The sequence below is a fragment of the Centroberyx affinis genome, unplaced genomic scaffold (assembly GCF_046629955.1).
Source record: "Centroberyx affinis isolate AG114_WGS23_722 - 3 ecotype Tasmania unplaced genomic scaffold, CSIRO-AGI_Caff_v1 ptg005428l_1, whole genome shotgun sequence".
Lineage (NCBI taxonomy): Eukaryota > Metazoa > Chordata > Actinopteri > Beryciformes > Berycidae > Centroberyx > Centroberyx affinis.
The window spans coordinates 1-126,723 of NW_027282716.1; the positions used below are offsets into that span (position 1 = coordinate 1).

A 126,723-nucleotide genomic window follows, 5' to 3' on the forward strand; every position below is an offset into this window, starting at 1 on the left:
TTCACCTGTTGAGGTGCGTTCAGGAGCGCCACAGCAGCCGCACAAAAACAAAGACAGGGAAAAAAAAACGTAGCCTGCGACTGCCCAGTGTGTTACGATGTAAACAAAGAGATATGGAGAAACACAATGCGGGCCTGCCACTTCCCTGCCTTCATTTTAATTCATTCTAAACCCTTGCTGCTGTATAAGTGAATTAGTCTGCTGGTTTTGCTGCTGTGTCAGCATGACCGCTATGATCTCAACTCCTTATCTTACACAAACACACACACACAAACACACATGCATACACTCAATCAGGCCCTAAACATATGGTAGGCATCACCACTATAGTTAAAGCATAATGTGTGACACACAATATGGGCTTGATCAGTCATATATGCTGAAGTGCCGTAATAACAATGTCCACACTTGCCCTTACATCATCCCATGACCTACAGTGAGCAGCGTTTTTAGCTGCGGTTGCAATAGGACTACGGACTGTGGAGAACAAATGGGCTTGTTGTAACACTGTGGACCACATAAGAGCAATTAAACAGTACATTAAAATCCCCTCTTTATGATCATATCACACTTGTCACTGATCCATTAGTAGCTATATCTGCCAAGCAATGAGAATCTTAATTGCACAATTAATTCCGGCCTCTGATTGATGTGACAGCCGAATTTATGGTTCATGCGAATGCTGGGGAGGCGGTAGACAAATGTGTGACAGTATTGCTGACAATTATAGCAGACTAATGGCCCGTTTCATAAGTGCCAGCCCCAGTGGCCTGGTTTAAAATCCTCCCCGCCATGTTTTTCAGCCAGCCAACCAGCACTGCAGCCTCCCATTGAACTGTAATTGAAGCAATCAGAATCGCTCCATTTGAAGATTGTTGCAGCCGAAATGATGCTATTTATATAAGTCCCTGTGAGTGGATATATAGAAATAAAAGCTTTGGGTTCCCTGAAATGGATCGGGCATCCAAACAAGCGCACCATTGTTTTCCTTTCCCCAGCTTTGGCAATAGACCTCAGCGTTGCGTTGCTCCGAACTCTCGCAATCATTCACCGCAGATGATATCTCTTGTTTTTCTCAGTCACTCCCCACAGCAGTATCACAAAGCCGGCTTTTGTTGTGGCTGAGGTTGCCGTTCGTGACTCGCGCCGTGTTAAAGTTGGAAGACAAGAACAGACTTATGAAGCTGTATTGATTTCCCCGCTGCCGAGATCCATTTACCGAGTCGGTAGAGGGAGAAATGAATTGATACAAGGCAAACAGCGCAGGAAACGAAACGCGCTCCCCCCCCCCCCCCCCCCTCTCGCTCGGAGGCAGCTGATGCTCTAAGTGTTACACGATATTTGGATCTGTTGAGCGAGAGCCCTGTTCCCCCCCCCCCCTCCTCGTCCCTTCATTCACTCACCTCCAGCAAAACTCAACCCCAGCACAGAATCCACATGCTATTTCTATGATCTTTGGTTCAGTTCAATACTTATGGATATGAAAAGCTAGAACCCAAAAGGCTGTAATCTGTGATATTATCAGGAGACAGACCTTGGAGCTTGTCTTCTGACAATGACATAATGAATGCATACATACAGTATATAACCATTAAAATCAATATTTCTCTAAAATCATCCTCTCCACAGCCACTTTCCCATTTACTTTCACCTTAACTGCCTTGATTTTGCTTTGATTTTTGTCTGCAAAAACAAAGACTGATCCATCCAAAATCATAAAAATAACATGTTCAAGAGATTCCATTTTTTTTGGGTGGATTGTCCCTTTAACTTTCAGCAATCTCTTGGGCCTACACATCTCTGACTCTTTCCACTTCTACACAAAAAGCGAGATCGTTAGCCTGAACGGTTTAATAGCAGCAGACTTTAGATGATGATATCAACACTTTCCGGGCGTTTCGTTGAGGTGGTGATAAACAGCGCTATCTCCGAGCCGTGTAATATCTACAGCCGTGCCAAAAAGCGACATCTTTGGTGTTAATATAATTAGATGTCTCTTAGAGTAATGCTTTTTCCCCTCACTATGAGGGTGATGTAATGTGTTGCAAGTTTTCTGCTAACAAAGTGGCAAAGACAGAATTCTTTCTTGTCCGTCTTTAAACGGTTTATTTATATGATGCCCGGTTACTGAGCCAGACGTTTTACTTTAGTAAAACTTGGCAAACAACTCCAAGAGATGAGTCATTTGTCTCTGCTGGAGCTGATAATTTAAGGTGCTAACCTTTTTTCCAGTATTCGCACTTCTAAAACAATGAATCCCCGGACTCTGTGATATAACTTAAAAAGAGACCAGCTGTTAGATTATAATTAGGTGTGATAGGGCAATTGTTCTAGTATTCCAAACGTCTAGAAATAGCTGCCCCCTCGTCTGGAAACCTGTTCTGAAAATACAGTTTGAGTTCAGGTGAAAGTCGAAATTACAGGAATTGCGTGAAAGGCCTTTAGAGGAAGCGGTGTAGAACTGTGGTTTGGCAACCTGCAATCAGAGAGTGCATCTATGACTTTACAGTGCCCTTCAGAACAGTTTTAGTCTGAAGTACTTTCTGAAAAGGCACAGCGGCGGTGGATGCATCTTAGAGGTCACTTTCTCACCCACTTCACACCTAAAAATGGCTGAAATAACAGGGCATGGTGATCTGGTAGGGTGGGGGCTCCAGTGTGTTACCATGGCACCAAACATCTCCATCCAAGCTTTCTCTTTACTGGGACACTTCAACCAAGTTGTCTCCCCAAAGCTGCACAAAATTCACACACTCCCTCTCCCTGAAGTTTAGCACACACTTTTCACCTCGCTCTCGTTTCTCATTGACACTTTCTATTTCAAGAGTGCTGATGAGTTCCTCCCGCATTGTTAATTTGGCTCCTATAGTAAGGCTTTTGCGATCAGGGTGCAGAGTTCAGAAACATGCTCTATCGTAATTAAAGCTAATGCTGCCAAGCGTGGTTGAAGACAATGCCAGCCCCGCTAACGATTTCCGAGCATGTCTCGCCGACGCCACCTGTTTTCGTTTAGCACTTTTCAGCAGCTGTTCCCATAATTATGCTTGCTGTCAGTGCAGAGAACGGGAGGGTGCACCGCAGCATTGTGCTATGCTGATAAACAAGGTAGTTAAAGGCCACTTATGGCGACACAGTTACTCTCCCGAAGGGGATTCGGCGTCTGTCTCCAAAACACATAATGGGTTGAAGTGTGTGTGTGCAGTTGGACATAGCGAAGCGCTTTTTATCCACCATTAGCTTGAAACGAGAGGCATCTGCTTCATGATGTGCGTCTATACATAGGTTCCACCGTGACGCCTTTGTGCACATCCCCAGCTGCCAGATACACCTAAAAATTTGCCTTTCTTTTATTTTATATGGTCCGGAGTAGACACAGTCGCTTATTAAATACAGAAACATTTAGTTGCAAGTCAACCCCACATGCCTGTTGTTGGTGGCTTATAGTTAGATCCAGTCAGTGCCTTCATTCATAGCCAGTAGCTGCAAAGCATTTGTTATGACGTAGATAGATCTGCCCTCAGATGCCCCCATAGAAACACACTTTGTTCTGCTAATGAGCCAAACGAGCACTCTCATTACATAATCCCCAAAGGGTATCAGTCTCAGTTTGTCAACACAGAGTCAAAATCTGGTGGCTTGCTCACTGAAGTCCACATAATGTCAGTTCACTAACACTGAAAAAAACTGTACCCTTCAAGCAGCGGTGTGTAGACAGTATACCGGCCCTCACTGCGCATCTCAGCTCCCCATTGTACCTGAAAAAGGCCAGATTTGTTTTTAGGCTTAGAGGTATTTAATATTCGCCCCCTTTGTCAGAAATCGTCGCGAGGAGAAACGCCGCCAAAAGAAATTTGTGTTACAATACTTATCATGCGTGCGCCGCTTTTGCAATTACACCCATGGCTGATTTCTTTTAGCCCTTTTAAATTCATTTCCAATGACCTTTATGTCGCCAAATTGGGGTGAGTGTGGAAAGAAGTTTCCAGCGGTGTTAATTGTTTTAGGCGGTGATGTGCGGAGAACTCAGAGGTATGTGTGAATAGAAGTAATTGTGATTCATTTGCTTTCTCTCTCTCTCTCTCTCTTTTGCTCTATTTCTCTCTCTTGCCTCTCAGTCTTTTTCTCTCGCTCTGTTTCTCTTTTTTTTCTAATACAACACACACACACACACACATCCAGAGCGCCTTCCTCGTTAGCAGGTGACGAGTTAAGCGAGGTAGAAACAAAACAAAAAGGCCCATTTAGCAGGCGGGGCTCTTTTGCTAGAGTGATGAGCAATGCTCTCCACTCTGTGCCCTCCTCCGTTCACCTGCTTGTGTCTCGCACGGCGCCATCCATCCTCCCCCCACCAGGACAATAGAGCGTAATGAATGGGCGCTACACCATCACAATGTTAATTAATAAAGGACTTGAGCGTATAATGGACTGTGACTGCATGGGTGAATCAGAGAGACAGAGAGAGGACAGTGTGATGAGGTGGTCGAGTGGCTAGTCACCCAAGCCACTGGGAGAGCTGCTGAGCTTAGGTGCCACTTCTAGCAGTAGGTGATAATAATTAGAAAAAAATATTACAGCTTAAAGTGCCCATGAAATGAACTCCCATTACTTTTACTTCCTAGAAAACAGACTATCCCTCATGCTGCACTAGTAGGTGTAAATATAAATTTCTAACCAATAAAACCATCAGAGTTTTGAACGATCCTGCCCCTCTGCACCCCTCCCATCAAATAAAATTGCCTTTCTCTCCCTGACTCCCCGCCAGTGACCATACCTGACTCCAGATTTTTAGGCAAACAGATTGAATGCAGTGTTTCAGTAGGGGGGGACGGGACGCTCTTCCCTGCTGGAGCCCCATTTCAGGATTTCAGCTGATAAGACGGGTGCATTTTTACATAGAAATCTTGCCTAGTGCTGCTTTAAGTTCATTCCAGCCTGCAACCTTACCAGCGGTCTTACATCAGTTCGCCTATTCATAGTAGCTTTGTGCTCTCTGGCCCAGGTGCACTCAGCCTGGCACAATGAACCGACTTTCTTTTCCTGCCGTTCAGAGGTAGTTGAATCCGGCGCTGCCTGAGCTGAATCGGTGCAACGAGGCCTGTCAAGCAGCCTGACAAACTCATTCTTGGCTAGCGGCGCTTGTTCCTGTCTGATGAAAATGTTACACTGCTCTCTCATTCTCCGCCTCAGCCTGCTATTCCCGGAACAGAGCTCTGAGTGGGTGGTTATTCTGTCATCATTTTGGACGAGCACACACTCACACGCGCGCGCACACACACACACGCACGTACTCAAACAGGGTCCATCCAATGTAATTTTTTCATCCAGCGTATTATTGTCTTAAACTGCTGGGCTAAAAGCTTCTCCAGGGACATAACCCATAGCCACCATTTATTTATTTCATTTTTTGATAAAAAGTCTTCATTAGAGATAAAGACTGACCCCTGCCAGTGACGCACAAGGCCATTCATCTAAAAGAGTTCTCTTCCGAGTGCTTTTGGAAATGGTGTGTTTGTGCTCCGTTGCCATGGGCCTGCGCTGGCAATAGTAGGCCAATTGATTACAACCCACTGAGTTAAGATTACTCCAACACAACCGCTGTCATCGCCTATACAAATCCTCCCATGATGTCTTTACAAGCTCCAGATGAGAACGGCGAGTTAAGCATTGCCGTTGCATTATATTTACACCTGGAGTGGATACCGAATTATTTTCCAATAGTCCCCTATCTGCTCCCTTCACCTGTCTGACGGAAAGCGAAGGGTCATTTCCCGACAAGAGCCTATGATTTCTGTAATCGAAGCCGGAGTGTTGAAAGCGCAGCGCCATTAAATGGATTCCAGCGGTCTGAATTTACTGAGGGTCCCAGTCACGGACAAAGCCCGGCTGGCCGATCGCACGGACAGGTGTACTTCCATTTTGAAAGCGAGGGATGGAATGGAGAGAGAGAAAAGGGGGCAGAGGAGAGGGCTGTCTGGGGAATAGGGGCTCAGTCAGAGGGTGTTGAAAAGAGCCTCCACCTGAACGCACCGCTGCATCCTAATAACTCCTCAGCCTCTGAAAAAAAAAAAAAAAACCCACCTTATGCTCTATCTTTCCCCTCTTTCCTCTGTCTCGCTCTTCCTTTATCCGAGCAGCTGTGAAGGGCACACACCTGGCCGCCATCCATCTGGGTGTGTGTGTGTGTGTGTGTGCATGGTGATGCGAGTCTATTTAAAAAGGTCTTGCAGTGGGTTTTCTGGGGTTGATTGCTCCCGCCGCCAGTATTGTTCATGTGGATTCGGCTGCCATGGCAATAACTACGCACAGCTTTGGCGCACGCAGGCCGGCCAATCACAGCATTACCGCAATGCTCTCAATCTTCCTGAAGAGCGGGCTTGTGACCGGGAGGTCGCCGGCCTGAATCTCCGGACTAAAAAAAAGACGTGGGTGGGGGAAGCGAATGGGAATGAGATACCCCTCCTTCATCGATGGCTGTGCCCTTGAGCAAGGCACCTAACCCCCAAACACGCCGGTGGAGCAGCTCAGTGGCCCATAGCAGAAGAAGAAGGTGTGAAACCGTACGAATGTGAAGCAGGGCATTGCTCGAAAAGAGCATGCATGCCCAGTCAAGTTTCCCTGGATAAACAAAGGTTAAAAAAATCTCCAATTCCGTCATTGTATAGAAGCCTTTAGAGTCAGCCGCTCTTTGAAATGTACAGAGAGAGTAGCAATGTATCATTTCATTGCCGCCTTATTGTCTTGCTTAGGAAATTGTTAGGAAAGAACAACAGTGGACAGTGATCAAAGCTTTTTTTTTTGTTTGGGCGTATTTACTCAGCTCGACTTGGCCGCGGCTCAAAAGGTTCTGGTAGGCGCTGAAACCGCTGAACGGAAATCATTTAAAAATGTTTTCAAATCTTTACCAGGTTTTCCCATTTATCACAGCGCACCAATAGCCAGCATAAAAAAAAAAGAACACAACACAAACGCCAGCTCTTTGATGCCTCTGGTGTTTTCTCCACACCATTAGCTTCTCCTCACACCTCTTTTCCCCCCTCTGTATGCTTGAAAGCAAGAAGTATAGCGCACAAATGGTGTTCCTTTGGTTATTTTTACAGATGCTCTTTGTCGGACACCAGTGGAAATTGTTAGAAAGGAGATTGGAGTGGTTGTTTGATGGACTATTTTCCAGCTGAATTGATCGCGCCGGGTGTTAGACACTAAACAGTCTCTCACACCTCTCCGGCAGCTGAGATGTACCATTTCTGCATGAGGATCTGCAGTACGACTCCCGCAACAAAACAGGTCTTCTGTAATTTCCAACACAGGGCCCATGCGTCGCGCGGGGAAAGGAGGGAAGGGTTCTTAACATGTGTCACAAATTATCCTTCAAAGGGGGTGTTGTTCAAAGGAAGGCGCTGTTGTTTGAGCATCAAATTGCTACCTGGCGTTTTCAAAGTTCTCCGCCGCTCGCGCACCGAGCTCACGGCGGCGGAAACGAATTAGCGGCGCTCAGGTAGACAGTATGGCCAATTGACAGTGACAGCGCCGAGATATGTGACACGCTCGACACCCGTTCCCTTTCTTCTCCTTCTCCCCTCATCCCACCCCTTTATGTCTGCTCTCCTGCCTGCGTTCCATTTTCTTGTCATTCACCGTCCTTGTTCTTCTTTCAATTTTTCTCCCCCCCCCCCCCCCCCCCCATTCTCTGTTGGCTCTTTTTTTGTTTTTTCCTGGAAGAAAGTTAAAGTCAAAGTTAGAGGCTGCACGCAGTCATGCTTAAATTACAGTGAATGTATTTCTGCAACAAAAGACATTGTAATGGGGCTCGCGCACAGTTTGCAAACTAAATTTTGTTCAGGTTCATTGACACACCAACAGTGAAAGACCAGTAAATGATTTGAACAATGACGGAATTACTCTTGAGGGCTAACTGATACACACAATAATAAATCTCAATGAGGCATCTCTCTCTCTCTCTCTCTCTCTCTCTCACTTCAATTGCTCCAGCAGCCAGACGAAGACGACTTGGTGCTAACCCCCGACGGCACGCGAGAGTTCATGACCTTTGAGATCCCCCTTAACGACTCGGGCTCTGCAGGCCTGGGGGTCAGCGTCAAAGGCAACCGGTCCAAGGAGAACCACGCCGACCTGGGCATCTTTGTCAAGTCCATCATGAACGGAGGGGCAGCATGCAAGGCAAGGAACTACGTCCACCTCAGCCTCTGACCTTTACCTTGATCGGTTTCGTTAGAGGTCCGGTTGTTACTTGAGGACCTAACGAATTCAATCAGGAATGCTGTTAATGCTGTTGTCGAGGTGTGACTACCCACATTATTGAAACTTTTCCTAGGGGAAACAATATTCTGTAATATATCTCTATCCCATTTAAGAGGTATACCACTATGGACAGTTCAATATCTCGAAACAACATGAACAACTTTCCTCCAAAGCCAGAAACCAGAGAACTACAACGTCACTAACATATCAACTCTGGAGCCGTTCCATAGAGAATGAATAGAGAAAATATGAACTATTTTTTGGGAATAAGGGATTTTCTAATTAAATCACTACAGAATGAATCTCATATATATATACAAATTCAAACATCCTGTGATCCCTGACTCTTGTCTGTAGAGCAGCTCCAGAGGTCGCATTGTTGTTGTTTATGTTCACAAATATCGATTGGGATATTCCGTATTCAGTATTGCCGTATTCATATAGGTGATTGTTACATACATGTCTTTTATAGGTCAACTCCAACTTTCCCCTAACTGACGGTGTTTGTCCACAGGACGGGCGTCTGCGGGTCAACGACCAGCTCATCGCGGTCAACGGGGAGTCGTTGCTAGGGAAGACCAACCAGGAAGCCATGGAAACGCTACGCACATCCATGTCGGTGGAGGGCAACAAGCGGGGGATGATCCAGCTCATCGTGGCCCGGCGGGTGAGCAAGAACAATGAGGTAGGTACCAGTCGGGGAGGAACCACGCTGACGTGCCAGAAATAAATTGGCATCTCAACCAGGAGTCAGTTTTAATTGGTCGCCCTTCGTTTCTTTTTATTACTAGATATTATTATTATTATTCTAATCATGTAGAGCTAGCATGCCTCTGAGGTGGACTGTGGATTGCACTACCCCCCCGCCATGTGCGCACGATTACACACACATACTGTACACACACACACACACTCAACAATCATGCATGTACACACTCAAATTCAAAGCCTTGTCTGTGAACAAGTGGGGGATGGACGGAGAGGTAAAAAGACAGGGATAGGTACCTTTTTACTGCTTTGAATGATAAACGAGCGTTGCTTTCCTTTACCTTGCCACCGGCCCTAATCTGTCCTCCATAGGTTTGGGGAGCTTTGAGATAGCTAGAGGGAGACCTTTATGAAGTAGACCACCACCATGCAAATCTTCAAACAGTCCCATTTCCCGCGCGAGATGGGTGATACCGCCTCACATTTCCCCCATTCTGCGTGTGATTTTCCTCGCGCGCGGCGGGCCTTGATATGATATCTAAGAGGCACTTCACTGAGTTGTGATTGACAGGCCCACGAAATAACACCGAGATAGGCAGATAAAGGAGGATACGTGCATCTAGGTGGGTATTTGTCATCAGGCAGTAGTCAGGAATATTGAAAGCAATGCAGCCGCCTGGACTGCTAGATGCGGGGGGAACTCAACTTTATGAAACGTCCGTTCTGATGCTGACCTCATCCAAGGCACGTATTTTTTTCACACTCTCCTGCAATAAAAAACTAAACAAAAACAAACAATCCAAAAAAAAAAAAATAAATAAAAAACTATCTATATACAATATTTCCATATTCTTAAAAACGAATGCAAACATGAATCAGCTGAATGTGAATGTTAAGCTCAGCGTGACACACTTTCTGTATTTCAGTATTGTGGATTCATGTGGGAATACTCTGGCACACACACACACACACACACACACACACACACAGACACAGACACTCACACAGACACACACACAGACACACACACACACACACCCTGCAGCCAGAGGTTGTAGATCAGGTTTGATTAGTGTTGCTGTGACTCTAATTGGAGCCCATGTCCTGTGGCTGTGTGTCAGTTTGGAGGAGCATGCTGAGCCCCTGTCCCCCCCCTCTCTGCCCTTCACCCCTCCTGCTCGCCCTTATCCTCCATCAGCTCCCCCTCTTCTCACCACTCATCGTCCTCCCCCTGCCCTCTGCTCTCGTTTTAACACTCTTTTTCACCTCCTTCCCGCACCCCCCAACTTGTGGTCCTCCGCAGCTTAACAGGTAGAGCGTGGCACAAACACAGCCGGGGGGTTAGGGGTTGAATTCCCACTGGGACCACATGTAATTGATGGAGCTTTTACATCAATAAATCATTACCACATTAATTTTGAGACATTAGTGTAATTATCGTAAACAAATGAGACCATCGGCAAGAAGACTGTAAGCCTCTAGCGGTCTCCATACTGCATTTTACATTGGTTGCCACTGAGTCAGATTTGGTAGGAAATTTGTTGGATTGCTTTATGGCACAAAGGAAGATTGCTTTACGGCACACAATAGGAACAATTTTTACTTTGCAAGTAGTACACAATGTTATTCCAATTCCAATTCTATTCCAACTGCATACTTTAAACTTCATGTTATGTTATCTTTGTCTGAATGCATATTGGCTTGTTATCAAGTTATTGGCTCTTCTTCTTGCTCGTCAATACAACTGCAAGTAGGGGGACAAGTAGAAACAGCCTCTCTACAACAGGATGCAGTGAGGTTTATGGGAAATGTGGTCATAATTTTGAGAAAAGTGCTACACATAGACCTTTAAAATGCCTAGGTTTTGAAAGCTACTTTAGATAAAAGCGTCTCCTTGTTTTTGCTCTCCGACCATGAACTCCCTCATCCCCAATTCTCCCGTCTTACTCCCTCCTTTCCTTCTGCCTTTATCCCTCCAAATTCACACACTGTCCCCCCTCCTCCTCCTCCCCCCTCTTTCCCCCCTCTCAGACTTGGGGAGAGGACACATGTCCCTCCTGGGAGAGCTCAGCCCCAAGGTCAGTCAGTGCTATCAGTTCGGTCCAGTCCCTCTCCTCTCCTCTTTAATCCCTAACCGGCAGGCATGCAGGTAGACAGACAGAGACTAGCTACAGACAGACAGCTAGGGTTATAGACAGACAGGCCTTCAGAAACACTCACAGTAAAAGGCAGGACAAGCGGTTAGAGGTTACACACATGTATCAACTAATAATGTAATGTAACTGCTGGATAATTTGTAAATGTAAGTTTAATGTAAATGTCAAAATCTAATAATATATATATATATTTCCCTGTAAATGAGTCAAAAATGTACATTTGTAAATCTTAACAAGCCATTTGGTCTCATATTAATCATATATTTTTTTTTTTAAACAGATGAAAAATTCAGTCAACGGGGTGAGATAATTCTACTTTCCAATAGTTTCACTTTTTTTTAGCAATTACAGATATTTTTTTTAAACAAATGTTAATGTTAATATCGTCACACCAGGCAGATTACTCCATTGCATTGCATTGGAAATAAGTGAAATCACCCTTTTGGCAGATTTTCTGAAAATGATAGAAGACTTCATATAAGACTCAATGTAATATATGATCATGCTCAGTACTGAAAATACACTGCAAAATGGAGAATTAAAAGCAAACCTCGAACAAGACAAGCAGAAGTTAAATGCCAGCTTAGCCTCCCGGCAGCTGACCCCCCTCCCCCCTCCCCACACCCCAACCCCCAACTCAACCCCCCCATCTCCACCCTGTCGGCCGGGCAGATATGTCAGCAGCCGGCGCCAGTTTGCCACTGTCACCCAGCCGAATGGGAGTGAGCACTGGAGGCCACCATTGAAATGAATCAGATCCATCACTGTCTGGAGGGGAGAGGAGCCCGGCAGCGTAGCCTAATGCTGTCTGAGAGGGGGGACTTGTATCCAGGCCGCCCCACTCCATGGAAATTGCGTTGGTTTCATCATCGCTCGGTGCTACGGGCTAGAGTGCAACCACCTTTGTTAGAATAGGGCAGCACTGTGTTTCTCGGTTGTTTGGTTATTTGAAAACCGGTGAAGATATACCAGTCATATCTTTTCTCTGAACTGGCATGTATTTCATGTTTGTGAACATGCACATGCATTGCCCACACACACACACACACACACACACACACACATACATTGCCCGCAGTCTGCCAGAAGCCCCACTTCTTTCAGCAGGACTTGAGGACAGTACCGTGCAGACAGACACTCTCAGTGTGAAAGACAAGTGTTTCAATAAGCTGGTTGTTTTGTCCATATCCCCGATTACCCAATCATTAAACCTGCGTCTGAGCTGGAGTGCTTGGCCTGTTTCCACTGCCATTAAGCAGCGGCAATGAGTGGCCTTGGCCTTGGGCTAAAATGAGAATGTTTGTTAAAGGTATGCCGGCCTTGGAATACCAAAACAACACTTGAGCATGATTAAGGATGTGCTCGAGTCTTAGAAAGCAGTGCGGCCCAATGTATGGAGGCTATTTGTAATGCAGCACAAACCAGGCTGGTCTACTTGAGCCTGCATTCAAATTCTGGCTAGTGTGGACTCTCTTGCCCTTGTCGAGGCTGAAAAACCGGGACCAGTACTTTGCAATGCATTTGATATGTGATCACAGTCTGTTCCTAGTGTATGCAGATGGGCAGAAGAACACTGATTTACTACTGAGCAGGTTTATTTCACGATATTCTCACATTTTAAATATGCAGTTTCAGTGAAAAACACCTAAAATTCATCATCACACTGTAAAAAAAAATGTCAGGAGAATAGGAACGCACATACACACACACACACACACACACACATACACATGCAAATGTATATACTGACATACACTTTGCCAGAACAATTAATTTTTCCTCTGTTCTGTTTCCACTGATAGCCCCCGTTTGAAAAAGCATCATTCTGACCCAGATAGTCAAGCGATATGATTGGTCACTGGCAATTTGTTTGAAGCATTATAATTTCATCACTGCTTCAGAGACTTTGTAATTTCTCCAGCTATATCTGAGTTCTATTAATGTATCGTCACATGTGTTCAAGCAATTAAATTTCTGAAAAGTCATTTCAATTCCATTAATTTTTTTTTTTTTTTCGCCACTCTTCCTGAATGTTCTTGTTCCTCCACATTTTACTTCAGAGCGTGATCCTCCAGCCTGTGTGACAAAGCCGGGGTGCCACATCTGAATCACATGCAGATCTGTTAAAGTGATGCGTTCAAAGTCGCCGTTTTATCCGTTTTCCACTTTGTGCTTCCGTTTTAGTCCTTTTTGATAATTTACACGTCAGTTCAGTAATCAGAACAGTGCAATGTGTCTTTGTGAAAATTAGAGGCATAGAGACAGAGCTGACAGAAGTGCATGTGAAGTAGGGGTGAACTTTGAAGTGTATATACATTATATTGCATATGATGGAGGAACCTGTAAGAGTAATTTTCCACTAGCTTGAGAGTAATTTGGTGTGAAATGGCAGTGTTGAGTAAAGTGTTGTTCAATAGTAACAATATGTGGTAGAGTTGTGCTGGATAGACTAGAGAAGAAATAAGATTGTGTACAGTCCTATGGTGATGACATATAGACCTAATTAATTATCAGTTTTATTTGAATGTGATTTCATCAACTGCCTTAATCTCTTCTATGGAGAATACAGTTATGTTAGGCTACCTGGCTTGCAAGCTAACGTTAGCAACTGAACCATTAGCAAAGATAGCTCATAGCATCTTGAAAAACTATGAAATAACACAAATGGAATTATACAGCGACCAAAAAAGTTATTTTAGATTCTTTAAGCTAGCCGCCCTTCGCCTTGATGGAAAGGCAAAGGCTTTGGAAAGAAATTCATACATAGGCATCAAGTTCACTATTTATGTTTGGCTAAGAAACTCATTTCAAGAATTTAAGCATAAGCATTTAGATCAAAATGACTTCAAGATAATGAAAAACAGATTCAATCAGGTGTGTCCAAACATTTGACTGGTAGTGTATATTTATCGTTATATATACATCACTGTATCACGAGTCCATACAGTGTAAGTTCTCCCACCGTGTGAAATCATCAAAATTAATTTGAATATGAAGGAGGATATGGGTTGAATATGTATATGTATGTATATAATATGTATATAGTATGTAATATATATGGGATTAAAACAGCAGCAAAGATGTGGAGATTTATGATGACATTTTCACAATAATACATCTTAGAGTTAGGAGTTCATATCTGACCGCTATTGCAGATGGTTGGCGTGTGTGTTGTGTATGTGTGCATTGCCTGCAAAAAGCTGATCTTTCTCCCGTTCTCTTCCTCTCCCGCTCTCTCTCTCTTACCCTGTTTATGAACTTTCACTCACCGGGGATGTTTGTTTCTGTCTGTTGCAACAGCCGCTTGGTAGTTCATGACATTACCAAGATATTTATCACACCCGCATCTAAAAGCAGACAGACTCGCGATAAAAATCCCGGTGCCCGGGTTTCATTTCTCCGATTTGAAATTCATCACACAATGTAGGCCTACACACACGCGTGGCTGTGCATTGTGATATTATTTATGCCGGAGACAACTATTTTTGGACAGACAGGCTGTCTTTTGTTTTTTGTTTTTGTCCTCATTGACAATGCCACCGCATTCTGCCAGTGAAGCACCGCATTGATCAGAGCAGCGAAAACCTCCTTCCACCAGGAACGCTTTACCACACAAAACTTTTTCACATCTTCCCCTCCTGTGTTTGCCAGCGAAGATACTCTTCTCTTTTTTTCCACACATCTACAGATAGAGTTGAATTTCACAGTGTACTATTTTTACATTGCGGTGCTCCGCTATAGAGTCCTCATGATAATTCATGAGACGGAGCTTCTGCCTAAGGACGGCAGCGCTATCACTTCAGTCCTCCGCTTCACCAGCTATCCCCTCCCCAATTGTTTGATTCCATTTATCGAAATAAAGATATTTCTAACTTTCACTTTCTTTTTTCCGCTTGTCTCAGCAGAGCTCTGTCAGGACCGCCTCGGGACATAATGTAAAACTTTTATGTAAAGCGTTTCCCCTCTCTTGACCACTTGAAAGACTTTCCAGTCCACCAACCCCAATTATGTAAATACCATGTGGGACGAGAAGCCGCCGCAATGAGGCCCCGTTGCTTTCAGTCACCTGAGAAAAGTGTTTTTGGTTCCCTGTTTTCTCATTTTCTGAAGCCAGTGACACAGCGGTACATTTAAAGACGTCAGCAGACAAATGAGCCATTAGTGATACATGCATCCACTTCTTTTGCCGCACTGCTGAGGTTTTTATATACAAGAGGCCTAATGAACTTTGAAGGAGGCTGACTGACAGATTCAGAACAACACGGTCCATAGGGAAGACAGGCGTTATGGGGTATGCAGTGAAGGATAAACCCATATAGACTCAGTTAACCCAGCTTTTTAGGCTGACATCACACAATATATATCACATGAGTTCATAGTATACATTATAAGCAGCAAGGTGGTGCAAGTTATATGAGGATAGGGTTTTTTAATGGAAAAATAACTTTACCCACCTTTCATATTTTACCACTACATCACTGGGAGTCATGGTCAGGTAACGGCCCAGCAGAAATACCATTGTATTATTGATGAGGAGCAGCAGGGGGGTGCAGGAGAAAGATCAAAGCGGCGGAGGCTGTCTTTCCGTGCCAACACTTTAGCATCGTTGCATCATAGGAGACTGCGTACATGGCAGCTAAGTTAACTCGGCAACGGAGAGGAGTTCTAACGGCTTGCATAAGAGGACCGGACGCGTCTCCTCGGCATGCCAATGGCCCTGTTGTAATTCATGCCAATAGCGCTGCTGTAATTCGGTGAGGGAACGTTTATGCAAAGAGACAAGGGGGAAGGAAGTGGCTGGCCCCGAACAAAAGACGCTCCCTCGGATGAGAGGAGGGCTGATCGATAGGGCCTTGAGAGAGCTATCAATCAGAGCCCCGGCCTAGTAAATTATGGTTTTATTAGTATTGAGCTGACCACTGCTGGGAGAGAGACGGCGAGACCTTAAAGCATTTAGACGCTGCCCCATAACAGAGGCAAGAGAGAGGGGAGGGGAGGGAGATTTGTGTCGACCCTCCCCGCCGCACGCCTTAATGGGGAGTGATTGAAGTCCCGTTAGATCGCGACACAAAGGGACCGCAGCTCCCCTGATGTCATGGAGTGTCCAAGAGTGCTTCACGGAACGGGGGACGGAGCGGTGCACTCTGGGAAACGCAGTCCGTAATGAACCGGCGACTAAATCGAGGAAAGCGGATCGCGGAGCTGCAGAAATGCAATTCCAGCGCTGGCGGGCCCTCATTCCCAGCCGGCTCTCTGAGGACTAACTCATTTAGGAGCGGCAGGGGAAACTCAATAGGACCAATTGAGAGAATAATATATTGAATCTGGTGGTTGAGTGGGCTGCTCGGGCGCAGTGGAGGACTGCTGAGGTGGAGTGCGCGCTGTAGTGTCGGAAAACCCAAGTGCTGTTAAGCAACTCGCACACGTTTGCACGCATACATACATACACACATACACACATACACACGCATGCATTTTCTTCACTTCACAACATGGTGCAGTGTGGTGATCAGTTGTGCAATACTAACTTACTGACCTTGAACTTGGCTTATATCAGCAGTAGACGATTTTCTGCTCTGTACAGAGGAGAAAGTACTCAAGTAGAAGTGCTGTTACTTTGCTGAATTTTTACTTGAGTAGAAGTATAATTGCGTGTGTAAAAATCTACTTAGGTAAAATTAAATATTAGCTCATTTAAATCTGAGTAAAAGTGATTTTTAAACAAGATTCTGAAATCCATGTCATTACTTTGATTTGTGATGAAAAAAAAAAAACGGACACATGCCACTCATGCACATCGCCATTTTTCAAAAGTGTTCCGATCCACTATCCATAGCAAGTCAGTTAGTCATACAGACCGCCACTTGATAAAGATTTTGTCCCATGTTTTCCCAGTCTGAGAGAATTGTTATTGTCCTTCCATACTGCAGATGGAGAGACAACAATAGTGCGAGTGAAACCTGAGCAGATGAGTCATTCTTACACATTCTACTAGCTATGAAATGTAACTATTCCTCATTTTTGCTTGGGACCCCCCTGTAACCTCCTCAAGGACCCCTCGAGGTACCCCGGACCCCACTTTGGGAACCCGCTGGCGTAAGATGAGACTCTAGGTGGATGTGAGAAGTTGATGAAACCGGGGGAAAGGAGAGGTGGGTTGTGCCCGGGGCAGGATGCAGCAGCTTAAGGAGTGTAATTACAGCGTTATGGTGGAGGTTGACTGGATTAGGGCCGCGGCAACAGGCTGAGTCCGGGATAGAAGGCCAGGAAATGGCCATGGACTAGACATTATTAGCCTTGGCTGACAGCTTAAGACCAGCCCTGTCAACACGGCGCTGCTTCTCCCTCACTGAGCGCTCAAGGTCAGGGAGACGCTGATGGACAGGCAGAAAACGCATTTGTGCATGAGCGCACACACACACACACACACACACGCACGCAAATACATTTATGCACACAGACACTACCGCACTACATTTCCACAAACATGTAGACAAATAAAGCATACACACACACACACTTAGTGAGTCTGATGGGAGCGGAGCAGCAGCAGCGGATCTCGACTGGGCTCGGTGTGAATCACATCCCCTCTCCCTCAGTCAACAGGATAATCCACTGTGAAAATGACTAGATTAAGACAGATTAAACAGATGATGAGGCGATGAGAACCGGCGGTAAGAGAGGACTAAAGGAATCACACCGCAGACACTGAAAGACTTAAAAGAACACGCCCGCTCTCGGACAAATAAGCTCTTCGATCACCTTTCCATCGTGCGAGTAGAAAATTGGCGGTCTGTTGATGAAGTTTGAGTTTCTGTAGGTGGAGTATCTGCCATAAAGGCCAGTGTATACCTTCAAAATATGTCTCGGTGTTATTGAGAGATAGATGGAGACAGAGATAGAGATGTCTTATTGAGATCCACTCCTCATGACACATTCTATAGTCTTTTATATCAGTCGGTTCTCGGCTTCTCTCGCTCCGCTCCACTCTGTCCACACGTTTTCTTACATCTCACCCCGAAACCTTCCATCTTTTTTTTTTTTCTTTTCAGCAGGTCTCCACCCGATTAGAGAGAGAGAGCGAGAGAGAGAAGCCAGTAAAATAAATCTTAAATCTTCATTTTTTATTTATTTTTTTTTTTTTTACAATTGAAGCCTTATTGAGTCCAACTCACCCAGGGACGTGGTTTTTATTATAAGGCTGGCATTGGCCGTGGCTCTGATTGTAATTGCGTTGACCCCTCCCCCGTTAAACACACACACGTACACACACACACACACACACACACACACACACACACACACACACACACTGCTGCCTCTCTCCCTGCTCTCCCCTTGCTCTTATCGAAGCACTGTCCCGATAAAGTCCTCCGCTCCCTACTTCATTAAACCTCTCATTTATATTAAACAGCCGATAAGTCCCTCTACCCCGGCGTGTCTATCCCAGGGCACGCTACTCCCACAGGGGGGGGGTGACGGGGTGGGGGGGTGCAACTTGGTAGCACCCACAATGCACTGGGGCCTTGGATAGAGGATCACCCCCCCCACCCCCCTCCCCCCCAAGTCCTCCTCTCTCCTGTTATTCCCTCTCCTCTCCCCTTCCTCTCCTCTCCTCTCCTCCTCCTTCCTGCTGGTGTTGTTTTCTGATCTGTTCCTCCCCTCTCATCTTGGCCGGGAGCCAGGAAGGTGTTGTGAGACATCAATATTAGCCGGGGCCCTCTGGTTTAAAGCACGCTTGAGGTACAGAGCTGAACTGCACAGGCCTGTCTAGCTGTGAGGGAGCTATCTGTAATAGGTCCTACACGGGGAGTTCTTCTCCGATGCATTCCCCCGGCTGCCCACGGGCTGCAATGAAGCATTGTGGGAAATAAGGTCACGGCCCAAACTTTTTTTCTCTCTAATTCTTTGCACGTGGCTCCGTCGCGGCTTGCTGCCAAACCGTGTTTTGTTTCGTTTTTTTCTTGCGATAGGCGGTTGCATTGTCTCCATCCCTCACGTTCTTTCCCAGACAGCATTCTTACTGCAAATACCACATTTGACGGACCGCTGGCCGCCGAAGACCGGACAAAGTAGCCGGGCCCATTAGTCCCGAGTCCAAAGACCGCTAACCGTGTCCCCCTGTCAAGACTGACACATGCATTGAGTGGACGGTCGGTTCAATAGCCAGCGGTGCGGCACATCGACCGTGCGGCAAATGTCACTGGTCCATTTACTGGGGCTCATTGTCAGAGACAGCTGTCTATCGGCCTATGGGAAATCCATGGAGCTTTATCCGGCTCGGGCCACTGTTGGAGCCGTTTCACACTGCTGAGCCAGAAAATACCGACATAAGCCAAGATGTACGGTGAAGCCCCGGTTCCATGTTTCTGGAGTATTGATGGCATCACATTAAGAGCAATGCTAAGACCCCTTTTCTTCTTCTGTTGTATGTTTGTGTTTGTGTGTGTGTCTTTCTATACCTTCCTGTTTGTATGTCTACACTGCCAAAAATACGCCAGCATAACAAGTTACTTTGTCTAGTGTGCATCCTTAAAATGTTATTTTTCTTAAAATAAATGAAAAAATCAGCCAGTGGGGTGAGATGACTTTATTTGTGTCCAATGCAAATCAACTTATTTTCAGAATTTCTTTCAATCATAACTAATTTTCTTGATATTACTAGAGCGTTGTCCCTTATTCTGCCTTGTTTCTAAGAAAATCCTGAAACAAGTGAAACTTTGGCAGAATTTGTGAACATCTCGGCTAACCTCCTCTCTCCCGGTCTCTCCAGGAGGCCCCTGGCAGCCCTCCGGTGCTGGAGCACCCCGTGGCCTCTCCGCTGGACGACCGTGAGCGGCGGATCTCCCACTCCCTGTACGGAGCCATCGAGGGCCTGGACGACTTCCCCACGCCGCGGGCCAACATGATCGGACGCATAGGTGAGTTAAGTCTGCCCGGTTCTCTCTTTCAGCACCTTGCTGTTTCTTTCAACCTCAATCTGAATCACACACTGCAAAACATGTCCATCTTAACAACTCATTTAGTGTAGTATTGCGTCTTAAAATTATGTTTTCATTAAAAAAGTGAAAAAAATCTACCAGTGGGGTGAGATAACTTTTTTCCAATGTAATTTCATCTGTTATAAGAATTTGAGAACAAATATCTTGAAATACAGTAATAGCATCAAGATATTATTAATTGAATTGAACAAGATTCTTGAAAGAAGCTGCTTTGCATTGGAAACAAGTGGAAAAAAACAAGGTTGTAGGACAAAATGACTTGTTAAAATGGATATTTTTTTGCAGTGCAGCCCCCCCCATTCACCTTGATGGGAAATGTGGTTGACCTGCTAACCTCACGGTCTTATTTTTCCCCCATCAACTGCTGTCTTCCCTAACCCGACTTGCCCTAAACAGCTTTGACACCCACACCCGCCCCTCCCTCTAACTCTGGCAATGGGATGCACGGGTGACTTGATCAGTTGACCCAAGGCCCACACCCCCACCCCCGAACCCCAGACCCCAGCCCCGATCCCCTTCTTCTTCTATCGCCTTAGCTTAACCCCCTCCTCCAACCAAAACCGCATCCCAAAGGTACTCCGCCTTTCACTATCAACTGCCTGGGGTATGGGATTGGGGGTGGGGGGGCTGGGGGGGGGGTAATGTCATTCCCAATCCTCCCAGCCTTCACTCTGCTCCCGAACGTCTCCACCCGGGTCAATTCCCATTCCACCCAGTCGACACCAGCAGGCTCAGATCTCGGCTCTGCAGGTGTATTGGAATCGGAAATTCAATCCTCGACCGGTCGCTGCTGTCATCTCAACATCGACCGGTCATGCATGCATACACACACACACACACACACACACACACACACACACACACACACACACACAAGCTGAGGGTGACTGTCAGTGTAGGGCAGTGTCGGGGAGGATGATGCAACATAGGAACTTCTACATTCACACCCTCTTTTCTAACACACTTTCAGCCTTTTGATTCAGTCATTTTATCCTCTTATGTTCCCATCCCATGTATTGGACCTCTCCCCCTTCAATGCCCTTTCCTCTCCTTCCTCCCTCCTCCGCCTCTTCTTCGCACGCCTCCCCTCTCTGTCATTTTCCTTTCGCTTTGCTTTACTGTTCCACCACTCTTGTTTCATCATCCCCACTCCTCCCTTCTTTCCCCGACTCTCTTTTTCATTCCTTTCCTGCCTCTCTTTACTCTCTCCCTTTCGCTGTTTTTCTCCATTCTGATGGAGTGTCACACCAGCCATCTCCTCCTCTCTCCTGTTCTCCGACTCTTTCTCCTCTTTCACCTCCCGCCCCCCTCGCCCTTCCGCCCTCCATCCGCTCTGGTGGAGTGAATTTGCAATCCGTCGATGATCTGCGCTTTCTCCCTCTCTCTTCTTCTTCTACCCGTTCTCCCATTTCTCCCTCGCCCATCTCCCCCCCCGGAGCGGTGCCACTCTGCCACTGATCATACAAGATCAGAGGCTGTGTCAGAGGCAGCTGATGGTTAATTAAGCCTCCAGATCAATAGGGCTTGCCCCTCACTCACTCTCTCTCTCTCTCTCTCTCTCTCTCTTCCTGTGTCATCCCTCCTTCTCTCCCATCCCTCCCCAACCTAAACACGCTCCAGAGTCGGGCCGGGGTTGTCTCTCGGTCTGCCTTATTTATTCCATAGGCTTCTCCGACGTAGACTTTTGAGATCACAAACTGCAACTGCGGGGGCACTGACGGGAAAAAAGTTTCTAGCCGACGAAAAACTTCAAGGGCACCGGCGCCCGTCTCTTCCCGCGGAGTGGGAGTCAAATGAGCAAAGTGGAAAAGTTAGGGTAAAGGAGGGGCGGGGGGCTCGGTAAAGCAGCGAGTTATCACAGCCGGAGCTCGGCAGCGTCTTAGATGTTTGACTCGGCTCGTCTCGCAGGAAGAGAGTGTCAGTTACTTTTCTTTTCTGTCTTCGGGCTGACTCTCGTTAGCTGTGCCCTCATTAACCCGTGCCTGTCACCGACACCGCATTATGTTCTTAAATATTCTGTGACAGGTCTTCATTTTTTTTTATAAACTGCCAGAACTCTGATGTTATTTAAATACCGGATACAGTCAGACTATTTTGGTCCGTATTCAGTGGAGCAGCAACACAATACTGCCTCACTGAGGCAAAATGCAGCACCTGAGAAGTGAAAAAGAGAAAATACCACTTACAAAGCTTGGTGAGCCTTCTCTTTTTGCACATACTGCTGTTCTGAACCTCCGTTTTGGGTGTAAATGACTGGAGTCTAGAGAGTCCAGTGGTGGATGCACAAGATACGCTTTGCTGTGCATCCCTAAGGTGCGAACTTAAAGCCATGGTAGCTAAGTTTGAAGGAAAACATGAAGACAAATGCGCTTAGCCCCCCTCTCCCCTCCCTCCACTGCTCACCCAGCCAGTGGCAATGAGCCTGCAGGTGATTGACACGGCAGAACGAAGCCCTCCTGCTCCACAGTTTACCTCAATTTGTCAGATAACCACAAAATTTACTTTGAAAGCAAATAGCAGAGCGACGGTGCTATCAGTATTGCAGACATTCTGACATATTATCTTACTCATGCGTGTTTACCCAACATGAGGATTACCTGTGCTGAATTCAAATGTCAACATATAAAACCTACCTACTTAATTAGGCAAAAGTGCTTGCTTGAAAAAAGACTCAGTAAAACGATTTATGGAATGGAAATGGAAATGGAAAGATCAGGTGTCTCCTGGAAGTTGAAAATGATCATGAAGGATCTTGTGGTAGGTTCAATAGTGAGGTGTCTATACTTTGTGTAGCCAAGGGCAATTTAGGCTTGACACCTGAGCCTGTTGGTCTGCTATTGGATTACTGCCTTATGCCTCATGTAGTACTTTCTGACTCTGTGCCTACCTCCTATGTGATTTTCATTGTATTTGAGCTTTTGGACATTTTCATGTTGTTCATCTGCAATGTTTATATTAGTCCCGATGCAATTTAGTTGACCAGGTCTGTCTTGAAAAAGCGTTTTTTTTTTTTTTTTAACCCTAAAGGGACGAAAATACAACAATTTCAATAAGGTGTCATAGAGACGATATCAAATAATAACACCTTTGAGCAAATTGTCTCGTACTCTACCTTCCCTCGGCAGTGCGGCATGGAATATCGTATTTTTGACAGCGCGGACAGCAAATTTCTTCAGGCTACAGACAGACAGCGGGTGTTTCCACCGTCTATCTTCTTCTATATGTTATTTTAGACCGGGCTCAGACGTATTGCCCGGCCGGTGAGATGTGACAGTCGTGGTTAGAGGACAGATGCTGTGATGGGCCCGGCAAGGTCAGGAAACACACAGCCGCCGGGGCCTGACTGACAGCTAGATGTGGAGTGTATCTACACCTGGTAAATTACTGAATCATGAAGGCCAGACATATGGAGTTGAGGATATGCCGGGGCGCACATACAGCACAGACACATACACACACCCACAGGCACACTCACGCACACACTCTACATCGAGTTGTACGCAATTCCCACTGATGTAAACCATACATTCTTCCTCGGAGCAAATAGAGCGATTACCGACAAAGCTCTGAGGCATTTTACCTCTTAAAAGACAACAGAGGAACTCCCTAACCAAATCAGGCCTTCTCCTCTGCTTGCCGTGTATCCATTATACAGCCCGTGCTGCTATAAATGGGCCTAGACACAGAGGTAAATGGAACAGAATGGTTTTGCTGCTGGAGAATTAAGAGCCGACTTTGATTATGAGTTATTGCAGATGGCAGCAAGTCAATAGAGTGAAATCGTAAAGTCCACATTTCTGCAAACCTGTGATTGTTATTGCCATGTTTTCCTCTATTTTCTGATAAAAATAGCAAATGGATATCTGTAGCTGCAGATGCCTTATCTCACTGAACCCAGGTATTGATCAGAAATCAGACCCTCCCATCCACTCCCAGCAGTCAAAGCACCCAGGTACCGGGCTTCCTCTTCCTTCTGAAACAATAGGAACGGGCATCGGTTCCCGGGTGGGGGGGGGGGGATGGCTGCAGTTGTTTAAATCGTAGGAATTAATCACCATGGCAACGGCAAGGCGAAGCGCAAAACGACACTGGAGACGGCTGCTATTAACCTGGAGGTATAGTGCCATCACATTGATTGTCAGGCCCCTATGCATTGATCTTCCCTGTAGCGTTGGGAGGCTGTCATTCAGAACCAGCCGTGTGTGTGTGTGTGTGTGTGTGTGTGCGCACTCTCGTTCAGCCCATCAATAGTCAGAGGTAATTCCATCCCCTGTCTGCTTCAGTAAAGCGTGCGATACTGTGACAGTGTCAGCTTTACCTCCACACATCCCCTCACCGTCCTACTTAGAGCGGCATGGCCGACGGCTGAATCGGCTGCTAGCAGGTGGCAGAGATACAGAGCTCCCTGCCTGCCTACCAGCTCAAAATGAAATGAGTTCCTGACGTTTTTTTGTTTTTTTTCTCTTTTTCTTTTCTTTCTCTGCTTCCCTTCCCTCCCTCATCCCCATCCTACCTTTTGCCCTTGAGGGTGAGAGGGGTGGCGAATTGGCAGAGCTGCTGTCTCGCTGAGAGAGAGAGAGAAAAAAAAAAAAAAAGCGGAGAGAGGAAGAAAAAGGTGAGGCGAGGGGGAAGGAAAGATGGAAGCGAGCGAACTTGGTGGCGGCCCGGGTTTTTTTTTTTTTTTTTTTTTTTTTTTTTTTTTTTTTTTTGACGCGAAGGTCATTAGCGCGGCAGCCCAGAGTCCGGCTTCCGCTCCGTCTAATTGAAAAGTGCCGGTGGGCGCGGGGTCGTCACGCTGGGGGCGAAAATTAAGGCCCGCGGACCGGCGCTGTCTGCGCGCGCGGCTGTTTGGCCGGGTGCCTGAGTCAAACTTTTTACCCAAGACCGGGGAAGAGGTGTGGGAGGAGTGGGAGGGGAGGCCGGAGGTGAGAGGCAGCAAGGCAGCAAGGCAGGAAGGCAGGAAGGCAGGAAGGCAGAGTCATAGTGGGCCAGCGCTAAGGAAAGCTGGAGTTCACAGGATATGATTTGTGCAGTGCAGGTGACAGTGAAAATAGCTGCAGACACACACACACACAAACATAGACACACACACGCATATAAACAAGCACACAGGCCTACAGACATACATGTGCATTACTAGTGAGGACATTCATTCCCTAAGCCCTAACCTCAACCTGAAACCTGGATTGGATTCCCGAATGTGCACATTAATATTAATATATAAAGGTAAGGTAACATGGATTACCTTTACTGACCAAATTAGAAGCTGTTTTCTATGCTGTTTGGAATTGAATGGGAGTGAATGAATCCGAGAGGTATGGCAAAAATTATTTAAAATATCTTTAATTGTGGCACACACATGTAAATACTGCCACAATTAACATTAAAGACATGGAAAATGTAAAAAATCAGCAAAAACATACTGGAATTGTGCTTTAACCCTACAACCAAATCCTAACCCTAAACTAACCGGAACATTAACCCTAACCTAAACTTAATCCTAATTCTGACCTTAACCCAAACCAAATCCTAGTCCTAACCTAGCCACTTAGAAGAAGAGAGGAATGACAATGAATGAATGTCCTCACTTTGGAGGATTTTCCTCATCTCTCTATCCTTGTGAGGACATTTGATCGTTGTGAGGACTGAAGTAGAAGAACGCACACACACACACACACACACACAAGACCACACCAACCTCTGTGTGTCCCCAGACACCGTAGTCTCGCCTAATGGTCTCTAAGAGGGGCCATCTTCCTAGGACTTGACCCCGTTTTCCCCTCACCTATTACTGTAGTTTCGCAGCCTGCAGACTCATCCTCTCTTTATGCCCAGTCATCAGGACAGGAAATGAGGCAGAGTGACCTTCCTTAACACGGTGTCCAGACTTCCACAGAGTGCTATTAACATGCCTCAGTGAGAAAATGACAGGGAGGCAAATGGGATTGCACTGTTGCCATGGAACTTTTCCCGTGCCATATTGTACTTATTCATTATGATTGACAGAGAGAAGTGTAGTTGCAAAAGTTTAAAGCTTTTTCTTTCATGATGACAAGGACATTTTGTTCTGATATTAAATGTTTTATTGTAATCTGAAGCACTATAAAACCTTTTCTTTATCGTGCATATTCACTTATAGACATATAGCTGCAGAAATGGCAGTTGTTGCAGTGTGTTGTTGCAGCAGAATAAAAAAGGAGCTATGATGCAGGTAGAGCTAATCCAGAGCTGACTGTCAGAATTTGTCTTTTATTACGACATAGTTACACCATCTGTACGAGTTTATGCCCATGGATGTAATGGAGGGGAAACCCACATAAACTCAGTGTACATACCTTTTTTATTTATCCATCTTTTTAGGCCGACATGAATCTTTATGATCTAAATTCACAGTATACATCAGTAGCATCAAACTGCTATAAGTTATATGAGGATGATGTCTTTTATGGAAAAGAAAGCATATTTAAAGGCAAAGGCAAAATGTAGTTATATAACATGTTTCATACACAAGGCAAATTGTCCTCCACTTACAGCACAAAAAACACATAATTGGTCTAGTAAAATGGGAAAGAAAGAAAGATGAAAATAGGTAAGAATGATGAAAAAAAGAAGTTTTATCGTACTCCAGTATAGAAACAAACCTCTATATGTATGATTTACTGCATTTCAACATAGGAATTATCCTCTATGCCTATACAACTTATCAATCAATTAAGGCTTATATGGAAATAATATAGATTTTTAGTGTCTATTTGCCTTATGATGAACAGTGACTGGAGGTCATAGTTCACCACTACATCACTCCTTGTACCCATGTATAGTATAGCACATGCATGTATATCCACACAGCAGTTTGACACACACTATCTCCTTCATGCTTTGTCTCAGCAAACTGGCTCATGTCGTCTCTTGGAATATAGCTGTCATTTGAAAGCGCATATGCCAAAGTGTATGTAAACTTTACAACAAGTTGATAATAAGTTCATTTTCCAACTTTGCTTGTTTGAACTTCTCTTCCCTGCTCGGGTAGTTGCACAAGTCGATGACTTCTTTGATAGCTGCTTCTTGCCTCGAGTTGCGCCCGAATCAAACAAGCAATGCGGTGTGTATCTGTGTCTTTGGTGTGGGTGTACGGCGCGCACCTTGTTAGCGCTCCTCCTGGGTGTTAGCTAACTGTTAGCTGGTGTCTGCGTGAAAAGGTTGAGGTGTTTTGAAATGACACTCCCCGAGAATGGCATTTAAAGGCTAAATAACAGGCTTGGACGGGGAGGGAGGCGCCTCCTCGCAGCGCTGTTAATGGGCTGACCTCTCGGATATGAAAACCTTTTAGCCGCATCATGGTAATGTATGCCAGAGGGATGGTCAGTGCGGTTTGAAGACGTGCATGAGATCTGTAGAACATCAACTTCGCTAGCTTTGATGCCATCTCGGCTGGATTAATCGCTTCCATGCACCGTATGTTATTACTACCCAAATGTCAAGATATTTTTGCATACACGTGTTTCATTTAAGCTGTCATCGAATACGTTTTCCAAGCAATACAATGGTCACAGTTCAACTGCCTTGCATTTTTGTCACTATGTGGCAATAGGGACCTTCGTGACAACACTCCCCGGCCCAGGACCCAGACTAAAAACAGTTATGACTGGCTGCTGAATGCTCGGTTCCTGGGTCCATGGGAACCGGTGATTAACGCCACATGTCTGCGTAGGTCTCAGCGTTCCGTGTCCCCACTTACATCCTAGACATCCGAGCCTGGCCCAGACATATTCCGTTTCTGCGCGGAAATGAGATGCTGTCGTCGAGCCAATCAGCTAAATGTTCCGATCAATGCCATTGACGAGGGGAATCCCGTGCGGAACGTGGCGGACCGCTGTTAGAAAATGGCACTAGTGTCCCCTGGTGAGCATAAGGCTTTGGTTTCCGCTAGTGTGTACTTAAGGTGATTACCTGCTGCAATCCATGTATGGCTCCGATAGCCATAGCAGCATGGATCAACTAATGATCCCTCCTCCAGTCGGATCAATAGGCCAAAGTGTCAGAGAGGGAGGGAGGGAGGAGAAGGCAACGACAGAAGCAGAGGAGAGAGAGGGGAAAGAAAGCGAGCGGGAGCGCGTGACGGACAGAGATGGAGGAAAGAATGTACGAGAGAGAAGATGGAGTGGGGCTATTAGCGTGACCTCTCACCCCTCGGCTCAATGTTTCAATGCTCGACGCCGGGCGAGAGGACGGAGGGAGGAAGAGAGCCAGGAGAGTGGAGCTGGGCTCCGCGCGGACGGATGCGGCCAGGTGGCCTCTCCAGCCAGAGAGCTCATCTGTCTCTGTCTTCCCCCTCTGCCAGAGGGAGGGAGGAACATCTCTGCTCTAATATCGCGGAATGGCTTCCACACAGTGAGTGCGGCCGGCCAGAGGGGCGTGTGCGGCTCTGCAGCAAACCTCAACTGTGTAGACGGATAGATTGTTGCTCTCAGTGGGAAGTTCATTCCTTTCAAATGAGAGAATCTGTTACAGATGGCTGTTGCGTTGCGTTGTGGTGCCGCATGCGTTGGATTTATTCTACTTATGTGTTGATAATGCGTGTATAAACTAAAACAAATGTTGTTTTTGCCTCATTTCTTGCAGGCTCTCCATGCTTTTTTCATCATGAAAACAGAGTCAGGAGTTGCCACGAGAGTTTCTTTTGTAACATTACAATTGATGACCACGATAATCAGTTTCATCTTAATACGTTTCAGCTGTGAGATTCTTGCACAGAAGTATGCACACGGTTGTTAGGGTGGACAGATGTTTAGCCTTGACAACACACATCGCCAACCCCACCCAACAACCTGTATTTGTTGTTACTGGGGTGGACTGTAACGGCGGTAGCTGAGGTGGGGGATAGTGTGTGTCTGGTTCTGTGTGTGTGTGTGTGTGTGTGGGCGGGTGTGTCAGCATGACTCATGGGTATCAGTGACAGGGCATCTCTAATTACAATATGACAAAGGCCACAGTGGCACAGTTATGTTGCCAGAACGTTCTTTGGAGAATTGCTTAGCCCATGGATCATAAGCGTAAATCAGAAGCTATCTAACAGTTGGCATAACAAACACCCCCTTTGTGTAAGACCCGGCGTCTGTGAGCCATTAATCATAACGGGAGGGATATTTACTCCCATGTGACCGCGTGTACATGTCCCCAAGATATGTGTGTGACTGCTGATTCATTTGTGACAGCATCGTGACATTATTGATGCTTTGTTTCCCGGGCCGGGGCGAATGAAAAGGCTCCAGTGTGTTTTGGACGGCGGAGGTCACAGGCTGAGTTACAGCGTTTTGATTTTGGCCAAGATAGCGGTTCTGGGGTTTGGTCAAAACAATAATTGCATTCACAGTATTCAGGTTTGGATGCTTGTAGCTATATTTTCAGCTAATTTGCAGTTCACTTAGGTTATTGCATTGCATGTCATTTCAGCCGTACAGATCTGTAGTGTCGATTTTCAGTACAGTATCTATATATTGTATAGTATCATAACAGGTTAAGACTAAGGTTAGAGAAGTGGGTTTGGGACTGGATTATCATCGGTGTGAATCCTTTGATTGGATACTATATACTATACTGGGCAGATGTCAATAAAAAAACATTTGCAGCAGAATAATTGTGAAGTAGGATGGTGCCTCACACTGAAATGCAGGCAGCCAATAATCTCAGATGACCTTCCCTGAGTAAAATTCACATGTAAACAAAAGGGGACACAACTCACGCACATGAAAGCAGAACGCTAACAAGCCGGTGAGAAGATATTCCCTCATTATTTCATCAGCACTTGTTAGAGTCGAGTATCGTCACTCCATAATGAACAGCCGTGACTTTCAACTGCCTGCGCCCTTGAGCTTTGACACCAGCTAATGGTTCTAGCTCACATACGTGCACACCTACTACACACACACGCACACACGCACACACTGGGTGATTTGCAGCACCTAGAACCACGGCGGCAGATCTCGACACAGGAAGGGAGGCGTCACTTCCACTAGTGTCACGTGCGGCTCCTTTCCCGCCCCGGCGGCTCCGACCGTGCGAGGAGCTGGTAAAAGACGATGGTGGCAAATGAGCGTGTGAGCAGCCTCATCTACACCTCATTATACTGAGGCAAAAACACCACTCGCGGTGCTGAAACGTCTCCCCTCTCTCCTACTTGGTGCCGTTTCTTCTTCCGCCCATATCCCTCTGTTTGAGTCTGAATCACCCCTGCCCTTTGCCATTTGTCTTTCTCAGCCTAATTTAGTAAATCAAAGGACAATTTAACACGCGAACATTACCGTTCTAACTAGCCGTTTCCTTCTAGTCTGCTCTCGTCGGCCTCGGTCTTGCTCCGTTTATTGTCTCCATTGTCGTCACCGCGGAGCTGTAATTATCGGAGTGGGCTTGCCGTATGCTGCAACAGGTACTGGGGAGGGGTGCGGGGGAAGAGGGGGGTCGGGCTGCGATTTCCCTATCATGCTAATTATGCCGGCGGCTACAGAAAAGCCTGCGCTGCAGTTTCTCTAATTATTTTCACCTTTCAAAGCGTCCGCGTGGCCCCGACTATACCTGTCCACTGGCCATTTATCGCTCTGTGTGTGTGTGTGTGTCCTTTGGCCACTTAGCAGAGGGAAGCAGAATGTCGTTAACAACTCTTCATCTGGAGTGCCGGCCACTTGTGTCAAGAGGTCCTGAGTGGAAATGTTTCATAAAGCTTGGCGAAGGGAAGCTTGGCGTGTTTCTAATTAAAACTGTGTTCCCTGCATGGAAAAGCGCGCCGCAGAGATGAGGGAGTGTACACAAGGTGATTATAGGTTACATGTTGTCTTTAAGTGCGCATATATTACATGTTTGTGTATGCAAATAAAAGTTCATCCGCGCGTGTGTTTGCCACACACACTAACCCTCTTCCAGAGGTATTTTGAAGGACACAGCACTTCCCGCTCTATTAGCATGTCTGTTCCAGCTACTGTAGTGAAATCCTCAATGCCGGTGATGCAACCCAGAGGTAACTCCACCTAACAACTGAGGGGAAGCGAGGGGTGGTGTGAGGACGAGCCCCTGTGGACACACATCCACGAGCAACTTGTTATTGACACTGCAGCACTTTGCAAAACCGACGGCGGGCCAGGCACCGAAGACAGACGAGGGAAGTGTCGACTTTGGGAAGGAGAACTGTTTCACTGAGTTGCAGAACCGACTCTATAGGGGGAGTGCAGGGACTCCGAGGACAGATCTGAACTTGGGTACGCAACACACAGTACAGTGCATACTGTAGAGGAAAAGGAAAGTGCTATTTTGGATTAATAATGGATTATTTTATCCACATCTTGGAAAATCATCAGTGTATTCGAAGATTGTAATGAACGATTATTTTTGAGGATTCTGTAGATCCTGGTCTCCACGTACACAATATCGATACCTATACAAACCTATACAAATATTGACTATACAAACAAGATCAAACCATCTCAGTATACTGCCTAGGCATCAGTGCCTGGTCCGATTGCGATTGCGCTTCTCAGACCTCACCATCATTACTCCACCCCTGCTGATGTACAGTACAGGGGAGATTCAATTACCTGTGGTTCTCCGTCCAGCTGCCCGAGTGAGGAATGGCCTTCATTTCACCTGTATAGAGTTGGCAGCCGTCTTAACTACTGTAGATGAGGAGGTTATAGACAAAGGGATGAGCTTACCAAAATGATCAATGAACAGATACCTAAGTACTTCGTTTAAAGGCAGGCTTTTGGGAAAGTTAGCCAAACACGGGGCAGCATAGGAAAAATGGAGAGGGGTTCAGGTAGTAAGTATCATCCCAAATTAACATTTTACTTCATTAAGATGCATCTTTTAAAAAGTTGGCATAGCTGAAACATATTATTGGCTGGTTGCATAGTAAACTAAATTCCTGGAGATATTTTCTTAATAATGAAGGGACCAATAACATTGTATGTACATGTATGTGGGTTATTCTCTAAGGATACACTATGGTATATTTGGGTTAGTGAGCTTGAAATTGGGTAAAAGAGCAAGCATGCTCAGTCAACTTTCCCTGGATAAATAAATGAAAAAATGTCTATGTATTATGAAGCAGCCTTACTTTTGACTGTAAAGATGTTGTACTCAGACTTGGCTTAGTGGACTTATGGTTCATAATCTTTGGATATGTGGGACATTGCACGCTCCTGGTGTCCAGATGGATACTATGAACAGCTTCCTCGCTCTTATAGAGAGAAATTATTTCCATTAGACAGGTGCCATGCCTTTCAATTCAAAGTATCCTCCGTTTTCCAGTCTATGTAACACACTTGTCATCTAAAGGCTTAAATCACATCTCAAGCCTTCTATTTCGACATGTATCCACACGAGGTAAAATAAATCACTCTTTTGTCACATGCCACTGATACGACTCCGCCGCCTATATGACAAATAACCCAGAAAATGCGCCTCATCACTGCACTGATTGGTGCTCCGATTCTCTCCCGTAATATGCATTTATCATTCGTCGGGCCCCGGCGAAATGAAATGCCTCTCAGATTCAAGTTGGGAGCCTGCCAGGGTAAATATTGTTGTCGGCTGCTAGTGATTACACACAATTGTTCCTAAGCTGCTAAATTTGCAAAATGGTTCTGAGAAAAGCGCCCTCGCTAAAGCACATAGGAAGTCGAGGATTTCTGAAATCCTTCGCCTAATGGTAAGCATGTGTGTAGGTTGGACTCAGCTGACTTTTCGAGCACACCTAGGGATTGTCAGTCTTGACTTTGATTCACGTTCTCTGCCTGCGTATATCCGCACTTTAAATCATGCATTTGCCCATTTGCGAACGCGCACACGACTCTGTCTCAACTTCTGTATTATAATGCCACTTCCCATGCCGTCGGACAACCTCTCTGCCGTCCTTGGCGCTGAGTGCCAGCCGCGGCGGCAGATTCCCCCATTGACTTTGACTCCCGAGGAGGAGCAAAGGAGCGTTTCAAAAGGAGTCCTCAGCGGGGAGGGTCAGCCGGGACGGAATACAGATCAGGGGAGAGCTCTCCCTTCGCTCGGCTCTCTCTTTCCCTCACATCCCCGCTTTGTCCTTGGCGGAGAGCGAAGGAGAATGGATAAAACGACTCTGGTCTAGAACTTTGGCTGCGTTAAAGCGGAGCTGAGAGACCGAAGTCTGGGTAGTGGATGTTGGCTCATTTTGTGTCTCGCCCTGCATAATTTAATGTCTTGTCCTGTCCGTTTCTTTGTCTTGTCCTGTATAATGTGTCCTATACCATTAGGTGGTATCATTATTTATATGATTTCAAAAAAAGAAAAAAAAAATGCCTCCTCCTTGGTGTTTTGAGACACACCAGTGTAGAGTTCATGTAATAGTGTGGTGGGAAACAGTGGTTGATGTTAGCTATATTATTGATTAATTTGATCTGCCTCTCCCTGACCTTCCTAACCCTGTGGTTATGAGTGTGTCTGTGTAGGTGTGTGTGTGTGTGTGTGTGTGTGTGTGATCAGACAGTGTTGATTGGATTTCACCGAAACCTGGGGGAATGATGCATTTCACCATTGTATTTTGGCATTTTCAAAACAACACTACATTGTTCATTTGTGTGTTCATCCATGTGTTACACACACATCTCAGACATCACTGATCAAATTTTGACAACATGATGTATCTTACCACTGCGCTCTAGTATTTTCAAAATTACACTAATTGGCCCAAGGGCTACAATTACAGGTCAAAACACAGTGACCAATTTGTTACTGATTTGCTTACTGATTGGAAAATGACGTAGGAGCACTACTTGTGTATGAAATGTGCTATACAAATGAAGTTTGACTTAACTCATCTCCTTCCCCTCGCTCCCTCCCTCCCCCTCCCCCCCCCACAGGTAACTACCAGCTCTCTCCAACTGTGAACATGCCCCAGGACGACATCGTGATGATCGAAGACGATAGGCCGCCCCTACTTCCCGCCCACCTCTCCGACCAATCGTCCTCCAGTTCCCACGACGACATGGGCTTTGTGGGGGAGAACCCGGTGCAGTGGGTCCACGAGCTTCCCGGTCAGAACGAATGGTGAGCAACGGCGAGTTTGTTGAAATATTGATAACTTGATGGACTTCAGACAGGTCCTCTGTAGAAAAAACAGGGTGGCTTGTGTATTGTTGGTCGAATGTGCATGATGCTTAAATTGGATAGTGTGTGTGTGTGGTTGGGTGTGTGTGTTTGTATGTGAGGGTTCCCACCGGTCATGGAATTCCTGGAATATCATGGAATTTTGAGAGGTATTTCCCAGACAGTGAAAGTCAGGGAATTTGATAAATCCCCCGAGAAAGTCACACATTTCCAACTTGTTTCACACATTTATTGCATCATGTGATGGTTTTCAGCCCAACTGTAGTGGAAACCAGACTGTCCTCTTTAGAAAAACAACATTAACAAACCAGGAAGGATTGACATTTTTTAGGTCATGGACGTTCTCTGACTTAGTCATGGAAAGTCATGGAAAAATCATGGAATTTTACACCAGGGCCACAATGGTAACCCTGGTATGTGCGTACATGCATGTGTTTGTGTAACACCATGTGGTTGTGTATGTGTTAGTGTGTGTGTGTATGTGTGCACATGGCAAGACACCATGTTGTTCTGTGTGCACACGTGCGGGGGGTGTGTATGTGTGTGTGTGTGTGCATGTTTGTGTGTGACACTGTGTGCATGTGTATGTGTTATATCATGCAGTTATGTGTGCGCCTCTCTGAGTGTGTGTGTATGCGTGCCTCTGTGAGAGTGTGTGTGTGTGTGTGTGTGTGTTTAATAATGGATGATCCAGCAGCAGTATGTCAGACTGTGAGTAAAAAGCTCTCTGGGGCTCAGGCCCTCCACTCTACCGCCACCCCTCCAACCCCACCCACCCATGGGATTTCAACGCCCCACTCAGTCCAGGCTGCAGCGGCCTCATAATAAAACATGAAGCCGGGGCTCATCATCCTTGTCAGAGGGCTGAGTCTCTTTAGGGAGCCGACCGGTTAAGCAGAAGAACCCCAAAAGACCACGGGGGGAAAAAAAGAAGAGAGATTTCAGCACTGCAGCAAAGCTCTTTCATTTCAAGAAATTTATTTATTTCCTTGTTGTTTCAAAAGCTTCTTTTTCTAGACGGAAGTTATACATCAAGCCTTTAAGTGGTTTGCACTTTACTTCTAAAGAGTTAGTTATGGTTCTTCCTGCATGATTACAGTGTTCAGGTACAGGAAGTACATCGACAAACCGTCCAATCACGTCCTCATTCTTGTCTGAATGACAAAGTCAATGATGGTAGTTTTGTTCGGCTAAAAGCAGGTTGTCTCCAACACTCACATTGATTTTCTATTTATAACCTCAGAGTTTTTTTTTTTTATATATATATAAAGATTTTTGTTCTCTCTCTCTTACAATTGGCTGGTTGAGGTCACATGGAACATGACATGCTATTGGACAGAAATGCAACATAATAACAGACTTGAAGGTTGACTGCCATGAATGGAGATGCCTGGTTGATTTATTTCTTTTTTTAGTCCTTCTCTTTCTTTCTCCCTGGAGACTCTCTCTCTCTCTCCCTCTCTCTCGCTCTCTCTCTCTCTCTCTCGTTTATTATGAATGAGTAGATTTGCTCGGCATGCCTGTTGTTCATGTGATGTCAGAGGTTTGTCATAGTGGATTAGGTCCACAGCATATGCTGTTGCAGCACTCAAACCCCCTCAAATGCTCCCCATACATACATACACACACACACACACACACACACACATACACACACACACACACGCACGTGCATGAGGCGTGCGCACGGAGCAGAAGTACGCTCTATACCACTGCCTAGGGTTATTGTGAATTATTCATGTCTCAGAAGTCCTACACTTACATTTACACACACACACACACGCACACACACACACACACACACACACACACACACATCAGGCACACATTCTCTCTCACCCAAATGCTCACAGCTGCTCAAATGCGCCAAGTGTGTATCCTCATTTTGACTTATACTGTTTCTCAATTTCCTTTTCAAGTACCACCACCGCCCCACTACACACACACACACACACACACACACAGAGCGTTAACAGGCATGCTGAGACAGTAGGGGATGTGGGTCAGCCGGGCTCCAGTGTATTGGAACTGTTACTTTTTAATTAAGCTCTTGCAGCAGTGCAGCCGGGGCCCTGTACTTATTGAATATGTATCGCGCGGAGCTGTGGAAGTCTCACCTCTGGCCCGCAGTATTATGCATGCCTCCCTCCTCGCGGGAGGCGGCGGGCCGAGGCGGCGGGCCGAGGCGGCGGCCGCACACCTACAGCGCACAAGGCAAGGCCGGCCGGCTCGTGAAGTCATTGTGATTCAGCTTCTCCTCTCTCTCTCTCTCTCTCCCTCCTTTCTCTTTCTCGTGTCCTCTGTTTACCCCGTGGAATTTTACAGACTTGAATTTTCTCCTCTCCTCCTATATTCCCTTTGTTCATTTCGTTCATTTCTTTGATTCTAGTGTGTTGCTTTATGCACGCATGTGGAATGGCGAGGCCGATTTTCTTGTAAAATTACTGTAATCCACGTTCACTTGTCTCCGGTGATGAAGTCTGGTCAGGCAAACAACCGCCATGTAAACAAAAATCAATTATATTTTGAGAAAAGCATTTTTTTTCTCTCAAAAGACCCTATCTTCATATAACTTACATCAGTGTGATAATATGTACTATGATGTATACTGTGACTTTGCATCAGAAAGATTTATCGGCCTAAAATAGTGGTAAACTCTATATATTATGCAATTGAAAATATGTGTAAACTGAGTTAAATTCAAATTTTCTCCTTTCTTCCTATCATATTTCCCCTCTGTTTACTTCTTTCCTTTCTTTGGTTCCAATACATTGCTGGTGAAGGGTGTTGGGACACGAATGGATTTTATTTTTTACAAGCCGGTTTGCGTGTAAAATCATCATAATCCACATTCACCCCCTCCTCCTCCTCCTCTTCCCTTTCTCTTCTCCGTTCTCGTCCTCTTTTTACCTTCACAAACGCCCCTCTTTCTTATCCTATCGTATTCCCCCTCCTGCTCCTTTCTTCTCTTCCTCCCGAGTCCCAGTGCGTTTCCTCTCCCGTGAAGGATGCGGCCCACACGTTAGCGTGTTAACGTGTCGGCCCACAAGATAAATGGTTGCTTTGGAGGCAGAAATCCCATCTCACACAAGACACATTAATAAAACGACCTACTTTTTTTTTCCACGGCATCCCTAGCCGGTATCTAATATGTGTGTGTGTGCGTGTATGTGTTCTGTGTGTGTGTGTGCATACATGTGTGTTGTGTGTGAAGATACATGCGTGTTGCAGGATACTTAGAGCTGTGCTGTTGTTATGAATTGACGGCACTTGCAGCACATCAGCTTTACAGGTCTCAAATGAACATAGAAGTTGGCTATAAATATTTCAACCCATGCATTTAGATCTCCATTAAAATGATAATGTAGAGACATGTTGCTGCTTTATTATTATTACCGACTGCTTTGTTAGTATTGCTACTACTACTTTTTATTACCTGGGTGGTGGTAGGCTAGAGGTTGCACTGAACAAGACACTTAACCCCCAATTGACTGAGGTTGTACTGGGCAGCTCCCAGGTGTCAATGTGTATAACTGTGAATGTGAATCAGTGGCGATGGAAAACCGCATGTGTGCTCACTCAAAGTTCCCTGTGTAGATAAAGGTTGTAAATTATTACTTTACATGTCTACGTTAACGTCATTTGACCACTGAGTCGTGACCCGTGACATCATTTCCCTCCGCTGCCTCCTCAGTCATCCGTTCCAATCCGAACCCAAACAGGAAAGCCCGCGTCCGAATGATTTACAATAAAACCGATAAGGCTTGCTGATAAACTAGCTCTGCGGAATAATCAAGATGGATTACCCACGATACGAACGCCGTTTCTCTCGGGAGCGGAATGCGTCAGAAACGCAATCTAGGCAGCTCATAAAAAAACGGGTCGACTCGTTATCTGAGACGCAGGGAGGAATGCGGCGGGTTCTGGTTCCCGCCTGGTTCTCGTCCCGGAGGATGATAAAGTGCAGTAGCGGGGTGCGTCCGCTCCCTTCCAGCTGAGGTGCGGCGGTTAAACCCAACTCCCCTTCCATTCCTCTCCAGGCCCGCACACACCATTACTTAGCTTTTGTCAGTGGAGACAAACGCTTGTTATTTGTCTCTAGCGTTCTGGCAGCTTGTTACCGAGACCAGACTGAATAGGTTTGAGTGATTTAGTGTTTAGTGTGATGGATGTTAGGTTGCATCGCATCATGGAAAGACTTTACAATTAGGTATTCTAATTAGTAACAAGGAATAACAAGCTTGTTTTCTTATACACTTAGTAAACTAAGTGACTTGGAGAAATCAAAATATAAAGGTGTTCAGTCGTTCCTATCATCTTCTTAACTAACTTCCAGCCTACGTCTCAAACTGTAACGGAAACCAGGAAAGTTTTGACATTCTATTTGACTGCTCAGCGCTCATTCGCCCACTCCTGCATGAATATTTCCCTTTCATAACAACGCCCCCCCCCCCCACACACACACACACACACACACACACATTCACTTGCTAGTTTATCTAATCCTCGCTGAGATGCCATCAACTTTGTCCTTCAAAAGAAAAAAAAAAGAAAAAAAATCAGCATCTAAACAAGACGAAACACGAGCGCCGCGGCTCGGGGGGATCGGGAGAAGAAAAGTTAGCGACAGCACCAAGAGAGGAGTGTAAACTCCTTACCTACAAAGTGGCGAGACAAAGCGACTGGGCTTTGAAGGCGCGACGCTCTGAGAGATCGGGAACGTCTCTCTGCTCCCGACTACGCCGCCTCTCTTCTTTTCCCCTGCTCTGTGTTTTTTTTTTTCTTTTTCTTTATCAACCCACAGCGTCGTGCTGCTCTGCTCATTTAGCTGCTAAGTTTATATGCACAAGAACGCTGTAATAAGTAAGACTGTAATAGTAAAAGAAAAAAAAGTAATAAACCCATAGTTACATTGGTTTTGCAGTAAAAATTCCAACATCTCAAGCAAGAAAAAGTGACTTTAGACTCACAAAAATGTATTTTTGTGGCATGGGGTAAATTTATTAGCCCTATTTTGTGTAAGTACAATTTACCAAATCATAGTTACAGTTCAGTGACGGTTATGTTCCTGTAATTATACTACATGTACAGAAGCTTATAGTTTTGTCCATGTAATTATACTATATGTACAGAAGGCTATGGTTATGGTTTTGTACATGTAATTATACTGCAATGGTTATGACTGAAAACACTAAAAGCAAGAGTTTAAGAGCCACACATTTAAAAAATGCCTTTGAAGTGAGCACTAGACAACGAGAGAGATTTATTTGTAGTGTGATTGGGAAGAGAGCAGCTTCAAATCAGCGTTTTTCAGTTGCGGTATAGCACTCTCTTCGACACTCTGCATGTTAAAATCCACACTTCCAAGTCATGAACATACAGTTTTGTAACTTGTGTGAGTGTGGGAGGTGAGAGAGCGCTGTACTCCGAGAGGCCGGGGGGCGTTCACAACGCGCTGATCAGTCTGAGGTTTGGGAAGCGTTACGCAACATCACTGAGAGCCGGGGACTGTCTATTACCGGCTAGCCTGTGGCTGCCATTACCATCCCAACCGCTGATATCACACCAACCCTGCATACACACCACCTGAATTAAGATTTGAATTAAGATTTGCAGAGTGGAGGAGGAAAGGAAGTGTGTGTCTGTGTGAACAGTAAAAATCAGATTATGGCCACGTCTAACATGATGGATATGATGCAGTTTGCTCAATTACATATTTATTGTTTAATTGATCTATACTACACTGCTTGTCTGTAATGGGGCACCCTTGGCTTTCAATGGAGAGTTTTAGTGTCCCATGGTCTGCATGCTGGTTCAGAGGCTTTTCCACCCTGCCACGAATAAAATTCTTTGGGAAACACTGAAAACTTCAAAACTACCTTTGCAACTCATTCTTCATTGACTTTGTGTGACTTTGTGTTCTCTTCATAGTTTCCCTTTGCAGACCTCATGCATATAAGTCAGAAATATGACAGAAAGCAGTAGGATGTGTGTGTGGGCTGGTGGAGGGTATTTGGGCATCATCGTAGTGTTCTGCATGTCCTCGGCTTTGATCTGCCTTGGTATCTCGGTATGTCTTGGTATCATTCAAGGGCCTCACCTCCCTTTGAATGCAGTCAGGAGACAAGGGCAGTCCTCCTCTCCTCTCCCACACAGGCAGGACGATGAAAGGGAGAGAGAGGGAGAGAGGAACGGATGGAAGTCAGATGCAAAGCAGGCCGGGACCCACCTCCTTTTTCCTCAGATATTGAAAACCTTTTGCCACGAGGAGGTTTGTCATACCCATCCTAATGAGCAAAAAGAGAATGATTGATTTGCAAATGAGTCGCAGTTTCGAATTGACTGAATTACAATGATTTGACCCCAGGCATGCTGTAAAAAAAATGGAGGGGAATGCGATTATTCACAGAAGAAAAATGTGATGGACAGAGCAGAAAATCATTGCCTCCCTCTCTCCACTAGGGGCACTGTCACTGCCTTGACCCGACTGGAGGGCTACTGTCCTCATGGCTCGGATCTCAAGCTTGATGTAGCAGACAGAATGGAGGACAGGAGTCAATTCTCATTAAGGTGAAGAAGGGACAGCTAGAGAGAGAGAGGGAGAGAGAGGGACATAGAGAGAGAGCTAGACGACGTCCTTCTTCGTCTTTGCGAGATGTCACAGGTGGATACATCATTTTCCAGGCAGCTCTGACGCAGTCTGTCAAACCGGCAGAGATGGAAAGGGACTCTAGACACACACACACACACACATAAACACACACACATGCACACACACACTGCTGCACAGACGCCCTCAGTCTCACGAGTGTTTAGATACACATTGGCTGGTAAACAATTTCACAAATTAACATATAAAGTGGAAAAGGTCCGCATGGACACGAACAAACAAACTTTCAAGCTAACATTGCAGCCCGGCCTACTTCAGTTGACTCCCTAATAGTCTCCATCATCAGTAATGTAACTAAGGATCAGAAGTGGCCTATTAAGCATGTGTGTTTTTCTCATCGAGCCATCAGCATAACTGCATAGCCTGAATGTAAACATCCCTCCACACACACACACACACACACACACACACACACACAATTTCCATCCATCTCGATTATCCATTGAGGTTGTTGGTGACTTTTACAGTAGCTGACACACACACACACACACACACATACACAAATTGCACGCTAATTCTTCCTTAAATGCTAATATTCCCCTCTAGGTTTATGAATATTTACCAAGTCTCAGTGGTGAGCCATTGTTACAAGCATGTCATACATGCTGCCATTTCCATGCTCACCTCGTGTGTTTGCCTACAGCTGGCAATGTCCTGTGTGTATGTGTATGTGTGTGTGTGTGTGTGTGTGTTTGTGTGTGTGTCTGCCCTACAGTGCCCCATTGTGACAAGATTGCAGGTGAATCTCAGCAGGAGCGATGCCAAAGTAACCTACACATACACACACACACACACACAGACACACACACACAGACGACTCTTTGCCTGCTCCCTGTCCGTTGCGCTCCCATTCAGCCGACTAGAAAAGTCAGTCCACCCAAACTCAATTAAAGCCTCCATAGACAGATAGAGGGAGAACAGGAGGGGGCGACACAGGAGTCGTCAGACTGACAAAGACGTCTTAATTGATCTTGTCCTCTCTCCTCTCTGTCGCTCTCTCTCTCTCTCTCTGTCTCTCTCTTCACCTGCAACAAGTACAAGAAGATTACAGCAAATCACAGGTACAGCTGCTCCTCTGTGACTGTGCGGGAACTGTGGAACCATCTTATTTTTTATATTCACTCTAAAATGGGACTGTTTTTTTTATTTTATTTTATTTTATGTTATTTTGTCTCCAACTTTGGTGCTCAGCGCTCCTTGCTGTGGTGTTTGTACACTGCACTTCCCAGAGATCACCTGTCAGTCAAACAGTGTGTCTCATATAAAATATCATACACCTTAAGAAGATTATTATAAAGATGCAAGGAAAACCTCTGTGTAATTTCATCTTTTTTCTTCTGAAAGCATTCGACCGTCAAGTTAAATGTCCACCGGTGCACATGCCAGCTGTACAGGCCTCTGCACAGACTTCTCATGCAGGGCTTTATGCGATGATTGAAGGCAGCTCCAAGCCTTCTGGCCCAGCTAAGCATCCATGCAGTCAGCTGGATCGGCCCCCCTCCAAACCTCAGTAGGCCCATTTTAAGGAGCACCTTACTGGGCATCACTCCCCACCTCTTGCCTCCTCTTTGGGGCATGGAAACTAATGCACAGACCCCCCCCCCCCCAACCGCCCCCACCCCCTACTGATAGTCAATCAAACTGAGCTGCACTTTTCTAAGAAGTAGAACGCTTTGAAACTTACCTCTTTGGTATCGTTTTGAAAACGAGGTTAAGAAGGGAGTGGAGTAAAGGAATAAAAGCAAGGGAGAAAAAAAAAGGGAAAAGAAACATAAGGCACGGGGGTAAATTGTGAGTGCGGGGGGGCTTTCAGCGCACACCACTTAGGCGCGCCGCCGATGTGCAGTTTGACACATTTAACTTCCTGCGAGGGAGACAGAGACAGGAACGAGTAGAAACCTCAGTAGGCCCATTTTAAAGAGCACCTTACTGGGCATCACTCCCCACCTCTTGCCTCCTCTTTGGGGCATGGAAACTAATGCACAGACCCCCACCACCCCCCCACCACCCCCACCCCCCACTGATAGTCAATCAAACTGAGCTGCACTTTTCTAAGAAGTAGAACGCTTTGAAACTTACCTCTTTGGTATTGTTTTGAAAACGAGGTTAAGAAGGGAGTGGAGTAAAGGAATAAAAGCAAGGGAGAAAAAAAAAAAGGGAAAAGAAACATAAGGCACGGGGGTAAATTGTGAGTGCGGGGGGGCTTTCAGCGCACACCACTTAGGCGCGCCGCCGATGTGCAGTTTGACACATTTAACTTCCTGCGAGGGAGACAGAGACAGGAACGAGTAGATGTAAAATGCGAGTTAAGGCGGCAGAATTTGCCTGTGAGCAATCCTCGGCGCTAGTTAATTTTGGATGATGGGAGGACTTTGAGCGGCGAGGAGAGCATCTGCTCGGAATAGTGGAAATTGCTTTTAAACACTGCTTAAAAAGAAGAGAGAGATGAGGGGGATGTATTATCCAAATGGATTGGGCCCACTATCAAAAATAGGCCACGGGCTTGGACCAGATGGATGGATGGACTGGGGAAGCGTGGAAGAGTTTGTGCCACTTTCCGCAGATCATCTAACTTGTCCAGGAGCTGGTCATAGGGTCGAGTCTGTTGCTTTTATTTATTTGTCAGTTTCTGACCAAGACTCAACTGTCCAGCTCTTCCTATCAGCATTGCTTTCCACTAGTAGGCTACCTGTGAGCATAAACAGCATCTGTATCAGAATAGAAACACTTCTCAAAGCGGTATCTCATTACATTGAGCATTTTTATGGCAGAATGAATAGCGAGTGGAGAGCAAGTGCGTGATCCGCGATCGAGTGCTTGTGTCTACATGAATGGACTGTAGTAACTGTGCCGTTGTAAGGGCGACGCACTTAATCCCCCCCCAGAATGACACATAAGGCTTGTATCGTGTTGTGTCTGATGCTCAGTAGTATGAAATAGATGCTAATTTCACTAGTTTCCGTTCCCTCGTCTTAAATGTGAGTGTATCGGCTATGTCACGTTCACACGCACGTTCTCCACAGCTCCATATGTGTGTAGACAGTGTGTACGTTGAGACCCAGGCCTTTGTCATAGGTGAGCTGCGTGTGGCGGACCGGCCGCGGCGGGAACTGCAGATCGGGCAATTTCCCAGCCGGCCCTCTGCTTCCTCCCTTTCCCAACCTTCCCCCCCCCCAAGTCCGAGCCGTTCCCACCTGCTCCCCAGCAGCCTCCGCCGTCCCTTCAGCCTCCCCCAGACCCCCCGACCCTTGGCCGTTTAGACACAGCTCTGCGTGAACCGGACTAAAGCAGAGGCGGTGGTAAAAAAAAAAAATTGGACCCGCAGCTTAAACCAACAGATCTGCCGCCGCCGCCGGGCCGTCCGTCTTACTTCACTCTGATTGCCCGCAGCTTTCTTGGTGTGTTGTTTTTTTCTGATTCACCCCAGCTGCTTGGAGCCGTAATTGCTCTCTTGAACGCTCACACACTCGCCTGACCAAGCCTCTCTTTCTTTACCTGCGTGACAGGACTGCGTACGGTCCCACCCGCCGGCCTCACTCTCTCTCTCTCTCTCTGTCTAGGTCCTGGCTGTGTTCAATTGGCCCAGACGCACGACGCTGCCTAGAGTGAATGAAATCTAAATTCATGCCGAAAAAACACGTCCTCCTCCCCCCCGCCCCCCGCCCCCCGCTCCCCCCTCCCCGCGCTGTCTCAGTCACGCTCCGACAGATGACATTTGTGGAGACAGAGAGAAAGAGAGAGGGACGAGGTGGGTTTTTTTTTTTTTTTTTTTTGGCGCGCTTCCGATGATGAGAGGAGAAAAGCGAGGGATGATAAATGAATGAATAATACATCTGTGCTGTCATGCCGCTCTTCCTGCGCTGCCTCCTCCCTCTTCCTGTGTCGGCGGAGCGGGTCCCGGGAGGCGGCTTGATCTTAGTCGGGATTGGCAGGTGTGGTCGACAGCAAAGTGACGGGGGGGGGCGGCGGCGGCCCGGCGGTGACGCGCGGCGGCGGCTCTTTTGTCGAACGGGGGTTGACGACCCAAATAAGAATTGTTTACATCCACAACAAGCGGCGGCGGATCCGTGGTGATGTTAAGTGACATTACAAGTGTCGGGGAGGACTTGAAGGAGCATCCGCACGACACATTTTACTCTGTTGCTCCACTTCAAAACACAATGGTACCGTTCAACTCGGGACAAAAGCTTTCCCTCTGCAATCACAGGAAAGATCAACAGTACAGCTGTTATGTAGAGGACGATAGGACTGGAGAGCTTCTTGAAACTATCAGTTGTACTGAGCAAGAAGCTGCTCTTTGGCAGGGGATACATACAGTATATTAGTTTAGGAGGATACGAGAAGCCGAGGCACTCAACTTGAAGTGAAAAGAATTAAAATGCCTTGATTGCATTGGCAAGTTCTAAATACAAAACATGATTTAAAAACTAACTTTAGTATAGCTGTTATGTTGTTGTGTTTACCTTTAGATGAAATGCAGGAATAGAGCTACATGGACAATGGACAACACACCCAAACAGAGCAGGAGAGACAGAGACAGAGTGTCCACTCACACACACTGCATTTATCAGAGCCAATCAGCACTATCTTTCCTTAAATGGCAAGGTTTTCTCACCTTAATTGTAAACGCTCTCCTCGGCATGCAAATACCAACGTCCCCCTATCCCCAACCCCCCCCCCCCCCCCCCCCCCCCGACGCTCCCCTCCGATTTTCAATTAAGATCCAGACAGAGATAGGGGAGCTCAAAGGGAGCAGGCTATGGTGGGCCGGGCCCCACCGCTGCTCCAGACATCGAGGAGGGGGGGGGGGGGATATTGAGTGGCCATGACCCCGGAGCAGCCTCACCTCACTGGGGTACCATATAACAGAGCCAGGCCCCCCCCCCCCCCTCTTCCCCATTCCTGGCCTCTCCTGAACCCAGCGGAGGTGGAGGTGTCCTTGATTAGAACAGTCATTGCAATGGAGGATTGAAATTGACTGTGTGTGCGTGTGTGTGTGTGTGTGTGTGTGGCTGAGTATTGGAAGCCGATGTTCTTTATCTGAGAGGAAGAAGTTTTAAGCTGAGGTATGTCAGTATGAATATTAACAGATGGATTTTTATCAACCAGTCTGATCTTTGTCTGGTCTACTCCTGGCAATGTAACTGCAACTGGAGTGTGAATTGGTGAAGCCACATATCTGTGTAGAGAGCTTATGAGAAAATATGACTGGAAAATATGATCTTTGATTGTAATAATCACTGGATTAAAGTTGGAATGACCTTCAACTGACTGTGCAATGTCTCTTGGCAACATTATGATGAGTCTCTCTCTCTCTCTCTCTCTCTCTCTCTCTCTGTCGTTTCTCATCCATCCAGCACGCTCAGTGCGGACACGGACCCCGACGGTGCGTTCCAGCGGGAGGGCTTCGGCCGCCAGAGCATGTCGGAGAAACGCACCAAGCAGTTCGACAACGCCAATCAGCTGGAGATCATCAAGACGCGCAAGTCCAAGAGCATGGACCTAGGTAAACAAGACACAGGTTTAGAACACACATACGCATGCACAGTGGCCAAAAAAACCCCATCTCTGGAACCATACACGCCCCCAAATGACCAAGGATCAAATCCCAGCAAAACCTGTGTGTCTCTCACTTTTTCCTACTGTGTCTGAATAAAGGCAAAATACTGGGGGGGTGGACAGACTATCCACTCTCCTTCAAAAACAGAAACACATGCAAACACACACACGCTCACACTAACGCACACACACACCTGACCCTCCATTAACCCCTCTTGCCAAAACTACACCTCCCAGAGTCTTGTCCCTACCCCCCACCTCCCCTCCTTCGATCTCTGTCTCCCATGGCCCTGCATCCAGTGGAGCGTGGGTAAAACACAAGAAGCGAGAGTACAGTGGCCTCTTTAGTGCGACACACACCCACGCACACACACACACACACACACAGAGGCTGTATCCAGGGAAGAAGATGGCGAGGAGACCTTAAAGCCTCTCCCACCGAGGCTGGAGCAGACGCTGCCTCCTCTCGGATCACTGGCTAATCATAACAGATCACAGCCAACTCCATTCCACGAGGAACCCAGAGACCTGCGGAAAACTTTTGACTCTCCCAGAGACCATTGCAGGTCTGGGCCACTGCACCCAACTCTGTGGGGTCCACCTTTCTATATATTAGCCCTGCCCTTTGTCGGGCCTCCAAACTTCACCACAAAGTCAACCGGGGGAACACCAACTTTGCTATACGAAAGTGCTGCTCAGGAGAAAGATGAGCGCACTCAGCGGATAGGTTTCACTGACCAATTAGTTCGGTATCAAAATCTTATCCATTATGTTCTTAGTGTCAATTAAAAATATAATTGGATATAACTGAAGGGAGGAAGTGAGTAGAATGGACATGAAACGGCGATAGCTCCGTGATTGAGTTCTCACTGAAGCAAATGCACGCTTTATCAACGGGTTCAATCAAGAAAGCGCCTTAATTGTGCCAAAGTGGCGTCAGCATTTCTTCACGAATGTGATTAGTTATAGAAAACAACACTGCTCACAATAGAGAGCGGTTCATCTGCTCCTGGGATAACGCCGTCCTCCTGGGTTTTGTGGATAAAAGAAGCCCGGCGTTATTGACGTTTTACAAATCTCTCATCGTTGCTCCACTATTTCTAGATCAGCGTGTAAGTGTGTGTCATTAGATGTAATTCAAAATCACATTCCCGTCCGCCGCTCGTCGGTCCGCCTTGCCAATACAAAGACATAATCCATCACGGAGAATATTATGATGTTCGGATGCTGCAGGGAAATAACTAACTTGTTCTTCTCAGGTATTAACTTTGATACCTGACAGTGAGTTCCCAGATGAGTAATGTTTGAATCAATACACGCAACACAAACACTGTAGTCTATGTTGGCATTGTGATTTGCTACACATCTAATATCAAATGAATGCCATTCATCTAACCGGTGCACACTGCTGTTAATTACAAACCCTGACCTAAATAGGAAATTATGTTTCAAAATATAGAGTATGCAGATTATTTTAATGAAATTATTACATCAAAGCCATGCAATGGAAAATGCCCTGTGGATGATGTATAATAGAGTTGCAATCAATGAGATGAGCCGAAGAACAAACAACGCCAGTGTTTTCCTTTAAGCCTTGTCATTGGCGCACTGGTGCCATTCAGGTGCGTCTTTACCAGTCAGAGTTAGCAGGTCTAAGCATATCTGCATGCCATTAACAAGTCATTCAAGCTCTTTCTTCTCTGCTGTTCAATTTCCACGCCACCTTCACTAACCTGTTAACATGTTGAACAATGCTTTTCCCTACAGACGCTCGTTTTATCCTTCCGCCCGGGCGTTTTTCTCCCTCTTTGTTAATCGCATTCCAGGTGCTCAGTCTCCCAAATCAGATCAGCAGATGGATTTCACGACTTTGAAGCCCATCACTGTAGAAATATGCTAAACTGGTCAGACACCCCGCGGTTCAATCCCATTTAGATGGGGAACAAGATTGAGTGAGGGAAGAAAAAGAGGAGAATGGGACGCGCGGCGCCGCGGCTGGCAGTAATACGCTCTGCATTCTCGCCGCTTCGCCTTGTGAGCGCCATGATTGACAGGCACTAGCATGGGGTGTAATATCTCTTCCACTTAGAGCGCCATTCTAAGACTATTCAACATCTGTCTTGCGCTTTCTGACGCTGTCTCTCTCTGGCTCTGTCGCTCTCTGCTTTGCATGTGCTTGATAATGTGGTACGCAAGGCACTAACCACTCACACTTGTTTATGCTTTTTAACAGTAGCAGACGAGATTAACCGCAGCACAGGAATCACTGGAGGTAAGCAACCAGTCTGGAACCGGCTTAATGTACTGTCACCCTTAGCACAATAGACTCTTGTGGTTGTTCAGCCGGGTCAACCCGGTCCGCGTGTCAATAATAGAGATTGGAAAAGCAATCCCACTCATTCTCCATAACTCATAACCAACTATTGTTGGCTGCATGATCTTGGCACATTTAGATGCATATGGAGGAGGGTGTTGTTTGAGGTAATTGCAGCGTGATCAAAAGAGCGTTTACTTATTGCTGAGAGGGAGTTGCATGGCGTCGAATAGAGACTTGGCAACCGATGTGGGAACCTGTGCCATTGTGCTTGTTCCGCGGCGAATATGATTGAAGAAAACACTCATTACTCCGGGAGGTGTGGAGGGCTGGAGGGAGCCAGGCGATGGAGTGGCATTTGAAATGGAGAGACGCTCGTTGCCAGTTGGCCTCTTCACCTAGCCGCAATTAATCCATCACAGTCAAGGTGTTTTGAGCTCCGGTTGCAACGCGTCAGAGTGCGTTCCATTCGCTTGATACAGAACGAGACGATGGCTGGGCAATAACCAATTGGAAACTAATGCACAAATTGTCAACAGCCATATTTGAAATAACTCGCAATGCATAGCCTTCAAAATACTCAAAATAAACATCACCATACATACTTTGTGCGTATCTCAAGGTCTCCTAATCTCTAAAATGGGAACATTTCATTGGATTGAGCCATTTGAAGACAAGCGCACAGCAAAAAGTGTCTACCGTGATGATTCAGCCAATCCCAAGTGTTCCCAGCGCCTGCCGGTGCCATGGCAACCCACCGATGACAGCGTCCCTGATTGAGACGTGAACCATAAGTCTGGGTAATGGTGATTCCTTGGTGACACATGTTCTGCGTGCGGAGGACGTCCTCTGTGGGGCTAACGATCCACAGCTGGCAGAGACGTAGGAGCCCCGCCGACCCAGGGACGCCTCGCCTCCACCGGGATACCTGGACACGGCCTTCCCCCGGACACCTTGGAGACTATTTTTAACTTAATTACCCTTTTAACGCCCTGCTTAAAGCCCCGGCTCTCTGAATAAATTATGTGTAATGGAGCCCCTGTCTGTACACAGATCTTTACATGCAAGGGCCCGTGGTGAATAATGGCTGGGGGAGCATGGTTTTAGCCGCTCTAATTATACTATGGGCTCCTGCTCCTGTAATAACCGCTGCTGATTTATTCATGGAGTTTGCCATACCTCCCCTTTAACGTTTAATGGTGATCGCTCTTCTCCAATTAACTGTCCTTGGTTCCTTCCGGCTAAATATATTGGGGCATTTCTGTCTTTGGCCCGTGATAAAATTCCAGGTGCACTTGGATCCCAATTTAATTTGATTTTCTTTCTTTTTGCGCGTTTGATTTTGACGATTTTCATTTCTCCTCCGGACGTGTGAGGAGTGACAAACCCGTGTCTGTTTGCGATGGGGGAATATGTATTTTCATCCCTCTGAATAAGGGTGGGGGGGTGGGGGGGGGGGAGATGAGGAGCAGAGGACTGGGGCTTCTGTTGTGTGATAGGAATCACATAATAGACTGGCACACAGAGAGCTGTCCGTCAAACTCTCCCAGGAGAGCCGGGGCTGCTTCTGATGAAAACAAAGGCAGCTTCGAGGCAGCCCGGGTCTATGGGGATCCTCTCTCTCTCTCTCTCTCTCTCTCTCTCTCTCTCTCTCTTTCCCTCTCCCTCCCTCTCTTTCTCTCTCTCCCTCTTTCTGTCTGCCTCCCTCAGTCATTCACCCGCGCTGACTAGAAACAATGGCAAAAGGGATCGTGATGTGCAATGCCGAGCGGGGGGATAATTCCCTGCTTCCGAGTACGGCAGATGTCATTTGTGTTCCCTTGAACTGTTGCATCCCGCGCGGCTCTAACTCACAATCCCATTGTGTCAAACATGCACCCTGGCTTCTGCGTGTCCGCCGCTGGCAGGCTTTACGCGTAAGCTTCAAAAGCCCCAAATTTACATGGCATTTGGACTGGGTTGATTAAGTTTCAGCCACCTAGCATGTGAAAAATTATAGCGTTTCCTTTTTTTTTTTTTTTTGGCCGTCCTCCCTTGTCCTTCACGCGATGAGATTGCTCCTTTTGAACAAATGAATTTACATGATTTCCCCTCGCAGCCCCGTCGGTCTTATAAGGCTGTGTATCTTTCACTGACGTAGAAAATGGGCGCAGTAATCAGTAATGTTCCCTCTCTTCCTGGGAACTAAGCAGTAAAATGGATCTTCTATTCCTGCAACCAGAGAGCTCTTGACCCCCCTTGACATTTCCAGCACACAGTAAAGTTTCATTTTACTGTCCCGGGCAGCCTGGAGGCGCACATACAAGCTCTATTCACTAACTGGGATGTTGCATTATAGGATTGGTGTTCGTTTATTATGAGTGGTACTTTCAGCGTTGAGTCCGGTTTCTCCTGGGACCGGACACTTTTATTAACATTGACGAGACGGAGGGGGGAACGGCGCGTAAAAAGGCCTGAGTTTACCAGCCTGGAAACCCAACACCATTGGCTAAGAGCTGACCTTTTAGCCTACCTGACCTCCTTGACACGGGATCTATAGCTGCCATGGATGATAGAGAAGCACTCACACACACTAAGGCTGCTTTGGATGCCAAACCGAGCAGAAAGAGGGGCAAAACGGACGTCCCTGCGACCCTAAAGGTCATCAGAACTCTGTGAAATCGTAGTTTCTTTATGCTAAAAATAGGATGAAATGAGGGATCAATCAGCGCTATTCTTCCCTCCATTTGTCCTCCGCAAGTAGCCGTCTAGATGGCGCGTGTTTGAATTGTGCAGCTCAGATGGCCGGCTAATCACTGGTGGAGCTGCTGCAGGTTTGCTTGGTTAAGGGATCAAGGAGAGATTAGCAAAGGGGTTCAGCCAGAGAAAGGGACGAGCCGCCACTGGTAAAATTATGATAACAGTAGCAGCGCATATGGATTACCGCACAGTGCTGGCAATTTACCTTCTTTTGTCTAAAGTCCCCCCTAACTCAGATATAGCTCCAAACTTTCCTGTAATCATTTTGCATCACTCATTCTCTCCTCTCTCTGTCTCCCTCTCTCATACCCTTATGGAAACACATGTGTTTCAGACAGTGTTATTCAATGAAAAGGTAACAGATTGGTAATTGTTTTCTTTCAGTGATGGGGGTTTATTTTCTTTGCCTAATCTGTGTTTGGCCATGCGTCCTTCCATCCAAAGATCCACTGTGATCAGCCAGCAGCAGTGGCCCACGCTCCATTTAGGCTCCTTTAAACAAGTCAGGGGCCTCGTCGATGATGGCTGACACATATGTGTGTGTGCGTGTGTGTGTGAGGCAAGGTGGCTCGTAATGATTGACGAGTGTATCGGGTGTGTATGTATACATGTATACGCCTGCGTGTGTGTGTGTTCCACGCGGAGGAGGGAGCGGGGGGTCGAGACACGAAAGGCCTTATGGCAACATCCTCCATCGAAAACCAATAGCGAGAGCTGTAGGAGGCGTTTGTTTACACCAAGTGAAGCCACGTAGAAAATAGCAGCACACGCTACATGTGGAGGTGCCTACAGGGAGTCGGGCGCAGACAATGCTGCTCTGTCCTGAACCCAAGGACATATGCCCAGTCCTCAGAGGGCCACTAAACTAATTCAATCAACACTTTATCCATTGTTACTGATAGTTTCCTCGGCCGAAGTTTAGCGTTAACAAGCCCTTCAGAAATCTATCTCGTTACGTCGGCGGCAGCGGCCGAATCAAGGCGGAACGAACGGGACAGAAAATCAGCCGGTCTGCTTGTTTACCAACCGGCTGGTAAGGCAAGAGCTCCGGGGAACTGACGGACGCCCCCCCCCTACCCCCCGACAAAATGAAATACCAATACCTGCAGTCGCGCTCCACTTACATACCCTAAACAAACCCCCCCGGCGAGCATCGGAAAAATAATTACGGCTGTCCAGGGCCTGGCCGTTCCACATTCACCCCGCTATCTACACCGCCGATCTAGCAGCTTATCCATCAGCCGGAGCAGGAGACGGATACCTTCTAAGGGCGCACTTTGTCTTACAAGTGCGATAAATATGAGCCGCTCTAATTAGCCGCGCACAAAAAAAACCAAACATTTAAAGCTGTGACAGCCTGTCATTTGTGTCGCGTTTATAATTTACATGTTAATTGTATTTACTTTGCATAATTGGTACACACTGTGCAGCATCCCTCAGCGAAATAAATAAAATGGGCCGCCGTTCGTCTTGTGTCAGCGCCGCATTTCGGCTCGTAAACCGCGATGTCATGCTTCTGCTAATTCTCCGTTTTGTCACCGGAGTTGGACAGTTGCCACGTGCGTACAGTTTTTTTTTTGCAAAGGCTCCATTTGTCATCGAGGAGCAGGTGGTTTTCTTATGTAAGGGCCCACCTGGCGAGGCGGCACAAGACCGATAACAGAGCCGGGACTTTTACAATGGTCCCACCCTCATGTTGTGCTATTACTGCCTATCTCACATCTTAGAAACAACAGAGGAGATTACAGGTGTTGGATGCTGCTCCTGGTCGGATGGGCTAGAAAGAAAACGGTGGTGGAAATGAATGGCCATCGCTTTGTTTAGTCTACATGCCTTTCTTTCCCCTCTCTCTCTCTCTCACTCTTTCTCTCTTTCTCTCTCATACCCAGCCTTTTCTCATTTTCCACCATCCGTGACCAACCTAAGGAAATGACTTTATGTTTAGATTCTATCCAAACCTGTTCGAGATGTATTATGTATTTCTAGTGCGGCTCCGCCATCGCTCTGGTACATTGCCGCCTTCTGATAGCGGTCCATTTATATGCATAATGTTTCAGCCACGTAATTTGTTTTAAAACTCCGCAGACACGAGGACAAAGGTTGAATTATCATTCTCAACAGGAGAACGTCTCGGCAAAGATATAATACTCCGTTCTTGTTTCACACACTTCATTGACTAGGCAATGGCATCATTTATTTTTCAAGTTAATTGCCAGACTCTTACCTCCTCCTTTCTTATTGGGAATTGCTTGCCAAGTACACCGCATAACATCATCTCATAGGGAACCAGCAAAACGTGAATGATTCATTGACGCGCGGCTGAGCTCGGCGGCGCTAGGTTTTAGGCCGCCTTTGTGGGGGAGTTAGAGTCACACGCCATTAGTCAGCGGCCCTCAGTCACGCCGCCTCCTATTTCCGCAGGTTCCTCGGAACAGGAGGTCGGACCCTCGCTGGGCCTGAAAAAGTCCAGCTCCCTGGAGAGCCTCCAGACGGCCGTGGCCGAGGCGACGCTGAACGGCGACGTCAACATCCACCGGCCCCGCCCCCGCATCGTCCGGGGCCGCGGCTGCAACGAGAGCTTCCGGGCCGCCATCGACAAATCCTACGACAAATCCGGCGCCGCGGCGACGGAGGACAACAGCATGGAGACGTGTGAGTGTAAGATTGTTTTTATTTAACTGTATATTCACAATAGGTGTCATATTCTAACATAGCGATGGAAGATTAGCAGCAGAGCGTAGCAGATGTCAGTAAATAATAAAGTCAGTTATTATAAAGATGTTAGAATACTTCAAAGTCGGCTGGGAATTTCCGTCGCTCTACTTCGGTGAGCATAATATAGGCCAAATGAACAGCAACTCCCCAATGGGGCCTTTCCAGTATGGCAGGATTCAACCCCCCCAACTAAACTAGGTTAGGGATTCCCACTTACTAGAGAGATGCGTGTGTGAGAAAGCACATTTGCAATAAGCGTCTAGATTACACGCTCATTAATATTCACATAGTTAATGTTGAGCGGAATTGTTAGAGACTGCGGCAACATGTCGTCCCGCGGGCTTACAGACTCTTAAAGTGCATTTCTGTGTATTTCAATAGCCGGCACGCGAGGAAAACAATCCCACTGTTTACCGACATAAGTCAGGGTATTTTATCTTAGACTGGTCTTTTTCTGTGTGCAGCATCCATTGTCTACTTTACATGGACTATGTATATGGAGAAAATACACCGAGTATGAATATGAATGCAATATGTGTCTTTGCTTCCATTTGTGCCGTTTAGTATCGGCACATGGTCCGTGGTGCTTTGCCACAATTCCTCACATTATGTCTCCCTGCATAACCGGCTGGGAAAGAGGCCAGAAAATACCTTACTTCATTCAAAACTATGAAGATGCTGACAGAAAGGAAAGAGATGCCTCCTCTCGTTTGAGTGAATATATCCATCTGTACTCGGCGTTTGATGACAAAAAGAGACGCGTCGGACTCAGAGAGGCGGGAGTCGCACGTTCGCCGACAGGTAATAACCCCGCAAACGCCACAAGAGTAATCGCCAGATATAAATTTCCATTCACCATTAAAGGATTCCATTAAAAGAGCTGGGGGGGGGGACATTTGGAAAAAAAAGAGGGAATTATTTGCCCGAATCGCTTTGTTCTCATAAGCTCTGTCGGCACGCCGCTAAATACAGTCTTATCTCGCCGAAGAAAAATGGGGGAAGCGGCCGATTTCCCCCGCCGCGGTATATTGCATTCTCCCCCATGATATTCAAATAACTCTGTTTTTCAATTTAGATAAAAGCAGCCGGTCCGTGCTCGTCACTGAGGTTAATAGTCAAAGTTGACAGATAAGCCGCTCCCTTCTTCTGCTCCCAGACTTTTATTTACATAAAATAAGAATGTGGCATCACCTAAAGAAAATGTGTCCCCACAAGATATCCCGCCGGGCGAAATGCACTTCCCCTTGTGCTACTTTGTGTCGCATCTTTTGAGGAAGGGGGGAAAAAAATGAAATAGGAAAAAAAGTAATCTGAACTGTGGGGTGAAATCCCTTCTTTCATGCGTCGGGATGAGATTGGCAAATTTCGCTTGTCTGTCATAACCTTCGTTGCCGGTGCAAGTTAAATGTGCTTGATTATTGAAGGAGGGAAGTTTAATGGTAGACTTCACTCAAATGGCAAAATATTTTCCGGTGGCTGTCTGGCTCTGGAAATTATATTTCACTCTCCCGACACTTTCATCATTGATTCTGCTGTCTTGTTAGATGGTGAGCAAGGTCTTCAATTGTCAATGGCTTCACCTTTTCATGTCTGGCGTTAAGGCCTTTGGTCTGTGTTTTTAATAGTTTTTGATAGGAGATAGCTGTTTAATCCTATTTTAAAGAATCAAATTAAGTGGATGAGGATAGTAAAATGATGCGTTCCTGCTTGTTCAGGCCCTCCTTACACACACACACACACACATGCATACACATATACCCACGGTCCTCCGGGAGGCCGAGGATTACAATGTTTAGGGTCTTATCTGCAGCCTGGCATCATTAAGGAATAGTGAAATTAGCGCTCCTGCTAATCTCAGCCAGTTGAATGGCCAGATGCAGTTCACAGCTGCGATACGCCGCCTTTGCTCTTAAGTGGATGATAAGCAGGCGGCGGAATGAGCGATCAAGACCGATACCCATCCAGAACCTGCGGTAGTGTTATCATATCCCAAACTGGAGGGGGGGGGGGGGCGTTGCATAATTGAATAGGCTTAAGCTGCCAATTCGCTCGCTGTTCCTGTCGTACGGCACTCCACGCCGAGATTCCGTTTCGGCAATTTCCTCCGAGATGGCGGCTGAAAGGAACCGCTGATACCTCGCCGGCTCGCGAGAGGGAAAACAAACCCCAGCGTTCATCCTTTTGATATGTGAATCCGGTCCCCTCCCCGCTCGTTTCATCCCACGTGCCGAAAATCCATCACGGTCTCTCCCCCCCCCCCCCCCCCCCCAGATAAGCGCGTTTTCTCTCCGTCAAAGGCGGAACTCGGAATGACGGCGTGCGAGACAGTAGTAAGTTGTAATCTGAAGGACATCTACCTCTCGCGCCTCAGATATATCGCGTAGACAGGGGGCGACGCCGATTGCGGAGCGCACCGCGTTTGCAATTAAGATCCCCCGGAGCCTTTCCCCAAGATTATTTAAATGTATAATTAGTGACAGATTAATTACATTTTGCACATCAGTCCTGATTAGATGTGATGGAAACTTTGAGTATAATCAACCCTGCGTCACCCAAGGAGTTTGGTTTCAATTTGATGTCTGGGTTGAAATGAGTTCAGACGCAAATTAAGACCCTGATTGATACGACTGTCATTACAGCCTCCGCTCTTTCGTCGCATCATTTTTCGGCGAAATCCAAAGAGAAAAAGGGGGTGGAAAAAAAATGGATGGTTCTCCTGTGAGCTATGTGAAATGCACACATTTGAAATATCTTTAGGCCCGCGACTAAGTGAAAATATGTTCAGCTGAATAGAATTCTCACAGGATGTTCAAAGTAAATATATTCTGCTCTAATGAGGCGGATGAATTCAGTGTGTTTTGTTCAAAGCTGCTGTACCTTGTGGGACACAGCTATTCCATTGATGGTTCATTTGATGGTACCAGAAGAAAGAAGTTATACTTTGTAACTGAATATAAATAATCGTGTGTGTGTGTGTGTGTGAGTGTGTACTGCTTTCAAACGCAAGACCTTCTTGATCCGCGGGGAGTAAAGTGAAAAGTAAAAGTTTTCGTCTGCTTGTCTGTTTATTTACTTGCAAATCCTCTCTCTCCCTCACTCTCTCTCGTCACCCCCCCCCCAGTGGACGAGGACACGGAGGGAAGCTCCCGATCGGGCCGCGACTCCATGTCCGCCAGCGCCGACCTCATCATCGCCGGCGCCGGGCCGGACGGCGAGCCCGCCAGGGAGGGCGACCGGCGGAGAGAGAGGGAGAAGGGCGGGGGCAAGGAGAAGAAGAAGCCCGAGAGGGATAAAGAGAGGGAGAGGGACAAGGACAAGAACAAAGCCAAGAAAGGCGTGCTGAAGGGCCTGGGCGAGATGTTCAGGTACACACACACACACACACACACATACACACACACTCCCATAGCCTCAAGCACCAATCGCTATCCGCTTTATTTAATTCCACTGGCCGCCTTCTCCACTGGAACATCCCGGAATTTGAATGCGTTCTCAGGGTGTTGCCGGCGCTAATCAGGGACCCTTCTCCTTGAACCCTGTGAGGTGGAGAGAGTGGATGGAGGGGGGGAGGGGGGAGGGGGGGGGGGCTATCGACCTCCGGGGCCTCTGGCACTTCTGAGGCAGATTATTTTTAATAAGGGCAACATGTTTTATTCATACTCCCGTGCGCGGCGTCCTCCCCATCCAAACACGTTGGGCGTCTGTTAAACCGGCGGACAATGCTCCCGGCCCGCGCCAGCGCTAATGCGGGAGCTGTGATTGGGCTGCGAGGACGAAAAGACCTTTTGGAGATTATGAAATCGACTGCAGGTTGGAATTGTTTCGCCTCGGGGTCAGTAGTCTTAGTGGCTTTCTTATCGTGTGGCCACATGTTTTTAGAGGCAGGCAGCCTTTCGAGGCCATGAGAGGTGGCTTCATTTTGCTCTTAATGGCTCTCAAATATTCAGTAATTTGTCAGAAAAAAACAGTTCACAAGCACAAAGATTTACAGTCATTTTTAGGCCCATTCATGTATTCATCCTCATGCATACTGCAGGTCCTAACCAGTGTGCTACATCCTCATATACTGTTGAAATAGGGAGGGAAATTCAATCCAGACACCAACACTTGGCAAATTCTGACTGTGGCTGCTAGGTTTGCTACTTTACCAACCACTGGTTGGCAGGCAACCAAATAGCTTTAGGAGCATCTGAAACATCCGGCTGGTAAAATAATTCAGCTGCCACTGTGGACTAATGGGCAAAAACATAAATTTCCTGCCCCAAGTGCAGCTATCCAGAGTGTATACTTTGGACCATGCACTGTGTACATAGATCATACCAGGAGAAACCTCCAAATAGACTCCAGATGAAAATAAACATCCTGCGGGTAAAATTAAGGGCTGATGGGGGAATGCATTTCCGAACACATTTGCCTCCTCTGCCACGAGGAAAATTAATGGGGGAGTCACATTAATTATTTGGATTCCGTGCTCATTTGAATACGGCATAAATTAAGGGCGGAGGCGGCGCGGGCCGTTATCGTGCCGTAAGTTGTTTTCATGTGGATTAGTTTAATGGGATTAGTTAGCGTATCGCGGCGCACGGCTCGGTAATGAACAATAAAGACGACAAGTGTGTTTCGAGGTCACGATTGAGGAGCGCGGAGAGCTTGCTTATCATGCCATTATTTTCACTTTTGCAGTTTTTAATTTTTAATTTTTTTTTCAAACCGTAGTTACATCCCGCGGCGTGAACGCAATCTATAATGACTCGTGCAGGGGTGACATTCTGCGTGAACACAGACACGGAGGCCAACGCGCTCTCGGATTAGTAAAGTGGAAATTTGACTTTGAGGGTTTTGACGCTCTCTCTGACATGCAATCAGCGGCCGTGGGCAGAGGGGTGTTCGCCGTGCGCTCGGGGGGCCCGTGGGTGCCGGGGTGATTTTTGCCCCCCCTCGGAGTGCTCTCCTCGGCCTCATCATCGCTCTTCATTATCTCTGAGTGCCACCGCCACTTAAGAGTTGGCTCGCAGCAGGCCCTCGCTGACACTCGCCCCCTTGCTCCGTGCATTTAACTCCAGGCCCGCTGCCTTCTGAATGCAAAGAGCGCCGTCTCCTAAACACAGCATGCCCCGCTCTCTCTTTCTCACTCTCACACTTCCCCTCTCCTGCGCCTACTCCCTGTCGATACCTCAAACCCACTCTTTTTTTTTTCATATGGTAAAACTGCGACAGTTCTCGCACATTTCATCCTCACAATTGAAAGTATGATACCGAGTTAGCTCCCCTCCTGCTCTCTATGCCACCTCGCCTCCACACTGTCCTTTTCTTTTCTCTCCCGGGGTTCTCCTCAGAGGCAATCCTCAAAACAAGTTTAGAAAGTTGGAGATTGCGCGGAACTGAGGTGAGTTACTTCGGATGTGGTCCCAATAGATACGACGGCAAACTTTTTTTTTTTTTTTTTGGTAAAAACAAAATGGAAGCATATGAAATGCCTAGCGGTAGAAAGGGAGGAGAGGGAAAGATGGTGAAAGATCTGCAGTGTGTCTCACTTTTCAACGATTTATCCAAAGTTTTGACAGTAATTCAGAATGGAGGATTCTGTCTGAGAGAGAGGGGTTTGGCTGTCAGAAACTCAACAGTTTCCCGAGCTTAGGGATCGCGCGGCGAATTTCCACAAGCGAATTTCCGTGCGCGAGTGTCTCACCGTTGCATCAAAACATCAAAAAGACATCCTGATTAGGTTAATCCTTTGTAATGCTTGTCTCCCTGGTTTCTGCATTTGCATAAAATGGACAGGCACGCACTCGCACTTTCCCTCACATTTCCCACACACACGCGTGTCTTCCACTCACGCTCTCTCCCGCTAAGGAGATCTCAAGGAGTTTGCAGCGGCGCTGCAATTTGAGCTCATCTGCATGCAGACCTTTGTGCGGCCTGATGAACGTGCGCCGCGCGCTCGCTTAATGGACAGCCTGATTGGGAGTGCATTAACATCAGAGCCAGGGGAGAGGAGGATGGCCTAATATAGGGAGAGAGAGGATAGGGAGGGAGAGAGACGGTGAGATAAATAGACTGTGAGTGCAAGAATGAGTGAAAGTGTGCGAGTGTGTGATGGAGAGAAAATTGACTGCCTAAAGCCCACAGCAAAGAAACTGCAGTGCAGAGCTGCTCAGCTGCCTCCCTAGGAGAATGATACTGTACCGCCTATAGGACGGCACAGCACAGGACCATCCTAGTAATGAATAGGTTATTCTTATGAATGGATGGCGATGTGCATGCGTGCGTAGGATAAAGACCAGCCCCGGGCGGAGGCAGCTCCACGTCACTGTTGTTTCTGGGACGTCTGTGTTTGCACGTGTGTGTGTCTATATCCAGTGGGATAGGGGAGGGGAGGGGATGGGGGGGGGGGTCCATTATCCCCCAAACCATTGTACGTGATTATTCATGTCCTTTCTAGTGGATAACATGTGATCATTACTTTCTGATCCTATCAGGTTTGTTTAGATGTTGGGAGCTTCGCCCAAGGCCCCCGTTAGCATGCTAGCAGACATGACGTCTCGGCCCCGGCCCTGCAAGACTCCCTTCAACATGCCTAATGAGGTGTTGTTTATCTTCCCTGTGACTGACTGACCTCCTCCGTGAATGCCCCGTCTCCATCTCTTGGTGTGTGTGTGTGATGTATGTGTATGTGTGTGTGTGTGTGTGTCTGCTCCTTTTTGATGAGTGCCGGGGAAATGCATCCCGGGCTGTAGGAAAAGGAGCATGAGGGAGACGGAGCGGGTGGCGGCTGCGGAAAAAAAAAAAAAAAAAAAAGGAAGGCAGGGGTGAGACGGGGAAGGGGGATGGGGGGTGGGGTTGGGATGGGAGGGGGGGGCGTGTGCACTGGAGTGAATTAGGGCACCGAGGGAGAGTGGGAGAGGAGGAGGATGAGGAAGAAGAGGAGGAGGATGAAGAGGAGAGAGAGAGAGAGAGGGAGGGGGGAAGCGAGGAAAGAAGGGAGCTTTTCACAGGCGCAGTCACGGCATCGTGGCACTGTCTGCCTGTAGGGAGGATGGAGGGTCTCTTGTGTGTGTGTGTGTGTGTGTGTGTGTGTGTGTGTGTGTGTGTGTGTGTGTGTGAGGCGCATGCCTGTGCACATGCCTGTTCCTACTTGCACGTAAGTTTGCATGTGCGTGTGTGATGCGTGTGTGTGTGTGGATGGAAAGGCTGCGTTAATGGACTCTGGCACCACCACCCCACCCCCCCGCCATCCCCCACCCTCCGCTCCTCATCCACACACACACACACATGCGTGCGCCCTCTCCCCGCCAATCTGATAAGTGCACGCCTCACGCCGAGCCATCAGCCGACGCTGGAGCTCGGGTGTGACAGCCAGGCCCCCCCCCCACCCCCCACCCCCACCCCCCACCCCCCCTCCTATCACCCTGGGGACCTCCTCTGCCTGCTCCTCCCCACAGATGCAGCCCCACGCTCAGGGCCAATGGAGAGATGCAGGAGAGAGAGGAGAGGAGAGGAGAGGAGGGATGCTTCCCATCCTTCAATCTGTGTTATTCTTAGGCAGTGTGGAAGCACGCTGCGAGCGCTTGGAGTGTGTTGTGAGGGGGGTGTGTGTGTGTGTGTTTGTGTGTGTATGTGTGGGGGGGGGTTGTATGTGTGTGTGTGTGTGTGTGTAGGAGGATACTGTGCCATGAAAGCATGATAGCGTTGCCTCGTGTGCGTGTTTGTAGCATGAGAGTAGCAGCTAGTTAGCGTGAGCCTGTGCTGCTGTATGCATTCATACCATATGATTCCTTCTGCTCGTGTGGGTGTGAACAGCTGATGGCGGGTAAGCCGGTTTGATCATTAGTACTCGGCATGACACGTGCATTAGCCCGGCTTTTTGCGAAACACACGGGCCTGAGCGTGCCTGATGCATCGACACGCACCGCACCCCCCCCCCCCCCCCCCCCCCCCACCCACCCCGACACACGCATGCCCCCACACTCGCACACGGCCGTAGTATTGTTATTGTAGTAAATATAGTTGATTTGGAGACGGCAATTAGGCCGCCTCCGCATGTGAGCCCTGACATCTGCTGAATGTAATCTGAGAGAAAATGATAATTGTTCTTCTTTTCCTCTGCCTCGCTCGTCATCGTCGGCCCCGTAATGTCTGTGCCGAGGCAGTAAAGGCGAGCGCGGGACGCCGGATACAAGCTGGAGCGCATTTGGAAGAGTAACTGGCTGAAATGAAGAGAAGAAAAGATGCAATCAGGCATATGAAAAAAAAAATAATATCACACATCATGGGCTGTATGTGGTGATGCAGAAATGAACATTGATTCAGCATAGTGAGCATGGCAACTGGAGGCAAGATAGTGATTTCCTATCAGCTCCGGGTGTGCTGTTCTGTAGCTGACCATGACCTCTGACCTCCACATTACATTATCACAGACATAGAAATATTAATGAGCGAATGAATGGATTCACAGATGAATCACTGAATGAATGGGTGAACAAAAGAAACCAATGGTTTGAAATGAAATGAAGGGCTAAGAGAGAATTCAGAGGGAATTCAATAAAAGGACAACTGTGGCAGTCCAGTGCAAAGTCATACCTCAATATCACCTTCAAATGGCTGCACAGCTAAAAAAGAAATATCATGTCAGCGAGGGGCACTAAGCGGCGAGGGTCAGCTTTTTCAACTTCTCGGGGGAAAAAACATCTTTTCAGAAGAACTCCCTCCCGTGTCATCAAAGCCGCCGCTTGATCCGCGAGCTTTAAAGGGGTCATTTTTCGGGGGAGTGTGTTTGTGTGTGTGGGGGGGTGGGGGGGGTGGGGGGGGGGGAGTGAACTCGCAACAAAAATGTCCTCCCGGGTGCGACATCCCATTACTCTCCTGCCAATCACGCACCAAAAAAAAAAAAAAGGGCAGCGGGGGGGGGGGCCAAACAACCGACAACAAACCCTCCCGCGGAGAAGATTAGCGCGACTGTCAAAGAGCGCAGCGGAGGAAGACGGAAACCGGTGAAACAACAGATTACTCCTCCGCGCGAGGTTAGGGGCGAGAGCGCGGCTTTTTTGTGTCGCGCGCTCCAAAAATTGCTACTGCCAATTTCTGGCGGGGTGATGCTTTTGGAGGTAGGGAGAGATGGGATTAAGTAGGAGGAGGAGGAGGAGGAGGGGGTTGGAGAGTGACTGTGACTGCCAGAATCAGAGCCGGCCGCTGGGGGCGGAGGGGTGGTGGGGGGTGGGGGGGGTGGGGTTCTTCTCGCCTGTCCGGTCCCGCTTCCCCCTGCTTTCGGCCACTCGATGCAAATATGACCGGGCACCGCTGGGCCTCCATCAGACAGCGTTGGAGTAATTAGGTTTAGAATGATCATGCGGGGCTCTGAGATAGGCCTTGAGGCCAGGGGAGAGGCTGGTGTGTGTGTGTGTGTGTGTGTGTGTGTGTGAGGAGAGGTGGTGTTGCGCCGCGGAGTTAATTGAATCTGAAATCTTGTCGGCCTGAAATGAGATCCACCGATGTCTCTCATGCTGCGTCTCAGGCAGAGGGCTGCAAACATGACTGAATTCATAAAGTGTGTTATTAAGGAGCTCAAATTAAGTGTAGCAGTGCCCCCCCCCCCCCTTACTCTACCAGGCCCATGACTGCTAATGATCCGGCCCCAGTGGAATCCCAGCCCAGTCCCACCCCTCTCTTCTTCTCTTCTCTTCTCTTCTCTTCTCTTCTCTTCTCTTCTCTTCTCTTCTCTTCTCTTCTTCTCTTCTCTTCCTCTCTTCTCTACACGTCTTCTCCCCTCTCTTCACTCATCTATCTTCCTCACGTCACTCTCCCTCCCTCCCTCCTTTCATCAACCCTGATGTTCCGAACAGAAACCGCCTGATGTTTCTTAACTTCTCCCCCCCCCCCCCCCCCCGCCACCCTCCACCACCCCCCCCCCCCCCCCCCCCCCCCCCCCCCCCCTCGTTTGATATTTGTTTTTCACACTTTGGAACACTTTTGATTCCACTTTGATGTTATTTTCGCTCCGGCTGCGGATCGCTTTGATCAATCAGAGAAAGGCTATTCCGACGCGCGGCGGCGGCTCTCGGAGGACGGGGCGAATTTGAAAATAATGAGAAAACATAAAGAACGCGTACGAGGATCTGAGAACAGTGCGATCCCGTTTTGTTTTTCTAAATAGTACAAATGAATCGCTAATGCGTCCCCGTAATGAGCTATATACAGCGTGTGTATGTATGTATCGGTCGGAAGAAAAAAAAAAAAGTTGAATTAGAGATGCAAAGCATGCTTGATATTGCAGAGACAGAGGTGAGAAATGCACATGGGAGAACCTATTTATTCGCCCCTATGTGCTATGCAAATGAAGCATGCTGACTGCTACAGTAAGACTCATTGCTAGTCCGCTCACCTACCCAGCAGGCTTAGCATGTAATGAAATGGAGGCCTTTGGCTGGAATGACCTTTCCCATCCGCTGACTGCCCGGCCACTGATGTGCACACACTCATCCCGCCTTAACATCTGAGTGAGAAGACGGACGGTGAGAGAGAGACAGACAATCACAATGAAGGCAAAAAAAAGCCAGGAAAATTGCTTTTGGAATTACAAAGGTAATATCAATCGATGTGGAATTACACTTCTGATTTCCGTCAAAGGCAACCAATTAAAGCCGGGGGAGCCGCATTCCTCTTGTTCTGTCAGCGTCTAGACATGTGTTCGGCATGTAAGGTGAAATTGTCTCTTTCTTTTTTTTTTTTTCCCTTCCCTGTTTTCCACCTCTCTCTCTTTCTCTTCTCTGATCAGTTTTTTTTTTTTTTTTTTTCTCTTCGCTCTGCGTTTGGCGAGGGTGTCAGAGAAAACGGAGGCTCGTTTCATGGCTGGATCGGGATTTCACTCCTCTCTCTGTTTGTCATGAAGGGAGCTTAATTGGGCCCTCACCGGCGTATGATGGGGAGGAGAGGAGGAAGGAGGGACGACGGAGGGGAGGAAGACGTGCGAGCTCTGTTTTTCCTCCTCGTTGGCGAGGGAGGGAGGGGAGGCTGAAGCGAGGTTGGAAGAGAGCAGGAGAGAGAGAGAGAGTGCGAGTTGATGTTTTGAACAGTCCGCAACAGCAGATAAAGGGCAGTTGATTCTTTCCAGCAGAGGATACCTATAAGGTCTGATCCAGTCCTTTGTGGAGGTTTGTGTCTTTCCCCAGCTGATCCCACTACATCCCTCCTGAAACAAGCCCTGATCCACTGGTTGTATACCACAGATGGGCCAAATACTCAGCTAAGTGTAACATCAACATACTGTACATCATTGTCAAATTAATTGCGATACCTTGGTATAATTACGGTAAATAAATGAGACTGTGGTCAAGATTGTTTGTAGCCTCTATCTCATGCCAGTGATAGAAGTGCTTCTCAAAATTAAGACCGCATTTCCCATAATCCCTGTTGCTTTCTGTCACAAAAAGGTGCAATGTTGCTGCTACGATCAATGGTTTTCTCTTTCATTGTACTGAGGAAGATAGACATGTTGGAAGTTCCACCATCTGCCATTGCGAGAAGCTCTGAAAGTTTTAGCTCTGTTTGCGCTGGAAGAAAAGCGTCTTCTTCTTGTTTTGTGCTGTAAAGTAATCTCCCGTTGTGCCGTAAAGCGATCCTGCAAATATCTGGCAAAATCAGACTTCGCGTTCTCGCAATTTTGTTTGTTTACAAAAATAAGTGTTTCAAAATGAATGTGGTAACGATTTATTGATGATAAATGCTTCACATAGCACCTTAAAATTGATGTTTACATGATCTGTTATGAGTTCCGCATTTTTTTTTTCCATAGAGTCCCATTCAAAACCCCATTCTGTAATTTAAAAATGCGTCAATCTGAAATTAAGGTGGTTAGTTTTGGAGAAACTGAGTTTACTTTTTGAACAATCAGCATTTTCGTCCTACAGCTAAGATCTATCACTTCTCCGAAGCCAGTAGAAAGGAAAGAAGAATGTCCAGGGTCAGGCAGCTAGCATCACCTATGATATACAGTCTGTCTCACCTTCCATCTATGAGCGTCCTGCTCTCTCTCCATCCTCACTGTATTCAGGTTTGCTGTCACTCCCTCCCTTCCTCCATCCACACACCCACACGTATCCCTCCTCCCTCCTCCCTCCCAGCTGCCCTCGAGATTCATCGTGGCATTGACAGAAAGACCTCTCCCGTCTCCCTCTGAATGCTGGGAGGATGTATAGCACGGATCAACGGTTCTGTCTTCTTACCCCCCCCGCCCCCCGATGGACTCAAATACAACGCACGGCCGGCGTGTGTGTCTGCGCCTGACGTCTACGAGACAGAGAACCTGCCTCTCCTCTCCCCTCAACCTCTCCTTTAGGCGGGCGGCTTGGAAATCATGCAGAGTTTCAGCGTTGCAAAACACAGCTGTCTCCAGACTCATCAGCATGTAAATGAGTTGGGAAACAATTCGGAGGAGCAAAGACAATCAAAAAACAGAGAAGGCCGAGAAAAGGGGCCCGATGAGCGAAATTAATTCATGAGGTAATCTTTTGTGATGATGATGCTCATAAGCGATTTTTTCTTCTCACCTACCTAATGGGAGTGCAGGGAAGTGGTGGGAGGCGGGAAGCAGCTGAAAACGCATCGGCGGAGTTATTTTTCTGTGAGTCTGTGCACATCGGTGGCGTTGTTTTTGTTCAGCTCTTCCAGTATTCGGGTGCACTTCTCCCCCTATAGCGCTTCCACAGTCAGTCTGAGTTGCGGTTGCCGTCATTAAAAGAGCTGAGCAGACTTTGGCTGCTGTGTTGGCTGAATGTGAGTTTGTGTGTCTGAGGCAGGCAGCGGGCTGAGGATACAGAGAGTGGCAGTGATCAAAATGGCCCATTAGGAATGCAGCGTGCCATACTGTATCTAGGTCACAGCCTGAGCCACCTACTGTAGCTCTTCCACAGAGAAACCACAGCGCTGCCCCCCCACCCCCCACCCCCCATCTCCATTCCTGCCTGCCTGTCTGCCTGACTGACTTGCTCAGAATGTGTGCGTGTGTGTGTGTGTGTCAGTCTGTGTTGGTTAGGTTGAGGAGGCAGTTGGCAGATGAGTGTGTATGTGTGCTCGGTGAGGGTTAGGGATAGGATCATCGTTGTTTGTGTGTGTATGTGTGTTTGTGTGCGTGCATGTGTCTATGTGTGGGTGTGTGTGAGCCAGCTAGCAGTTGAGAGTGTGTTTATGTGCATACCTGTGTATGTGTGACTGTATGTATCCGTGTCAGTCTGTATGGGTGTGTGTGTGTGTGTTAGGTTGGGTAGATAGTAGGCAGTTGAGACTTGAATGTGTCTGTGGGTTAGGTTAGTTTAGATAGGCAGTTGGCAATTGTCTGTTTGTGTGCATGCCTGTATGTGCTTGCATTTATGTGTGTGTATGTCTGTCTGTCTGTGTGTGGGTTGTTGGGTAGACTAGGGATTTGACAATTGAGTGTGTGTGTGTGTGTGTGTGTGTGTGAGAAGAGAGAGAGTGAGTGTGCAGGAATCTTATGACTAGCACAAAGGTCAGTGGATTAAATGCCACATAATTTAGACATACAGTATGACTTTGCACTGGCAGAATGTCAATAACAAAACACACACACACACACACACACACACACACACACACAGTGAACATCGCAATCAAAATGAGAATCCTCAGCATAGCTCAGCTCAGCTGAAGTTGAACTGAGTTGCTGAAGTGATTCCATGTAAATTGTCCTTCAGAAACTCCCTCCTCGTTGCGCTCATACACTTTAACAAATGGATGTATGAATGTGTTTGGACTGTTTATTTGTGTTGTAATGAGAGGCTTTAATCAGAGGTGTCAGGAATTTGAAACGTTCTTCTGAGCGTGTGCAAAAGCAACCCTCCCCCCCTCCAACCCACACACACACACACAAACAAACACACATCTCCGTGATTTATGTGAAACATTAAAGGCAATCATGTTGGGCTGGGCCTTGTCCTTTGTATTGCAGAGGCTGTTTGAAATATGGAAAAGCCAAGCCGTCCCTTGAATTATACACACACACACACACACAAACACACACACAAACATACACAGATATACGTGCACACACACACACACAGATAAAACACAGCCACACACACATTTTCCCACATACACACACTCACATGCACACAGACACAGATGCAAGCATGCACTTTTACTTGTAGACGCTCACACAAACACATATGGACACGCACAGACACACACAAGGATACACATACTGTATAATGTATGCACACACACACACATTCTAAAACAGTTCCTTTGATAGCGATAGTTGTTGCTGTGGTTAAAAGACAGAGAACATCCTCAGCCACACACTCTGATGTAATTCCAGCTTCTTGGATGTTGCCGCACATTCTGTCTGGTCTCTGTAGCTAGAATGAATGTTTCTCAATAAGAGGGGATTAACTCTGTTGGTGGAATTTGAAAATGTACCATACCCTCCTCCACACACACACACACACACGTTCTCACACAACGTTGCAAATAAACACATAGCAGAAGGACAATAAAGTGTGTGTAGGAAGGGATACCACCCAGAAATAGCCCCGCGGCCCTTTGTGACTGACCGTTCTTCTTCACGCCAATATATTTATTTTGGTCTACACCCAGCAGACAGACTCTCTCTATGAGGCTCTGTCTGTTTTCTCTCTATCTGTCTCTGTGTCTCTCTTTCTTCATCGCTCAAATGGACCAGTTGCAGTTGGTCATCTGGCCGCTGGTCTAAGACACACACACACACACACACACACAGAATGAGAAAGAGGGCGAGAGAGAGAATAAACAGAGCGGGCGAGAGGCAGAAAGATGAGAATGAAAGAGAGAGGTATAACAGATAGCGGAAAACCCGACCGACTGACGGAGGAACGGAAATAGCGGGGGGGAAATACTGACAGGCGCGGCGGGAAAGAGATAAAAGTTAAGGCCAGAGACAATTTTCTGAGAGGGGCGATACGGCGTCTATTTCCATGCCTCTCTATTTCAAAAAAAAGAAAAAATCATCATTTCCATACAATAACCTCTTTGCGGCGAACAGGCGGGGGGGACAGCGATAGCGGCTGCGAAAATGGCCCTCATTTGAATACAGCGATCGGGAAAACGGGCGCCATAAATCGTTTTTTTTTTGTTTTTTTTTGTTTTGCATGATGAACGTGACGGTGTCTCTCCTCCGCTCAGCCGGGGAGAGAGACCTGTAAGAGGCGTCGGAAAAGTTCCCGGTGAGAAACCATTTTTGTCCCGCGGCCTGATGTCATGAATAAATGCATGTCATGCCTCGGCGCCGCTTACCCGCCCTGCGTGAACCAGGTCGACTCCCACCCCTCGCTCCCTCCCCCCCACTGTCTTCACACCATTACCAAACAGGAATTAGGCCCCGGCTTTCCTCCGGAGCGTCTCAGCCAATCGTCGGCTACCCCTCCCTCTTCCTCAGGTGGAAATCAATTGGCTCGGAGCGGAAAGAGCCTTCGTCCAATGAGGTGTCGTTCCTCGCTGTGACCCCGAGAGAGGCAGAGTCTCTTGCGATGGCGTCTCCGTGGAGCGCCGCTGCATTAAGGCGGGTTGTGTTATTTTAAAGGCGCATTCCGCATCACGAACCCCAAAGAAGTGTCGGTTCGGCTTGAATATAGCCGAATCTCTCGCCAGTTCCTCTTCACAGGTTTACAGTCCTCCCTCCTTAAATTCTCTGAGAAAATGTGTTTTTCCGAGGAATGCGTCAAATTGCAGATTCTTGCTGCAAAGAGATTCTCTGGCTGAGCGGGGGGGGGGGGGAACGTGCTGACTGACATTACAGGTTGTGGATAATGAGTTCCGCGGGGAGGGAGATAATCGGCAGGTGGCGGCTGGAGGCTGGAGGCTGGAGGCTGGAGGGGGAAGATGGGAGAACGTCGGCAGCCGCGGTGGTCGTCCCCGGAAACCGGCGGCGGCGACGAGGCCCCCTCCTCCCGTTAATGCCGGTTAACGATCCCGGGTCACAGAGCGTGATTTGCGTGGGGAAACAAATCTTCTCCCGTCTCCCTCCCTTTTTCTTTCTCTGACTGTCTCATTAGATTTTTTCTTACAAGGCGTTCCGTGTGTCTCGCCCCAGGTAGAGAGTGTTTACTCACCACAGCCCGGCGAGAGGAGGAGGAGGAGGAGGAGGAGGAGGAGGAGGAGGACAGACAAATCCGACAGCCTTGCCTCTCTAACAAGGCGCTATTAAAATTACATGCCACTGTCAGGGTTTGGCCCTAGGTGTGGCGCTGTGTAGAAATCACGCGCTGGTTCATATCGACCCGCCCTGCTTAGGACAGGAGAAAGAGAGATAGACAGAGAGAGTGGTGTGTGTGTGTGTGTGTGTGTGTGTGTGTGCATGTGTTCTTAACTTTCTACTTTCTACTTTTTGCCATCAATAGCTGATAATAATGTCTCTTGATTCTTCTCCGAGAGAACAAATTACATGTATTATTTAGAATGCGTTATGGATTACCGTTATGAAAGGCCCTGGGTGGAGGCACGGCTCCGTTATTTATTTTCTTCCCGGCTGCGACAAACACAGTTCGGGGGGGATGGGGGGCTCAGACACCGCGTCAGACGCCTGTAGGGGGCTTCGCCTGGGGAGATTTGGATTAACTTTCAGGTTGGCCAAGCAGAAACCATAATGATTCTCTCTCTCTCTCTGCCCTTGAAATTATCTTCTCATCACTTACTAAAATTGATAGATGCAGTCATTTTTTTTTTTTTCTTTTCTGCCTCGCCCGTTCCATTTGCAGGTGTGAAGAATGCCAAAACCGAACATTTCACTCATTGTACGCGGCGGGTCTAATGCGAGGTTAAACCAGTTTTTGCAGGTTCTTGCATTCAATTTCAAAACCACAGCTTTTAGGAAAATGAAATATGCAGCTATTGCTCCTGTCCTGTCTGCTATTTCAGCAATTTCCTCTGAGCAAACCACAGAAGTCCTGACAGAGGATGTCAAAACAGATTATCTTTTCCTCAAATCTACTCCCCATATTAAATGATTGCAACAATCAAAATGACTTTAATTGAGTCTTTTCATAATTTCTTTTTTCCCCCACTCTTTGGAAATTCTCTCTTTGACTTTTTTACTCCGCTGTTGTGCTGCCGCCTTGAACTACATTATTACCCTGTAAATCGATGGAGATGATGTATGGGCATCCACTGCTAGTGGTAAACCCTTCTGTTTTCTGTGATATATGATGATGTATCATATTGAATGGAGTACCTACCTATAATAGTGGCTTCTGTTCAGGGAAAAGCAGATACATACAGTATAGCCAGCTACTCAGTAATATGCTCCCTGTGCGATGCTATTTGCGATACCATTAAGAGAATATGTTATTTTATGAGATGCTGTTCTCCTATAAGCGGATACTTTGATTGATCGCATCCATCATTTTTCTCTTGATATTTGATCGCATCGGTGGACATCATAAAAACAGCATATATTATATGTGACTGACACATGTTAGAGCACATACCACCTAAATGAAATTTGATGGCTGATCAGGCAGCGCAGAAGTAAATCAACCAGTGATTGATAGCATGGTGCAGTGCATTGTAGTTCTGAATGCAGCCTAAAATAAATCCAGCTTCCCAGCATCCATCTGGACTCTGTCTGTGGTCGTACCATCCTCCCGATGAAATCTGCATCTTGCTTCGCTGTCATTGGACGGTTGTGTGTTTGTGCTCACATCTGAACTAAACAATGTCTTTCCTTCCAGGTGGTTCCTCAATTTTCATCCCTCCTCGCCGTCTTCCTTTCTCCTTTGAGCGCATCTCGGTATTTATATTCATCAGTCCTGCTGTATGCTACAGAGAGATAGATGCTTAGCAACGGATCATTAAACAGTGCTTTGGTCTGGTGGGGGGTGGGGGGTGGGGGGGGGTGGAGACCGGGGCTTTATGATGATGTGAATGGTGTATCAGTGCTTACCTGGGGTAGAATGGGGATGTTGGGTCCAGCGGTAGCTCATTTATTGATTGCATGACGATCGGAAGTCAACTGCAGTAGCTGTTGTATCTCTGTACAATGACAAATAACATCAAATTGTGTCATAAGGAGTCTTCATCTTAGTATTAGAAACACAAGGAACTGTCACAGTCACATTAGGAAGAAGCTAGTCAAACTTTTGGGTTAGGATAAGTTTCCTTTGCTAAACTGCAAGGTATCCTGCTCTCACTCCATTGTCATTCCACCCGTGAGCCGTAGTTGCCAATCAATAACTTATTATCAAGGCTCATCAACCTCACTCCCAATACCACCGTCCCGATGCCAGCCCGAATTTATGCCAAGGTGCCAATACCGGCTCAAGAGTTTTACAGAAACGGCTGAGTTGCGTCTTCCAGCCTGACACTGATTAACTCCAAATCATTACAGTTTTTTATCGGATTCCTCCTCCTCTCAAACGAGACACTTATCTTCGAGAGACAGGTATGAAAGTCGATACGGTCTGCGTTTTTTTCTTTTTTAAAGAGGCGCTCTCTGCATTTTTCTGCTGAGAAAAACGCGGAGTATAAAAAAAATATGACATCGGGTGGGGGTGGGGGTGGGGTTCGGCGGCTAATCCCGTGTTCCGCCGCGGTCCCCGCCGGCGAGGCTCGGGCCGTTACAGCGAAGAGGGCAGAGCCGCGTCGTCGGTGAACCAGCCGGCATCCCGATAGCCTTCTAATAGCTCTGGTAGCGTCGGCCCCCTCGCCTCCGCCTCCCGCTTTGATGTGGGCCCTCCCTCTCAGGCCACCGGCGGCGGCGGCGGGGGAATCGCCTTTCATACGGGGAGCCGCTGTACGCCCCGGAGGTCCCGCTCACACTAATCCGCCAATATGTTTCACCGTGACAAATCCCTCACTTTATTGATGTTGATCCAGAAGCAGTGGGGGGGGGGTGAGGGGAGAAAAAATAAGTTTGGGGGCAGAAGTTTGTCTCCATTTTTCCTCTATAGGGGGAGAGAAGGAAGAGAAAATGCGGAGGAAAAGAGGAAGGTGAATATTTCCCAGGGAGTTAATGAAAGTCCTTGAAGTGAGGCGAGGGAAGCTGTCACCTGCCCCGGTGATAGATAGCAGGCCTTCCTATTATTAGCATTCCCCGAGCCCGGAGTTTTATGCCTTACTAGAGCCATTTGTTGATTAATTAATCAGGTAATGTATGCTATCCCCGCGACAAAAGAGCCCGCGTATCCCAGCCTCTCCCAGGCTTTCCGTGCGGCCTCCGAAAGATTACGATTCCGAGAGCGGCCGCGGGTACCGAAGGGAACGCCGTTCGCGCGAAAGGTCTCGGGCCCGCTTTTAATGTAAAGTGGAATAATAAACATCCGTGAGGGAAACAGCCTCCCATTTCATGAATATATTCGCTCCGGCGCTGGCCCAAAGTCAACCTCGTCTGATGTAATTTTTTCAGCTTTTGGAGAAAGTTTTCCAACTGTCAAGCAGAAGCTCAGGTAAAAAAAAAATAAACCGGGAGCCGGCGGGAGCTTAATGCCTCCTGCTTTCAAATTGAACGGGACTTTTTCCCGTAATCAATGTTCATGTGTGCGAGCGTGGGGTTATCTTATGAAAGATAAACAGTCGAGGGAAATCCAATCCTTTTCTGTGATTATCTTTATTGAATTCCGTCCCTCTCGCGGTCACATGCCCTCACGTCCGTACTCTTTCTGTTATTGGCTCGTCTTTACATTCATCAGATTTGTCCAACAACTTGACATATGCTGTATATGCACACAGCTTTCAGCGCATACAGACGATGATAGAAAGCAGAGGCAGAAAACGTGTGCCAGTGGGTTTGGTGTGTATGCTTCTGTCTACAATGAAAGCTGTGCACATTCCAATTACAGCTGTATTCTGTATAGATGTATTTAATTAGGATTTTGCATGTGCATACACGCGCTATGGACCATTAGTAGACTAACTGTATCTACTGTAATATGGCACACAGATGTGAATTTATCTCCATAATCAAAATGACCACCATGTGCGCTTCCTGGATTCCTGGCTGTAATACTTCCTTTTTCCGTCCCCCCCCCCCCCCCCCGCCGCTTCACACTTCCCCCGCCGCTTCACACTTCCCCCGCAGCTGCCACCATTGTGGAGCGGCGGGAAATGACATCACATATCCTCGTAGCTTTTCCTGTCCTGTGTCATCAGAGCGTTTACCCCTTTATCCCTAAATTCTGCCCAAGCGTATAAAGTCGGCATCTGATCTTATCCACAGGCGCAGTGTGTGAGTAATGAAGTGGAGTCAGATAATAGAGCTGTCCGGTTATTGTGTGTGTGTGTGTGTGTGTGTTTGAAGGAGTGTGCAGCCCTGTAATACTGTACTACCTGTCAGCAGCATCCCTCCTTTTCCCTTTTCCATTCCTCATCATTTTCTCACACCCCTCAGTCAGCCGGAGTCTCCAGTCATTTATTCTCCCGGCATCGAGCGCGGCCGACCGGGGGAATTTACGACCGTCGGCTCGGCTTATTCTCACCCCGCTGTAAAGCTGTCACGGATTTTACCGCCGCCGGTGTGTCACTGCCGTCATTAAAATGTAAAAGTTTTCGCGACGCCGCCGCGAAAGTTACAAATGATGCCGGCGAGCGCGGCCGTTCCCTCCACTTACGCCTCGCTCTCGCTCGCAGGTAGTTTGTTCCCTCTCTCCGCTCAGACTAAATCATGAGCTGTCACAGCTCACATCACTCTTAAGTAAACTCTACAGCGCGAGGGTGGGAGGAGATGGGGGGGAAGCTCATCCTCTGTTTAAAAAAAAAAAAAACAGGGAGTTCTGCCGTTTTTTTCCACGCTTTTCAAAAACTTACTTTAAACACCCCGCGCCGGGTTTTTCTCTCCTCCTGTCCCGGACGGAGAGCCGACAGGGAGGTAATCCGGCGCGCTGAGTTATCGTTTGATATGGCTTGATGCGTTTCGATTGCGTTTATATGAAAAAGTCCAAGTTATTCTTTCAATAACGAACGGGCGCCCAGGGAGACTCCTCCTGAGCTGTCTCGCCCGCACAAACCCCGACCCGAAGATTCTGACAGTTTGACACTTTAATTTCCTTCGGAGCATTTCACCTGAATCTCCCGGAGAAAAGAAAGGAGACGTGCCGCTGTAAAGGAGAAGAAGAGAAAAAAAAAAAAACGCCATATTGGTTCTGAGATGATTAAAGCCAGGGCCTCAATTAAATCCCCCTCTGCCCTTCTCTTTTGCCCAGGTTTGGGAAGCACCGGAAGGACGAGCGGCCGGGAGAGAGGATGGAGAGGAAGGGCTCCAGTAAATCTAAGCCCGAGGACATGCAGGCGTCAGAGGAGGAGACCCTGCGGATGAGGCTGGAACAGGAGAGGTGAGTGCTCAGACAGAGCCTTGGCTTGCTAAAAGCCTACGCAATTAAGTCCCAACAGAACACAACAAAAAAAAAAAAAAAAAAACAGTGCTGACTGGAAAATTAGCAAACTGCCTAATTAACAAAATGGCGGAGCGAGGGTCGGGAAATTCTGGGAAAGCACTCAGATGTCAATTTGCGAAACGTCCCTTCGCTTTTATATCAGTACATTAAATAGATCATTTATGGATTGTTGTTGCCGGTGCCATTCAGCAGCACTGACCTCCTAATGGCGCCCGTGGGCCCCCGTGGATTCGGCTTGATTGAATGGTGCCTCATTATAATAGTGGAATCGATGTAGCTCCGCGTTTGTCTTTTTCCCCGCAGCGAGTGCAGGTTGTTAATCGCTCAAGAATACGCCGTTGCCTTTTCATCCGCCCCTCTTGGCTCCCCCTGTCCCTCGGTGTTCCTGGACATTGGGGGCCTCCGTAAGAACGAGGCGGTGTATTGAGTTTTTTTTTTTTTTTGCCTCATTCTTCACAGACAAGTCCTATTTAATCCTCCGCAGCCGAGAAGACAATATCAGTGGCGGGGTGAATGAAAAGACAGCCTGCTGCCTCCATTGTTCCCCCACCAGCCAAATGAACTCAGTAATCAAACTGCCGTTGGTAATGAAAGCTAATTGAATAGAAACAATAGGGCTTGATACCGCTCCCTCTTACCGCTAAGGGAGGGAGGGAAGGCTGGATGGATGGCTGTTGGAAAAGACTCGCTACCGCTAGAACGTACGCTCGCAAACACACAAACACGCTCACAAAAGCCCTCTTCCCCTGCTGAATGGAACATCTGGAGGCCTTGTTCAAAGAGCTGTAGCGCTTCTTTTTTTTTTTCCTCTGAGCGAAGGTCTTCTCCGCTGCGGGCGCGAGTCCCTCTGGCTGGAGGCCCAACACATTTCCCTCAGCGCGCCCAGGAGACCAGCGGCCTGGCTCTCCCTCCCTATCCGTCCCCCTTTGAGCCGCTCCCAAACACCTGCCACGCTAAGCGGCTGAAACAACACAACACAATGAGATGTATAGAGTAACAGTACATGCCCTCACACTCCACCCCTCCCCAGAAATACTGTTTATATCCCGTCCCGACTCTACTGCGAATCCTCATCCCCTGTCTTGTTTGTGTCCGTTCTGCATGTGTGAGCTCCGGCTCCCGCTCCCGGTGCAGGAGGGGCAACCTAATTCTTCCCTTTTTGTACCTGCCCCCAAATCCCATCACTCAGCCCCGGCCCGGGATCGTCCCTCCGTTAATGGAAAGGGAATCCTGGGGGAAATCGCGGTGGGGTAATAATAAACCAACCTGCCACGAAGCCAAGTCGATATTCAAAGCATCAGGGTTTCAGCGGGTACGACAGCTCAGAAATCCATTACTTCTTGGGTTAGCTGCTTCCAGCAGCATTTGTTATGAAGACATTCGTAATGCACACTTATCTCTATGTTAATTCAAATTTTACAAATCTGCGTCACACATTTGTGCAATTTGAGTATTCACTCATTTATTATGCAATATACACTGTATGTTTATGTGATTTTTTCTTTTCTAATTGTAGTCAACAAACAAAAATTCCGAATAATCAGTCAGAAGTGGGCATTCAGCGGTGTCGCTTAGTGTTGCTGCCTTCTTCGTCCTCCTCCTCCTCATCCTCCATCTCCTCCCTGCACCTCTTAAGGGAGATCCTGGGCCTTTTGGGTCCAGTTGTAAACCAGGAGGGCTCTTCCACCTCCTCCTCTTCCTCCCTGGTCCTCTTTCCACAGACTCTGGTCAGTCCAGGGGAGACGCTGCCACTGCTGCTGACGCCGCTGCTGCTGGCTACAGCCATGGAACTGGGAAACTCCCATCTCCAAAAAGGACGAGACGGGTCCACATCAGCAACAGCCCTCAGCGCTTCTTCCTCCTCACTGTCAGATATGACGATGATAGGTGGTGCTGGATGTCTCTCCACCATCTCTCTCTCCTCCTCCCTGGTCCTCTTTCCATAGACTCTGGTCAGTCCAGGGGAGACGCTGCTGCTGGCTCCAGCCGTGGAACTGGGAGACTCCCATCTCCAAACAGGGGGAAATGGGTCCACATCAGCAATAGTCCTCAGCACTTCTTCCTCCTCACTGTCAGATATGACGATGATAGGTGGTGCTGGACGTCTCTCCACCCTCAGTTCCTCCTCACTGTCAGATATGATGATGATAGGTGGTGCTGGACGTCTCTCCACCCTCAGTTCCTCCTCACTGTCAGATATGACGATGATAGGTGGTGCTGGACGTCTCTCCACCCTCAGCACATGTTCCTCCTCACTGTCAGATATGACGATGATAGGTGGTGCTGGACGTCTCTCCACCATCTCTTTCTCCTCCTCCCTGCTCCTCTTTCCACAGACTCTGGTCAGTCCAGAGGAGACGCTGCTGCTGTCTCCAGCTGTGGAGCTGGGAGACTCCCATCTCCAAAAAGGACGAGACGGGTCCACATCAGAGTCCAAATCAGACTCCAGGGGAGCGAGCTCCTCATCCTCGTATTCATCATCAGCATCGCAGTTCTGGGAGGTGGCAGGGTGAAGACGTGACTGAGCAATAGCCCTGGACACATCAGTCAGTCCAGAGGAGACGCTGCTGCTGGCTCCAGCCGTGGAACTGGGAGACTCCCATCTCCAAACAGGGCGAAATGGGTCCACATCAGACCTTTCCAGAGATGTGAGCTCCTCATCCTCGGCTTCATCATCAGCATTGTAGCGCTCTTCCACCTCACTACTCTCATCTTCACTGTCAGATGTGATAGGTATCCTTACACCCGCTGACTCTGATGAGGAGCTTGATGACTGGCTGTCTTCATCACTCCACTCAGAAAGATCATCCTCACTCTCAAAGACTAACCAGGCCATTTCTGGTTGGACGGTCCTGTTATATATGAAGTATAAGTCTAAAAGAACAAAAAGAGAGTTAGTACAGCAACAGTAAAGTCACAGGTAGAAGGATTTTTCAGGTAAATGTCTTGGCAGGCCACAGACACACACTTGTATTTTGATATGTTTCGCCCCTTTCGGTTTAGTTTACTAAAATGTTATAAAACTCACCATCATCATTAGCCATTGACAGGTTGGGAGCCATGTCAACAGTCAAAAAGAAGTCTTTCCAATCAAAGGTAGTTCAAATGTCGCTGTTTCAGGTTGTTGCTTGCTGTTTACAGTTTATGCGATTTGGGTCTAAAGTCAGAAACTTTGTGACACTGGAGTAGAGTTCTATAGAATCCCACTGTGGAGTCATAATGTGACTTTCTCAGGCTGCCAACACTGGTGAATTTGATTTCTAAAGCCATGATCAGATTGTTATAATATTATTTTTATATTATTTAATATGTGGTATGGGTATACATCTCCATTTGCATTCTATATTGATGCTACTTTTGGGCCAACAGTACAACTGGGACACTATAGAGCCCTCTATGCTGGCTCAGAGAGTTACAGTGTTACTGTTACTCTGATACTGATACTTCCAAGTGTGTTTTAAAATCCAACAGTTTCACATTTGATACTTGAATTGAAGTGTGTTTTAGATAATACATTATAGATAACAGCGCTGAACCATGGGCTTCAGAAGAGAAGCCTTTTCATGTACATAAAAGCATGAGAAAGTGAAATAAAATGTATCCATCTGTAATCACTCCCCACTATCACAGTGGAAAAACTTCATACATGAGTATTTTTTTGGTCGGGCCACTGTATTACACTCCCAGGGTGCTGGATTTGATTGTCGCGGGCTCTCCGCTTGAGGCAAACGCTCTGATTGATTACATAGGTGCCGCCGAGACAGCACCGTTTCAGCGCGCGTTTATGAAATTATGGATCGGGGGCCGCGACAGGTTTTTCCCGAAGCTGGCGAATGTCGCTCGGCGGACCCGGGGATGGGCCGCGGCCAAACCCCCCGGCTCGGCTGACACACCAGCGATCATTAATTCGAGCGGACGGCTTTGACAGGAGCTTTTAGCGATTCAAAATAGGAGTCAGCGTAGAGGTGAGACAGATTAATTCATAAAACTTGCCCTTTTTTACCCTGCAATAAGCCAGCTACGGTTATATATTTAAAACTCTGACCTTGATATGATTCATGCAATTTACGGTTTCGCCCGCAGTCTTCACAGTCCCTATCTAACTGTGTTAATTTCCAGCAAAACTGCTCTCCTCTATTCATATTGTGCGAGCCTCTTATGGTGGCTTCTTTTAAGATGATCAAGAGGAGACTACATGAAACTTTCCCCCTCATTACAAGAACACAGTGTAGCGCTCCACTTGATGAAGAGTGGTTATCAGCCGCATTTGTTTTGCTGTAATCTGGCAGATTCTGTGCCGCTCTTGTGATTGACTGTTTCATCTCTCATCAAGGCAACATTAGAACCTGTGGTTAGGCCTCTCCAGACCTCTATTCAGCCCAGCGGCAGCCGTTCCTCCGGTTTCTTTACGCCCGTGGACAGCACCCAAGGCACCCCTATCTGATTGGCTCACGTTGAGAGGACCGCGGAGACAACAAGCTCTCTGATTGGACCCTGGGTGGGTTGGAGCGCGGCCGTTTCTGCGGCGGGCCAGGGTTGGAGTGGCCCTCATTCATGCGAGGCCGTGGGGGAGAGGAGAGAGAGAGAGAGAAATAGAGGGCGAGCGGCGGTGGAGCTTCCATCATTCTCTGTCTTATCTCTGCACACGGTAGCCCTGAAACTATATTTTCCCAGCCAAAGTGGGGAACACACAAAGACAACCTGACAATGTTCCTTCTTCATTTTGCGCCTGAACTGAACTCCATTCTCCCTCCGTCTTTCTCTGTGGCAGCTGATTATGATGTCCATTCTCTCTTATCTGCTCGGCTCCGCTCGGCTTCTAATCAGCGGCCAGCACTCCACCAGCCACTCTCCCTGTTCCTGCTCCCCAGACCGCAGCAGAGCAGATCACCGCCTTTTTTTTTTTTTTTTTTTTTTTTTGCCCAAACAGCGGCCCACTTCCCCTTGTTTGTTGTTTGACTTCCTGCTGACTCCGGACAAACAAAGCCTGACCCGCCGCTTCTGTAGCGGGTCAGTCAGCGAAATCCACTTTCGCCTCACAACAAACGCCGGCTAGATGCGGGGAAATAACCACCGAATTTGCTCATTGTCGCCGACTTTCCCTTCAACAAAAGAGAAGCTGCTTTCTCATGCCGTGTTCAGTTTTCAGACACTTGGCGCCGCGGATAGAAAGAAGTTAAAGTAATTTGCTTTAAGGCGATTCCTTCCCTTTATTTTTTTCTCATAGCAGTGATTGTGTCACCAGCGTTATCATTCCACTTTGTCAAACCATCTCATTATTTCTGTATCCTATTTGAGTCTAATTTGCATAGCGAGTTCAAAGGAAGCTCAAACTGCTGATTGGGGAGTGTGATTACATTTGTAATTATATTGATACCTACAGCAAGTTAATGCGATTATTAACACTTTGAATTAACACCACGCAACTCGGACAATTATCTCTCTGATTGCATTATGCCGTTATGGGGCAAGTGTCAACACAAAAGATTGGCTATCGGAGCTTTGCATTTCTGCACAGGCAGCTGCGGCGGAGAGCCATTTAGACAATATTACACATGTAATTTTCTTTGAGTCTGTACTTTGATTAAATTCAGATACATTCTGCCCTCCGTCTGCACTTCAGAACAATAGAACGTGTTTTGATGAGGGGGGATTGAAAAGAAAAATCTATTCAAGGCGTCTGGATGAGAAAGCGAGAGAGCAAATACATTCTGTTTCATCCGCCGCGGCAACAATGCATATTGAAGAGGCAGGCTTTCAAAACTTCTAAGTGTGTTGACTTCAAAATGAGTGTCTGAGAGTACAGACGGATCCTTCCCACCCTCCACCCCCCCCACCCCCACCCCGCCTCCCTTGGGTGGATTAAACATTGACAAACATATGGAGACGGAGTCTGCTGGCTTTGTCCGTCCAGAATTTAACAGCACTGTCTGATAAACAGTGAGATTTATGCAGCGTGGAGAGGAAGGACCCGAGGTGAGCTGAGGTGTTGCTACCAGTTTGCACCGAGCCTCGCCTTCTCCCCGATCGAATGTGTTAGTCAGGGTAATTACTTGATGTAACAGTAATGCTCTTAAGTTCATGCATTGAAGTGAACCTCGCACAACAATATCAAGTTGCAGCTTCACAATTCAGATCTCCAACCGCAAGCTTTAAGCAACACAAACATTATCTCAAATATCAAAATCAATGCTGTTTCGAGAGATGAAGGATGACAGAAATAAGGATCTAAAAGATAGAATAATGCAGTGTGGCTGACACATGATGATTTTGTTGAAGACACGTTCAGTCAGTGGATCAGGGGCTGAACTTTGCCCCGTAAGCCTCGGCATTAGACTGTCTAGACTGTCCGCTCGCCAGGAGGAAATGCCATTCCTTTGTACTGTTAGGAAGAACGGGCGAGAAAACATCCTTGGCAAGCGTCTGTCCTGACATCTAGCAAGAATCTCAACATTACATAAGGGATATATATGGTATAAATAAGGTATATCATGGGGTAGATTCTCAGAGAATTCTCTCCTAAGAAATACAGCATTAGGGATAACGCAGAAAGACACAAACGAGCACAATCACTGACAGGATTTATCCTTTTTTCCTGTCATCAATGTAATTAAAAGAAGACAAAAAAAGGATTTGGGCTCGATTGTTCCCCGTTTGAAATAAAACCTCCCTGGGCTGGTTGCAGTAGAGGCTACAGTATGTGCTCCTCTTATACGCAGTAGAGAGAAGGGCTGGTAATTGGGGCTGTACAGTAATAATGTGTTTAGTGTGGGCAGCACTTTCCCCCAATGTTAACATGCTGGGCCATTAATTGGCTAATGGAGTATATATGGTGTGGCGCGGGGGCGGTCTCAAGAGGGGGGGGGGGGGGGAGTAGGTTGCAGGTTGCGTAAGGAGGAGTGAGCAGGTATGGATGTGGGCTAATGAGTGTCTCACAGAGCAGAAAAAAAAAAAATCTTTGTATAGGCATGCACGACAAGTGGACCGATAAGAGTCAACATTCAATCTGCAGAAGATATGCGCTCGGAATGTGGCGTTCAAATCCCAGCATGCCGCAGAGAGTCCCGTTGCCATTTGGCCGAGGATGAAAACTTCACGTCGGGCTGATGGTCTGGCTTTTGTTTCTGACAGCCGGAACCCAACAGGTTGGAATCGGCCCGTCACAGCAGATTAACAGACTGGCAGGTTTGGATCGTGGATATGTGTTTTTTTTCCCCACAAACACACAGACAGAGAGCTATTTTTGACTCATGAAAAGATACACAGGCAATGAATTGAAAAGCGTATTGTGAAACTTTACAGTAGTTGCTGAGCGTATACGTCAGGAATAGAGTTATGACACAGGATCGATCCGATGATAATGACCATAACGACAACGCCAGGAGTCTCATCTTCAGCATCTTTGTTCCTTAATGCCCGATTATTGAAATGCCCCTATTAGCTTTACCCATCCCGGACTCCTGAGGCCTGGAAGAGCAGTCTCTCTCTCTCTCTCTCTCTTTCTGCCTCATGTCGCCAGTCTAGCCAAAGCCATTATCTCGTTCCGAATGTCAATATTGCCGTTTTTATGAATCTGATTAGTCCATAAAACGCCAGAGGGCCTCGAGATCCCAGCGGACTTCCGTTAACCTGCGGTAACATCATTGCCTGGTCCTTCCTGGCAGAGATCTGACATCACTTTAGCCAGATGGCAGGTGAAAGGCCTTGTGGGAATTAGTGGGGGTTTTTTTTTCATGTGATTCTAGTTTCCTATTCCCTGACACCGCGAGGTAAAGTGAGACCTACACCGAGACAAAGTGGAGTTGATATTCCCGTGCCGTACCTGGCCCCTACGACAATGCAAAAAAAAATAAAAAATACACCAAACCAGCTTAGAGGCTTTATAGATGACTGCGTATCAAGCGACATAGCATCGGGGCTCCATCAAAATCTCATTCCGCAGATAATGCTGAGAAAATGGGATTTTGGGCGGCTAAAAATAAACGAGGCAGTCTATGGATGGGATGCGGGAATTGGGTTAATCCGGCACTGAAAAATGGTCATTGTTTGAAATGTGATTACTGTTATTAAAATACACAGACATGGGAGAGAGAGCTCGGCTGTGGGGTGCGGGGGGGGTGGGTGGGGGGTTCTAGCTGTGTTCCAACCCGTGGCAACGCTGTCAATCATCTGCGAGGAGAGCGGCGGGCGGGGGGGATCAGAGGTCAGTTATGACCCCGAGGTAACGGGGGAAGTGTAGCGCTGCTGGGAGGTAGTGTCGCTTGCGTGTGGAGGGATACCACATCTGGAACCAGTGAGCAGTCCGGTGGCTGCGGCCCAGGGTCACCGCAGTGGGAGGTCACCCCCTTCCTCCCCTCCATCCACCAGCCCCCCCCCCCCCCCCACCAATTTCCCACAATCCCAGCTCCCACGCGGCGGCACGCCTGCGCCTTGTTAGCCCCGCGGACAGACAGGCATTCAGACGGGGCCCACCCGACGAGGCAGGAAAGGCCCCCGTGAAAGGGCCCCGTTGTGTGGAAGCGGTCCCACGGAGAGGGAAACGCCGCGCGGAGGGAAAGAGGAGGGAAGAGGAGGTCTGGCTGACTCCCACCCGCCTCCTCTTGTTAGGGGGACCTGAGGGAGAAAGGAGCGGTACACTCATCTCAGGAAGCCCCCACCCCCCACCCCCGCCATGTCGCGGCTCAGGGGCAGCCGCGCATTCGAATAGCACCGCATGAAGTCTCTCCCGCTGCAGGAGAAGAGAGTTTCCCCCCTTTTTCCGCTCCCCGTGTCTGTAGGAGAAGAAAGACGCTTAAGAAGTTGGAGGAGGAAAGGCCTTTTCTCGAGTTGGGGGCCGATCGATGTCTGAGATTGAGCTTAAAAGTTGGAATGTTGCTGTAAGCCTCTCTCCGACTCCCTGGATGGAATATTACATTAGATGTGTTTCAAAGGAATTTCTCTCTCTCTCTCTCTCTCTCTCTCTCTCTCTCTCTCTTTCTCTGTCCCTCTCTCTCTTTCTGTCTCTCCCAAAGTGAGACCCTTTTTCATGCGGCTAAAGTATCCCTTTCTAAGTTGCATTTTCAATCCTCCCAAATAAAATCATGCAGGAAGCGAGTTAGCATCTTCTGTTTTCGTTAGCCCTTTCCATCCAGCTGTCTAGGGAATTTTATTCAAACTAAAATGCAAATTAGATGCGCTTCCATCAGCTGGGTTCAAGCGAATAAATGGACTCCCTGAATGTCAAGAGAAACACGAGAAACAAAATGATACTCCATGAGAAAAATGGAATCTTTCGAGAACTATTAGTATTGGGCAAATCGTGATTGTTCTTTTGTGTCAGCTAATGTCGGCCATAATTCATGCTTTCATCCAAAGACAAAAACAAAGAGAAGCACTTGGCAATATTTTACAGACAACATTTCAGAACATCCACAGCCACTATTCAGTTGCTTGGAAATGAAATTGTACTATTCATCAAAGTGGATCATGCCAACCCTATGTCATTTTTTAATTGTCAAATGTGTGGGATAATATCCTTATCAACGAAAAAAATTGTCCACTTCAAGTGAGTCTAAGATATTTTTTGTAGTGAGGACATTTTATAGAATTTTACCATTTCTATTCAGCTGTCATAATTCCCCAAAAATATTTAAAAGGAAATACTGTCTCTCTTCAAGCTCTCTTCTTCTCTGTGTTTTTTCTTTGACAGAATACAGGCCAAGACCAGGGAGCTCCGGGAGCGGCAGGCGAGGGAGCGGGAGTACGCCGAGATCCAAGACGTCGTCGGGCGCACCTTCAGCTCCGACGAGGAGCACACGTACGCCGGCATCGGATCCCTGAACTCGTCGGTGGACAGCGGCACCACGGAGTCCTTGAGCAGCCACCACCACCACCACTACCACCTGCCCCAGAGCCCCCAGACGCCTCACCTCCCCCTGGGCCTTCAGGACAACGGCCAGCCCCTGGAGGCTCTGTACGCCCAGGTCAACAAGCCCCGCAACGGACGCCCTCCCGCCGCGGACAGGTAGGGGGCGCCCACCGGATACTCACGGGACATGCACGGGACCGTGCCGCGGGGCTGTTGGCACACACACACACACACACACACAAACACACACACACACACACACACAGTACACGCAAGGCACAACGTCATGCTTTGCAACTATCTAGTTCATTCAAATTAGACCCCTACACACACACACACACACACACAAACATACACACACAGTACATTCAAGGTACAACATTATGGTTTCCAACTATCTAGTTCATTCAAACTAGACAAACTAGACCCCCCCCCCCCCACACACACACACACACACACATTACACTCAAGGCACAACGTTATGCTTTGTGACTATCTAGTTCATTCAAACTAGACAACACACACACACACACACACATACATACACACACACCCACTTCACTCAAGGCACAACATTATGCTTTGCAACAATCTAGTTTATTTAAACCTCATCTATAATGTATAGGCTGTGGTGTGACTGTATTTGTTCATTTTTATTTGACACGCGTGACACCTACCGTGCGAGAACAAATGAATTCCACAGCCCGGGTTTTAGCGCCGCCTCGTCCCATAAGGCATTGCTCCTCACGAGCGGGCAGAATCCACAGGCGGGGTGAAACAACAACAAATACCTATCAGTGATTCCGTGTGTGTCAGAATCTAATATCAGATGCTTTCTTTTTTTTTTTCGTTATCCCTGGATCACAGGTAATCCTCCCCTGGCCCCGCGCTGCATCTCTGTCAGTCGAGCTTCTTTGTCCGCGGAGGGTTGTGTCGCTCATAACTTCTGTGTCAACAAGAATATTTGATGTGAAGACAAATGCCATGCAGGGCTTTACTTCCATTTTACTGTGTTGATAAGTGTGAGATGCGGCCTCGGAAAAGCCGACGTTGCGTTATTGCTTTGTCAAAAAGTATCCTGTGTTGTTTTTTTCCATTGTTTTTTTCAGCCCAAGTCAATGGGAAGTGTCCATGTATCTCTTTATTTTAGGTTATGTGTTACATGTTGTGCCTCAACATACAAGAGAAAAGTAGCTTATTGCTAGGTACATGCTTGCCAACTGTGAGCAAATAAACGATGTGATAGTGATGCTGGCCTGCTCTAGCCACCCGTAGGCTTGTACACTGGTACATGTTCATTTAATCTTGGCATGCTCCCTTCCTATCTATGTGTGTAGATCTCAAAGAAAATAACTCAAGAGGTCAATACTTTTTGCGCTCTCAAAATGTTTTTAAGCTTTCAGGCCCAAATGTGCGTAAAAAGCGCTTTTATGTATTCTACACCTTCTGCCTAGAATACACTCCTGACTGACTTAAAATTTTACGAGTTAATCTCACTAAATGCTTTTAAATCCAAAATGAAAGAATTGGACGCTGATTCGCTTTTTCAACTGTGGAACGGGATTTTTTCTTTTAAAAATGTTTTGATAGTCTATGCTTCTGTTCCTGTATTCGTTTTTTATTGTAGTATCGTAGTCTGTCTTGAACTACAGGTCTTCCTTGAAAAAGAGGTTATTAATCTCAATGGGACTTCCTGGTTAAATTAAAGTTCAATAAAAAATAAAAAATAAACTTTATCAGGAAACCAGGGAACTTTAATTTTTTACTAGCTAGCAAAAGGTGTTCATAAGAAATTTGATTTGATGTAGAGAAATATGGAATGGAAAAAGCAATACTCCAATGCTACTGCACTGAAAATTAGTGGCAGCAGTGCAAGTAACTAGCTAACTAAGCTTACAAAAGTGTATTTTAACCTTAATCATTATTGATTGCATTGAGCACACATTGGCGTCCAAAAACAAAGCTGAAAGAATGTTGAAAGATCACAACCAAGAGTTTGATTCATTTGGCTTATACCTAACACTTGCCCCCCCGCTGTACTGGAGGTGTTACGGAGGCTATAGATTCCTAATGCGGGTCGTGTCCAGTGGTGACGAGTCAGGAGATCACTCCCCCTCAGGTCTCCCAGCGCCTCTCGGGGTGTTATTAATGGGTCGGATAATACTCGCCTCCTGTGATTGACAGCTGTCACTTGGGGGCTTGTGACCTTTCATCGCTAGGTTCAGGTGGGGCGGGGTGTGTGTGTGTGTGTGTGTGTGTGAGCGAGAGGGAGGTGAGAGAGTGCCTCTGTGTGTGTGTGTTTTTTAAGAGGATCTCAGCAGGAATGCCAGAGAGAATCTTCATCCTGTAACCCCCCTGACAGCCACAGTAGATATGACAAGGTTATCTGGCCCCTCCGATAGCCGGCTAAATCCATGTGCCAATACATCCGGGGCTTAGTCAAGGCCACCGATCCATACGTCTATAGTGAAGGTTACCTCCAGCAGATGCAGCCATATGTTTCCTCAGGATAGCCTTGTTGTCTCCTAGCGCCTATCCAAACTGTCCCACTTCCGAAGCTGAAGTTGACGATAAGCCTGACAGGTAGCTGGAAAAAAAACAAAAACACTTGACTGCTATTGTGCGTCCGTATATTCAGATCAAACAGAAGACTGTAAGATGTTAGTCAGTGATAGACACGGCGCTATTGATTCTCAATGGGAATATCAATAAGCTGCGCCCAGTGATACAGTGTGAATGCTTTACAGTAAGACACTTCTGTAAGTGACTATTCTCTTTTCTCTCCTTCAGCGGCAGAGGAAATATTAATAGCAATCTGCTTAGCAGGTTTCAGAGAGAAAACAAGGGTTATGCAAAGTTCCTCCCGCATGAGGGGACTAATAGTAAGCAGATGCTTTGTTATTTTGATATGTTCTCTGCAATGACTCTCCACGCAGTCTTGGCTGCTTAGGATTATTCAGACTTTGCCAGATTTCACTCTGACCGTCTGGAAGCTCTCCCGTATTTCTCTGCAGCACCACAATGTTGTTTTCGTCTTACAAATTGGCATAATGTCTTCTTGGATGGCAATGCGAATAAATTATACAATTTATTAGGCCGTCTCTGAAATTCATCAGTTTCTTTCAAAAGAAAAAAATAAAAGGGAACTGTCTTATCTTCTCCTTCCCGCTCTCTTGTTTTAGAGGTTTCATGGTAAATGTGAGTTCTCACCTTCACGGGGTTATTTCAGCATAAAAAGCTTAGTGTTGCATCTTAATTAGAAATGTGAGCTTATATTCAGTCTGGGGTCTGAGCCTGAAGTATTGATAACATACTATGGAATAATATTTGCGGGGACAGGATTAGCTGTTGTGAGTGTTGTGATTTGATGTGAAATATGCACTGCATGTTCAACACTGCATTTTTGTTTTGCACCTCTCACTGCTTTGCATATCTTGTGTATGCCAGCCCGGCCGTACGCCTGTAATATTTGTCTTGGTGCCTTTGAGATTAATAATATGCACTGGTTCTTATTTAGCTCCGAGGCTCGCTGTTTGCGATTTGCGAAAGGAGCTTGAAACACATTCAGATTTGAGACCGCCGTCACTTGCCTGTCATAACAAACATAAACAGTAATTTGCATTTCTAAATTAAACTTAATGGAACTTTCATTGTCAAATATAAAGCGCCAACACAACAGAATTTGCAATCATTTCTGACTGTTCCTCGTATTAAGAGAGCAAAATTGGACTTAGAACTTTTGTATTACTTTTTTTTATAGGTGCAATTTGACTTAACAGGCTGAAATAGGATAGATGTCCTCTGTGTTTTCCTTTGCCCCCGCTGCATAACTTAATATTCTGGAGCTGGAGAGACAACAGGAACTTCCCGTTTGGAGGTCAGGACACGGGAAATAGACGAGGCTGGTCCAGGGAAGGCCGCTCATTCTTCGCTGTCAGTCGGTCTTCAGTGTGAGAGAGAAGATGGAGTAGCGTTTAACCCCGACCTGGATACTGTTACGGCCTTCTGAGGTGGCCTCTCTGGAAACACACTCTGATCAAAGGCACAGATCGGGGAATCCTATCTTCAGAGGCGGGAGAGGAAATGTTTGGAAATGAGAAAGGTTAGATGGGTAGAAGTTAGAGATTAAGACTGGACTGGCAGGCACACACGCAAACACACATACACACACACACAACAATAAAGGCCCTTATGTACACGTTGCCTGAGGCGTATTTGGCTTTCTGGACAGCAACACAGCACTCTGTTGTTGCTGTGTTGGGTGCAATGCCCAGCCGCTGCACTGAGGAAGCTCTATCTCCTGCAGCATAGTCAATAGCATTATATGGGAATATTACCATGGTGGAAGCCGTCTGCTGATTATCATATGACCTCGAGAAGCAATGCACCGCTGCACAAGTCTTACCTTGTGAAATGTGTTCTGTGGGTCTTCTGCAAGCAAAGTGAGTTGAAAGTAGCTTATAGCCTTGCTTTATCCTTCTGTCTTCCCAGGGAAAAGTGCACAGAATGGTTTTTTTTTAATCTCCCAGTTGACGCCGTTGAGGGCAATCCAGAATGCATGGTAAATGTGACAGCTAAAAAAAAAAGCAAGGGATGTGTTGGAGTTTGTGTTGCAGGATGGGCACAAATATATTGAAATATATCAACCTGGTCAGATGTTAGCATAGCTGCAATGACATCAAACAATGTTGGTTCCTTTACATTTTTATACTCAGGAGTCTGCGTTCCCACTTGTTTGTTTACTGTACATCCCTTGGTGCTGTCATTACAACAGAGCTTTGTACTCAAAGAGAAGAGGGTCCTTTTACATCCAATCAACTAATTAGAGACACTTAGGGGCCCTCTGCTTGATGTGGGTATGTGCTCTTATTTAGAGGGAGTGGGGTCCACATGCCTGCAATTGCCAGTTACAGTTATGCCTTTGCATTTTAGACTCTTTGCATGCTGCATGTGTGCTTATACACATGTGCATTCGTTTTATGCCATAAAAACGGCATGTTATGTACTTTGCATTCACCCATGACTCACTGAGGCTTTCCGAACTGCGCTCTTGTTTATCCAATACAGTTCATCAGAAGAGGCTGCAGCTGGGTAAATAGCCCTGGTATACGCCTCTCTCTCTAATAGACTTTCGGTAATGGAGCCCTAATGGGAAGGTCACCGGGACTGTAAAGCTGGAATGAGTCAGGCCTGAGCCTATAAACCCTGGGAGATATGAGGACCCCTGGTCTCTATGGGCGTCCGGCGATGCCGCCCGCTCCGCTGTATCAGGTTTTACTGTTCCACCGCGGGATCACGGTACAACAAGAGCTCATTTGACAATTTATTACCAACCTCCACGTTATTGGAGCTGGCAGCACCAGTGGTGTTTTGACAACGCTGTCAGACTCAGTAAAACTGAAGGGCACCAATAGAAATGAAGGTTTTATTCATGTACAATTTTGTTAAGACCTTATATAAAGCAAGAGTAAATATCGTTTTTCACCCTAAAACCTGTCGCGTGAATTCTGCTGTCTGTTACCAAGTTTTGACGAGGGTGCAGTAGATTTAAACACCTGAAGCGGTGTTTTCTTTTGCAATTGTTTTGTTTCACCTTATTAAAAAAAGGTAGCGCAGACCTGGCAGGATGAAACGACCTCATTTTTCGACAGGCAGCTGACAAGTCAACCCCTCCATCTGCCGAGGACCCCCGGGGGCTTGGGTGACTGCCGCTGGATGCCGGGTTTCAGAGCGACAACCTGACAGGTGCCAGGCTCGACGGGATTTGCGGGAAGCGGGCGCGCGAAACAAAGCATCACCTTTGAAACCGCAATTTGATTGACTGCTGCTCCCATTACGCAGTCGAGTCTCCAAAAGCTCCTTAGAGCATGGGTGAGAAAGAGTCAGAGAGACACAGAGGGAGAGGCGGGGGAAGCGGGGAGGAAAAGATATGGAGCTCACGGAGCTCAGTGGTGCAAAGCCCTTGAAGTCCTCTGCAACTCAGCAGCTCCAGAGAGCCTGGCAGGCAGGCTTTCAGGCAGGCAGGCAGGCGGCAGAGAGAGAGAAAAAGAACCCAAAGATCCTCACCTAAAGAAACACTCAGTGTGATGTTTTTTTTTCCTCCCCCCTCACTCTCTCCACACTAAAACTCAGTCAAAACCTCCACTTTGCATGGTCTTGAAATTGGATTATGAGGTGGCTAATGCATTTCCCGCTGCTGATAAAAGGTCAGGCTTTTCATCTTGGAGAAAGTTTCTGAGGATTTCTATTTCTCCCCCCCCCTCCCCATTTTTTTCACTCCCCCCCCCTTCCGAGGCTTGAAGTCGTGACTTGTGAGGTGGGAAACGTTAATCTGCGGTGAGAGACATACTTCACACCTCAGATGAAGGGTCTTTTACAGCTGTCCGCCGCCGTTAAAAATCAGCCGCCCTGCTATGTGGAGCCGGAGACTGATAGTATGAGACTCGGCAGCGGCAGAGCTTTCATCTTCACCGAGTTCATCTTCACTTCACAAGTGTTGATGGTGCTATCGGTTCAATCATCATCACCGTCAATATTATCATCAACAAGAATGATCCATGTTTCTCATTTCCATACGTTGTATCATTATTGACCATATCACACTTTTCGAACATTGCTAGTACTTCATTGCTAGGCCTCATACTGTGCTGTTTTGTCTGAATGGACCAGTGTGGGACTGTATTAAAGTGATGCGCATAGAGTGTGTGCTCCTTTATGTATTCACGGACAATGATGTTCTTCCTCAATCAGACGATCATTGAGCCAATCCAGTCTAATCGCTTTGTTATTGTTTGCTGTCGCTTATTTGGCTCCCGTAATTAACTCAGCAATCAACAATCAGTCTCTGTGATTTTTATAGTCTTTAAGTTTTCATTTACACGCAATCAAAGCGAGATTAACATCACTTTCTGACTGCAACATCTGTAGCTTTGATTAAATCGCATCTCTTAATAATTCATTGGTAAACAAATGAATCTTTTACGATCACTGCATGCGCGTAACTCTTTAATAACGCCTCGTAAGTCTTTAATAACCTTCCTTATAGTTCCCGAGGGAATAAAATTGATATGTCTAGCATCAAGGAACAGGTCCCTTTAATGAGACACATACATTACATAGCGGTAACTAATTACGTTTTACGAACTCCTCGGTATCTGTGTTATTCCAGGATGCTGTGTGTAGTCTATCTCCTCTGGGTTCCTTCACCTCTTGTAGCCTGCCAAGCTCAACAAGACCTAAAGTCGAGGCTTATTGTGTCGCGTTTACTTCCCGGCGGCCGGGGCGGCGTGTTTTGGCGAGGCCTTTTGTTTGTCTCTGACATCTGCCGGCGTTTTCCATTACTCCCGCGAGTGTCCTTGCGTGGGTGTGAAATTAGTGTCGCGGCGAATGCACGGAGTAGCGCCTTCCCCTGCTTTAAATGAGAATGAAAGGGACGCCTAGGTGATGGGGAGAGTTCATCTTGATCGTGGTGATGAGGTCTAATGAATGGGCCGTTTGCGACTAGGTCCAGACATCCGCCGTGATGTAGACAATGATTTCATTCCTCAAACAGCAGCGGAAAGGCCTTTGCACGGACACACAAGCCCTATAGGTGGGTCATAAAACCAGGGTGCAAGCAAACAAGTCCAACCCCTTGCACACACATGTATGCACACCGACATTTGCCCTCTCCTCCCAGCCTGCTCTGCACTACGGTGATAGTAGTGCAGAGGGGGGGGGGGGCCTAATGCACCGAATGCACATCAGCCTTATCGCGGGGGGCTCCTACACAGATAGCAACGTGTATCTCCCAGGCAAAGCAAGTGAATTATCTTCCTGGGTCTGTTTTCATTTTTTACCCTCCGCTTCGGAGAGAGGGCCCCGTGGGATGGATGTGATGAGATGGAGCACGCGGAAGGCAATTTATCCTCCGTTTGTACCATTACGTTCATTTAAGAAAGCAAACAGCCTGAAAGCAGAACGAGAGAGAGAGAGAGGGAGAGGGAGAGCGAGAGAGAGATAGACCCACCTCTACTTCAAGTGGATCAAGCTGATTAAGGTTGCACGTACAGTATGTATTTTATCAACGTCCTTCAAATGAGAAGCCTGGGAGACATGCACACAGTACCTAATGAATTTTCAGCAGAAGATGAAAGGGAAAGGAGGGGAGCGTGTCATTTAGGGCAGGCGTGCCCCGGCAGACAAAATGGGAAACGGAGAGGTGGTTGGTGGGGAGGGGAGGTGTTGAGTATGGCTGAGGGGCTGAGGAGGGCTGCCGAGGCCCTCGTTTGCGATCGGTACCGGAGGGCTTCTCATTCCCGGCAATCAGCAGCCGCAAATAGACAGTTAATCCCCCCCTCGACGCTCCTGAAGGCCGCCGCCGCCTGACACCGTGGACGACTGCGCCGCGTCGAGGAGAGATTAACGAAATAGACGGCGTTTGTTTAGCCTCTCGATTGTTCCTCCGCACTTTTCGATTTCAAGCGATGCCGCCGATTTGCTCCTGAGCCCCGCCGAGAGAAGCCCCACCAAGCGCACGCCGCTAACAAATATGGAAAAGTACTTTTTACTCGAATCCGATCGGCGGAAAATCCGTTTCGATTGAATAACGCACGGACACAAGTGGCCTGTTTCTCGACTCTGGGGCTACTGCGTGAGAACCTCTGCGGTTTCCACATGATGGATAACCCAATTTCATAACCTAATCACGGGTCTCCTCCGCTAACGTAGCATCGCCGCCCGTGTTACCCGCCGCTCTCTCACATGGCCGGGGCCAGAAATAGATCGGGTGATGAATGCGATTGAGAGGCAGGCGACAGAGGGAGCGTGGGGGTCGCACTGCCAACCGTGTCGGCGAGCAGATGATTCTCGCGCCTTCTCGTCCTCCTCCTCGCCTCCGTCTCCTTCTCTGGCGACGCCATACGGACACACACAGACACACACACACACACGCACACGGCTGTGTCCCCGGAGTCTCAGGCGGGGATGCTAACCGCTGCATTTTTGCTACTGTGTGCTGACGCTTGCTGGCTGGTGAATTGAGGCCAGGGAAGCCGTTGTTTACTGGAAAGCGAATGCCAGTGGAGGCATCGGGGTTTGTCTAGGGCTTCCCCTCTCACTGCTCAACATAGCTTATGTAATATACCTTGTGCAGAACACAACGAAGGAGAACAGAGGAGAACAAAATGGGGCAAAAGCAGGACTCAACCTACCACAACAGAACATAACCGAGCGGTGCTGTTCAACTAAACAGAAGAGTGAAGATCAGCAAAAGCATAGCATAACCTAGAACATAACAAGGAAGATGAATGATGTTGGTTTGCTGATGTATCAGGTCAATATTGGCCTTTCATTAAATATTGGATATCGACCAATCAGTGTCGTCCAATGCTGATATGATGAAGGTTCCTCACTGTCCTCAGCTACATAAAAACAGTCTGTATAACCTGTAATCATTTTTTTTATTTGCACATATGTTTTAAACATTTAATTGTTCAGTCATGTTTTTTGTAAATTAGCTTTTTTCATTTAAAGGTAGTAATCTATCCCAGAGTTTCCCTGCCATTGAATAGATGTGGTTGGTCACTCTGCCTTAAAGTCTCAATGGGGAGTTTTAGTGTCCCATAATGGTCTAAATATTGTTTCAGAGGCATATTTCTTTCAGAGGCCTAACATTTTTTGGGAGAAACACTGATTACTTGTAAGTTTTTTGGCATGAAAGTGGTCAAACTTCAGCTTCAATTCAAAAATATCAGTGTAGGTATTGGCCTTCAAAAAACCAATTTCAGTCAAACCTTAAAGCTAAACACTGTTACACCTTCCTCCCACTCCTTTAGTAATGATGCAACTCCACTCATATTTGCTGCAAGAGGGAGTCAAATCCGTCACAGTGCACGGACCATGACCATGGAGAATAGTGATGTAGGCCTGCAAACTGCTGTCTAAAAGTTTTATGCTGACCGGTGGCTGCTGCATCAGTCGCTGTGTCCTGAACACTATTCTCTAAGTGGCCGTCGGGGTACAACCGGATCAAGAAGTTAGTTCATTCTAATCGAAAGCCAGCCAGTGTGTACAGGGCACATAATTAAATTTACCTTGCCCACATCCGAGCCGGCGAGCCTGTGCATTCAACAGAGAATGGCATTAGCTCTCTCTATTTTAAGAGCAGTATCCATATTCTTTTGTCAGACTCCGCCATTGTCGTCCCAATCCCCGTGCCTTGAACAAGCTCCCAGCGGCAAATCGGATCTCGGCGAGAGCCTTTGTAATTACAGGGAGCTGAATGGGTGAATACGTCCCAAATCCACAGGACCAGCCAGCGACACATTCCATCTGTCTTAAGCCTCATTCCAATATTTGAGATCGACTCATGAGGAAGTACTGAAATAGCGCTGCTTTTTTTGCTGACGGATGTGTATGTGTTTGTGTAAGGGTTCTGGAAAGTTTTAAGAAAGTTTGGGTAAAAATTGGATCATTACCAGGTCCTGAAAAGTTTGGATGTCTCACAGAAATTCGGGAGAAACAGTTTAGGTCCACATATGACTATGTCTTTAATGTAGCTGTGGGCCCACTGTCATTTCACATGTTGTCAGATTTGTTGCAACACTCAGCTATAAAGTGTAGTGGTGCCGTTGAGAGTCATACTGTCCAGACCAGGGTCAGAAAATAATGGGAGCTTGGGGCAAAAATGCCCTTGAAAGTACATAAAATGTCTGTGAAATTAGAAAATGTGGGTGGTGGGGGGGGGGGCTGTTGCTTAGGAGAACTCTTTCCTGCATTTCACCCTGTTCACATTTCGTTCGCTGAGTTCTCAGATATTCTCAGCAGCAAAAAACTCAAAAATCAACGGGTGGAAGATTGGAGAGGTTGGAGAGACCGAGAGGAAAACAGCACCGTCCTCTTCTATAAGGCCTGCCTCCAGTTCCCAGCAGTTTGGGACATGTGGTTTATTGTGATTCAAAATAAAACCATTTGTGGTTTAAATTGAGTGCTTGTTTGGCAATACGCAATGGGAATGCATTATTTTATAGTTCAATAAAGTTCCCAAAAAGGACAATATGCCCCTTAAAATCAGATCAAAGGGGCAAAAATCATCCTCTGGAAAAAAAGATAATTTCTTACCCTGGTCCAGACACTATCAGTATACAACATACTGAACACCAACCCTTAGTTTAAGTTCTGCTTGATAAGCGTGTCCCATAAATATAATCTTTCCATTAGTGTGTCTCTCTGTGTTGTAGTGTACTGTCTATTTGTGCTCATATTACAGCCTATATCCTACAGCCTCGACCGTGTCTAACCTGCATGTCACATATCCATGTGTGTCAGTAGTGTGTAACCTGTGGTCATATAGAGGTTATACATGCAGCTCATTTCCTGACCATTACCCCCTTAGTGCTCTCCCCAGACAGACAGGTTGAATAGTATTATACCAGAATATACCAGGGAGGGCCTGGAGGCTTTTGGGTCTACGGTGAGTGGTTTCCATGCAGTGGGGGCTCTGCCGGGGCCCGGACCCAGCATTAGGGCCCCTCCAGAGGAATGGGACAAGTGCTTTGTTAGGCCACCTGAGCCAGACCTGTTGGAGCTCACTCACCGTGGGACCTAATAAAATCCTGTGGGGGGGTGGCAGACTTTCCTAATGCCATCGACATGCCTGTAAAAATGCTATTAGCCCCTTGCGATGGTCTCATGGTCTTATTGGTCCACTGTAATGGCCCCATGATGTCATCGCGGGCGATCGTGGAGCCAAAGGTCTGGGAGTCTGGCCTGTTTCCAGAGAAAAGGAGTTCTAGGGTCACGTAAGTGTCTTTCAGTATATAGTACAGCCACTGTGGTCGATGGCGTTTGTTTGTGCCAGAAGAAATTACTGGGGAAGTTAATAACCAAAGGTATTTTAACCTAGTCAGCCTTATTGAATTGATTCACTGATTGGACCAAACGCCATTTAGGTCTCTGGTAATCCGCTTTTCTTCTCCTCTCGTTCTCTCCTCTTTTCCCTCCCCCTTTGATTTCCACAGCACCTATAAATATCCATCTTAACAATCATTTAATCTAGTATTTTTTTTTTTTAAACAATTGAAGAAATCTGCCAATGGGGTGAGATAATTTCACTTGTTCCCAATGAATACCAATGAGGCCCACACTGAATCTTATTCATTATTCATTCTGCCTTGTTTCAAGATATTGACACTTTCTCGAAATGTCCTGAAACAAGTGAAAATGCATTAGAAACCAGTGGAATTATCTCACTGCATTTCAGATTTTACGCGTGAATTTAAACGGGTGTGTGTATGTGCATGTGTGTCAATGTCTGTGTGTGTGTGTGTGTGTGTGTGTGTGCGCGCACGTGTGCCTGCCTGTGCATCCATCTCTCTCATCTCTCCCACCACTCCGCCATCCCTTTGCTCAACAGCATCGGCGGCTGATGGGCTGTAAGTGTCCTGGGGAGAGACGGCATCCCAGAAACACTTCCCTCCGCCGTGATTAAACATAAAGGATCACACCCGTCTCGTCATTATATGGCCGTCATTAAAGGCTCACTGCGAGGCCGACCTCCATGGGCTTCACCCAGGATAATGGCCGTGTTTTAGTGGTAGTCGGGGGCGTCAATTAAAATCCGCATCGCTTTTTACGGCCTTTTGTAGTAGGAAGTTGTGGTTTCCCCATCGCATGGCGGCGGGCAGGCTAGGTGATAAAGTCTGTGTTTTCACTACGGTTTATGGTTTTGTGTTTATGGGTGAATATTGTGTGTGTGTGTGTCCGTGTGTTCATGTGTGTGCAAGTGTGTGTCAGTGCCTTCCATATATTAATAATGCATCAGAGTTTACTTTAATAGAGTCTGTAGTGGGGCTTGGTGCTCTGACTGGCAGCACAGTGGCTCTCAGATTATTGAAGCTGGTTATGGCAGGAATATGACTGGGGCTGGGAAGCGAGTATAGTCATATCCATAGGACTGGAACGGATAGAAAGGGTAGTTCCTGGTGTGTCATGGTAATGTCCCATGTGTAATTATGGTCTGTCTGTGGATAAAGTTCCATGTATAATTCTGTTTTTGTGTCTGTTTTTATGATATTCTATCCCTAAAGGAGAAAGTAATCTTTTTTCTTACATTAGTTTACATTAGAAGAAGACACACATGGCTAACAGTTATATAAATCTCTAATATAATACTATGAATGGTATATAGGATCAGTTATTGACAATGTGAGTGTCTGTAGTTCTGTCTCTCTGCTTCTTTCTCTGAATAATAAGATATTTTACTTTCTACTGTTGCTTTTATCTTTTTTGTTATTTACACCTTTGTAAAGCGCTTTACCTATAACTGTGTTTGGAAAAGTGCGAAACAAATAAAGATTATTGCTATTGTTAAGACTTCAGTCTTGGGACCCCCAGGGTCCGCTGAAAAATGAGGAATAGTTTCATTTCACTATAATTTAATTCACAAGAAAATGACCCCTATTAGAGAAAGTATAAGAATGGCTATTCTTCTCCTAGGCTTCACTCTCACCACTGTTATCTTCCCACATGTGTAGACAGTTCTTACAATTCAAAACTAACAACAAAATCTGCTCATATGGGGGTAGCTGGTACAAAATCTTATCAAATGGGGGTGATGTAATTTTGGTCTGTGTGGGGGTCCATGACCAGAAAATGCTTGAGAACCGCTGGTCAAGGAGGATATAGAATAAATAAGCTCTGTTTCAAAGCAGAGCCTGAGTCATAGCTATAGCCAAGGTGCTAAAATGTCAAAGCGTATATCACCAGGGACCGTGAGCTCATAAAGTGTGTGTCCGAGGTCAGCCGTTTCGTCATGGTTCCCTATTCTGGGCGGTACCAAACTTCATCACGGTTTGAGAAAATCACTTTCCACAAATCAGGCTCGTTCTTTATTGAGCAGTATCAAATTCATAAAAAATGAAATAAAAGTTAGTTATATTATAGTGTAAATTTGATTTTTAGCTATGAAAGTTCACACCTCAGCTGCGACTTTTCACTTCCAACGAACCTCTTTGCATATTCAGGAAGAACTAAACCCCGAGAGTTATCACCAGGAATAGATAGAAAACAGTGCAAACCCTGAAGCAAGACAAGCAGATTTCGATAGCCATGCATTTTTATATCAAAAACAAGCTTCAATGGGCAGAAGACAGAAAATATGAATTTTATGGAGTCTTTTTTCCAGTCGTCCTTCCTTCCCCTCCGTCTCTCTCTATGCACCGGCGTGGGACTGTACAGACTGTACTTGTTCAATGTTCATTTTCTTCTTCATCTTTGGTCTCCCTCTCATTTCTTTCTCTCTCTCTCTCTCTCTCTCTCTTCCCTTTCTCACTGTCCTTCCACCTCACCCCACCTCTCCATCTCTATTCTTTCATCTTCGTCTCCCTTTTTGCTGTTCCTCTCTCTTTCACTTCACCTCGCCATTGCCCATCTCTCTCTCTCTTTCTCTCTCTTCATCTCTCTCTCTCTCTCTCTCTCCCTCTCTCTTCATCCCTCTCTCTTTCTTCCCCATGTTCACAACCAATGCCAGGGATACTGAACAAGCCCCGGCTATCAAGCCATAATGAGCATGTTCACTAAAGCACTGATTCATCAGAACAAAGAGAGGCAGAGAGAGAGAGAGAGATGGAGAGGAGGGGAGAGAGAGAATAAGAGAGAGGGAGACGCTGGAGTGTACCCTTGAATGGCTTTGGACTGTAAACCCCTCCAGCTTTCTCCTCCTCTGGCTGTATTTTTCCTAATAGCCTCTTGGCTATTTCTGGGTCTCTTTTTAAATGGGAGGTGGGCGGGAGTGAATGCGGAGAAGGGTTGGGTGGAGGGAGGGAAGGGAGGGGGGGGGGGTATTTGGCCCCGCCGAGGCAGTGAATAAGCACTCCGGTTCGCAACGGGTGGGGGGTGGGAAGGGAGGGTGGGGTGGGCTGTCTTCGTTGCCGATGGAGACGAGGGAACAGACTCACACACACACACACACACACACACACACACACACACACACACACACAACTCGAATGTGGAGCCAGCCTCCAAAGCTGATTAGTCAAACTTGTGATTTCCAATTTCAAACCCGCGACACAAATCCCGCACTTAATATTCATGCAGAAGCGGCCACCCCCCCCCCCCTTCGCCGCCCCGTGCCACCGTAGGGCTGTGGGTTGGGGGGTGGGGGGGCGGTGGAGGGTGTGTGTGTGTGTGTGTGTGTTGGGGGTGGGGAGGGGGTGTCTTTAATCAGCTTAGTTAGAAGGATGGAGATGAGGAAGGAGAGGAAGAAGAGGACAGGGAGTGAGGAAAAAAAAAAGAGAAAAGGTAGTGTGTGTGTTTGCCCAGGTCAGGGTGTCCCAGTACACCGAGTACACTCCCCTACCCCTACACACACACACACACACACTAACACACTGTCAACCCCTTATCTGGGGGTGCAGGATGACAGGATGTCCCCCCTGTCTTGTCTCATTCAATCCGCTGGACTGGAGGTGGCCAACGCAAACAGACAGGAAAATGTCCTGTGTGTTGGTATTGTTTGCAGTGTGTCTTTCACATTGTCTGGTATGTGTGTGTGTGTGTGTGTGTGTGTTTGTGTGCACATGGGTGTGTGTATGCGTGTGTACCAGTGTTCATTTGTGATTGTAAACACTGTGTGTGTGCAGTACATGTGTGTTTGTGCTTACACTTGTGAATGCGTCTGTGTCTGTGTTTGTGCCTGTGTGTGTGTGTGTGTGTGTGTGTGTGCATGCGTTTGTGCCTGCTCATGCTTTTGTCTGAGCGTGTACTCATCATAAATAGGATTACGGCTGCATCTGACAGACGTCGTTTCAATTTAGGCGAGGATGACATCAGCGGTCCCACTGCTTGTGTGACTCCTCCGCCTGTGTCTCTTAACCTTGTAATCAGGATGGCATGCTGTGTCATCCTGACTCCCATGGGCAGGGCGAGCTGGGAGGGAGGCAGAGAGAGGAGAGAGAGAGAGAAATTGACAATAGATCAGGGATAAAGGAAGTGGAGGGTAAACCCAGATAAAGAGAGATAGCTAATAGGCATGGGACGATATATCGAAATTCAATATATTGTGACAATATGTATCGTGGGGCAGAGAAATGAATCATGATATTAGCTCCATTTTATTCTGCTGTAGTAATCACAATCTCACAAGCTCTGCATCCAAATTATATTATTTGCACTTTTTTAATGACATTTTAAAACGGTTGTCTACATTCTAGCAAGCCGATTCGTTTGCTAGAAAGATCTGTGGCTCAGAAGTAAACATAATTCTGCAGTCAGACTTTGCCGCCATTGAATATTTATTTATTAATAGCTAATGAATGGGGTAAAATATAAGGAAAACGATAAAGGTAGGACCACAAAGTGAGAAAACACAAAAGTGGCAAAGGGAGAGAGACACAGTAAACCAGACAGAGAGAGAGAGAGAGGCAGAGAAAGAGACAGAAACAGGAGAATACGGGGATGCGAGCAGACCCTCACCTCCCAGAGAGAGAGAGAGAGAGAGAGAGAGAGTGATGGCGGCGAAGAGCGCTCGCCCTCCCACTCCTCCCTGTCGAGGCCACAGCTGCAGCCTCCCATCCCATCATTCATCTGTACATCGCAGGCCCCGGCCGCGAGGGGGTTTCCATTCCCCAACGCGCCCCATAACTCAACCCCTCTTCTCTAGAGGGGGGCTCCTTAAAGATCCGCATCATTATTGTTCACGCTCACACAAGACCGTCCGCTTTATTTACTTCGTTTTATCTTTAATTTGGCCGTTTGAGAAGAGGCCACCATTGCTGATAATAATTCTTGTTTTGTTTTTTTTGTGTGATTGATGCCTCTGGCCAAAGGCTTCTTTTTTTCTTTTTCTGTTGTAATTTTACTTTATTTTCCGCTGTCTGCCTGAGAATAACAGCACAGGCTGGCACATTTACAGGACATAGATGTTAATTAGGTGGCGATGTGCCCGCGATGTGTTGAAAGCAAGCAAGTACAGTAGAGGAGCTTTCATCTGTTGACTCTGCCTACAGGTTCACTGAGTTCTCTGCACAACCCGCTCATTGTATTGCATCAGTTAAAAAAAAAACAATTAGCAGCTATTTTTTTTTATGGTGTTATATGTGTGTTTATTTATAATTTTAACTGCCAGTCAGAATGATGGAGGCGCTAAAGGTTAATGAATTTGCCTCTAATAAAGCGAGACAACATATCAAAAATAGCCACTGTGTTTTTGTTGTTTACTTGGTTTCGACTGTTTCTCATTAACACCATGCAGACAACTTTGAGAAGTAATTATAGCTTTAGCACTAACAAGCAACTATAAGGAATACCTTAAAGCTCACATGTCGGTGACCCCAAATAGCTGTTTGAATTATTTAACTTAGATACCCAGAAATCCTATAATGTGAGGTCAGTGAACTGCACACAGCATGCTTATGTTTACCAAGCAGCTAGTCTGTGACGATGATGTGTCGGAAGTCATTCTGGGGAAACTGAAGCAGAAGTAGACGAGGCAGGTTGAGGGAAAGTGGGTACAAGCCATCCCAGAATAACTCCTGGAATGCATTTAACATCACGGATTGATGATAGCTAACAGTGTGGATATCCAAGGGTGCAAATTGGGTGAATCTACGATGTCTCAATTAGCGGGAATGGGACACTCTTCTGCGTTGACAGGCGTATTTTTATATAAAAATCTATGCCTAATGCAGCTTTAATAAACTGAGTCATGTTTTACTCTAAAATATTGCTTCGCCATATACTGCGTGATGTCATGACAAGTGTCTGAATACACCTCATCCCTCCGAAACCGCCATACAAATCTCCCAACCTCTAGCCCAACAGGTTCGGGAGTCTTTTTTATTTTTTTATTTTTTATTTTTTTACGAGCGGCAGAGCGAGGTCAAGGTGTCACGGCTCTCCGGCTCGGGAGATGAATCGACCGTTAGCCGCTGTTTACACCTGGGTCAGACTGATGTATGTCCTCCCGGTGGAGAGAGAGACATAAAGAGCTCGTTCCCCCACTCGTCTTAGTCCGCCAGTCAAACATCTCAGCCCCGGCCGTCCCCCGGACAGGAGCGAGAGTTATGGGCTGCGGGTCTGATGCATGCTGCACAGAGAGGGGATACGGGACAAGCGTGGAGATTTACAAACGGACACAAGTGTGCTTTAAATCTCCGGTTCATGCTTGTCCATGATTATCTTTAATCTGCTCCATTTTCCCCAAAAAAACATATATCCTGCCTGGTTGCATATTATTTAGACAATGAACTCCAATGTGTTCAAAAGCTCCAAATTTCTCTAATAAACCGTTTTTGCTGACTTCACACTTTCTACTCAAGTATGGAGTTAATTAGAGTGAAGCACAGAACACATTTGAGCGACAGGAGAAGAATTCACTCATCTGACAGTATACATTTCTCCATTTATACCCATGTTCCGCTTAACGTTTGCTCGAAAATGCGAAGGTGGTTTTTCGAGTAAAATATAACAAGGGCAAAAAAGAACGTATAAGTGCAAAGATGGAGAAGAAATAGCTTTCATTTGTGTCTTTATGTCTGCAGAACATTTCAGCAACATTTTGGTATTCCGGTATTCCAGTGCGACAGAAAATATTTAGGCATTTATTGAAGAGCTATCTAGAAGTAGACTCCAGCTAGAGATACTTATGTATTGAGACACCCAGACAGGCAAGCACACACACACACACACACACACACACACACACACACACCACCAATATCGAATTACCCCGTCTGGTAAACACTTTCAGCCCAGACCATTCTGATGTTTGAACCCCGATTCTAATTTGGTCCTGCACTAAATTACACGCAATTACCATTCCAGAGCTGGTTTGCTACTTTTTCTCTTTTTATTGTCAGCAGCCCCATGTCACCTCATCTCTCTCTCTCTCTCTCTCTCTCTCTCTCTCACTCTGTCTATCTCGCTCCCTCTTTTCGCTTCCCTCCTCTGTCAGTCCGTCTCTCGCCTTCACACACAAACACGCCGGGCGGCCAAGGCGCCCCGAGGAGGAGCTGTCAATCACCCGTCAGGCTCCCAGGTCAATTTGCCAGGCTGCCAAATGTGTCGTATCAGTGTGCTCCCCGGTGTCGAGAGTCCTCATTATAGGCCAAAGGCTAAACCAAGGAAGTGAAGGAGGCTTTCCTCTTCATTATTTCCAGTCCCCGGTGACCCCCTAACCTCCTCGCGCGCTCTCCTCACCTCAATGCCCCCCTCCCACCTCCCCGCCCCCCCCCCCCCCCAACAACATACCTGGCTGTAGCGAGAGCACAACTCATAACCGACCAAACTGGCAACCCTTCTCTCCCCGCTCACACGAGTCTCACTCCTTCATTCTCAACTCTCGCTCTTTTCTCCTCTGGCTCTCTCTCTCTCTCTCTCTCTCTCTCTCGCTGTAGTTTTCCATCCGCCTTCCTCGCCTCCTTCTCGGTCCCTCTCCGAGAGCCCCCCCCCCCCCCCCCCCCCCCCCCCCCCACGGAGCCGGCGAAAAGGAAAAGTGCTTAACAAGGGGGCTTTTGGAGGGAGTGTTTTCCCACAATGCACTCCGCGTGGCGCCCTCTCTGCCTCCTGTCTTAAAGCGATGGCGTCAGAGAGATGGGGGGATTCGGTCTCGCTTTGGTGCCTCGTCAGATGCTGAAGGCTCGGCCGACTGCAGTCAGTTTTCATTTTGTATGTCGCCAAGTGGTGAAATCCGTGTGATAGCAGCGTCACCTGTAGTCACGGCAACGCTTGTTTTTGGCGAGTAATCAGTTATCAAGGTGTGAGACAAAGACAACAGCTCGACGTTTCATCTTCCGTCTCATCTCCGATCGGCAGAGACGCCCTGTAGCCTGTAAAGCATCTCATCTCTGGCCAGGTACCGTGACAGTGGGAGAAACGGAATTATTTTCCCCGCGATTATTAATTCACGAATCAATTAACCGCCGTCGCAGCGTCTGTCTGATGAATCGCTCGTAATTAGCCTGTAGGTGTAACAGAGCCGTCCTCCGTTATCTGCCTCCCTGCCTGCGCGTTGGCCGGGCCGGCTGATGTGAGCTTAGATGGCTCTCCTGCACATTAGCCTAATGCAATTAAACTAATTATTGATTTTTGTTTCGCCTCCGCGCAATTCACAGCCCAGATAGCACTCTGTAAAATAACAGCGTGATTGCTGAGAGCAGATAAAAAGGGAACAGAGCGGGAGCTTTTGGCGAAGGGCGACTGTAACTTTAGAGCGCTGTCTGTTTTCAGTTCTGAATCCCACAAGGCTGTTGTGCGGCGACGGAGTCTCATATTATATGGGACGTACATATAGGAGCGTAAACAAGGTTATCTGGAGACCTTGGTGGCCTCACCTCGCTAACACAATGGTTCCAGTGTTTGTTTTCCAGTCCATCTTATCAGAAAGCAAATGAATCACAAACCGCATCTGTGTGTGTTTAATATTGTCCTTGGTACAGGCTGAGTCACAAAGGTTACGGAAGCTGCGGTAAACACAACGCAATACTCATTGTTCACCTTCAGTCATGGAACTCATATTCATATCATTGTCTTAACATAAATACTATATTCTACACAACCAATGGTAACAATGGTAAAGTTGAGTGGATCTATCATGGCATTAATGCTGCTGAGGTTAGGGGTTAAATTCCCACCTGTGCCAGATATGGAGCTTACTGTATGTTGTTCTAGAATATTAACTGTGAAGTAGCATAACCAGGGATGTAGTGGAGGGTAAACTCACCTAACCGCATTTTACCCAACTTTTTATTTGGGAATAGAGTTTGCATACCTTTTTAGGCTGACATACATCTTTGATTTGATTTGATTTGATTTATCTGATCATTTTAAAACAAGTTACATATATACAATATAATGTAATGAACCTGGTTAAAAAACAATTGAGGATATATATTGAGTTAGTCTTATACATTATAAACAATTCATAAATTCTACATAAAACCAAAGACGTCACCAATAATCAAATAACTAAGATGCCACTAAAATGGCTTTCAGTGAGGAACCTTATCCATCAGCCATTTTTTCACCATCCTTTTATAATTACTCAAATCTTTGTGACTTAAATTCATAATATGTATCACAGTAAGTAGTATCAAACTGATGTAAATTATATGAAGATAGGGTCTTTTAAGGAAAAAACGGAAGGAAAAACAAAAAGTCATAAAATAATGCTTTTCTTAATAGGTTTTTGTTTACATTGGTTGTTGTTGCCTTATGATAATCACAGCCTGGAGGTCATAGGTCACCCACCTTTTTATTTACCATGACATCACTGAGCCTAACAGCGCACTCTAAATATATTCCTAATCTCATTGTGTCATGGGCAAGTCTGCCACTGTTGGCACCACCGCAAGCGCAGAGCATCCATACGCGGGCTACATGTTGACCACTTGGCCCCGTGTGTGTGTGAGAATGTCAAGTAGCTTAACCCAGCCCCCCCCCCCCCCGCCTCCCTCCGTTCCTCTCCACACATGCCAGCGTCGAGCTAAACGGCGCTGCGTGTACGTTCCTCACGGTTTAAGCCTCATTCACCGCAACATATGGTGCTTGACCATGATGATCGGGGTGGGGGGGGGGACAAAACGGGAAGTGTGGAGGGAAGAGAGTCAAAGAGTAGAGAGCATTCTTAACGCGGTTAGGAGGGACACTAATCCTTCCTCCCCTACCAGGTGCTGAGAGAGGAGATAACCTGGGAGACAATGGCAAACGCTCAGGCCTCTCCATATGGACCAGTGTGTGTGTGTGTGTGTGTGTGAAGGGGAGAGGCAGGCGGGTGGGCCGGATTGGAAAGGGAGAGGGTCTGGCAGTGAGAGGGATAACAAGAATGAGTGAGAGAGAGTGAGAGAGAGAGAGAGAGGGAGGGAGAGGCCTTTGTCTTTGTTTATGCAGGCCTAAACAGGGATTAGTGGCTCGCTGACGTTTTCTGTCATTGGCCCCCAGTGTGACGGCTCGCTCAGAGGGGCCGCGGCTCAATGAAAGTGACCGTGTTGAGAGTGACCCGCCCCGGCTTAACGCCCCGCTGACTGATCTGTGTCTTGAGTGCCACTGGACTGACCCCCCGCGGCTGCTGCACACACACACACACACACACACACAGGGTCGGACCGATACGGGCTTTCGGAGGCCAATAGTGATATTTTTGTATCGAAGCAGCTGGGAGATTTGGTGCCAAAATTCAAATATCTTTAAATTTGACTCTTTTTCATGCCAAAAAACTTACAAGTATTCATTTTTTTTCCAGAATTATATTTTTGTTAGGGTGGAAAAGCCTCGGAAACAGCATTTAGACCATCATGGGACACTAAAACTCCCCACTGAAACCCAGCCTAATTATTATTATTTATTATTATTATTATTATTAATAAATTATTTTAATGTTACAGCAGCAGCTCTTTAATTCAGGGAGACCCACCGCTCCTATCCTCTGGCAGGGGAAACACTACCTCTAAACGAAGAGTCAGTTTACCAAAAGTCTTATTGGAAAATGAAATTAATAAATGTAAAGTGCAAAGAAAATAAAATTTAACGGCAGGTTTTACGGACTGTTTTTATGTAGCTGCGGTCAGAGAGGAGCCTCCATCATATTGGAGGTGCGCGACGTGACTGGCAGATATCCAATATTTAATAAAAGGACAATATTGCCTGATATAGTGGTCTAACCTTAACACACACACACACACACACACATGCACACTGACATTCATATGGCATGCGTTAACACAGAGAATTTCACATTTTACGATCTAGAGAAAGATTTACCTTGTGGTTAGTTCGATAAAATAATAAGAAAATGTAAAAAAAAAAAATGACCTCCTCCCTCATTTTTCCCTTTGTAAACCCCCTGAGCAGAAAAAAACCAGCCCGGTGCGATCGAGGCCTTTTCCGGAGCCCCGTCACATTTCATCCGTTATAAAACCCTGATAAAAGTGCAGCGAGGCAAGTTTCCCCCCGGTTACCTCGCCGCCCACACACACACGCGCACACACACACACACACACACACATATCTGCCAGCCCCTATTGCGAATTCTCTCTGTTTCATCCCCGCACTCTGTGAAAAACTTTCCGCCTGTCCCCAGAACCCCGGCGCTCCACTTTCATAAAAGCTCGAGTCTACCAGGTATAGACCAAAGAGAATGAAGCCTCTTTGTTGCTTTATTTTTCATATTCATATCTGATTTGCCATCAACCGTGTCAGATCACAGCCAATCACTTTCTCACCCGCAATTTTATGTAACACACTTTTTCTTTTCCGCCTTCTGTCTGTACACTGCACTTACCTGCGAAGAGGCTTTATCACTAGGCTGTCTCCAACTTGTGCAATGGAAAAGTTTTCACTGTTGATTCATCATTGCCGCAACTCTGTTTGTGTGTGTGTGTGTGTGTGTGTGTCTGTGTGTGTGTGTGTAAATTGAGCATGAGCATGCAGAAAGGGAAAATACAGGTGAGACTACAGAGAGGGAGGGGGATGAAAGGAGGGAGGGAAGAGAAGATAAAGCGAGAGTTATTCCGAGAAGAGCGTTGTTTATCGCCTCACCTCTCTCTTTCTGAGATGGGAGGGAGAGAGGGAGGGAGGTGAAGATATGGCGATAAAATGCCATGCCGAGCGAGATAGGACATGACACAAACTTGGCCCGCCGCTCGACAGCCTTTCCACTTTTCACCCTCGCGCTGGGTGTTGTTGTTTTTTCTCTTTTTCTTTTTTTTTTTTCTTTATTTTCTGTTTTTCACCGCGGAGCTCAAGCGGAGCAGAGATATGCGATGTTTTTTTTTTTTTTGTTTTTTTTTTACAACAGCAAACTTAAATCAAGTCCCCCCCGGTGATAAGATCAGGAATGTAGGAGTCCCTGATACTGCCTGGATGACATACAACCCCCCCTTTTTTTTTTTTTTTTTTCACCCATATGTTTACAAATGATTGTTCTGGCAAAGGGAATGGTGGTACTTTATGATCCGGCCTCACTTTTAGGTCAAATGAACAATGTGCAGATGTGCGAATCGGTGGGAACGTGACTGTCGCTGTGTCGGGTTTCTTCCCCTTCTGTCCTCCTTTTGGAAAATCATGTTCATATGTTTAACCCTGCCGCGGGACCTTGAAACCCGGCACAAAAGCCGCCTCTGTGCTCGGGCCTTCTGGGACGCCCGCGATCATCCGCCGACCGCTAAAACATCTGACGTCATCCGAGCCGGGGCGACGCCATCTTCTCATCAAGGCCCCGCTTTGTTCGGGGGGGAGGGGGGGCGCATTGTCCTCCGGTCTGTCCCCGGCCCGTAGGCTCTCTCTCCCGACAGATGCCCTCAAGACCGTCCCGGCACGCAGAAGCCGCAAACAAGATCTGAAAAGCATCGCAGAGTAAACAAGTTTGTGAAGCATTAAGCCTTTGGAGAACCGGCTCCGGCTTGTTGATGCTCGGCTGAGAAATATCGCATAATGAGGCGTGTGTTTACACGCAAAGAAGAACGAAACACTGATGCAAACCGGTGAAAGGAGCAACACAACCTTCTTCTTCTTTTGGTATAAGAGAAAAAAAAAAAACACCACTATCTTTTATCCCCATTTTCTTAAATGAGTCCCGTTTAATTTTCCCCTGAACGGAGCGTGCCCAGTTATTACCGCCCCGCCGTATATCGCCGCGTTGACAGTTTGAATGTTTTTGCTTTCATTACAGAGAGTAATTGGCATATTGACTTTTCACTTCATGGAGGATGGCGGTATTTCTTCCAGTCGGATTGCACTTTTCCATTCGAGACCCTTTTCTTTTTCGCCGGGTCTCCTTGTTACCAACCCAAGGACGTGCCCTTCATAAATATTGATGCTTAACTTCTTGCATCACAACGTCTCAGTTCCACACCGATTGTTCTGGACTATTCTTAGGCGTCTAAATCCAGACTGCGGCTGGTTGTGCTGCAGATAGCAAGATGTTCTCTCAGAAATACTAGAGGGTTTTTTTTTTTTTTTCTCACCGCAAAAAAAAAAGTGTCTGCTCCAGCTCCCCCGTTCCACTAGCCTAGCACTCAGTCCCGCTTGTTTTGATCTTAGGTGACAAGTGAGGGCTTTTGCAGACGAGCTGAGAAGCAGGCAGCATGGCGCGGGGAGAAGGTGGCTTTGATAGTTAAAATTAATGAGCCTGGATATGTTTGGCTCCGCTCATTATGCCTACACATAGGCCCCAAACCCCGGGGGCCCGGAGCTCTGCTTCTCGTCTTTGTAGCATGATCTCTGTGTCTCCTGATTTAGAGCCTCCTCCACTCTTTTCTCCCTCTCTCTTTGCTACTTTTTCTGTCTCCGTCTCTCTCTCTCTCTCTATTTCCACCCACACCTCACCCCCCATCTCTCAAGCTCTCTCTCTCTCTCTCTCTCTCTCTCTCTCTCTCTCTGGTGTGTGGAGGAGAGAGATAATATAATCAGCCGTGCGTGGTGAGAACAATAAGTGTGCCGTGTCGTGTTGACACGAAGCAGACACCTCCTCAAAGCCACCTTAACATTCCACTTCAGCCCCGACTGCAGGCGGCTGCAGGAAGGTAGAGGGGTGGAGCAGCAGAGAGTGTTCTTTCTTTCTGTCAAACGGGGCTGCCAGGGCCTAGAGATGTGCAATTGTAAGGTGTGTGTGTGTGCATGTGAGAGTGTGTGTGTGCACCCCTCTGTTAGCGTTTGTATGCATGCCTGAATGTGTGTTCACAATTGAAAGTAAGGAAATCAGTTTGTGCAAGACTTGACACCTTCCACAATGAGAATTAACAAACCCACCCAGACTCATAGCCCAACCAAGGTGTGTGTGTGTGTGTGTTTGTGTGTGTGTGTGTGTGCGTTAAGGGGTTGATGGGCTTGAGGTTGGTCCTGAGATAAGAGGAACATCTGTTAGTCTGTCTTTATCTCTGGCAGAGCTCCTGGCACACCGTAGTAAGAAGCCCCATCTAATCAGAGCAGACACAGAGTCGGGGTGGGGGGGCAGGGGTGGGGGGTGGGGGGGGTGAGGAGGGGGGCGAGGGGGGGGTAGGGCGCACGGCTGCCAGCTCTGCGGCCCGTCCTGGCTTTGGCCCTGGCACCGGGATACAGACATACACAGACACACAAACATTGACAGGCCCATGCACAAAGGGACACACACACAAAACAATTTAATTTCCAGCGTTGCCATCTTGCCCTCTTTGTCACATTTCTGCAACATTCAAGCGTTCCACATTGCTCGCTTTTTTGTCGGTGTGTTTTATTGTCTTACACTTTTTTTTTTTTTTTTTAGCCTTTATTTATTCAAGGAAAGTTGACTAAACATGCATGTGCCCGGATTCACACTCATATACAGTTTTTATACTTTCACACCTTGGGAGATGCCCAGTGTAACCACAGTCACAGCAGCTTAAGGGGGTTTAGTGCCTTGCTCAATGGCATCTTGAAGGTAATTGTTAAGGGAATGGATGGTGTATTTCTTTCACTTTCATCACCCAGATTTTCCCAGGCTCTCTGACCTCTAGGCCACCGAACATCATCAGGTTACGGAGGTTAACTCTGGTTGAGCTTTTCGCCTCGAGCAAACAAAACTACCTTTCTTTTTGCACGTGTTCCCTGTCGCCGTTGTTGTCCCGGCGCTTTAGCGTTTTCCCCCCCTCAACCCTCAGCGGTCCTGACACTGTAAACTCCAGCGGACTTTCAGAAGTCAAACACAATACCTGTTGCTTTCACTCACTCTGACGTGAATTGTCGGATATTGACTGCTGGGTGGTCTCGCTGTGGCTCAAGATCGATTTAGGTCCCCCTCCTCGTTTTCCCCGTCCGGAGCACTCGTGTTGCTGTGTGTGTGTGTGTGTGTGTGTGTGTGTGTCAGGGTAACCAGCAGTGACACCAGCCTGCAGTGCTGTATGAATGTGGTCCTTGGGAGGCCTAATGAGTCTAGGTGAGCCTTGTCACCGCGTGTCTCCACGCATCGCCCTCCCGATCATGAGAGCCGACAGGTTTACGCAGCTGCGGCGACTCCCCGGGGAGAGGGACGCAGCAGGGGCAGGCACCCAGGGGCGCACACACACACACACACACACACTGTACACACACCTGCATGATCATGACTTATGCACTTTTGCCACTCGCGCAGTCGGACAGATGCTTACACACACAGATACACACACACACACACACACACACACTGTACGTATGCATCTTCATGACTTGTGCCCTTTTGCCAGTTGCACAACCACACACACACACATACACACACACACACAGAGTTCCGGTCAAAGGGGCATTAATCACGCCCTTCATCATTGCTTACCAAGCAAATCAACATGCTTTCGAGGTACAGACCAGCCAGCAGACTTGGTGTCAGTTTACAGAAAGATCAAAAAATACTATCCAGCACAGACATTGGAGCAAGTTCAGTGTGTCAGTATGAGTCCATTTCATACATGACTGTGTATTCTTGAATTAGGACAAGGGACAGACAGTCCTATCTCTCAAAGGTCCCTATCAGAATAGAGCTTTCGCCAGTTATTAATAACACTATTTCTATTTGTTTTCTGCATTGTTGTTGTCGACCGGGCCTCTTTGAAGACGATCAGCCGCAGCGACACACACACACACTGCGCGGCAAATACAGTTGTTTTGTATTCTCCGACAAGTCAGGCATTCATTTTCATTTTAATAACTGCGTGGAAATATATTGGCACCAGGAGATACCATCTTTCATTTGCTATAACTGTGAGTCAAAGATTATTATTTTCCCCTCTCATCTCCGTAATGAAAATTTATTCCGACTAGAGGGGCTTGTATTTATGGGAATTAATTCACATGTGAATGGGTCGTGATAGAAACAAAAGGCGACGTTTGAATTATCCTGCGTAGCGGAGCCGGGGGGGGGGGGGGGGGAATCAAATGTCCAACTTTTAATGGGAAAGCGTGAACTGTGTTTGTTTGCTTTTTTTTTGCTGTTTTGACATGAATAAAAGGTTTTCCGTTCCCAAGATCAACCTGACCGCAACTCAGACGCTGCATAGTAATTTTCTACTTGGGCTAAATTATGTCTGGAAAATGACTCCCTTTCCTCTCTCATTTGATCCCAGAAAATGACAAAACCAATGTAAGCACCCAGAATGGCTCCCACCTGTAGAATGCTTCGTTACACCGGGACATTCCCAAACATGGGGCGCCGGTTCACTCTCCCCCCTTTTTCAAAGAGTCAAAAGTCACAAGCCAATCCCCCGTAATGACTTAATTAATGCAATTTTCCTTTTTAATCCTTACCATGTCAACCCGGCTCTCACAGAGGGAGACCTTTAACTCATCAACCTCTCCCCCCCCTCCCTCCATACCTCCACTCCCTTTGTTATGCTGAGTCTTAACATGTGTCACTTTCGCTGCTGCGCCTGTTTTCCCTGGCCTATTTAGATAAATGTCCATTTGAAGCCCTGCTTGTCAGGCGAAATTATGGCGTCACATCTCACGTTGGAGAAAAGCCAGAACTCTCCTTGTTTACACACATGTCATTTAAAGCGGGATTTTAAAAGACCCCCCTCTTTCTCCTGAGCAAACACTCAAGGATTTAAGAGATTGAGGTGGACTGAGTCTCTTCTCGTGACAGAGGGGGAAAAAAAGATAAGAAAGCTGATTTTAAGAAAAGTTCATGGTAGCCTTGTCAAAGCTGGTGGGTATAGGAAAAAGTGCTGGTTGTCCATGTGTCTGTGTATTTGCATGTACGCCCATGTAACTATGTGTGATTGGCCCATTAGATGTGTCTCAAATGCATTTACATGTGTCTTGGTCTAGGCGACTATTGACTGTTGACTCAATTTTTTCCCATCTGTCTAAAGATTCTCAAAGATCCATTTTCTCCACCTGGTCCACCTTTATTTATTTTCTTCCCGGCACTACACACAGTTTAGGGAAACTTGTATGTAGTATGGAATGGTCCTGAAACTTCTATGCATTAGTTAAAGTCCTATGCATTGATTAGTTGCATGTTGGAGGGTGTAGTGGTCTGCAGATAGATATACATCTCTGTTGATCCTTAAGAAACTCCTTAAGCAGTACTTTAAATTTGGAAATTTGTTTTGGTCTTGAATAGCACTGGATTTGCTCTGGCCTCAGTGTTGACTTGGTCTCAAACCCCTTTGGAATCAAGCTCAATTGACTTGGACTCTACTAAGGTGATCTGGACTGTAGCCCTGCTCTTGTTTATGTTTCGAGACAAATGCCGTCTTTGATGGACCGACTTAAAGGACTTCAGCAGCTGACACATCTAGCTTCAGAAGCGCTCTCTCCCTCGGCTCCGCCATACGGGGCGACTGGAAACACAATAACGCGGCAGCCAGGGCCCAACCCCCGGCACTCTGAAACCTTCCCAGCTCATACCACAGGAGGTAGGCAGGCATGGAGGAGATAAGGCTAAGCCTCTACCTCTCCTTTTCCCATTTCCCCCACTCTCTCTCTCTCTCTCTCCCTCTCTTTCTCCTTTACTTTTTTTCCTCAGAGAAGCGCCGAGGCAGCGAGGGGGGTTGAGATATCCACGGTTCAGGAGCCCTATTGTGAGGCTTTGATGTGCCTCGTCATAAAGTTACAGCGCGGAGATCTATCAGCCATTTCACTATGTGGTATGACTCTAACAACCTTGAAGCGGTTATTGCGCATCCAATAGACCTATACTGTATAGTTGCGCCATACGGGGCTACTGAACCTAGTCTAAACCGCTTTGAATGCTTCATCTAAGATCGATCCGTGAAGCACAAATCCAGTTGGGTCTTGTTATATCCCATAAATGCTTTGAACGTCAGACTGAGATTCCATAATCATTGTTTTTTGGGTTTCTTTTGAGACGAACAGATTCTAGAGAGATTTACGTGGTAGAGGAGAGGAGATTAAAGGAGAGGAGAGAAGTGCAAGGCATGGTTGTTTCAGACTGCGTTCTTCAGTACGAGCCGTGTTCAACTCCTCTACATTGTTTCTATGGGAACCCGCGGCTAGTCGACGGATCAAGGTATTTTTGTCCTCTGAGTGAAGTGCTTGGCCTCTGGTAGCTATCAGCCGTGGCACAGGTGGTGGATTCTAGCCACCAGCTACTCCCGCTCTCAGCAGATTTGTACTTGTTTGTCGAGTCGGGTCCTTACATCTGTTTGTTTCCCTCGATAGGACTGAAATAAGTCACTGAGCATTGTTTGTAGATGTTTTTTTCCGCTAGTACGCTCGCACTATACGCGTCTTTACCTGTCGCTTTGCCTTTTACCATGCTGCAGCTCTGCCCTCCCCGAGCGCGGCAGCCGACATCACATGTCATCCTGCCTCGCCGGTGTTTGCGGAGCGTGCCAGCGTGATGCCGCACCTGGGGAAAGTGCTGTGTGCGCTCTGTTCGGCTGAGCGCGGCGGGGGGGGAAGCCGCGCGGCCCCAATATGTCAGCTCCTAGCAGGCCGCTAAGCACCGTGGCGGGGGAGGTGACCGCCCACCCGCCCCGTACCCTTCCCACCCAGAGCGCCCCCTTCCTATCCGCAGCCAGCCCAATATAGCTCCCGGCTAGGGGGGGGGGGTGAAGCGGAGGGAGGGATGGCCTTTGCGCGGCTGGAGCTTCTTTCCGTCTTGGAGTGTTTGAGTATGCAGACAGCAGAAATAAGGCCGTCATGGAAGAGCTGCGGGCGCTTTCACTTTAAAACCAAAACACTCAGCTTGAGTTTCTGCTTGAACACTGAGTCAGCGTATTTATCACAACAATATAAGGCAGAAGGAAAATGTTAAATCACCATCACTCACCATTATAATAAGGACTAATGATTGGCAGTTTGTTCAACGATCATTGTTGCACCCTGGCCTCTTGGGTGAGGTTAAGCAGGAGATTGGGAGATGGTCAACTTACCTGTTAAGTGATGAGAACAGACACCAAAATCATCTATGTGTCCTTAAGTTGTTTGTGGTTTTTATCATATGGCGTGTAGAATCAATTAAATATTAACTCTACAGCTGTTGTAGCCAGGTTTATTTTGATCTGCTGTGCAGTGATTTTAAGCTGTACAGTCTCCCATCATATTTTGTGTAAATGATATTTATTTAACTATACCAGTACCCTACACAAAACTGCCAGACTTGTCTTAATATAATTTAAGATGACTTACATTTAGGTTGTTATATTCTCACTTTTGAGATAATGCTAGTTGGCTACTATCACTACTATCAAAAACGGTTTGCTAAAGTGTTAGCATGGAGCACAACAGTAAATGACTTACCAGGGACACACAGATGATTTTGGTGTCTATGTTCTCATCACTTAACCAGGCTTAACAGGCTAATCTCCCCAAAATGTGGTGTATTCCTTAAATTGTAGGGTAAGACACTAGAGTAAAAGTCATGTTGCCATTCCAGATTCCTCATTTGGATCCTACAGATTGACTTGCAAAAGGATCCACAGGTATTTCATTATGGTGAGAAGAGAGATGCACACACAGATGAACACATACACACGAAAAATGTTCCATACACAAGCAAACAAAAACATCCCCATGCTGTATAGAAACATACATTATGCATTGAATTGCTACTGTTGTAAACATATGCGTATTTACTGACTTTGTCCACTATTTTATACAGACTGTGTACACACTACATGGCACATAATAATGTGAAACAGGTGTACTATGCTTGCCACCATGACCTCAACCGATCCACAAGGAGATGTACAAAAAACATTACCTACGCTTCATGTGCATCCGCACAATTTGTGTCCGCACAATTTGCACTTCAGTGGTTATGCGCCGCCGTACAATCTGTAACCACACAGTGTGCACTTCAGCGACGTGTGTGTGCATCCGTACAATTTTTATCCACACAATTTACACTGCATGTCTGCGGGTTACAAGGTACAATACATCAACAACAAAGCAACACCCCCCCCCCCCCCACACACACACACACACACACACCTTACGCACCCCGTGGTAGGTATAGGCTCTTTCCCAGTGAAGAGTGGCTTCATAGCCTGTGATTTTATGGTCATTTTGTCAGCTGCAATAGCATCCTTCCCCATCCCCTGGTGCCCAGTGGTGAAATAACAGGCTCTGGGCTCATCCACAAAACCCACAGGACCACACTTGAATCATTGCTACAATTTGAGCTATCAAATCATAATGGGAGGACGAGATTGCCTTTCTTTCCTCGCCGCGCGTTTGTCTGTGTGTGTGAATGCGCGCATGGTGGGTAGCTAAGCGAGTTTATATTCCCTGGGCCCGTAGGCTTGGGTTAATGTGTTTAGATAGCTCACATTTGTTCTCCTATTTCCTGACTGAGGAAAAGGTAGTTTTTCTTTGTTGTTGTGCTCGTTTGTCGCTTCAAAGCACTCCGCCTTAATTGGCAGAAACGGGGAGCGGTAGGGCGGCGCGTTAGCTTTGTTTTCCGAACTGTTTCTCCTTCTGTTTTTGTCCAGAAGAATGTTTGCCGTAACCGAGGCTTTGTCAATGAGAGGCAGATGCAAGAGAAAGCCATATGAACTCACTGCATTGTAGTACACAGTTTTACTATTTGAGCAATTGTACCACTTACCTCAGTCAGTATATAATACATCCTCTTTGTTTGGTCTGCATGGGAAACGCAGTGTTTTCATAAAAATGTCACATCCATTATGATATATTGAGTCATCTAATACTGTGTAATCACAACAGCAAGTGCATTTCTGATGACATCACATCATGCAGACCACCATGAACATAATTGCAGCAAATTACCTTTAGATGGCCTGAGTTGTAATTATTGTTGAATAAGTCATGATAGTCTCTTATTACTCATACATCTGTTCCCTTTGTCCCTGTATCTGCCCATGTGTCTCTGTCTATCTCTCTCCCTCTGCCTCTCTTGTTTTCTCTTATCCCTACACTACACATTCCTGTTATTTTCCCCCGGCTTGTGACGCGGCCTTCCTTTGATGCGCGCCGAACGAGTGACGAGATATCAGTGGCAGAGAAAAAGACAGACAAAAAGCGAAAAGGGGCAGAAAGGGACGGATGATCGCCCTTGGTCCTGAGACGCCGTTATTACATCGCCGCCCGTGCCACCGCCAGAGCAGCGAGGTCAATTCTGCCTCTGTGAAAGGAAAGTAATTTGCCGCCGGCTTTGCGAGAGGCGGGCCGAGGGGCCGCGGCGGAGAGCGCCTCTCTGCTCCGCTCGGGGCTAATGATCGCCTCTGACAGAGGAGCGGCCGCCGCGCTTTTCACCACGATCCCTTATTCCGCCCGCATTGATCCCCCCCTGCCTATTTTCACACAGTAATGGATGGCATTGTCCCTCCCTCGCCGCCGTTAGTACAAATAATTACGAATCAATATGCACTCAAGGTCCCGGATCAGAATATCATTTTAACACATGATTTATTCCCGCCCAATGCCGCCGCCGCCGCCGCGCTCTCTCTCTCCCACACGCCGGAGTCAATGGCCGGGGGCCCGCTCCGCGACCCGCTCCCTCGCTCCCTCACCGCCTCGCGCGATCAATCGAAGCGATCAGCTAAAGACCCTCGATTATGCCGGCTGAATGGAAGACACGGCGATCTTTGTGCAGATCCGGCGGGCCGGTAGGTGCGGGTCCCCTTGGCCCGGGGTGACGTCCACACGAAACAATGGATCCGTGTTGGTTCATCGACGGGGAATGATAAAGCTGATGTCACCTTAGTGTGTGTGTGTGTGTGTGTGTGTGTGTGTGTTTTTGTCATGGTGAATACACACAAACTTCTGTCCCATCACAGGATAGCCCTCCATTTGAAAACTGCCACACCCCATGGGCTTACTAAGTTATTAGAGGTGTTGACAGTAAAATTCATGGAGTTTAGTTAGTGGGTTTTATATAATAACATTTTTGTAGATGCCTTACACAGTAAAAATCTCTGCTTTTGTTCAAAATGAAAATAGCAGTTTTGTTACCCTTGAAATATTAATATAATACACTTCTTCCCTGATCTATTGATACTAAAGATAGAAAGATATCAAGGATTTTTGGCTGTGCCTCAAACTCTCCTCTCTGAACTTTACCCAGACAGAGAAAAGATTGTACACTTTATTATTTGGTGAAAGGGCTGCGCAAACCTTTGAACAGCTGCAATAAGGTCTGAAATTGCTGTCTTAAGCCCTCAAACCCAACTCCTAACACGACTTGGCAAGGAGCTCATATCAAAATCATCCGCTTGCCCGACCTGGGCGCTCGCTAATCTCCTTGCTCCCTGGCCCCGTCAGGACCCGCCGGTGAAATGTCACGAAGAGTTCCTCACTCAGACGGTGTGTGTGTGTGCCGGGGCTTGTCGTTTGACATTTTGGCAGATAGAAAAAGCCGGGGGTCGCTTTGAATCAGACTCGGAGCGTTCCACCTGCCCGAGCCCTTCGGCTTCCAGCCCATCCATCCTGCGCCGCCGCCGCCGCTGTCACATAGAAGTGTGAAAGGTCACTCAAACCATCGCTCTTCTCTTGACAGCCAATAGGAGGTCAAGCAGTATTGGGCAGAAGAACAAAAAAAAAAACAAAAAAAAAAACTACTAACTTGGGCACAAGATCTGACGCCTCCCTTGAAGGCAGATACCGATTTTTTTTTTGGTGCCGATAGTCAAATCTTTTAAACCTGTCCGTTTTCGTGCCAAAACTTACAAAGGTTCTGCGTTTCGTCCCAGAATTTAAGAGTTGTCAGGGTGGAAAAGCCTCTGAAACAGCATTTAGACCATCATGGGACACTAAAGCTCTCCATTGAAACCCAGACTAATGGATTTGCAGCAGCTCTGTAAAGCAGGGCGACCCATCAAACCTTATTAAATGGAAAATCAAGTCTGGGATACAGTAGGTCTTTAAATTAATACATTTACAAAAGAACTTTATTGAAACATTATTTTACAGATCAGGAAGGAACCTCCATCATATCGGCATGACTGGCTGATATCTGAGCTAATATCGGCCCCATATATCATCTAACCTTAGTACAAACATTCACATTTCCTGACTTAGGAATGGGACTGCGTTTGTGTTCAAATGCTTTTGGGGCGAGTCCGATTGACTGAAGCCTTCCTCTCCAGGGTGTGATCCAGCAGACACAATCAGGAAGAGGTGATGACAACAACACAGCTATATGAACTCCATATCAACCATATACATCCCCTGCAGGCAGGAACACACACACACACACACACACACACACACAGACCAGTGAGTCTGTATGAGCTGTAGACAGACTGGGGCGCTGTCTGCTGGGGTGACTGCGGGGCCAGTGGGGCCTCTGTCAAAGGAAGAGGGAACGTATATGTGTGACTGTGTGTGTGTGTGTGTGTGTGTGTGTGTGTGTGTGTCAGGAGGGTGTGAGCAGAAAGGAAGTGGGGCAGCCAGCTGGCGGGGGTCAGGTCAGGTTCTGGATGCTCTTCCTGTGTCAAACACACACACACACACACACACACTAAGACACACACACACACAATAGCCAAGACAGTCTGATGCTGCCCAGTACAACAGCCTTCGATTACATGTAGATGAAACACATGCAAATATGGCACCAGCTACGCCTGACAGAGGGAGCTGGATGCTCGGAGAACTATTTTTGGGCAGTGTATTATTTTAGACTGAGCATGCTCATGTGCACATACACACACACACACACACACACACTCTTCGCTGAGCCTAAGCCAGTGTGAAGGGAGGGGTCTCATCAGAAGAGGGAGATGAGTGGCTTTGGGATTCGCTTTGATGGCTCTGTCCCCCTGCTGAGACACCAAGTCATCTCCCCTTTCTCTCTCTCTCTCTCTCTCTCTCTCTCTCTCTATTTCACACACACACACACACACACACACACACACACACACACAATCGCTCTCTCTCGATACACTGGTGCGACAGTGTGGCTATCAGAAACACAGGGCCCATATTCATGTTTTCTGGGGGATGTAATGGCAGGGAGAAGGTCAACGTTCCCATCGTTTCCCCCGGCGATGCTAGCCTCTATTTCATTGGCACCGACACCCACACACACACACACACACACACACACACACACATAATACACACACAGAGGGAAAAGATCACAGTCTTGGCAAGGCGAGAGGGACACAAGAAAGGCCCAGTGTACATTCGCTAAGGGTGGGAGTACATGAAAAGCTACAGGCTTAGACTCTTTGGACTCTTTAATGTTTTATGTGAAAAGTGATGGGAAAACAAGTGGATTTTTTTTTCTTCTTCTTGGAAATGTTTCCGTATAGCTTTCCCCATCAGTACGGAAGGATTTGTTGCTTCTTACTCTACAATCGAAAAATAAGTTGCGGTTCATGCAGCTGTTTTAGCCTCATTTACATCAAGGTGACATTAAATCACGGCCATCACAAATCCTCTCCAGCCCTTGCTGTGAATGCCAGCTCTTCATTAATGAGTGGCCCCCTCACAGAGATGGCCCCAATTAAAAGTGGACGCCGTCACCTTTCCCGCTCGGACGGGACCTCTGCTTTAGCGCCGCACCCGCCGACACGTGAGGGCCCCCCGTCCCCCCTGCTTCCCGATCTCAATGGCGAGCTAATGAACGCCGCCGCGCCTTTTCTCCTTCTTTTATTTCTCCGTTTTTTTTTTTTTATCCCGCTCTATTCGAATGAGTCAAGATGTACCTTCCCGGCGGTGGCTTTGTACCTTGACGAAGGGGGCAGATTTGAATAACTCAAAGCGCCTTCACTCAGACCTAATCCCCAACCCCGCTCTAATCAAACCCGCTGTTCCCTTATTCGCTTCTTAACATTTTCTATGCGATAGAGTGAAGCAAGGCCAGATAGAGGCATTTAAATGTAAGTGCTGGCAGGCTAATCTCTCCAAATCCGCCCTCCGCTACTTTCATTACTCCGCCGAGGTGTGCGTTGTTTTCTTTTCTCTCAGCCCGCTCGCCTCGCTATTACAAGTCAGAAAGTGATTTCTGCCAATGTGAAAGACTCCAATTTGCTCTAGCCTCGGCACTGAAATTGCTTGACCCTCCGTGAGGCACCTCAGGCCGTAAAGCATAGCGTGTGGATATACCGCGTTATGGATCAAATGCGGGACAAGTTCCGACAGGCCAAAGTCGATAAGGACATGATATGTTCATCGGTCTACAGAGCTGTGTAATAATCTTCCCTCGCTTTTCCTTCAATCACGGCGTTTACCTCATTATTTATCTATCCGGCTGAAACATTACCGAGATCCCGAGCAGATAAGTGAGATCATTTCTCCTGGCGTGGATATGATATGTTTTCTCTCTCTCTCTCTCTCTCTCTCTCCCCCCTCTCTCCCTTCGTTCTTTGGAGCTCGCGCCCCGAAGCGAAACGCCACAATAAAATACAGCTTTCTAAAGTGATTTGAGCGCCCAAAGCCCCCATGACATTCAGTAAGGATAAAAATCTTCGGGGAGGAATCAGCAACATCCCCAGCAGCCTTGGCGTCTCACCACAGGGAGAGAAAGCAATAAAAGCGGCGAGATAAGATGAGGCTGATGGGGGAGACAGTTTTGGCACTAATGACGCTTTAAATGTTTTTGTCGTTCGTTTCGCCCACCATCCTCCCCAGCTTTTACTGTACCGGTTTGTTACAGAGCCGAAAACAGGCGCATGCAGTGTTAATGTGGCTGCTTCATGTAGATATGGTTGCATGTTTGCATAGATTTCATATACTGTCACTAGATTATTGTTTGCAAAGGTTACGGTATCATATCGTTTTTTCCATTATGTCAATCCTTCAAACGCTTCACACAGCGCCTGCTATACATTGTTTTGCCCACTGAGGGCTCCTCATCCTATCTGTAGGACTTTGTCGCGGGGTTCCCTCCTCCCACCTTCTGGCTCGGGCTCCTGGAAGAGATTCCAGCCGGGTCGGGGGGGGGGGGGGGGACGGGGTTTGAGGGGGGGCTTCAGAGCAAAAGACATCTTTCTCACAGGCCTTTTTTTTCCATGTCCAGTAAACACGTCCATTGTGTGAGCGCAAAAATCCGCCCGCCGTTTTCCCGTCTTCCGCTTTTGAAGCTCCGCACTTGTCCGTCTCGTCCGCCTCATCCGTCTTCCGGCGCGTCCGACAGGGGGTTTTTATGGCGCAGATGCTCCGGCGGTTGGGAAGCCGGAACATCTGTGGAGCGTTCAGAGCCCTGGCCTCCAGTATGCACCGGGAACTGATTAAACGGGGGAAGGTAGGAAGGTGAAAGTAGCAGCTTTAAAGGCCGGTGCCAACTTTATAAGAGGCACCTGAACTAGTGTCCCCGTGATAGTATTTCAGGACTTTACCTTTGAGCGAGGTTTATTTATTGGCTTTCTATATGCAATCAACATGTCACAGTTCACTCGACGCGCTGCACCCCTCCACAGTCAGAGCGCGTGCAACTAAAGAAGAAACAGCGTGAAGAGAAGGTGAAAATAAAGGAAAGGACACGCGTAACACGAGACTTACTTCTGAATTTATATGCCAGCGTACTCTTGGCCTCTGGTGAAATACTGATGATCAGCAGGTGTGTGTGTGTGTTTGTGTGTGTGTGTGTGTCCTTGTACTTCTATTCTTGCGAGAACCACTTTAGACCTGCGGAGCGAGGACATTTTTACAAAGTGAGGTCATTTTGGCCGGTCCTTATGTCTTCAAGGGGCGAGTGTGGGATTAGGCGTGTAGTGGCGAAGGTCTTCTCAAGAATAGAGCTACGTGTGTGTGTGTGTGTGTGTGTGTGATCCTGTAGGCTAGCATGAGAAAGAATGCAACCTTTTGAACACACACGATGTACATGTTCAAAATGTACAATATACTGAATGTGACTCAAATACTTGTCTGTAGCACAGTATTGAGTCATCATTAGGACTGACAGACCCACTATCAGCTCTCCATAGAGACAGACAAGCTTATACAGTATCTGAGACCTCCTTTCTGTGCGGGACCTCCCTCCATTAACCCCCCCCCCCCCCCCCCCCCTTCCTCCCTCCTCCCCCCCAGCAACACAAAGAGAAGAAGCGAGTTGGCCTGGGTAATTGGGATAATAATTATTTCTGCGTTTAGTGCCAGCTGGGTGCCTAAGAAGGTCAGGGAACAGCATGAGGACAGGCTTATCTCCGTGTTGGCGCTGGCTTCCATATGGCAGCGGACAATAGGAGAGGGCCTTGGCCCCGGACACAGCGGCACGGCAACAGGACAGCTCCCACAGACGAAAAAAAAACCCACAACAAACACAACACACACACCGAGTGCAGCGGCGACCGCGGCGGGGCCCGGGCCCTGGCACACACCGGCCGGCCGGCTGAAACGACTGGCAGTGGACTGAGAATAAAGGAAGGGGGAGATAGAGAGAGAGAGAGAGAGAGACGTGGAAGAGGGAAGGCGCGACAGAGAGGGAGGTGGGGGGGGGGGGGGGGGGGGGGGGGGGAGTGGAAAGTGAGCAAAAGAGCACAAAAGAGAGAGATTTCCATAAAGTTAAAATCATGAACTTGTTGACGCCTCGGCCGCCTTTTAAATCTCCGTCTCATTCAGGAGGCGGATAGGTCTGTTTCGGGGGCCAGGATGGAAACAATGAGAAAGGCCCTCGTAATTTATGACGACGACTTTGACCTCCCCCATTGAAACTCTACCTTTTCCCCCTCAGCCGGGTAAAGGCTGGAGGGCTGATGAAAGGACGTGAACAGTGAGAGGTTAAAAGTGCCCTTTCTTTTTCTCCCCGTCGCGCTCCTCCCCATTCAGCCGCCCCTTCGACCTCACCGTTCACTGGGTTACCATGGCACCAAAACCCCCGTAGCAACCCGCTCTGAGCTTCATAAATCAGATTTTTTACTGTGTAGCACTCCTTTTAATCTCCATCCACCGACGGCTTTATTTGATTCCCCCCCCTCTTTGGAGGGCTTTCAGTGGTCAGTCCGGCTTGAAAAGAATGCCAGGGTCTGTGTCTGTGTGGTGTGTGTGTGTGTGTATACGCGCAGACGTGAGAAAAGGCCTATAGGAGAACAATGTCGTCCCATGCTCCTTTGCATCGCCCCCCCCCCTCCATGCAGCCCTTTCCACCCGTTGGGTGACTTTGAGACGCAGCCCGAGCGAGAATCATCATCGTTTTTTTAACGACGCGCCGTTAATCCCTTCGCCGGCGCCCGCAATCATACCTCACTTTCACGTCCAAATGAGGAGGTGAGTCCATCTTTTCCCCCTCCCCTCCTCTCGCTCTTTTTTTTTTTTTTTTTTTTTTTTTTCTTTCCCCCGTCCGACTTAATTTAATTAAAAGGGAACTTGGCAGTGTCCGGGCCGATGCATTACTTATTCATAAAGCGACTTTGTTTCCCCGCGACCTGTTAATCAGAGCGAGGCTGTAAAGAACACGAGCCAACAAAACCACCCTCCCCCTCCCCCTCCCCCTCCCCGGCCTCTGCCATCAAACTTTAATACGACTCACTGGTCCGGGTCGCGGTCTTGTCTCCGTGTCCATCTCCCAAACAAACAGCGGAGGTGAGAGAGGACAGCCCCCCCCCCCCCCCCCGATAAAGATAGAGACGGGCTCAGGTGAAACGCGCTCACCCCTGCGGTTAAAGCGTCCGGGCCGGACCCGACACGCCGCACCCAGGGCCATTTTCAGTAACTGTCCCATTGATCTGCAAGTAAATGATGAGATGGCTCTGTAATAGCGGGGACCTCTGGCTCTCAACAGCAGCTGTCCATCTCTGACGGATAAGCCGTGATCGATGAGATGGCTCTGGTGGTCGTGTGTGTGTGTGTGTGTGTGTCGGAGCGTGTGGTGTGTGTGTGAGAGAGAGGGATTCGCTCGGTGTGTAAGGATGAGTGCATGTGTGATTGCGCTTTGGAGTTTGTACGTGTGAGTGTGTATGTGAGTTTTTTAGTGTATAAAAGGGGTTTCACTCTGTGTGCAAGCATGCGCATACGTGGGTTTGTGTGTGTGTGTGTGTGTGTGTGTGTGTGTGCGTTTTAGTGTGTGTGTGCAGGGATGAAAAGCTTTTTCTTTGCGGAATAGAGTTTACCCACATTTGTAGGCTGCCATAAATCTTTGTGCGATAAATTCAGAGTATACATCATAGTAAATAATATCAAACAGATGTAAGTTATATAAGGATAGGGTGTCTACGGAGAAAAAATAATGCCTCTCTGAAAATAATTTGTGGTTATTTTCCTTATGATGGACTGGAGGTCACGGTTTACCTACCTTTTTATATTACTACTACATCAGTGTGTGTGTGTGTGTGTGTGTGTGTGTGTGTGTGTAGTTCTGATCATTTGTACACAACTACATGCATGTAGTAGCCAGTAAGCTAGCTCAATGTACTTAGATATACACACTTGCATGGAGTGGAGTTTATTTTTGATTGTTCATTAGACATATATGGTCATGGG

General features: G+C 47.1%; 1 protein-coding gene across 1 annotated transcript; it reads left to right on the forward strand.

Moving 5' to 3' along the window:
* Positions 1 to 7,989: 7,989 nt before the first annotated feature.
* LOC139667295 (partitioning defective 3 homolog) lies at positions 7,990 to 85,624 on the forward strand (the record flags this gene model as incomplete). The annotated part of the gene is made up of 9 exons (XM_071546744.1): positions 7,990 to 8,178; positions 8,774 to 8,944; positions 19,897 to 20,044; positions 34,006 to 34,192; positions 46,280 to 46,428; positions 53,956 to 54,186; positions 57,371 to 57,614; positions 75,426 to 75,554; positions 85,306 to 85,624. Coding segments are annotated over 9 exons (1,767 nt in total), but the record flags the coding sequence as incomplete, so codon positions are not given.
* Between the last annotated feature and the right edge of the window lie 41,099 nt (positions 85,625 to 126,723).